The following is a 101,480-nucleotide window of genomic DNA, read 5'->3' as shown; positions in this document are numbered from 1 at the left end:
GCCAGAGTTTAAACTCTGGTGGTTGAAGGGTGTGAGCCCTTTCCCCCAAGCCTGAGTTTGCTCCGGACTCCGGGACGCCTTTGCTCCAAGGCTTTGGAGCAGAGCAGGACGCTGCAACCATCCCTGCCATCGAGAGTGAATTTTGGATTACTTGGATGCAGGCAGAGCTGTGCAGGAGAATGCTGTAATAGCAAGTATTTGAACTTTAACTCCGAGGATTTTGTGGAAAAGTTGCAAGCAGTGCGGAAAGTGAAAGTGCACAATAGAATTAAGTGGTGTGAAAATGGCTACTAAGTCAACTAAAGTGCCTAGAAGTACGGGGGCCTCACCAGTTCAGCAATCTTCATTACAGGCTTTGATGCCTCCCCCTCCGACACCCGCACCAGCTTTAACAATAAAAGATTTGCAGGATGCTTTGGAAAAACAAACCCAACAAATAGTTGAGCTTATGGAGAAGAAAAATACAGAAATAAGGGCAGACATTTTGGCTGTATTTCAAGGGTTGGCTGTTTGTGGAATACGCAAAAAATATTTAAGAAAAGGATAAAGTTTTCTCCGCAGTTGTTTCTGTTGGGTATTATTACAGATTTTACTGTTATGGACACTAAATTGATGTTGAATCTAATTATGGCAGCAAGGCTTCTAGTAGCGCAATATTGGAAGAAGGAGGAACTGCCGACTATTGAAGAGTGGACTTTGAAAGTTTCCAACTTGGCGGAAATGGCAACGATTTCTGCATATTTAAAAGAACATTCGGAACAGAGATATATTGTGGAATGGAGAAGATGGATTGAATATATTCAGAATAAATATGGGACTAAAAAGTTTCATTTAGCATTTGAATAAGTAGTGGTCATATATGATGTCTAATTAGTTATTTGTTACTAATGTTATGACTATGGAGAGAAAGTGCGATAGAATTTAATGTTTTACTTTTGTTAGCGTATTTTAGATTATGTTTGCATCACTATACCCTGTATTCAGCTCTGGGAAGTCGGGGAGGGGAGGGGGAGGAGGGAATTTTTTGTATTTAAAAAATGTATTGTAAAACTTTTCAATAAAAAAAGATGTAGAGGAAGATGATGCAAACATATTGGCTCCACAAACCAGCCACATTTCTCCATGTTACCTATTTTTATTCCAGTCCTAAATTCATTTATTCGGAAGAATGGACTTTAAAAGTTTCCAATTTGGCGGAAATGGCAAAGATCTCAGCGTATTTGAAAGACCAATCTCAACAGAGATATACTGTGGAGTGGAGAAGATGGATTGATTATATCCAGAATAAATATGGGACTAAAAAGTTTCATTTAGCATTTGAATAAGTAGTGGATTTATATGATGTATAACTAGCTTGTAGTTATTTCATTAAGAGTTAAAGAGCGATAGAATTTAATATTTTGTTGTTGTTTGCATATTGTAGATTATGTTTGTATTTTTATACCCTGTATTTAGCTCTGGGAAGTTGGGGAGGGGGAAGGGAGGGGAGAGTTGGGGAGGGGGTTGGGAGGGGTTTTGTATTTAAAAATGTACTGTAAAACTTTGCAATTAAAAAAATTCATTTATTTGGCATACCAGTAAATCCCAATCAGTCTACTCACGTATATGAGTAGTTGCTGATAGGAATGTGCTTTTAATTCAATGTTTTATCTGCTGTAGATTCACCCATAGAACACAAACGTGTCAAAAACGCAATCATGTCACATGACATATGACATTTTGCGACACTGCCTTTGTGGAACCAGGGTGGGCATGGCCTACACGTGATGGGCCACCAGTTTGACATCCCTGCTCTAGAAAAAATCATTTCACATATGGAAAATGTGCTATATGTATTATTTATCCTTAAAAAAATAACACGAGTAGCACACTTTAAATTCCTTGTAGCTCATTTTCTCTGCATTAAATATATATGTTATAAAGAACCTAAAGAAGAGTTAATGCACTTTTCTTCATTCTCTTTTCAGCTTTAAGATTTACAAAATATAAAATTACATAAAGAATTCTAGTCCTTTAAAAAGACAGCAAGCAGGAGCCTGCCAAATACCATCCAGTTAGCCTTTTAGATATATGTTCTAAACTTTATGTTCTACATCTCTTTACTAAATTACATAGTTGGGAGGGGGGGGAAATTCCACCCAGAACAGGCGAGATTCATAAAGCACAGTGGATCATTGTGCCACTTCATTCCTTTTATCCAGAAATAGATCAGCATACATACAAAGCAACTGTGTCCCATTCATCAATTTTATTTCTGCCTTTGACTCAATTGACAGGTCCCAATTATGGAAAAAATTTGCAAAGACAGAAATCAATAGGATTTTTTTAACCTTTTCAAACTAATAGTTGAATTACATACTGATACTGTGGCCAAAGTAAGAATAAGAGTAAGAGCTGCAAGGCTCTTTGTCACATCCCATTTCAATGGTGTGAGGAGTCAGTCAGGTCTGTTTACTTCTTCCTTTTTCACTTACATCAATTTAATGGTCACAAAATCAGAAAATTTCTTCTCCCCTGACCTAGTGAATTTAAAGTTTCAACTTTAATATATGCCAACCACATAACTCATTTCTAGCACCCAAACTGGCCTTAGAAGATTTTTGCTAGCTTAGATGATTATTGTAAAAGGGAAAAAATGATAAAAACAAATATAGTTTCAGTAAAAGCATAATCAAACACAAATGGACAATGCCCAACAATAGAACAATGCACCTCTTTTAAATATCACTTTTGAGAAATCTTTTATATATGGAAGACATACTTAACCACCAACAATGAAAGGCAAGCCAAAACTGAGAGCAAACTCGACTCCTTACTAAAACTGATTGTTACTAAATTTGGGTAATGAAACGTCTGCAACAAAACAAGCTCAGAGAACCCCAAGGGCCCCTCATTTCAACCTGAGCTAGAAATATTCTCCTTTATTGGCAACATGATTGTTCCAGGTATGTATGTATGTATGTATGTATGTATGTACGTACGTATGCATGTATGCATGTATGTATGTATCTGGGGCAAAAAGATCAAAAGAAAATGGGACTAGAAGCAACAACAAAGATAATTTACAGTAGAAGAATCAAGACACACCCCAACACGACTTCTATAGAGAGACTAAGTCGGCGCAGGGTTTATGCATCATCCCTTGTGCTTTTTCTCTCCACAAGGCTAAGATCCATTGGTTTTATACCTCAACATCCGGTTCTCAGTTGCAGTTAATAGGTCTCCATATGCGGGCAGGACCATTATAAATACGTAGGACTTAAGGTTAAAAAAATACTTAAAATTTAGTTGTGGGTAAAGCCTAAAAACAAAAGCCAGACACCGCCCTCCGGCAGGATATGCATAGGTTAAGTTCAGTGAAAGAAAACGTTGACTTTGTTGTGTTTCCTCCATTCTGAGGACCCACGGTAATGTGATTTAGATTCGTTCTTCGGAAACACTGGCACCTCTGAATGCGGTTCTTAGATTGTTATTGTGTGAAATTCAGCAGACAGATTTTCCCGTCACGGAGTTGCAGACAGCAGTTTAGACACCAAAGCCAGTTAAACCGCTGCTTCTCTCGGAAAAGAATAGAGAGGCAGAATTCAAGGAGTACTGAAAGAATCTGTATCTTAGAGAAGAGTCCCATTTGTTCCAAACCTCGTAGCGAACGACATCCTTTCATCCTCCTCCTTTCGCTTAGTATTTCGATTAATATGGACCCTCGCTGTCTTTAGCCCCTTCCCCCCATTGAGGATTCCATTCATAACCGGAAGCTGAAGAGGAAACCTAGTTCTTCGGAAAGGCCCCTTTGATTGGATTGCGATTGGCTACTCCGCAGCTCGCCCGGGAAGAAAAAGTTCCGTCTGGGCGCCTTGCAACCTGCATGGTGGCTTTGGCGGAGCGGTAGAGCGGCGGATTCCATGATTAAGCCGAGCATAAAATAAAAAAAGAAAGCGATTGGTGAATTGGCGGCATCTGCTCTCCCCAAAGGACCGAAGCACCGGAGCCATGATGGCCTGCTGCTGGCAAAGGCTGGGTCTGGGGGCATCGCAAGCGGGGACTTGGGCGTCGCTCCGGACCAAGATGAGAGAGGATCGATACTTACGCGACGCTGGGAGAAAAGGGCTTAACCTCCGGGCCGGAGCGCCAGGGATGGTCATCGGTCATTCCAAAGCCCACCGGCACCAGCTGCAAGGAACGCCCACAGTCGATTCCCATGGCGTTAGTCGCCGGGTATCTTCTAGCTCGACGCGGGACAGAGACGGAGGGGATGAGCTTCCAGAACAGGTTAGCCCTAAATCTCAGCAGGACTCCTTTAGGTTGAGGGAGACCAGCAGGGCCTGGAGAAGGTCGCTATCGCCATTGGAAAGGCTGAGCCGGATGATTCCCCCCGAGCTCCACTCCGCGGAGATCAGAGCTCTGAGAAGCGCGGAGGTGAAGGAAGCTAAGTTTCAGGAACGCGAAACGGACGTCGCAGAGGTGGGAGTCTTTCCTGGAGCAGATTCCCAGCTGGATCGAGGATCGTTCTCCGAGAAAATCAAAAATGCCTCTTCCAGGAACTGCCCCTTCCGAGTTGGGGAGCTGATTCTAATAGAGGGTCATCGAAAACACGGCTCGAAATTGAAGATTCAGTGCCTGCTCACTGATACCGGAATGTGTAATAGTAATTTGGGTTTCATTAGATTCTCTGAGATCATAGGCAGACTCCCCGGGCAGCTGTTCCAAACGTCCCAGGATAAAATCTTGATGATTCGGAGGCCATCCTTACAAGAATATGTGCTGCTAATGGATCGAAAACCTTCCATCATCGCTCCGAAGGTATATATTAATTGTTCAGCACTCCCCAATTCCCATTCCGGGGACTGATAAGTACGTTACCGTTATTATTTCAACGGGCTCCACTGAGATCTTGTGGGCTCATTTTGAAAACAGAATTGGTAAAACAGGCGTTTGGCTTTTTAGGACCCAACAAAACTCCCCACCTAATCTCTTGTGCCTCGTGTATATAGTTCCTATTTTTTTCCTTGGCTACAACATCAGACTTTCCCCACTTCCCCATATTTTTAGCCCACCTGTTGTAGGATTCACTTTGTAGCCCAATGATCCTCTCTGGGCTGGAGAATTCTGGGAGTTGAAATCCAGACGCGTTAAGGTTGCTGAGGTTGAGAAATGTTGCAATAGTGGGTCCAAAACTGAGAGAAAATGATAGAGGAATGGCACTTTTACTGCTTCATCTTATCATTGAGGCATTCTTCCCCAACTTGGACATTCTTTGGACATATGCACTTTCCTTCCTCCCAGAATTGTCCTGCCAGCGTATCAATTGCTGAGAATTTGCAGAATTGATCTATTTATTTGAAAAGTATCTAGGATAAATTTAGACTATAAACACAACTTGCAGTGTGAATTCCAGATTCTAGTTGGAATTACTTCTGTTGTTATAAATATAAGTTTACAGGTAGTCCTCATCTTATAACAGTTCACTTAGTGACTATTCAAAGTTACAACAGTACTGAAAGAAGTGACTTACGGCCATTTTTCAGACTTATGACCATTGCAGCATCCCCATGATCACATGGTTTACATTCGGATGCTTGACAGCTGACATATATTTATGATCGTTGCAGTGTCTTTGGGTCATGTGATCACCTTTTGCGACCTTCTGACAGGCAAAGTCAATGGAGAAACCAGATTCATTTAACAACCGGGTTACTAATTTAACAATTGCAGGGATTCGCCTAACAAATGTGGCAAGAAAAGTTGTAAAATGGGGCAAACCTCACTTAACAAGTTTCTCACTTAGCAACATAAACTTTGGGCTCAGTTGTGGTCATAAGTTGAGGACTATCTGTATACCCACTTCTGTTCTCTGCAGGAGTTGTGTGCGAACATTGTCCCAGCTGCTGTTCAGTTATACTGAATATTAATTTTTCTGCATTGAAACTGAACAGACTAAAGAAACATCCTCTCAATACTATTTGAATAGTAGCTTTGAAACTCCTGTCATCTTTGTTCTTTTAACCTATAGGATGCCAATACAATGTTGCTGCTAATGGATATCACTCAAGGGGACACAGTATTGGAAGCTGGTTCTGGTTCTGGCAGTATGAGCTTATTTCTGTCAAAAGCAGGTAAAACGACAGTTTTTGAACAGGGTTTTCATTATTGGTGTCAGATGACAGAGTTTCCATCTTTCACTGTTTCTTTATACTAGATTAGACTTTTTGTCATCTTAATGAATATGGTTGCTCAGTTTATACTAGGCTTCGGGCCGAAAAAGTATATTTCATTCCTGCTACCTTATTTTAATAGGAGGAATTGGGGGTTAAGACTGGGATTTTCCAGCACAGATTCCATTCTTTGTGGCTATCAAATAATTCTTAAATGCAATATGAATTTTTGGGTTATGCCCTACCTATTTTGATATTTAGTCCATCATTTTTCTTTTACTATGTTGCCTGAACATGTCACTATAGTGCTGTCTGAAATGGAACAGAAAACTATGCATCTTTTGATAGTAAAGCCACATTCGAGGTAAAATATGAGAAGATGCTTTTCAGATATACTGTCATACAATTATTTTGTTCTATTCATCAGATTTTTCTAAGGTATTTCTTTCTGTAACTTCCCCATATTTTCCTATTGTTTATTTGTCATGTTTTTTTTCTTACTATTGCTACAGTTGAGTGAAATAAATCAGCTCCTTAAGGGCTGAAGTACAGTGAATGACAATTCAAGGATAGTCACCTATTGCCAACATCCCTTGAAAAACTTGCCACCCTACAGATATTATGCTGATGGGTTATTTTTCTATACATCACCATGAGAACCCCTTAAATCAGGGTTTTTCAACTTTGGCACCTGGCAGGTGGAATGCGACTGTCCTAGAGAAGTGGTAGCAGGTGGGGGGCAGAGGTATGAGCTGAAGCAGTGGCAGTGCCGCACAAGCCTGAGAGAGAGAGACAACTGGAACTGCAGGGCTGTCGGGGCTCGGCAGAAGCCCCAGGATCAGCGCCGGACTCCAGCTGATCGGTGCTTTCAGAAGCTGGAGGTGCCCTGAAGTGAAGAGGAGGAAGGGGGAGAGAGAGGAAAGGATATAAAAGGAGGTTTTGGCAGGAAAGGGCCAGTGAGGGGATGCCCCCACACCATCCCCTGGGTATGCGAAGAGGAGGCAGTGAGTGCCCAGCATCCATGCCGACTGTCCCTGCTGACCACTGAGGAAAAAAAAGGCAAGAGAAGCGCTTCCCTTTCCCCCAGGATGCCAGCACTCGTGTGGTCACCGTCTTCTCTGTGCACCCCCAGGTGCACAGCTGCAAGGGAGCTTCTTGCAGCCTTCCACAGAGCTGGGGACGGGAGCTGAGGAGGGCAGGGCATGATGCAATCAGCGACACATTGAGAAAGAGAAACAAGTACTCCCCCAAAATAGCTTTGCCAGTGCTCACGTGCTCACTGCTTTCTCTGTGCACCCCCAGGTGCACAGCTGCGATGGGAGCTTCTGCAGCCTACCATGGAGCTTTCATTAGTTTGCAGCCTGCCATCACAGAAGGTCTCTGTTGAGGGCAAGTGGGGGGCTGCTAGGGATGAGCTACAAACAAACACATACAAACAAACATGTGCGCAGGTCTGGGAGAGGTGAGCTGAGACCCACACAGAGGCAAGGACGGGGGAGGGGTCGAAATGTGAAGCCTCTGCCCACCGCTGCCTGCCTGTTGCCACCTCTGCCCGGAGCCTCTAGCACAGAGGTAGGCAACCTCGGCTCTTTTATGACTCATGGACTTCAACTCCCAAAATTCCTGAGCCAGCATGAGCTGGCTCAGGAATTCTGGGAGTTGAAGTCCATGAGTCATAAAAGAGCCGAGGTTGCCTACCCCTGCTCTAGCAGTTTTAAAAAAGGAAGGAAGGAGAGGCAATTTGGTTGGAAATGCCCCACTTGAAAGGACAAAGCAATTTTGTGTTCTGTCATAGACAGAACTTTGTTCGCAATCCAAGCTAAGATTGGTATTCTTGAACTGTGAGTTCTTAGGAAAATATCCCCTCCTTGTGTGTTGCTAACAGCCATTTCCAGTGGGGAAAACAGGACAAAGCAGAGTGGTGAAAATATTTTCCTTTAGTATACCGTATTTCCAGTCTGAATTAGACCAAGACAGGGTCCCTACAAGAGAGACCTTTTAAGGATTATGTATTAATAGAAAAACAACTAAGCTACCTCTGTTCCTAAACGCTAAATCTGTTGCACATAAAAAACAGAGCTCTGATCAACTGTCGTAGCCACCATTTTGACAGTTTTGCTGTACTGTTGTCTGTGGACGACCCCACTAAAGACAAGCATGGGATAAACTGAGCCTGGTTTGTTCTCAGTCTTTTAAGTGGCCACAAACTACTAGCAAAAGTGGCCTTCGATCACAAAGCAAGGAGGCATCGAGAAAGGTTTCCCCCTTTTGCATTTGAGCATCCAAGAAGGGACAGGAAAGGAGAAAAGGAAAGACAAAGAAAAAGAAGGGAAGAGGCGAAGAGAGCAAGGAAGGGAAAAGGAGGAAAGGGGAAGGAAGAAAAAGGAAAGGAGAGGGAAGAGGGAAGGAAAAAGAAGAGAAGGAAAGAAGGTTATAATGAGAGGGAGGAAGGTTCTGAGGGAAGGAAAAGGAGAAGGAAAGGAAGTTATAATGAGAGGGAGGGAGGTTCTGAGGGAAGGAAAAAGAAGAGAAGGAAAGGAAGTTATAATGAGAGGGAGGGAGGTTCTGAGGGAAGGAAAAAGAAGAGAAGGAAAGGAAGTTATAATGAGAGGGAGGGAGGTTCTGAGGGAAGGAAAAGGAAGAGAAGGAAAGAAAGTTATAATGAGAGGGAGGGAGGTTCTGAGAGAAGGAAAAGGAAGAGAAGGAAAGAAAGTTATGAGAGGGAGGGAGGTTCTGAGGGAAGGAAAAGGAAGAGAAGGAAAGGAAGTTATAATGAGAGGGAGTGAGGTTCTGAGGGAAGTCCTGCCTTAGCACTTGGCCACGACCAGCTCTGCTGCCTTTTGCCATCCCCTTGTCCCCTCCTCCTAACTCCCCTGGTGGTTTCCCTTCCTATTGCTGAGGATGCTTTGGTTACAAAGCCAGGTCTCCTCATGTGGAGAGGAAGTGGGCCTCCCTCTGACCCACACATTTTGCCCTTCCGCACACACCATGAGCAACCTGGCCAAGGAGAGTGAGCCAAGCAGCAGCAGCCTCAAGGAGAAGGTAAGCGCAGCCGGGTGCCCCCTTGGGGAAGGCTGGGCTGAGCTGGGCACTTGCCCTCCACTGCCCAGGGCTCTGGGTAGCCTGCACCATCGCGGGTCCTCCGTGTGGCCTGAGGGCAAAGGAACCGCCACTAAAGAAATTAAAACTGGTACCTTTTTCTTTTCTTTTTTTTAAGGTTTGTAAGATTTTATTAGATTATGGAATAAAATACAGAAACACAAAAGCAAATAGGACACAGTGGGGAGGAAGAAGGGGGGAAAGTGAGAGGGAGAAGGGAAAAGAAAAGGCATTGCCTTCCGACTTCCTCTGTTGTAGTAGAATGAAGCGTTAACATCGAACCTCGACTTTTTACTTTTCCATAATAGTATAAACTAGCCATTTCTATAACAACAAATGAATCTAATCAGTAAAGCCCAAAATCCCACCCCTTTTTTTCATTCAAGTTTTTGACACCTTGCTAAGCACTGGTGGCACTCAAATATTGTCATGTCCTAAAAGTGGTACAATCTGTGAAAAGGTTGAAAAGCCCTGCCTTAAATTGGTAATTAAGAGTCACCTGACTAGTAGTTAGCCACAGGTGAATGGTAGGACAGCTAAAATTAGGAAAGGCAGGTATGGGAGGGAATATAATTCAAACAGGAAGAAGAGTGGTGGTAGATCTTGGACTTTCCTTGCAGGAGGCTATTTGAGTACTTTCTATATCATTTATAAAACAGTTTATATAAATATAACTCAACTTGATTATATTCTGTTTTCAGTGGGGTCACAAGGACTTGTTATAAGTTATGAAATCATAAAGCAACATCACAAATTGGCAAAGAAGAATTTTTGGCAGTGGTGTAATGCATGGAAAATAGGACGTGGTAAAGAGTGGCCAAATAATGTAGATTTCATTAATCAAGATATTTTGACTGCAGCTGAGGATTTGAAATCTATAACGCTTGATGCGGTAAGTACTGTATGTGTTTTCTTAAAGTCAGAATTTCCTGTTCTAAGTTCAAAGTGGCTTGGAGGCTTAAAACGGATAATACCATTAGTATTATAAGCAAACATCTTTAGTTTTATCATCTCTAAGCCATAATTCAGCCAGTCTGACTTTATGGTTTGTGAGTGTCTGCTTATAAAAACATTGACATGCTTTATGCTAAAAACAGATATACTGTCACAAGTCTTAACAGTACAATAAGTATGTCTAATACAAGTACTCATTAAAATCAATCTCTTGTGTTTTACTTTAATATTAATGTTTTCCTTTCCCTTTTGGTAGGTAGTTCTGGACATGCTTTCCCCACAGAATGCTTTGCCTGCAATTTTCCCAAGTCTTAAACAAGGTGGCGTATGTGTTGTATACTTGGCAAAGTAAGTATTCATTTCTTAAATCTGCAGGTTTTGCTTTCAATGCTTAGAGAGTACAGTTGTGCAAAGTATTTGAAACTTTATTTCATGCATGAATGAAACACCCCTCTTCAAACTTTTAAAGCAGACAAATATTTTGCCAGACTAATACCACTGCCTTAAAGCTACACCTGGTTGCTTCATGTATGTGTACATGCAGGGCCATTTCAACTTTTCAGGGAAGAATGCAGTGAAGTGGCTGTGATGCACATGTATGTGAAATCAAATAGGAACAGGAATTGCATGAATCTTTTTCTTCTTTAGGCTAATTATATCCAGTTTTTTAAACAAATCTTCATAGGATTTAACCTCCAACCCCCTTGCCATCTTGTTTGATCTTTTTTCACTCTTTTAAGACTTCTTTTTAACCCCACTTTTTCATTCTGTATATTAACTCAATATTCAGGCTGTCATGTCTCATGTTATTAACCTCCAATATTACCAGATTGTGCAATTCCAGCTTTGTAAAATGCAGTGCTTTTATCTGTTTCCCAGTTGAGAATGAAAGGGGTTTTTTTTAGCTTTGGCTTCCTTTTTCATAAAGGAACAGTTTGTAATTAAAATTTAAAAAAATCTTTCAACAATACTATAGGATGTATGTATGATAATTAATGAGATTCCAATAGAGCAGACATGTACTACAAATATCTTGGAGCAAAATAGCAGGCCTCTTTACTATACACAAAAGAAGGCTCGTATTGTTCAACATTTCCCCTTAACTATCTTAAGTTTGTTTTCTGTTCAAAGGAAACACAATTTATTCCTGCAAGTCATCTTCGTAAAGTTATTTCTTAGCTTCTTTATGATGTTCAGATTTGTTCTTTTTCAAAATTTCATATCCTGGGAACTGTTCAGTCCATGTTTATAGGACTTATCTTTACAGTTCCAAGATGCAGTAAGAATGTTGCTTTAGAAAGAGGTTTGGTTTCTATGAGTGTCACAGTTTGGCACTATCAAATTAATTTGTAATTAATTTCTTCACTGTAGGTATGGCCCCTACAGATATTGTTTCAAATCAATTTGGCTGAAAAGCGCTAATAGCAAACCCGTCCTTAGGTCTTTTTGAGAGCTCTGCGCATTAGTTCTCATGCTATTTGGAGAATGGCAAATGCAGCCTCAGGAAGAAGGCCTGACATGGCCATCAGCTGCCTTGCATAGAGCCAGCCTCGGCTGGTCAAGCTGTGGAAAATAACGAAGGTCAGCAGGACACAGCAAGGCCTATGGAGCATAGGGCCTAGGGGCAGCTGGGGCTTTGCGCTGTGGCACTAGGGTGGCTAGCTATGACATGGAGCTGAGGCAGTGCTCCTTGATAGCATTGGGAGTGAAAGAGAGGAGCCGGGGTGGTGGCAGCCAACTGAGCCTGCTGAAGCCGCAGCACCACCACCTCTCCACTGTGTAGGGCAGCCAAAAGGGCAGAGATGGAGGGAGAGATAGACAAATGAGAGGGCTTGGAAAGGAGACAGAGAAGGCAGACTCTTACCTCACCAAAGATTAGGGCTGGGAAGACCAAACAGAGTTGTTGGACTCAGGATTAGTCTTCACCTAACGACCAATGGGTTTGGTTAACAACTGCAGTGGGAACTGCTGGGATTATTTATGGCCGTATCACTTAGTAACAGAAATTCCAGTTCCAATGGCTATGATAACTCAAGGTCTACCTGTACTTAGATTTCAAATATAAGAAGAAGAAAAACGTCAACATGATAAGACATAATAGTGGAACAGTGTACTGATAGAAGTTGTGGATTCTCCATCTGGTTAGACACCTTTCAAGACTGATTTGAATAGTTTTCTGTACATTTCAGACAGTTTGGAATAGATGATCCTTATGGTTCCTTCCAATTCTATATTTCTGTCTTCAACCAAAGTGACAAGTAAGGTTGAAACATAATGTTAAGATGTGATTTAACCATTGTTTAGTAAAGTATAATGACTGGATTTACATGGTAGTCTAAGCCAATGCAAATAATCCAGATTGAATAAATGTGCATTAAAATTGGGCTACAAAATAAATTCTAATATACATTTTTAGACATTCATTTGTAATATACATAATTGGTTATTTTTCTACCAGTATCACTCAGGTTATTGAATTGATTGAAGCTATCCGGATCAGAAAATTAGCCCTTTTTTGTGAAAAGGTTTTGGAAGTTACACATAGAGATTGGCTAATATGCCCAGCTACATGGAAAAAGAGAAATGTTCTTAAAAACATAGCATCTGAACTAAACATCAATGATGAAACTGTTTGTCATTATGAAAATGATGGTTCTGCTGAAGAGAGAGGAAATGAAGGTAGGAAATAAATTGTAGTGGATTCTTTGTAACAATAACTGAAATATTGTATCCTAGTAATAGATCTTGTTAGAAGAGGTTGATCATAAATTGGATTTATGCATACTAAATCATGTATACTTAACTGTAGCTTGCTGAATAAATAACAGTTTTCTTGAATCACACATTATGAATGAACTAGGGAGACCTAAATGTTCTTTGAACATGGTTGTTTGCTTGCAGACATTTCATTAAACCAACTAGGTAACAATACTAGTGAATGTGAATTTTGTTCCCTGTTTACATACAGTACAGAGCTTATTGCTCGGCCAGTGTTGGTGAAGATGTAGTTTTTCTCCATGTTCTTTGATTAGGGCAGTGGTGGTGAACCTATGGCACGCGTGCCAGAGGTGGCACGCAGAGCCCTCTCTGTGGAGACATGTGCCGTTGCCCCAGCCCTGCCTCCCCCTGTTGCCCCCTCCTCACCAGCAGCCCCCTCCTCACCAGCAGCCCCCTCCTCACCAGCAGCCCCCTCCTCACCAGCAGCCTCCCCAGAGGAGAGTTACTCCCGGGCATGGCCTGCGCGGAGCAGCGCAGACAAGGACATGGCAGCCGGGCAGCAGGGAAGATTCTGCCCTCGTGCCCCGTCACACATAGATGATGCTGCAGGGCGTGGGAGAGGGCGTGGCCACCATGGCGCTGCAGGGCCGCCTGCGGGCCATGGAGGTGGGAGGTGGCCCTGCGGGCAGGCGGGGTGGAGGGCAGGGTGGGTTTTGGGCACTTAGTGTCTAAAAGGTTTGCCATAAGTGGATTAGGGTATTGTTTTTTATTTGCTTGATTGTTTGCCTGGTGTTAATCCCTGCTTTTATGAGTGTTGGTTGCCAGAGGATATGGATGTATTCTGTCCGTTTTGTTTCCTCTTTAGCTTTTGGTTGTCTTATTTGAATAGTGTGTAAATATGGCTTATTTCCCTGGGTCTATTGATGATTGATTTGTCTAAATACCAAGCTTTTAGGGATTCCCTAGCATTCAACCCTGAGCTACAAACATTCTTCTCCATTGGAATTATGAATGAAACAAACTCAATTAGTACTCAGCCTGATATCTGAGATTGCTTTCCTTCAGGGATGACAATATGAAATAAAATGTATGTCCCCCTCTTATGGGAGTGGAAAGAAACAGAAAGTTGCTAAGGTGCCCAAAGCTGGGGGTGGGGGCGGCGTGAACATTGACACAGGAATGAGAAGTTCAATAGCAGATTTGTTTCAAGAACAAATTTGAATTATTTTATTTTATCTCAACAGCTCTTGTTTCTGCCAATGTAAGAATACCTTATGTTGCTAAACCTTTCCCATATCAAGTTGGTCACACAGGTAAGAATGACTTAGCAAAAATGTTACAAGCTATACATTTCATTATTACTATGTTTTTCATAAGCACTGTAAAAGCATTTTTAGAAATGAATAATAAAACAAAATGCTAATGACTGTTAAAACATCAGTTTTTCTACATTTTCATTTAGTATTCCTTGTCAAGCTGAGGAAATTTAATTCATTATATCCAAACACTGCTCCAGATGGAATATGCCAATTTGAAGACTGTACTTCATCAGAAATAACACATTAAATTTTCTTCTGATATAAGTATGATTTGGGAAACATTGGATGTGTTTACATTGACTAAGATACAGTATGTTTCAATATACTTTGTTTAACAAATAAAGAAATTTAGACAATAAATATTTTGACATGTATTTTATGTTTAATTTCCTATTCATTTTGAAACTTGTTAAGTTTTGTTATTCTTCATTTCCAGTAAACCAATCCATGGATTTATCTCGACTCCTTTTTTTCCCATTACTTGGCAGTTCATCTGTCAAAAACATGGAAGTATTTGGGAACTTAAGAGTGTCATTATTGATGAACAAGAATGCTTTTGTATAATTCAGAACAGATTACGTATATAAATAAGAATAATAGAAGGAAAAACCCAGCTAGCAAAGTAAAATTGTAAAAAGGCTTTCCAGTGAACTATATACATTGCTTAGAATATTTTCTATTGTTCTTTCCTTTAGCTCATTAACTTTAATGTCCTTGGTGCATTAGATGTTCTTTCATTACCAATTCTTGGATAGCAGTACATACTAAAACACCACAGATAAAAGGCCTTTGTGTAACTTTTTTTTTACAGCTGTATCAATGTTGATATTTTTGTTTGGTATGAAAACTATCAGTAAGATTTTATGGAGTAATCAGAAAAAATGACTGTAGATTGCTTACTAAAAATAATCATGCCTAAATCAAAGTAACTTCAATATTTTCAATGTCCCCAGCACAAGGATTCCATGGCTTAATATGTAAATAAATTTCAGAAGACAAGTTAATGAATTTAGCAGAAAATATCCAGAACAATATACTTTTCACAATCCATTTCATTATTACATTCACTGTTATCAGTACCAGTTATACACTTTGTCATCCTTAGGTCTGTTATTCTATCTTTATTAAGAAATATTGTACTATTATTCAAAATTAATGTAATGCCACTTGCATGGAAATTTATTCATGGTTTTGAAAATGAATAAACTAGATTTATTTTTCTACTAAAATTAATTAGCCTTCTTGAAAGAAAATTAAGTATAGGTAAAATTATGTAAACACAATTTAAATGAGACACTTGTATGCATGATCATAATTTTCAATTGCAGAAACAATATAAAACATATATGAAGAAAAAATTGGCAGAAACCTAATTCAATCAAAGATGAAGTGAACACAACAATCTCCTTGTGCAATAAGATTATATAAAGTGTGGCTTGTATAGAATTTAGGGCAATGAATATAACAGTAATTTATCTATTGGGCTTCAAACAAAAACTTTTTGTATCATGCTAAATATACAGCTTTGGCTGCTGCTGTGGTGCTCCTTTATACTTTTAATACACACAGGACTATACTCTGAATATTAAGTATAAACTAATTTTATCAGAATGGAATTTCCATCATTGGTTATTGTGACTATAGCCTCAGAAGATTCACAGTATTTTAAGTTTAACCCCAGTCTGTAGTTTTCATGTAGAGACAAAACATTCCCAGCCAGAGAGATATATGATATTATCTGAACTCTAAACATACAGCCCTTTTGATTTCTTGGCTATAGTTAGACTAGAAGTTTAAGCATTACAGTATAATTTTATTTCTAGGGACACTTAACCTACCTTGGGAGTGACAATGATATGATGGCTCAAAGAGCATTTTATCTGTTGGATCAAGCAATGCAGGAGCGATGTGTTGCTCCATCATTTCCAGAGTTTCAGTGGAGGAAGAAGATGATAATCCCAGCCTTATATATTGTGTTTTTTTCCCACAAAGTTCACAGTCTACAGGTGTGGCATTGGGTCCTCGAGGCAATTGTACTTTGTTTCTGCAACTGTTTCTTATAGCTCCACTATGGTAAAGAGAGCGTTCTCGCTGCCATACATAATGTGTTGAAGCAATTGCCATTACCTGTATCAAAGACTCTTATCTCAGAAAGGACTGTATCAGAACTATCATATAACAAACAGTGCACAAAAATTATAAAAGCTAATGGGCAAATACAATTTTTTAATTAAAAAGAAGATAATTATAAAACAGCCAAAAATTCCGCTATTTATTAGCAAAGTTGGTCTAATAGGTATAGAGCAAGATAAAGGGAAAAAGCAGGAACCACTTTCAAATGAATGCTACATCTGTGTTCGGCAAAAGCTGATATAAAAGGTCAAAAATGCAAAAGAGAGATTGCATGGAGCACTGAGGACATTCCTGACAGCTTCATTCCATGCCTCTATCTGTGACAGTTTTGCCAGCGTCTGAGTAAAAGATGGCCACTTTGCTGCCACATGGGTCAGCCTGTTCTGGAACTCTGGAGATCTTCAAAAGGTAATTGAGCGACCGGTAACAAGGTGGGGTGGAGCAAGTGGAAACTGATGGGCTCGCAAAGCAGGCCCAGTGCCTGTGACCTGGTAGGGCAAAATCAGGGTGGGGGTGTGTGAAGCAATTATGGGTACCCCAAAGGACTGTAAGCAGAGCATGAGATATCTTGGTAGGTGGAGGCCTTGAGTGGTTGGAAGTAGGTGGCCTGTTCCAGCACTAGGCCCCAAATGGTCTCTACCCTGAGATACTTCATGTGCACTTAACGACCTGCACATTTCATTAACGAATGCATTGGGGAAAGCAGGGAGGTATCACATTCATTTAACGTGATCCAATTAACAAATCCTCAGGTTATGAATGTAATTGGCAGGCTCTATTACATTCACAACTCAAGGATTACCTGTAGGCAAAATAGCACATTTCCTAAGTAATTTTTTTTAAGCATTAGATCCTCCTGTGCTATGTAGCATATTGGGAAGCAAGGGATCTCCAGCATTTTTGGTCTTGGGCAAGTACTTCAGCATCTTCCCATGTGATTTTTATAAGTTTTCCATGAATGTTCTTCACCATGTGTTTCAAGGACATCCTGTTGGTCATTTGGCATTGGGAGGGGGGTCCATATTATTGCCATCTTGGGAATTTGATTGTTCTCCATGCAGAGAGTATCACCTGCAAGTTGGAATCTTCTGCATGCAACAATGTTATGTAGTTTTCAGCAGAAACTTTTTTGGAGCACTTTTTCATTAATAATATGATCAAAATAGGGAATCTTTAGGATTCAATACAGGCATCTTTGTTGGAAGACATCAAGTCTCTTTTTAATACTTGCTGATGCCTTCCAAGTCTTGCTGGCATAAATGGTTGTCAGGATCACTATAGAGGTAAGCAAACAGAGTTTAAGTTTCAGTGATATAGATAATGAGGACCATATTTTATTCATCCTTTGGAAAATAGCTGTTCCTTTTCCCATGCAGCACTTGATGTCCATCTCTGCATCTCCATTTTGGGCGATTATACTAGCCAAATAGGTAATCCTTTCTATTTTCTCAAGTCACTGTGATCTGAATGTGATTCACTGTATCTGTGCGGTGGAACTCACATACATGATCTTAAATTTCTTGGCACTTATCCTGAGGCCAATTTTGGTTGCTTCTTCATCTAAGACAGTCATCACTTATTGTAGTTTTGGCTTGGCTTCCTCAAGTAGGGCAATATCATCTGCAAAATCCAGGTTGCCAAGACAGTCTTGGTCAGAATAATGAATGTCTTTCCCAACGCGTGATGTTCATCGCATAACATAGTCAAGGGCCACGAGGAAGAGGAGCAATGATAGAATACAGCCTTGTCTAATTCTGGTAATAATTTTGAGGAAGTCTGTATGGCCATTTTTTAGCAATTTGATTGTAGGTATAAGTTTTAAAAATAGTAATGAAGACTGTCAGTACACAGTATAGATGTGGGATCTGCCAGAGAGATTCTTGATGGACACTGTCAAATGCTTTCTTAAAATCAATAAAGTTGTTGGCCAGTGGCTGTCAATACTCAATGTACTATTCTATGATATTTTGTAAGGTGAAGAAACCAATGCAGCAAGAAGAATCTCAAGAAAATTTAGTGATCAAGCCATATTGCTTATATGGCAACACCAGAGCAAACTGGCCATGGGGTCTGGTACCAGAAGTTGAAATTGATCTTCTCAGCCAAGAACATCACAAGAATTGGGATGTGGAATGTGAGAATGCTACACCAGTTTGGAAAATCTGCTCAACTTCTGCAGCTCTTTAATGACTACAAGCTAGATATCTTAGGTATCAGTGAGATCAGATGGGTAGAGAGTGGCCAAATTAATAGTAATGATAAGATCATCTTATATTCAGGCCATATAAGGGGTTGGCCTTGTTTTGGGAGAATGAGCAACAAAGATACTTATTGGCTGGAAACTAATCAGCAATAGAATAATTGCAATTCACTTTGCACCGCGAACAAATCTTCCCAAGTAATAGAAACAATAAAAAATAAAGTCATTTGAAACACCTCTTTGGCAGGAGCAGTGGAAAACCTATAATGCACTCAGTGATAGCAGAACCAGTATCAAACAACTAGAAGAGCCCAGAACTTTTTTTCCCAATTTTAAATTGAACCTTTAGTGAGATGGGTGGCATATCAAAATAATAAATACACATTTTCAGACGAGTGTTTATTATCTATCTCTCAATTCATTCCTCTGTTTTACTGGGTTTATAGACTACCCCAGCTATAAAGTATTAATATACTAACATTCAAAAGAATGCTAAATCTGTGTATATAAGAAACCCATTTAAGACTTAATGCTGAACTTGTGTCAGTAGCACCAAGGGGCTTTCAGGTGGAAAGACTTAGCCAGTGACATCAACATTGCCCTGGAGACACCCAGTTGGGGGCTCCTTTCATGTCCCCAGCATGAACTGAAGTTAAGGATGGGAGCTCAACCCCACCCCATGGCAGCTCTCGGGTCTTGAACATGGACTTGCTAACCTCCTACCCAGCATCTTAACCACTTGAACCACCATGGTCCTAAGACCTGATAAGTTATTTGGAAATGCAAAATATAGGCTGAAGTTCTGTGGAAGCCCTGGTTCTAGACAATTTTGCAACCCAAGTCAAAACAGCCAAAAACAGTGTCTAGCATCTGGAGGAGAAGAGATATACAACTCAATGAGCAGATCCCAGCTGCTGCCAGCTATATCAACCACATTGTCAATGAATTATCCTAGATTATATGTAGCAAAAATGCTATCAGATAAAGGGAAAACGCTATATTAAAAGTGTAATAGCTATTGAGGAGTTTAAGCTACCTCAGCTATGGATTGATGAGAGAAATGCAATTTTATGAGGACAGATCATTTTACACAACTATATAAAAATGGTTACCAGGACATGTTTGTGCTGCATTTAGGGGACTTAAAGATACAATAAGATCATAGAATTTTTGTATGACAACTTAAATTTATAACTATATAAATTTAGTTTTGAAGGAGATCATGACTCCTATGTGGTTTGCTTCAAAATAAGCCCCAAATACTTACAGCTCGTATCAACTTAATTATATAATGTACTCGGTATTCATAGGTTATTTCGTATTTTTCAGTAAGTGCTAGTATCATGTTTTCTAAAACATGCACCCACTTTGATGAAGATCAATTATTCATTAGAGTGTTTTGAAAACATGATATAAACTAGCAATTAAAGTGAGTAATAATTTGGCAGTGTTTAAAAATAACTACTAGTTTTGAAAACAAGGAAAGATGCTGTATTGGAAAACAGAAGTTGTTTTTATAATTTACCTATCCTATTTCTTAATAATATGAAACATACTTTTCTTACCTCTTCACAGCAACGTCTGCTTACTATAGCTCTATAACCCATCTTACTCCACAGTTCATCTCTCAAAGCCAAGAAATCTGGGAAGAGTTTTCTCCAAGCTTTTCCTAAAGCCCATGGGAAAATCTCATATTTTGACTCTTCATCGTCTTCTTCAACTGTATTTGCAAGGTATCTACAATAACATGTATATGAGTTAAATATAACTTTAATCAAATGTTTACTACGGTCTCCCATCTTTTTTCTTACTTCCATCCCCATGTCATTACAGATTGCTCAAAACAATTTAGTTTGGACAAATGTCCCTTAACTTATATTTCATAGTAGGAAAATAGGTTATCATTTCTGACATTTGCTTATCTTAACCTAATATTGATAGAACCAAACTCAGAGCTACATGTGTTGTATGTGCAAAGAAAGTCAGAAGCCAAAATACAGAATTAGATAGAAATTCAGACAACCTGAATTTTAAGAAATGAAATGTCTAAATCTTGCAGTTTCAGAATACAAAAACAGTGCTAAATGCAAATCAAGTTAAAATATCTGGCTTTGCATAATTGATATTTCTCCTATGTATATATTTATTTCAAAGGTCTATCTGGCTGTCATCTTACACAATATAACTCAAGTCTAGGAACAATAAAATCAATATAAATATATTAGAAATATAAATTCAAAATTAAAGACCATCCTACTGTCATAAAAGTACCATAAGAACAGCCTTGGTGGAGCAGTGGGCTAATGCCTCCCTAAGTAACACCAGCTGCCTGCAATTAGTGCAGGTTCGAGTCCCACCAGGCTCAAGGTTGACTCAGCCTTCCATCCTTCCGAGGTAGGTAAAATGAGGACCCAGATTGTTGGGGGCAATAAGCTGACTTTGTAAAAATGCCACTTGGGGGGGGCGAAAGCCCTAATAAGCAGGCATATACATAGAATGAAGGCTATTGCTAAGCACATTGATTTTTGCTTCTTAGATTGTAAGCCACCCTGAGTCTTTGGAGAAGGGTGGGATATAAATGGGATTTAAAACAAAAAACAAAAAACTACCAACACAGCTGAGTTCACATCCTGGCTCAGCACCTGATGATCCTTCATGAGGTCTTCATGGCCTAGTGGAAGATCAAGAGAGTGTAGAAGGCCGGCTTCCAGGTTGCACGCGTGGCACCAGTGGATGTGCAAGAAGAAGCCTCTCCCCGCCGTCCGATCTATCTTCCTTGGAGGACCCTGAAAAGGGTCAAAAGTCACCCTGGTGGGGCGACCACCATGAGGAGGCCCTCCTTGTGATCACGGAAAGGCATCAGCCCTCCGTTTGATCTGAAGCAGCTCCTCTGGCCCAAAGAAGAAGAGATCAGCCATTAAGATGGCCAATTATTAAGCTGTTCCTTGCCGAAAGCCAAAAGCACCATCAAGCAGAACGAAGCAATCTGGAGGATCTGGGTGAGACCTTACCTTTCTTATTCCCCTAACTACTTTCCTGTGGGACCTTTTTGAAAATCTCCCCCTCTTTTGAAAGATCGGCGACTGCTTACTTGGGGAACAAAAATTTTAAAGCCTTAAAAGAAACCAAATGACTAAGCTAAAAAATTAAGCAACTTTATTTGTACCTTTGAAATTCCTGGGCTATTAAAAAGCTTTTATTTCTGTGGGGACCTACTACCCTATTTTCTGCTTAAGCTGTGAAAGAAGAGGAAAAGAAAAGTATTGATTAATTGGATAAAAGCCTCATACCAGTCTGGAAAAAGATTTTACATCTTATTTTATATGCTATTGATGACATCTTGTGGCGAAACCTGGTATAGCAAGTAAACCTTTTCTTTATTATGAGAGCTGGCTGAAACACAGATTTGTCTTGACACTATCTTTAAAGATAAGAATTGAGAACACCTGGCACTGAAAACAATCTCTAGGAATAGTGGAGGTGGACACTCATTAACTCTCATTAAAATAGCCTCCACGAATGGAGGATTATATTCCACCACTTAACTATAAACTGATACTGGAAACAACTCTGGCACTGACTGAGCAAATGAAAGCCAGACTGCAAGATAAATCTGACAGCTTAAATCTACCAGATGAAACTTTGACTTTAAATGATAAATTGACAATCCAAAAACAAATAGAAGAAGAGGAAATTAACATCAAAATAGGAGACCCTAAAGAACAACTAACAGCTAAAACTCAAATACTTTGGCCACCTAATGAGAAGGAAGGACTCACTGGAGAAGAGCCTAATGCTAGGAAAGATTGAGGGCAATAGAAGAAGGGGACGACAGAGAATGAGGTGGCTGGATGGAGTCACTGAAGCAGTAGGTGTGAGCTTAAATGGACTCCAGAAGATGGTAGAGGACAGGAAGGCCTGGAGGAACGTTGTCCATAGGGTCGCGATGGGTTGGACATGACTTCGCAACTAACAACAACAAAAGAACAACAAATACAATCTATTGAGAACCTTGATGCCCAAATCTCGATTTTAACTATAAAACCTACAATTCAAAAAACAATAGAAGCCAAAGAAACCAACACTAAGATGGAAGATACCAAAGGCTTTCAAATACAGTATGTTGAGAACCTACCCAACCAAATAATAACTATAACATCAGTCATCCCCTCTTATCTAAGCCAGATGCAATTGGAAGAAGAAGAAGACCAGACTGAACTAATGACAATTATACCATACCAAACATCGAGAATTGATCTATTAAAGCAACATCTTAATGATTACAAAGGGGACACTTTCTTTGCAAAACTGACAATTGAATGGTCTCCCTGGATTCAAACAATGTCTGTAGGAAGAAAGGGAGACACATTTGAAAATCTAAAGGCACCAATATGGAAGCCTGATTGGAACAAAAAGAAGGCATGAGTTAGATTTAAAAAATTGGATTTGTGTTTCTGTTGGGACTTGTAATGATAGAGCTTAAAATTTCTTTTAATGGGCTAAGGGGAATATTTAAAAGATATAAACTGATTCTATACTTAGATTTTAGATTTTTAAGGGAAAGCAAAATTAGCTATCAGAACATAACTTTGAATTGTATTATATCATTTGGAATGATATAATAAAACATTTTAATAATTGATGAACTATTAAGATGATAAATAGAATCTATTTGTTGTAATGATAGAGCTTAAAATTTCTCTTAATAGGTTAAGGGGAACTTTTAAAAGATATAAACTGATTTTATATGTAACTTCTAGACTTCTAAGGGAAAGGAAAGTCAGCTATTAGAATTGATTTATATTATAGAATCTGGAAGGATACAACAAAAGATATGTTTTCAATAATTGGTGAACTATTAAGATAATAAACAGAATATACTTGTATAAAATAAGAATGCACTGAAATGAACAATGTATGTATTTTACACAGGATAATTACTATATAATGAAATGGGGGAAATGGGGGTTACCCAAAAATTAAGTTTTCTTCTATATATTACAGGCTATTTTGAAATATTCTATTGTAATTAGGTAAAATTCAAAAACAGGAAATGGATATGTATAAGTGAAAATATATTGAAAATTATTCTAATTGATTGTGTCATAATTAGAAATGTATTAATTTGATTAATTTGATTATGTTATCATAACTAAGGGAATTCTTGTTGATGTAACTTGAGCTATCTACAAATGATTTTATTTGCTATTGTTTACTTTTAACTACCCAACCACCATATTGCTTCATAAATACCTGGATGTAAAATTTAAAAAATAATAAAACTTGTATTAAAAAAATAGAGTAGAAGGCCTTCAGATATCGGGGAGAGACTGATCCATAGGACCGGTACCACTACAGAGAAGGAACACTTCCTAAGTCTTGCCAGATGACATTGTTTGATGGGATCTGGAGCACATATACTGTTTTAGATTTGGTAGGATGGGCAGATACCCTCAGGGAGAAGTGGACTCACAAATAACCTGGCCGTTACTGTTGTGTAGCTGGTTCTTGCAGGCATTGAGCGAGATGGAAGATTCAAAACAGCAACAGGCTTTATTAAAGGTCAAACAGAACAGAAGCAACAAGGGAGCTGCTGTGCAGCTATTTATACGGTTGGCCAATAGGCAGTGACCAATAGGTTTGAAGCATAGGTTTCCCGCCCAAAGACCTACTTAGCCGGCTGGAGACAACCAGTCTGGGCCAGCTAGCAACCGTTACAACATACATGTGAACTAGCACTTAGCAATTGAATGCAAGCAATTAGCAAGCAGTGCAACATGAGCAAACACTTACAACATATACAAAAGGCCAATACATTACATTTACCATTCAGGGCTTTAAAGATGATAACCAGCACTTTGAGCTGTATTTGAAAGATAACTGGGAACCACTGCAGTGCACACAAAATAGGGAAAGTTTGGAGTACCAGAACTGCACCTGCCACTGCATCCTGGACCAGCTAAACTTTCAGGTGGGGAGAGGGGATCTTCAAGGGCAGTCTTGCATTGCAATAGTAAAATCAAGATGTGTCCAGGGAATGAGTAATGGTGAGTAGGGCTTCAGGATTTTGGGAGAAAGTAGTGGATTACATAAATATGACTGTGTAACAAAAGCTAACATTTTGAAAGGGTAAAATTCACTTCAATTATATAACTATCACATGGAATTTGACAACTGAACAAGCTAAATGAATTCGCTGTGCCCTTACTATGGCTAAAAGATTGATATTGCAGCACTGAAAAGATAAATATATGGTCCCCTTTACTCATAGGATTGAAGAACTAATTACACTGTCACCTATGAGAAGGTTATAGATGTGGACTTTATATGGATAAGCATAATGGAATATGGAGTTTTATACAAAATATAGTATCTTTAAAAAGAATATTATAAGTATATAAGAAATAAAGAAATAAATATATACGCACTTGAATTGTATTTACATTAAGTACATATAGAATTGTACCTGTTATCTTTTCTTTTTTTATTGAAGTTTTTCAGTACATTTTATCTTTAACAAAACAAAACCCCTCCCAACCCACCCACCCCTTCCCAACCCACCCCAACCCTCCCTCCCTCCCCTTCCCCCCTCCCTGACTTCCCAGAACTAAATACAAGGTATAAAAGTAAAAACAATCATAATCTACCATATGCTAACAACAATAAATTATTAAGTCTATCGCACTTTAACTCTTGTAAAATGACTACAAGCAATATAAATATCACATCAATACTTATTCAAATGCTAAATGAAACTTTTTAGTCCCATATTTATTCTGGATGTAATCAATCCATTTTTTCCACTCCACAATATATCTCTGTTGCGAATGGTCTTTCAAATACGCTGAGATCTTTGCCATTTCCGCCAGGTTGGAAACTTTTAAAGTCCATTCTTCTATAGTCGGCAGTTCTTCCTTCTTCCAATATTGCCCTACTAAAAGTCTTGCTGCCGTAATTAAATTCAACATCAACTTAGTGTCCACAACAGTAGTGTCAGTAATAATACCCAGTAAGAATAATTGCTTTATAACTTTATCCTTCTCTTAAATATCTTCTGCATATTCCATCAAATTTTGATCCAAAAAGCTTTAACCTTTTTACAGGTCCACCATATATGAAAATACATTGCATCTTCACCACCACACCTCCAACATTTAGGCTGGTAGTTCGGATACATACTTGCTAATTTTTTGGGATGTGATGGGAGCACCCCGATACTCCCATATTACACCCCTCCTGCGTGAGCTGCATTGGCTACCGGTTGCCCTCCGGGTGAGATTTAAGGTGCTGGTACTTACCTTTAAAGCCCTACATGGCTTAGGCCCGGGATACTTGCAGGACCATATGCTGCCGGGAACAAATTCCCATCGCCCAGTACGCTCACACAGAGAAGGCCTCCTCAGGGTACCGTCAGCTAGGCAATGTTGGCTGGCGACCCCCAGGGGGAGGGCCTTCTCTGTGGGAGCGCCAGCCCTATGGAATCAGCTCCCCCCTGAGCTTCGGATGGCCCAAAATCTCCAATCCTTTCGCCGCGGCCTCAAAACACTCCTTTTCCACCAGGCTGACCTGGACTGACAGGCATTTTAATTAATTATATTTACAATTTTTAATTTATTTTTAGTTTTTAATTTTAATTTATTGCACAGATGATTTTAATTTTATTTTTATCTTAATTTCTGTACTTATTATATGTTTTGTTGTTAGCCACCCTGAGTCCTTCGGGAGATAGGGCGGGATATAAATCCCATCAATAAATAAATAAATAAATAAATGCCATCTATAAAACATTTTATAAAAATTCTCTCTTAAATTTTGAGCTTGCGTAAATTTTACATTTCTCACCCAAATCTTTTCCCAAGTATCCATTGTAATAACTTCTTGAAAATTCTGAGCTCACTTCATCATACAATCTTTACCTGTTATCTTTTCTAATGATATATTTTGTTCCTTTTTTCTTTTTGTATTTTTTACCTTTTTAAAGCATCTTTCATGCATTTTTTTTCCTTTGAGAATGTATGCATCATTATAATATTTGTGTTTTGTTTTGTTTCTTTTTTTGTTACTATTTTAAAAATAAAAAATTAAATTTAAAAATGCCACTCCAGGTTTTGTTATAGCCCTTCTTCCAGAATCTCACAGCAACCCCTCCAGACACTCACGATCTCCAGGCACCTCAAGCACATCACTAATTCAGCCTGCAGTGAAGATGTACATCTGGATATCATCAACATACTTAAGATACTATACTCCCTGCTGATTAATGACCTCACCCAGCAGCTTTACGTATAACCCTTAGGCACCCCTCATAAAAAGGACTAATATCTAGATTTGTCCCTCTAGTGTTGACCAGTACCAGTTGCAGGGGAAGGAGGAGATAGTGCTAGTTTACTTGGCACTGAATTTTATTTACCCTAATAAAACATGTTTATTTATCTATGGATATAGCAGAGACTTGGGAAAATTCAATGAAACAATTGTTATAAAATATTAAATTTGATGGTTATCTTAAAATACTGATCAATTTAGAATTTTGCTTATTGTACTCACTTATCAGGATAATGTTGCATATAATATAAAACAGTTTATATAATTTACACTCTATATTATATACTGTAATTGATACAATACATTATTATATAGAATTGTTCAAATCCTTAGATAAGTACTTCTCAAATTGCAGGAAGGACTTCTTTGAATCAATAAAGAGGCTGCATCTTTTTGCAGTCATACTTGATTTAAATGTTCTCCCAACTGTCTTTGTTTGTATATTCACAGATTTTGTTTCAACAGCATATTACGATGTGATGTGATATACCCAGGAGATCACTAGGATTAACTGACTGCCGTATCTTCGAGGCTTATGTTTTGTTTTGAAGTGACTGTTCTTTAACACCACCCAGGGGACACGTTTGACTTAAGGAATGTCACAGACGTGAACAGTCATCCTGCGCTCAGCTCAGTTTATTCGCTCAGCTCAGTTTATTCGGCGGAATAGTATTGTACCACAGTATGGCTTAATAGCCCCCCCACACACAAATAAGGTTGATGCAGTTGCATGAGTCAATGCACATTGTTAGTAGACAATCTGAAGTACTCCCACATATTGGCTACCTGTTCTGTGCCTTATACTACCCCCAGAAGTAAGACAAAAAGATGCCCTCCTCCAAGAAAACTTGAAGAGTATTGATAACTCCCATCTGTCAATGCTAAATAATGTAGCCTGCCTGGAGCAAAATAGGTTGAGGTCCAGACATCCAGCTATTTCTACTGCTAAAGTACTTGTAGAAGATTATTTTGACATACACAATATGTAGGCACAAGATTGAATAGAAAATGCCCCCCCACGATGTTGAAGTTTGCCTTGCATCTTGAAAAAAGCTCCTGCATTTGACTAGCCCCATGCGATATGGACAATACTGAACTGAATTTGCATTGAACATGATATATGTGCTGATCCCCTCTATTAGTGGGACAAAATATTATCACAGAATTGTGACTGCGGAGCCAAAAAACAAACTAGCCAACATATAGTGACAGTGCCAAAATAGAGCCTAAATTGGGAAGGAAAAAAGCAGTAATTCTTTCAACAGCTTACATGTCCACATACCTCATCTCTTTGAAAGGAAAAAAAACAAGTCTTTTTTTTCATAAGGTTAGTATAATCTCAACATCTTTACCATACAGAGATAATGTCAGTTATGAAGTTTTCTTATCCCTCTATGTACAGTATTACATTGATATGGTTGTAGAGGCAGATACCATCTGGTCAGACATGAATTGATATGCTTCATTTGTTGCAGCCAAGTGAGTAAGTACTTAGAAATATATAAGTGAATAAATCCACAAATATATTTATTTATAATAAATGACATTAGAAACTATAAGGTCCAAGGCATTTTTGTATTATTTGTTGATTGTTCTTTATTTTATATTTTATCCCTTTTTCTTGGCTGTTTTGTTTTATAATTGTGTGTATGCACACACAGACACACACACACTTTTCTGAATGTCTAATATAGTCTAATAAAGTTATTTGGATCATTCTCTTTAAAGGAGTTGAACTGTTAGAGAGAAGAGTAAAGCTTACTTAGCGTCTCAGTAATTTTCAGGAGTTTTCACAAAAATGTAGATTTTTTCCCCCTGAAGTTAATAAAGCACTGTTTTGCCATCATATCAACAGTTTGCTTTACTGTGGACAACTTAAAGATGGCTTCAACTTTCTCATTTTATGGTGGCTATACAACCCCCTTGTGCTATTCAATTGTGCAGAGGAATATAGGCATGGAATCTTCCAGCCCAACTAGGTTTGGATGGCTCAATAATTAAGATTTGTTACTTAATAAAGGGAAATTATCACTTTAAAAGTTTTATATGATATCTTGATTTAGTATCATGCATGAACATCAGCAATTGTTTGTATTTAATAAATTATGGTAAAGCAAATCCCATAACACAGTCATGAGTCTTGCCTACCAAACAGCAGTCGTAAGAACGCTTATAATTACTGCCAAAAACTCACTTCATAGCTTTTCACTTAGACTGAAGCAAACTGAGCAAAAATACTATTTGGTCCAAATATTGGGTTTTTAAATATATAATTGCTTAATGTTGTACTTATTTTCCTACAATATAGTAGTCTCTAGTCTAGTCATGCCGGCCACATGACCACGGAGACGTCCTCGGACAAGCGCTGGCTCTTTGGCTTTGAAACGGAGATGAGCACTGGCCCCTAGAGTTGGAAACGACTAGCACGCATGTGCTGGGGAACCTTTACCTTTACTTTAGTTTTAGATTATGAACAATTTTCATTAAGATTCTTTTTAAATTGTAAACATTTATTAATTTTTCCTAGTATAGTGACTGAAGAAGTCACCCAAAGATTTAGAAAATTAGATTGAATGAAGTTTTTGTCTTATATTTAAGGTGAAATGTGAATCCTATTCAAAGCAGAAGGTTTAAGCACCTCATTTAAACAGAGAACTCCAAAAATATACATTGAAAAAGAAATTGAATGTTAGGTAACCATTTTGGTAAAGAATTAATAAATAGGGCTCTATAATCCTTGGTGTTTCTTTTCAAAACAAGGTTACACAGCACAACTATATATTTTAGGTTTTTTTTCCTATGAACATAAAATATAAATATTTCTGTTCTTAACTTTCATCTTAAAATATTAGTACGGTAATCTGCAGAAATCAGTCACCTCTTCTACTTAGTTTTGACGAGCTAGTTGGGTTTATACACCATTTTACAAATTATTTTTATTTTTTTTTTATTTATTTATTTATTTTAATCCCATTTATATCCCACCCTTCTCCGAAGACTCAGGGTGGCTTACACTCTAAGCACAAATCAATGTACTTAGCAATAGCCTTCATTCTATGTATATGCCTGCTTATTAGGGCTTTCGGCCCCCCAAGCGGCATTATTACAAAGTCAGCTTATTGCCCCTAACAATCTGGGTCCTCATTTTACCTACCTCGGAAGGATGGAAGGCTGAGTCAACCTTGAGCCTGGTGGGATGGGAACCTGCACTAATTGCAGGCGGCTGGTGTTACTTAAGGAGGCATTAGCCCACTGCTCCACCAAGGCTCTTTTTCTCAGCCTACTAGTCCTAAAGTGCTTCAAGATATAAATATTATAAATATAATATTAAAGATTGCAAATTTATAAATATAAATATTGATTTGTTGGGGCAAGCAAGGCTTTATTCTAACTACTCTTCTCTCAAATGATAGATGCTGTCTGTCTCTTGCACTTTAATCACAATCATAAAGTTTAGAGTTACTTACAGAGCAACAAAGAAATTAAGCCGGGTGTGTTCGTTTATACTATAGCCAGCCCTCTTGAAATAAACAAAAGTCATTGCCAAAAGATACTGTTGAAAGAAAGTAAAATATTAATGTTCCTCTTTTTCCTTTGTCCTAAAAATGACAAAATGGTCGTTTGATAAAATCAACAGGAAAAAAATTATCAACCGAAAAAAATCATTATTTTTAATTAATTTCCAAGCACAGAATGGTTTTAAAATTCAAGTAAATCACACACACCCCCATTGGTTTTTCACTCATATTCTGCCATAGAAACATGTCTCATGATTTCACTGTCTTAACCACATTAATAAGACATAAAGCAGGGCCAGATATATTGCTCCTAACCAGTGCTTTTTTTGTAAAAGAAAAAGGTGCCGGAACTCACACATGTCATACAACCTGCCTTGCCTACCCTACAAGGTTCCATCCAAAAAAGGTGCCGGAACTCCATTCTGAGCGTTCTATGACAAAAAAAGCCCTGCTCCTAACCAACAGATTAAAGATCAGGTAATTTTCAGTTACAGTGGAAATTTAGAAAACAGAAAGTGATGTAAAACTGATATAGAGAAAAAAGGGCCACACTAAATTGCAGCTAATGGCCTTATGCTGCAGAGCAGGGGTGTCAAACTCAATTTCATTGAGGGCCGCATCAGCATTGCGGTTGCCCTCAGGGGGCCGGGTGGGTATGGCCAGGCTGGGCGTGGCCTACTGGGTGGGCGTGGCCAGCTCTACATCGTTTGCATCAAGGGTGCCTATGGGGGCCTGGGCAGGAGTGGGGACAGATCTGAGGGTCTCTGGCAGACAGAGGGTCTCTGGGCCAGGGCCAAGGCAGTGGGGGCCATTCCCTCACTGTTTCCAGGATGGCTTCACGGGCCACATGAAACCACTTCGCGGGCCGCATCCGGCCCCCGGGCCTTGTGTTTGACATGTCTGCTGCAGAGTAAAGTGCTGCTAATCACATAATAGCCTGTCGCATAAATTGTTAGTATACTATGCAGTGTGCCACTTTCTGCATAATCCTGTGATACTGTATTGGGCAATAATACCTACAGCCACTGCCCTCAAATTATTAGTTGTTTTCTAAGCCCTAACAGATTCATGTAGCAGAACTCAAATCTCTCAATAATATTTTATGAATTTATTCATTGCACCATTTTAATATCAGTTAAAATTATTTTAATGCCCATAGCTGGGTTTTGAATAAATATTTTTTAAAATTTTAATGTTCAATATGTACGTATTAAGAATTAGTTCCACATTCTCATTTATATCTCAGTAAGAGTTCATGAATAAATTACTTTTATTTAGATTCATAAAATGTTGATTTGTATTATTAAAATATTGATCTATGTGAGTCAATCACTTCAAATCAATCTTTTAAATTTTATGTTATTTAAAATAATAATTGAATTATTAAATTGAAATTATTAAGTTGAAATTAGCATGAAACAATGTTTGACAGATGACAGCAGAATATAAATCCTCTGATTTTTAAAGTTATACTGACTTAAAAGCAATAAGCCTACCTTGTCTGCAATTTTACAGCAACAGTCCATCCACAAGAAATCTTGTATCAAATCATCATCTGTAAAATAAGGCAGCACTGACAAACTAATTATAATCTCAGAACACATTCTTTGAAATCACCCTTTTAACAATAAAATTGTATTTTTTTAATATATAATTTCTGATTTTGTGTATAAAGCCTCCAGCTATTTGAGGAAAAAAGGATGTTGTCTCTAAAGATAATCAAAACCAAGGGGGGAAAATGATATGAACACAAAACAATAACTTCTGTATAATATATTTTATGAGCCTTATCTAATTTCTAACTTCCACATGTATGAAGGCTGAAGAAACAGTCATTAGTGTCATTGAATTCTGTAAGCACAGGAGATTTTTATATTTTGGTTCCCATGAGGATAAAATCCTAATGTTTTTGTTTAAGTTTCTGAGTTACCTCTCATGCACACACAGTTTGTACATTTTATTGAAATATGAAATATTACATATCTGTTTGCATATAAGTGTGTATAAATGACTTGATAGCATGTAAGCATTTTTAAAACTATGTACTATATGCATATGTGCATGTGTATACATAGATATAAAATTCTATTAGTGAATACAAAAAACCCTACCAAATAGTTTAAAGAAAGCTGTCATTTCCTGACGCTGAATAATTAGACATGAACCTTTTGACTGTTTTGGCTTAATATTATGATTAATGTTTTTTCCAGAGGTCTCCCGGCAGTCTTTAAATTTAGGGCGCTTAAGGGCAAGTGTCTTTTTTTGCTGATATGATTTAGATTCATTTGGCTTTAAATGTATGGTAATAGTGGGAGGTGTTCGACAGTAACTCTGGTTATGTTTCATTTTCCTCAATGAAGTTACCTGTTAAAATAAAAATAATTTCTTGGTTAAAATTAAAGTTATAGAAAGGATTTAATGAAAAATACACTATTACATACATGTTATACAGTATCTTTATTTGTATACTATGAGTAAATGTTATATCTTTTCTACATTTTTGTTACATAAAGTACAATATAATTGAATTTTATATATGTATTGTATTGGTCTCACTTCTGCAAGTTACTACAGTATTTGATATTTTAAAATGTTACTACATATAAAAAGTCATTGAGTAACTTAAGCTAATTATATTGATCAAATCAACAGTTATTAGTTGGTGTAATTATAAGTTTGGACAATGATGACACCACTAATATTATCAATGCTATCTTGATATATGCTAATTTGCTATTCAATTACCTAATCTAAATTGAAAACAGAATTACCCATGTTCTTGGTGGTGGTAAGTCTATATGATTATATTTTCGAACAAAATGCATAGTCATTGTAAATCATTCAAATAAGAACAAATTTTACAAGATGAAATTTAAATTTTAATAATGCATAGTTTTCATGTCCTTATGTAGATTGTTACTGACATGAAAAAAGTGAACAAGCCAACTAACTTTGTTGTCTATATGCCCTTCCTCTCCTAATTTTACTCAGTTTAATTCCCCTGGACAGCTCAGGACTGAGTTTTCAGAATTCCCACTCAAATTTTGAGTTGTCTCCTCAATATATTTGGGCAATACCACGCTGGGAAAGACCCCTCTCATGGAATGCCCTGCCCTTTCTACAAATCTTTTTTTTTTTAAACTAAGATCAAAAATAGATTATAAAGCATATGTGTTGTCTTAAAATTGTTAATTTAAATATAAATACTGATTTCAATATACCCATAAGGAAAATTTAATAATTGTAACATCAATTTAAGAAGAAATAGTAATTGTTATATAGGCTACACTGGCATGAATAATAAACCAAAAGCAACACATGTTCTTTGTCAACTTATTTTGTTACAATTGCTACAGATCTTTTAAATTTTCAATGTCATCCAAATTCATACCAAAAAGCATAACTTTGATTCTCGTAAATCAAAATGTTGCCTGCTTTAAATCTGGATGACACAATAAGCCTGAGAAGCAGAATTTCAGAGCCAAATACCACCAAAACAAAAACAAAACCCCCAACAAACAAACAACAGGCAGCATGACTGTTTGTTAACAGTTCTGTTTTTTGGCATATTATATTATGGAAACACAGCCATATGTATTTAAAGAACATGATTAATAATTAAATGACTAAACTCTTGTCTTTATGACAAGAAAAGCCTATAATTCATAGTATGTAATACTACTAATTATGTTCCTGAATTACTTCCTTATGGCTTAAAGACATATGAAAATGATAAGTATTTAGGAATATTTTATCTAGATTCAAATGAATTTACACCACGGTGTCCTGCTTACCTTATCTCCTGCCAATAGAACTGAACCACTAGGTAAACAAAAGCTGCAAAATATAAACATGAAAAATAAATGTTTCTTTTCCAATAAAAAATATAATTTTCTCCTTACATACTTTCTCTCTCTCTTTCTCTCGTTCTTCTTTTTGTTAATTTGAGGTCTTTCATACTGCAGTAAACTTTTCTGTACCTTGATTTCAGAATAGGGAACAGGTAACTTCCCTGACATCTTGTGAAACTAAAAGTACTGGGAATTGTAGTTTACTAACTTTCTAAAAGACAGTTCTCATTTCTGTGTTAACATTAATTTAAAAAATTAGAAGGTTGGCACAAGCAAAAAGATAGCAAGAAGGCTATCAACATAGTTTAATCAATATTAAAATGACATTACTAAGTCAGAAATGCACTCTCCAAAGTAAAACCTTGCCTTTGTTGCAGAACACTTTTTTGTTCTATTCCAACTAAATCCCAGAAATATGAAACAAGACACTCTTAGTGACTATTTATTTAACTCATCATCTTTTTAGCTCCATTGCCTTTTGAATCCTTTAGCAATAAAAAAGTGTGAGGAGAGTACATTTGCATGGGATCTATCATGCAAATACACTATAAAATAATCTATTATTATAGGATTAATAAAAAAATGAATCTCAGCCTGTACCATTTTTATGACTGCTGATTTGAAAACACCACTTGGAAAAATAATTCAGCTGTGGCTATTGTTTGCCTTTTCAAATGTGTTTCAGTGTTGGGGTTAGTAACTGGTTATTTTTTTTAAAAAAACCTATGAAACTGTAATATGTATTAACTTGTATCCTTCAAGCTTGTGAGGCCCTCTGTGGATGCAGCTTGCTGCTTCTTGTTATTCTTTGTTCCCAAATGCATAGATTATTTCACAAATGGCCTAACACACACAGGCACCTAATCCTGTGTAAGTAATTAGTATTATTTATAAGTAATGACACCCTAGAATTCCCCCTACCTGAAACACCTTAAGGAGATTAAAAAAACAAGCTCTCCCTAATATTTTAAAGAGGAAAATATTCTCTTCATACCTGGTATTCACCCTGTAGAAAATAGGAGTGCTGAAAGGCGCAGAAATAATTTCAGAAGTGGCCCCTTCCTTGCTAAATATACACATTAAAATGGCGGCCTTCCCAAAATAATAAAGATACTTGTCACAGTAAAGGGCTTGAAATGGTCAAATTAGGCCTGTGTTATGTTTGTTTTAATTTGTTTTTCCTCCAGAGTGTCTTTGAGCCAAAGACTAATGAAGATTCATATTTAGCAGCATCTAATTATTAAGAAAACAGGAAACTTCCTCCATGCTACATTTACCTCAGGCTTAAATGCCTAACATGGGAAAGGGAAAACAGGATGGGTCACCGCCTTTTTCAGCCAATCAAAATCTCCTCAGACTGAATTCTTTTTTCAGTGCCGAACGCAGTGTCTTCTGGGGAGGAGCTATTAACATCCTTTCCCCATTAAATTTCCAATCAGGATCCAGGGACATATATTGGCATAATTCTCAACCAAATGAAACAGAAGGAATTCATCAATCCACACTAAGAATGGGTTAGTTTTAAGAAAGTGGGTCAAAGCGGAACATAATCAGAATATTAAATAATGAGCTAAAACAGACCTTGTTTCTTGGATGGATGAGAGAAGGAAAAAAATTATTTCCCAGTTTTAGGTCTTCACGTAGGTGGTAAAAGTGTGCTATACTACTAATAACCATTAAATATGGGTAGCAAACATGTTATCTACAGTTCTGTGCAGTTATGTCAAAATATCAAAATATCAATAGAATATAAAATACCTAGATTGTGTTTTAAACAGACTTATGGAACACAATACTTTCTTGGCAAAGTATAGATTAAAAAGTAAAGGTTTAAGTACGTATCCTTGTTTCACCACTTTAAAAGTCTTGATATCTTTCAGGTGCTATACTCAGGTGAATCTAAACTGAATTTGTGCATTTGTATATATTAGCTTTGTATCCAAATTCAGCTGATCTAGCTTAATCCATGGTTTGTTTCTATCAATAGAATCAAAACCTGCAGGAAAAATTAAAAGGCTACATGCAACCTGTGGTGGTGCAATGGTTAGAATGCAGTATTCCAGACTAACTCACTGCTCACTGCCAGGATCCTTCCCGGCTCAAGGTTGACTCAGCCTTCCATCCCTCAGAGGTCAGTAAAATGAGGACCCAGATTGTTGGGGGCAATATGCTGACTCTGTAAACTGCACAGGGCTGTAAAGCACTGTGAAGTGGTATATACCGTAAGTCTAAGTGCTATTGCTATTGCTAAATGCTGTGGTTGTGTTTTATATTCCTATTTATCAGATATTGCAATACAAGATAATAAATTGTTGAATATACTGCTCTAAAGCCTGCCTGTTCCTCTGCAAGCACATTGTTATCAAAGATTCAATCTTTGAATTTATTAGCTAGATATTTTACATAAATTTTAGCTATGATGTTAAGCAGACTAATTGGTCTATACTTCTCCGGGGCAAGTACATTCTTCCATTTTTGTATATTGGGATCACTATGCTTGAATTCCTACTTTCCTACTTGGGAAGGAAGGCCAGAAGAATTAATGCTATTAAGTAGTTTAGCCAAAATAGGCTTCCATGAGACAATAAATCCAGGATCAGATATTCAATTTCTTTTAAAGAGCCAGGGGGCCACAATGTTTTAGATTAATTGGAGAATTAACTGGAGTGCGGTAGGATGGGGAGCCATCAAATATAAATGGATCACCCATTCCTTTTTGGTCACTCAAATCTCTGCATTGTTCTTATCTTCATTCAAATTGGCATTTACCACTTTCCAGAATAATGTTGTGTCTTTAGAATCTATGGTGTTAGGCAAGAATGGCAAAGAGACATTTGATATAATGTTTTCTTGTGTTTTAGGAAACATTTATACACAATTTTCTTCTGAGGAAATTGCATAATTACTCATGGGGCACAAATTCCTATCCAGGCAAGGTGATGTTCCATATCCCATATCAAACCAATAGCTATGTTATTGGTGAACTAAACTAAACTTTATTTAAAGGTGTCCTGCCTTAATTCTGTATTTTCAACATACCACTATCTTCAAAGCCAATATATTGGAATCTGTGGAATAACACTTGTGTTTTGAAATGTTCCTATTATGGCAGTAGGGATACATACTTAGTCAGGTGGTTCCGCCCCAGGCGCCTAATGGACCCAGAACGGTTCCAGATGGCGCTTGGATCTTTACCTATCTCCCTCACTCACAGCCTGGCCGATGCCTTGGTGGAGGCCTGGGAAAGGGCTACCACTGAGGCACTCAACCATGTTGTACCCTTGCGACCCCTGACCTGGCACAGATCCCGTTGGGCCCCATGGTTTTCTGTGGAGCTCCGGGAGATAAAGCGTCGGAGATGGGGTCTAGAGAGCGGTTGGAGGTCCACCCAGTCTGAATCTGACCGATTGCGACTAAGAGCCTTCACAAGGTCTTACCTCGCGGTGATGAGGACGGCGAAGTCTAATTACTTCGCTGCCCTCATCGCATCTGCAGATAATCGACCGGCTGCCCTGTTTAGGGTGACTCGCTCTCTCCTTGATCGGGAGATGAGGAAGGAACCCTTACAGGGGTGGGCTGAGGACTTTAGTCATCATCTGGTGGACAAAATCGCTCAGATCCGGACCGGTTTGGACTCTGACTGGGCAGAGTCTGACATGGAGGAATCGAGCGGTCTTGAGCATGTTATCTGGACTGAGTTTGACCCTGTTTCCCCTGATGACATGGACAGGATCATCAGGAGACTGAGCTCCACCACTTGTTTACTGGACCCATGCCCCTCCTGGCTGGTTTATGCAGCCTGGGAGGAGACACGAGGCTGGTTCCAGGCAGTAATAACTGCTTCCTTGAAGGAGGGCATCTTTCCCGCCACCTTGAAGGAGGCGGTGGTGAGGCCCCTCCTCAAGAAGCCTGCCTTGGACACGGCTGTTTTAAATAACTACCGTCCGGTCTCCAACCTCCGCTTTTTGGCAAAGGTTGTTGAGAGTGTGGTGGAGCATCAGCTTCCTCTGTTCCTGGAGGAAACTGATTATCTTGACCCGTACCATCGGGTTTCAGGCCCGGGTACAGCACGGAGATGGCATTGGTCGCGCTGGTGAATGATCTCTGGTGGGCTCGGGACAGGGGATGTTCCTCTGTCCTAGTCCTATTAGATCTCTCAGCGGCTTTCGATACCATCAACCATGGTATCCTACTGCGGCGTCTCAGGGGGTTGAGAGTGGGAGGCACTGTTTTACAGTGGTTCTCCTCCTATCTCCTGGGCCGCTCGCAGTCGGTGTTGATGGGAGGGCAGAGGTCTGCCCCAAGGTCTCTCATTTGTGGAGTCCCTCAGGGGTCAGTCCACTCTCGCCTCCTGTTCAACATCTACATGAAACCGCTGGGCGAGCTCATTCGTGGTTTCGGGGTGGGGTATCAGTACGCTGATGATACCCAACTTTTTCTTTCGACCCCGAACCAACCCAGTGATGCACTCGACGTGATGTCCCATTGCCTGGAGGTAGTCCGGATTTGGATGGGGAGAAACAGGCTTCGTCTCAATCCTGCCAAGACTGAGTGGCTGTGCATACCGGCATTTTGGGTTAGCCAGGATGTTTCATCATTAATGATGGGGGGTGAGGTGTTACCCCCCGTCAATAGGGCTCGCAACTTGGGCGTCCTCTTGGATTCATGGCTCAGCTTTGAAGACCATATAGGAGCCATGACCAGGGGGGCTTTTGCCCAGGTTCGCCTAGTGCAGGAGTCAGCAACCTGAAACAGTGAAAGAGCCACTCAGAACCAGTTCCCTCACAAAAGGAAAAACTGGGAGCTGCAAAAATTGTGTTCCCATGTGCGTACATGCGCGCATGCGCAGAACAGGGTTTGACTGAAGAGTGGAGCCAAAGCGAGATATGCACCTACACTGCATATTTGAATTAATTGAACTTTTATAGTCCCATTTCTTTTGGACTGCACATGGCAGAGGACTGGGAGCCGCATGCGGCTCCGGAGCCGTGGGTTGCAGACCTGTGGCCTAGTGCACCAGCTGCGGCCCTATCTGGACCGAGATGCCCTACGCACAGTCACCCATGCACTCGTGACCTCCCGGCTAGACTACTGCAATGCTCTCTACATGGGGCTGCCCTTGAGGACCACTCGGAGACTTCAACTGGTGCAGAATGCAGCCGCGTGAGTTGTGATGGGAGTTTCCCGATACGTCCGTGTAACACTTCTTCTCTGCGAGCTGCATTGGCTTCCGGTTGCCCTCCGGGTGAGATTCAAGGTGCTGGTAATGACCTATAAAACCCTAAATGGCTTGGGTCTGGATTATGTAAGGGAACACCTACTGCCGGCATCAACTTCCCATCGTCCTGTGCGCTCCCAGAGTGAGGGCCTTCTCAGGGTACTGCCGGTTAATGAATGCCGGTGGGTTATTTCCAGGGGAAGAGCATTCTCTGTGGGCGCGCCGGCCCTATGGAACCAACTTCCCACGGAACGTAGGACTGCCCCCGACCTTCGTTCATTTCACCAGGACCTGAAAACCTGGCTCTTTGAGCTGTCTGGCCCGACTGAGGGGTTTTAATTTTTAATTGGGTTTTGGTTTTAAATTTCAGGGACTTGAATTAATTAATTGTTTTAACTGATTTTAATTTTTGTATGTTATGCTTTTAATTTTCCCTGTAAACTGCCCTGAGTCCTACGGGAATAGGGCAGTATATAAATTTAATAAAATAAAAATAAATAAATTATTGTTGTTCTATTTGTTTTTACCGTATTTTCTGGTGTATAAGACGACTTTTTAACCCATGAAAATCTTCTCAAAATTCAGGGGTTGTCTTATACGCCGGGTGCTGAAACTTTACGGACAGGGCTGGCTGGAAAACCTGGAGCGGCTCTCCCATTTAGTCTGCGCAGGGAAAGTGGGACCAATTGGAGAAGAAGCTGCAGTCTGTGATTTTTTACAGGCTGGGGTCTGGGCGTCTTTCCTTCTAAAGTTGAAGAGTAGCTGTAGTCTATCCCAACTTGAAAGGCAGGTGGGGAATGCAGCAGTCAGAGCAGCTGCTTAGCTCTAAGGACACATTTGACTCAGGAACTGGGCGGGTTGGCTGGAAAACCTGGAGTGGATCTCCCATTTGGTCTTTTTTTAAAATCCCATTTATATCCCGCCCTTCTCCGAAGACTCAGGGCGGCTTACAATTTAAAGCACAAATCAATGTGCTTAGCAATAGCCTTCATTCTATATATATGCCTGCTTATTAGGGCTTTCACACCCCCCCACAAGCGGCATTATTACAAAGTCAGCTTATTGCCCCCAACAATCTGGGTCCTCATTTTACCTACCTCAGAAGGATGGAAGGCTGAGTCAACCTTGAGCCTGGTGGGATGGGAACCTGCACTAATTGCAGGCAGCTGGTGTTACTTAAGGCTCTGCGCAGGGAAAGCTTTAGAGTGAATTAGAAAAGTGAAAAAGTGAATTAGGAAAATAGGGAACGGTTGCTGGAATTGGGTATGTGTAGTTTAACGAAGAGAAGGGTGAGGGGTGACATGATAGCAGTGATCCAATATCTCAGGGGCTGCCACAAAGAAGAGGGAGCCAAGCTATTCTCCAAAGCACCTGAAAGCAGGACAAGAAGCAATGGATGGAAACTAGTCAAGGAGAGAAGCAACCTAGAACTAAGGAGAAACTTCCTGACAGTTAGAACAATTAACCAGTGGAACAACCTGCCTCCAGAAGTGGTGAATGCTCCAACACTGGAAGTTTTTAAGAAGAGACTGGACAGCCATTTGTCTGAAATGGTATAGGGTTTCCTGCCTTAGCAGGGGGTTGGACTAGATGACCTCCAAGGTCCCTTTCAAATTATTATTATTATTATTATTATTATTATTATTATTATTATTATTAGTAGTAGTAGTAGTAGTAGTAGTAGTAGTAGTAGTAGTAGTAAGTTTAATCCACTTGCACTGTTTTATGTTTACATGTTTGATGACAAACAGCCTTATGTTTATAAGTGACAGTTTTCCTACTAAGTACCTGCATGTCATAAGCATTTGAATTAAAATTACCATATTAAAATCAAATCCTATGTTTTTAAATTTTTATTTGGTGTGCGTTGGAAGAGGGGTAGTCTTATACGGCGAGTATAGCCGAAACCCTATAATTTAACAGGAAATGTAGGGGGTCATCTTATACGCCCAGTCGTCTTATACGCCGGAAAATACGGTAATTCCCCATTAGGATGGATAAGCTACATATAGATCACTGGCTTAGTTGTCATTTATTATGTTCAATCCTCTTGTAGTTTACAGAACTAGAAGGACATGTATCATTTACAACTGTGCATTTAATATTAGTTTGATTTAATCCATGTTACAGGTCTTACCTTTGTTCCCCTTCTTTTACATTTGCCATTGTATGATGGATTGATCTCTCTTTTTCAGAGCTTTTAAGGTTGGAAGGGCATGAAGTTATAGATGATGGTGCTACCTATTTATTAATCAACTCTTCTTCTAAGCAGGATCATTTTAACTATGATAGGATTTTGTTCCATGGGGGGAAATCATTAAAGGTATTTATAATCTCTATTTCTTCAAGTAAGAAATATGCAAAATATAAGGAAGCCATTTTTTCTTGAAAAGTACATAACAGATTAAGAACCATCATCACACTTACAGAGAATAGTAATCTTACCCAATATAATTTTGGTCACTAAAATGACTACCCAAATTTATGTCTCATCCCAAAATAAGTATTTTCTATGAATTTTTTTCATAATTAGCTGGACAGCAGGGGGCAGCAGACATCAGCTGCCAAAATCAAACTGCTAATTCTGCTTTTTACGGAATCAGATTGCAAATACTATACAGAAATTAAGTTTCTAAGTATTGTGAGGTCATTTCCATTTGGTATGGTGCAGTGCATGAAACTGGCATAGTAACTTGTAAATCATGTAAATCATTGTATTTAAATGTTACGTAAGAACCAAATTCATTACTTATTTTTATTTATATATTGTATATCAGGATTCTTGTTATGGTTTACATTTAGAAATTAATTCTCAGAAACTTTGCTGGACAGCCTCTAAATAATTTGGGAGGCAGTTTTTGTTAATTTATCCTGGTAACAGGGCAGAGGAGGCTGTAATTCTGTCAATGAAGTTGTGATAGCAGTGAAGTATAGGTAGCAAAATGTGGGTCACTGGCAAGCAAGGAACTCAACTTTTTAGGAGGGGTATTCATTGGCTCTATACAGTTTTGTATTCATTGGCTCTATACAGCCCCAATAGTTTTCCCTCATCTAAGATGCAGTTTAAAGCTGTGTGCCTGGTGCTATCTGTCTGCTTATAAATTAGCGACTGTGATTGAAAGTCTTGATGTATTGCTATCTCATTTGTTACTGCCGGTCCCAGTTCAGCATCACTCACTGACCATTTTAAATTGTGTGGGGAAAAAAGCCCTAGATAAAATTAAATCACTGGGCTTTTCTATGGAAGGTCTGTGTTCATTAGGTTTTGATAATGCTAGAACTGCCTTGAAACAACAAATCTGGGATATTGATCTCCAAACAAATCTAAGTAAGGTGTCACACTCCAATATTTGTCACTTGCTTCCAGAAGGATTTTTCCCTGGTTCTTATTTATCTTCCATCACAATTTTGAAATTTCGTAAAGCTTTCACCTTAGCCAGGTTGGATGCATTGCCCTCGGCAGTCCTTTTTGGATGGTTTAAGGCAGACATGTCAAACACAAGGCCCGGGGGCCAGATCCGGCCCGTGAAGTGGTTTCATGCGGCCCGCGAAGCCATCCTGGAAACTGTGAGGGAACGGCCCCCACTGCCTTGGCCCTGGCCCAGAGACCCTCCTTCTGCCAGAGACCCTCAGATCTGTCCCACTCCTGCCCAGGCCCCCATAGGCACCCTTGATACGAACGATGTAGAGCTGGCCACGCCCACCCAGTAGGCCATACGCACTCTAGCCACGCCCACCCAGTAGGCCACGCCCACCCTGGCCATACCCACCCGGCCCCCTGAGGGCAACCGCATTGCTGATGCGGCCCTCAATGAAATTGAGTTTGACACCCCTGGTTTAAGGGCACTCCTATGCACCTTCTGCTGTGTCCTTGTGGTGATGGCTCTGTAGAAACTCTAAGCCATATGCTCCTTCATTGTTCCTTATATAAAGACTCTAGACAAATTCTTATATATCCGATATTGAAGAAATTTCCAGGCAGGGGATATGAATTTTATCTAATGCTACTACTTTCAGATAAGGACCCGAAAATATCAATTTAGGTTGACCAATTTTGTGGTGCCATCTGCACAATATGTTGCACCATTACTAAAGTTTGAAAATTTTTAATATGATGTTTTATTTTGAGGATTTTGGATTGTATTATATTGTTTGGTGGTTTTATATCCTGTAAATATGGATGTAAGATTGTTACTGTTGTTATATATTTTGATTGTGTCTGGCCTTAAGGCTATAATAAACAGTTGTTGTTAATTTAGGAGAAAAAAGGAAGGTCAAAAATAGTTATATATGACTTGCTTTTTGCATTATGGGCTTTGCCAAATGTGCTTTATTCTGATGGTTTATATACTGAATTAAAGCACTGTGGGTTTGATTTAGTGCAGCATATGAAACTGGACACTGTGATTTTTAAATCACAGGTTATATCTTAATGTTAATAGAAGTAGAATTTCAATAGGAACAAGTTTTTATTCTAAAAGTTTATTACTGTAACTATGCAATAATGTAGAGATGTTTACTACATGGGGGAAAATGACAAATCTTGGAAAAGAATGAAAATATAGAAACAACCCCAATGCCAAAGATATAAGATTCCAAGATATATAATACCAAGACCAGGATTTTTTTTACGTATAATGCATGGCTATAAAAACAGAATGAAAAAGATAAAAAAAATCATCAGAAAAGCTGGGGGGGGGCGGAAATCAGTGCCTTTGCATGGTGGTGATGAAGACTGTTGAGAATGCCTTGAACAGCAAGGAGAAGAAATAATTCAATATTACTTGAAATAAAACCAGAGAGCTCATGGGAAATACTAATAAAAATTATTAACACCAAAGTTTGTGTATTTTAGATACCTAATGTGGAAATAAAGAATCTTTGGAAAAGATACTTCTTAGAAAAACAAAAGTAATAGCAAAAGAGGGCAGCAGAAAACTAGATAGTTTGATATTATTTTCCTCTTATCCTTGGCCTATTCCTTGCATTATACTTATATGCTGTTTTCTCCTCAAAAGAATTTAATGAAAACTACTGGCATTGTAACCTTTGACAATCTTTAATCTTTCTACCAGATACTTAGATATTTTGTTTAAAAAAGGAAATAATAAGTCCTTTATTATTGTTATTCTTTGACAAATTTAGATTTCTGTAAGATGTCTGTCCCTTTCCAAGAAATAACCCTGTCAAATTTCAAATGAGTTCATGGGGCAGGGCTGTTTGACTCATAATATTTCATAATATAAAATGAAGAAGTGGTAGGGATTACATCAACTTTTTATTATTTTTGCAAAAGTTCAGATAGATTACTTAAGTAACTTTGGGAAAAAGAAGGCTTCATATCTGAGAGGAGAAAAAGTTGTTTCTCCCTCTTCTTATCCATAGATACGAGGGCACCTCAGAAATAAACCTCCGTTTGGTTATCAATGACATACTCGCACATACAGAACTTTTGTTATACACATTAGAAAACTACATTAAATTACTTTTTGACATCATCACCATTCAAATTGAGGCACTTGTCATAACGATTTACAAGGTTTGAAATTCCTTAGTAGTAGTCACTCGGCGCCAAAGCTGGGCTTTGGGTAGAGTGATTAAAAACATCCGAACAGAACTGCTTCAAAAGTTCTTGGGTGTGTCTAGTGGTGTGTGGGCAAGCATTATCATGAACCAACACCACACCGGAAGTCAGCATGCCCCAAAACTTGTTATGGATGGCTCGTCTGAGTTTTCATAATGTTTCACTGTAGACTTCTGAATTGATGGTCGAACTATGCTCCATGAACTTCACTAGCAGTACGCCTTTGGCATCTTCACATTTGGCGGGATTTTCTATGACACCACTTCCGGTGTGGTGTTGGTGTAGTTTTCTAATCTGTGTAATAAAAGATCTGTATCTGTGAGTGTCTGTCATTGAAAACTAAATGGAGGTTTATTTCTGAACAGCCCTTGTATTTTGGCAATTCATACAAAACTTATATTTACCACCAATTTTTTTGACAAAAACATGGATTTGGGAATAATAACAACTTGATTTAAACACAATTTTTTTTTTATTTTGTCACTGATCAGTTGAATACCCAGCATTTTTCAAGCAAGCACCCAATGTTAATCTCATCCCAGATCCCATAGATCAATTCTGCACCAGGAAGACAGAATTACATGGCATGAAAAACTGGCACTTCCTTGCAATATATTGGTTTACCATCTTTGAGCACAGGGATTGATGAGTTCTGGTTAAGTCCATTTAAAGTGGTCAGAAATTAAAGCTGTAAGTCCATTTTTGTTTGGACATTTCAAATCTTTCTAAAACTGCTGGATTTTAGATTCTGAATTCAGCTAAATTTGATGTACATTTCTAATTTATTTTTTGGGGGAAAACATGGTTAGGATCAAGAAAACCGGGGTTATTTGAGTATACTGCTACATTTCACTGAAGTCAGAGACTTAATAGACTGTCAACTCAGCTTCTTCCTGCTTCTGTACAATGCTCTTGATAAAATTATTCATTAGTTGCTCTCATTTGACCCAAATAAAGCATGCTAGGTTGCAAGGTAATCATTTTCCTAATCACAACCCAGCAGAAAACGGCTTGAGACTTCAACAGATTTCCAACAGAAATAGTTCATAAATTTAAGCTGATATTTAAATAACACACCAGGACTGAATTCTCAGCAGGCAGAAAGTTACTTTTTAGTAAGACCACTTATTATATATAAGAGACTATTATCACATCTATGAGTTATTCTGATTTGAATTTATCTTTTCAACCAACCCTAAATTTAAAAAACATTAAATATGCGTAACCCCTTAATGCATGCAATTTACAATAGACACTATGTGGTAAGACTGAGATTTCATGAAGTGTCATCATCTGTTCATTTCTAATTTCTTTTTATTGGCCTATTTTACATTTAATTAATCTGGAATTCAAATATGTGCAATAATATAGGACCTAAAGGTTTGACTCCTAATTTTATGGTCAGGATCCAAAAAATTGATGGTTATGTCTGCATAAGCATAAGAATTTTAGATTATTATTCCAGTGCATCATCAGGTACTTGTTTAAAGGAAAACAGACAACAAAGCTTCATTGTTAGCAGTTGAATCTTACTGAGAAGTCTGTAATGTCAGAAAAAGTGGAAGACAATCCAATAACATATAATCAATCCATCCAAGTCAGGTATGTCAAACTTGCGACATCACATGACTTTGCGCGATGTATCAGGACATTTTCCCCATTGCCGGCAATGGGGTGGGCGTGGTTTTGGCATGACACATCTGGCCCTTAGGCCGGCAGTTTGACATGCCTGATCTAAATGATAAATACACCCAACACCTAATAAATACACCTAATGATTTTGCTCATTAGGATGAGAGGAAAACATATATTTTACCACCACAGTGATTTTTTTTCAGTTGGAATCTTCCCAGAATTTTGTTTGAAAACTCATGCTAAGAATACGTTTGGGTATACTTAACATTTATTTTGAGTTTCACTGAAGAAATGGATAAATTAAATAATCCCGTATACCCTTTTTGCCTATTTCTGTGAAACAAATTAGAAAAAAAATATTTAGCAGTAAGTGATTAACACGCAGATTATTTTTAAAAAGCAATGTTACTTGGGGCTGACAAAGTTATACAAAAGTGCTATAAAATTTTAAAATCTATATTTTATATGCTGCATTTATTTGTGTATTCGTTTCCTATTATACTTTTACAGTATTTTGCTGAAAGGTTTTTAGTAATAAGAAACTGTAACCTGGCTCACTTTAAATCAGGGTTTGAATAATCCACAATTGGCTGAATATAAGTTTTAAATTATATGTGATGGATGAACCTAATCTATATATCCCACCATGACTTTAAAATATGGTAGGAAAACCAGGTAGGACATGCTTTTTAAAGTTAAACATTTTTACTAGCAGTGGTCATATTTTTATATGAACATGCAGATGAAAAAGCAGGGGACAGGCTGAATACACTCTTATCTCAGGAAGTTAACAGAAGGGAAGACAACTTAAAATGTAGTTGCCAACATTTTGCCAGCTGAATAATAATAATAATAATAATAATAATAATAATAATAATAATAATAATAATAATAATAATAATAATAATATAAAGTTGGAAGGGACCTTGGAGGTCATCTAGTCCAACCCCCTGCTAAGGCAGGAAACCCTATTGCATTTCAGGCAAATGGCTGTCCAGTCTCTTCTTAAAAACCTCCAGTGTTGGAGCATTCACCACCTCTGGAGGCAGGTTGTTCCACTGGTTAATTGTTCTAACTGTCAGGAAGTTTCTCCTTAGTTCTAGGTTGCTTCTCTCCTTGACTAGTTTCCATCCATTGCTTCTTGTCCGGCTTTCAGGTGCTTTGGAGAATAGCTTGACTCCCTCTTCTTTGTGGCAGCCCCTGAGATATTGGAACACTGCTATCATGTCACCCTTCACCCTTCTCTTCATTAAACTACACATACACGCTTATTCTATACTAATGCACTGGGGGATTTTTTTCAATATTTCTTTTCCTTTCTTTTTCCCATCTCGTGTTTTTAACTGGGCGGTTACAATTAATTACAATTTTCCTGTTGGTCAGATCTGTTCCTTTTTTAATATATTTTTTCTCCACCTAAAATATGAAATTAATACTACCTATGTAAGTAAACTAACAAAAATCAAGCAGTCTCTCAAATATGCATATTTGAAACTGGTAACTTGTGCATAGTATCTTCCATATTAAGAAGTAACAATATTAATGACTTAAAACAGATTTTACTTAATTCGTTTTAATTTTTATTCCACGTTTGTACATATGTATTGGCAATCCCAACAAATCTGTATTTGTGGGGGTGAAGGAAATGCCAGATGTGAGAATTCTATCAGACTTGCAAAAGTCATAAAATCATGGGGTTAAAATGAGACTTTGGATGTTTCCAAGTCCTGGCAGGAATGTCATACCATCATAGCCTCATCAGTAAAGCAACAAAAACTGTTTATGTCCATTCTCTAAAACATTTGTGGGCAAGTGCAAAATAAAATTCTGCAACAGAGAAATGAATCTGATTGTTCATATCTACATAACATGACCCATGTTCAAAGGACAGAAAGCCTTGTATTTTATTTTCTAAAATATTTGGTTAATTGCAGAATCAGTTATTAGACTAGAACTACTATAATAAGTATAGGGATGCGGTGGCTCAGTGGGTTAGGACGCTGAGCTTGCCAATCAGATGGTCGGCAGTTTGGCGGGTTGAATCCCGAGTGCCGCGTAACAGAGTGAGCGCCTGTTACTCGTCCCAGCTTCTGCCAACCTAGCAGTTCGAAAGCACGTAAAAATGCAAGTAGAAAAATAGGGACCACGACGGTGGGAAGGTAACAGCATTCCGTGCGCCTTTGGCGTCTAGTTATGCCGGCCACATGACCACGGAGACATCCTCAGACAAGCGCTGGGTCTTCGGCTTTGAAACGGAGATGAGCACTGGCCCCTAGAGTCGGAAACGACTAGCACGCATGTGCGGGGGAACCTTTACCTTTACTATAAGTATTGCAAACAAAATTCCCCCATATTTTTGTTTCTACATAAAATGGTTATCTACAAAATAATTTAGGATTTCTTAAATCTGTAATGTGCATATATTTTAATATTTCTATGGCATTTCTATCTGCAGGGGAGGGTCACTTGTACATTTCATGTACTTTTGCACACCCATGTACTTGTGCACTTCCATGTTTCTTAAATGTTTACCTCTATGTTAGAAGAAAAAACATTTCCACAGAGCAGATGCTGTCTTTTTAATTGTCTAAGCTTGTCTCTACAACACTGGCCACTATGAAATATGGATATTGTTTTCTCTATTCTCCAAGAGCCTGTTCTAGACATTTCCCAAAATTCAGCAGATATTGGGATGCTGCACAGAAAGCTATCCCAATCCTTCTAGTGAAGCAAGCAGGACCAAGTGAAGAACTTAACTGGATTCTACCTATGACTTTGCATTTGGGATTAACAAAGTTAGTGGCATTTAAAGGTCTTCTTCCTTTCCGAGACATCATGTCTGCAATGGATTTAACAGCAGATACATCTTGAGACAATGTGTAAGGCTGAAATGCGTTAACGTGCAAATAAGACATGAATACAGAATCAAGAGGTTTAGTTCTATTTATTCCTAAAACTCAATATTCCTCCAAGTTGGCTGGACACAACCAGCTTGGATATGATATTTGCATCCACAAGATGGGTTTTAAACAATGTCCATTCACACATGTGGAAAAAGTCATTTATACAGTTTGTTCAAAAACTATCCTGTGAATTACTTTCATATCGGAATCTAGCAGTCCATCCACATTGCACAAGATTGTCTTTAAGCAAATTGCTTATATGACAGTTTGATGGAGCAATGGTAGGAAAAAAAAATCCACACAGTTAAGTAGAAGTTACTTAGAAATAAATCTGTGGAAAAACGCTACTAGAAAGTGACACCAACTTTACAGAAAGATAGCAGAAAAAGGAATTGGTTTTTTTTACGCAAGCAGCAAATAAAAAGGCAGGTGGGAAGACAGACAATAAAATAATATTTAAAACATACTTAATACATTACAGTTTCCATTCTGGTTATGCAGAAAGGATATGTACCCATGGCCAAAGTATTTTTTAAGGAACTGCAAATGACACATTACTGATCTTTAAACTGAACCTATGGCATATCAGAACTCATATGTCAAAGGGGATTTCGTATTCATGGACCAATTCTAAGGACTGAACATGATCAGCCCATTAAATGCTTGCAATAAATTATTCTTCCAGAAATGTTGTAAGAAAAAGATAAATAGTGATTTTAGTAATTATATCATTTGTTGCAGATATCAGAATTGTGCTGTTACCAGATATTAAGAAATGACGAGAGGTATCAGTTACAGGATACCGATAAATAAGAAGTTACTGTCTTTCTATAAGGTTTTACATGCTTAAATAGGCAATGATGTAACAGTATTTTTCAAAAGAATGTTAAACTTAGCTGTAGAAATTATTGATCAAAAACACTTAAATAAGGGTGCACCTGTAAAAATTAATTTGTTTTACCAACAGCTATGTATTTGCTTCCACTTTTTCAATTCCTCATGTGGTTATTGGCATGAATTTCTCATACAGCTAATGACTTGAAAAGTTCTAACTGTCAGGAAGTTTCTCCTTAGTTCTAGGTTGCTTCTCTCCTTGACTAGTTTCCATCCATTGCTTCTTGTCCGGCTTTCAGGTGCTTTGGAGAATAGCTTGACTCCCTCTTCTTTGTGGCAGCCCCTGAGATATTGGAACACTGCTATCATGTCACCCTTCACCCTTCTCTTCATTAAACTACACATACACGCTTATTCTATACTAATGCACTGGGGGATTTTTTTCAATATTTCTTTTCCTTTCTTTTTCCCATCTCGTGTTTTTAACTGGGCGGTTACAATTAATTACAATTTTCCTGTTGGTCAGATCTGTTCCTTTTTTAATATATTTTTTCTCCACCTAAAATATGAAATTAATACTACCTATGTAAGTAAACTAACAAAAATCAAGCAGTCTCTCAAATATGCATATTTGAAACTGGTAACTTGTGCATAGTATCTTCCATATTAAGAAGTAACAATATTAATGACTTAAAACAGATTTTACTTAATTCGTTTTAATTTTTATTCCACGTTTGTACATATGTATTGGCAATCCCAACAAATCTGTATTTGTGGGGGTGAAGGAAATGCCAGATGTGAGAATTCTATCAGACTTGCAAAAGTCATAAAATCATGGGGTTAAAATGAGACTTTGGATGTTTCCAAGTCCTGGCAGGAATGTCATACCATCATAGCCTCATCAGTAAAGCAACAAAAACTGTTTATGTCCATTCTCTAAAACATTTGTGGGCAAGTGCAAAATAAAATTCTGCAACAGAGAAATGAATCTGATTGTTCATATCTACATAACATGACCCATGTTCAAAGGACAGAAAGCCTTGTATTTTATTTTCTAAAATATTTGGTTAATTGCAGAATCAGTTATTAGACTAGAACTACTATAATAAGTATAGGGATGCGGTGGCTCAGTGGGTTAGGACGCTGAGCTTGCCAATCAGATGGTCGGCAGTTTGGCGGGTTGAATCCCGAGTGCCGCGTAACAGAGTGAGCGCCTGTTACTCGTCCCAGCTTCTGCCAACCTAGCAGTTCGAAAGCACGTAAAAATGCAAGTAGAAAAATAGGGACCACGACGGTGGGAAGGTAACAGCATTCCGTGCGCCTTTGGCGTCTAGTTATGCCGGCCACATGACCACGGAGACATCCTCAGACAAGCGCTGGGTCTTCGGCTTTGAAACGGAGATGAGCACTGGCCCCTAGAGTCGGAAACGACTAGCACGCATGTGCGGGGGAACCTTTACCTTTACTATAAGTATTGCAAACAAAATTCCCCCATATTTTTGTTTCTACATAAAATGGTTATCTACAAAATAATTTAGGATTTCTTAAATCTGTAATGTGCATATATTTTAATATTTCTATGGCATTTCTATCTGCAGGGGAGGGTCACTTGTACATTTCATGTACTTTTGCACACCCATGTACTTGTGCACTTCCATGTTTCTTAAATGTTTACCTCTATGTTAGAAGAAAAAACATTTCCACAGAGCAGATGCTGTCTTTTTAATTGTCTAAGCTTGTCTCTACAACACTGGCCACTATGAAATATGGATATTGTTTTCTCTATTCTCCAAGAGCCTGTTCTAGACATTTCCCAAAATTCAGCAGATATTGGGATGCTGCACAGAAAGCTATCCCAATCCTTCTAGTGAAGCAAGCAGGACCAAGTGAAGAACTTAACTGGATTCTACCTATGACTTTGCATTTGGGATTAACAAAGTTAGTGGCATTTAAAGGTCTTCTTCCTTTCCGAGACATCATGTCTGCAATGGATTTAACAGCAGATACATCTTGAGACAATGTGTAAGGCTGAAATGCGTTAACGTGCAAATAAGACATGAATACAGAATCAAGAGGTTTAGTTCTATTTATTCCTAAAACTCAATATTCCTCCAAGTTGGCTGGACACAACCAGCTTGGATATGATATTTGCATCCACAAGATGGGTTTTAAACAATGTCCATTCACACATGTGGAAAAAGTCATTTATACAGTTTGTTCAAAAACTATCCTGTGAATTACTTTCATATCGGAATCTAGCAGTCCATCCACATTGCACAAGATTGTCTTTAAGCAAATTGCTTATATGACAGTTTGATGGAGCAATGGTAGGAAAAAAAAATCCACACAGTTAAGTAGAAGTTACTTAGAAATAAATCTGTGGAAAAACGCTACTAGAAAGTGACACCAACTTTACAGAAAGATAGCAGAAAAAGGAATTGGTTTTTTTTACGCAAGCAGCAAATAAAAAGGCAGGTGGGAAGACAGACAATAAAATAATATTTAAAACATACTTAATACATTACAGTTTCCATTCTGGTTATGCAGAAAGGATATGCACCCATGGCCAAAGTATTTTTTAAGGAACTGCAAATGACACATTACTGATCTTTAAACTGAACCTATGGCATATCAGAACTCATATGTCAAAGGGGATTTCGTATTCATGGACCAATTCTAAGGACTGAACATGATCAGCCCATTAAATGCTTGCAATAAATTATTCTTCCAGAAATGTTGTAAGAAAAAGATAAATAGTGATTTTAGTAATTATATCATTTGTTGCAGATATCAGAATTGTGCTGTTACCAGATATTAAGAAATGACGAGAGGTATCAGTTACAGGATACCGATAAATAAGAAGTTACTGTCTTTCTATAAGGTTTTACATGCTTAAATAGGCAATGATGTAACAGTATTTTTCAAAAGAATGTTAAACTTAGCTGTAGAAATTATTGATCAAAAACACTTAAATAAGGGTGCACCTGTAAAAATTAATTTGTTTTACCAACAGCTATGTATTTGCTTCCACTTTTTCAATTCCTCATGTGGTTATTGGCATGAATTTCTCATACAGCTAATGACTTGAAAAGTTCTAACTGTCAGGAAGTTTCTCCTTAGTTCTAGGTTGCTTCTCTCCTTGACTAGTTTCCATCCATTGCTTCTTGTCCGGCTTTCAGGTGCTTTGGAGAATAGCTTGACTCCCTCTTCTTTGTGGCAGCCCCTGAGATATTGGAACACTGCTATCATGTCACCCTTCACCCTTCTCTTCATTAAACTACACATACACGCTTATTCTATACTAATGCACTGGGGGATTTTTTTCAATATTTCTTTTCCTTTCTTTTTCCCATCTCGTGTTTTTAACTGGGCGGTTACAATTAATTACAATTTTCCTGTTGGTCAGATCTGTTCCTTTTTTAATATATTTTTTCTCCACCTAAAATATGAAATTAATACTACCTATGTAAGTAAACTAACAAAAATCAAGCAGTCTCTCAAATATGCATATTTGAAACTGGTAACTTGTGCATAGTATCTTCCATATTAAGAAGTAACAATATTAATGACTTAAAACAGATTTTACTTAATTCGTTTTAATTTTTATTCCACGTTTGTACATATGTATTGGCAATCCCAACAAATCTGTATTTGTGGGGGTGAAGGAAATGCCAGATGTGAGAATTCTATCAGACTTGCAAAAGTCATAAAATCATGGGGTTAAAATGAGACTTTGGATGTTTCCAAGTCCTGGCAGGAATGTCATACCATCATAGCCTCATCAGTAAAGCAACAAAAACTGTTTATGTCCATTCTCTAAAACATTTGTGGGCAAGTGCAAAATAAAATTCTGCAACAGAGAAATGAATCTGATTGTTCATATCTACATAACATGACCCATGTTCAAAGGACAGAAAGCCTTGTATTTTATTTTCTAAAATATTTGGTTAATTGCAGAATCAGTTATTAGACTAGAACTACTATAATAAGTATAGGGATGCGGTGGCTCAGTGGGTTAGGACGCTGAGCTTGCCAATCAGATGGTCGGCAGTTTGGCGGGTTGAATCCCGAGTGCCGCGTAACAGAGTGAGCGCCTGTTACTCGTCCCAGCTTCTGCCAACCTAGCAGTTCGAAAGCACGTAAAAATGCAAGTAGAAAAATAGGGACCACGACGGTGGGAAGGTAACAGCATTCCGTGCGCCTTTGGCGTCTAGTTATGCCGGCCACATGACCACGGAGACATCCTCAGACAAGCGCTGGGTCTTCGGCTTTGAAACGGAGATGAGCACTGGCCCCTAGAGTCGGAAACGACTAGCACGCATGTGCGGGGGAACCTTTACCTTTACTATAAGTATTGCAAACAAAATTCCCCCATATTTTTGTTTCTACATAAAATGGTTATCTACAAAATAATTTAGGATTTCTTAAATCTGTAATGTGCATATATTTTAATATTTCTATGGCATTTCTATCTGCAGGGGAGGGTCACTTGTACATTTCATGTACTTTTGCACACCCATGTACTTGTGCACTTCCATGTTTCTTAAATGTTTACCTCTATGTTAGAAGAAAAAACATTTCCACAGAGCAGATGCTGTCTTTTTAATTGTCTAAGCTTGTCTCTACAACACTGGCCACTATGAAATATGGATATTGTTTTCTCTATTCTCCAAGAGCCTGTTCTAGACATTTCCCAAAATTCAGCAGATATTGGGATGCTGCACAGAAAGCTATCCCAATCCTTCTAGTGAAGCAAGCAGGACCAAGTGAAGAACTTAACTGGATTCTACCTATGACTTTGCATTTGGGATTAACAAAGTTAGTGGCATTTAAAGGTCTTCTTCCTTTCCGAGACATCATGTCTGCAATGGATTTAACAGCAGATACATCTTGAGACAATGTGTAAGGCTGAAATGCGTTAACGTGCAAATAAGACATGAATACAGAATCAAGAGGTTTAGTTCTATTTATTCCTAAAACTCAATATTCCTCCAAGTTGGCTGGACACAACCAGCTTGGATATGATATTTGCATCCACAAGATGGGTTTTAAACAATGTCCATTCACACATGTGGAAAAAGTCATTTATACAGTTTGTTCAAAAACTATCCTGTGAATTACTTTCATATCGGAATCTAGCAGTCCATCCACATTGCACAAGATTGTCTTTAAGCAAATTGCTTATATGACAGTTTGATGGAGCAATGGTAGGAAAAAAAAATCCACACAGTTAAGTAGAAGTTACTTAGAAATAAATCTGTGGAAAAACGCTACTAGAAAGTGACACCAACTTTACAGAAAGATAGCAGAAAAAGGAATTGGTTTTTTTTACGCAAGCAGCAAATAAAAAGGCAGGTGGGAAGACAGACAATAAAATAATATTTAAAACATGCTTAATACATTACAGTTTCCATTCTGGTTATGCAGAAAGGATATGCACCCATGGCCAAAGTATTTTTTAAGGAACTGCAAATGACACATTACTGATCTTTAAACTGAACCTATGGCATATCAGAACTCATATGTCAAAGGGGATTTCGTATTCATGGACCAATTCTAAGGACTGAACATGATCAGCCCATTAAATGCTTGCAATAAATTATTCTTCCAGAAATGTTGTAAGAAAAAGATAAATAGTGATTTTAGTAATTATATCATTTGTTGCAGATATCAGAATTGTGCTGTTACCAGATATTAAGAAATGACGAGAGGTATCAGTTACAGGATACCGATAAATAAGAAGTTACTGTCTTTCTATAAGGTTTTACATGCTTAAATAGGCAATGATGTAACAGTATTTTTCAAAAGAATGTTAAACTTAGCTGTAGAAATTATTGATCAAAAACACTTAAATAAGGGTGCACCTGTAAAAATTAATTTGTTTTACCAACAGCTATGTATTTGCTTCCACTTTTTCAATTCCTCATGTGGTTATTGGCATGAATTTCTCATACAGCTAATGACTTGAAAAATAGTTGTTTTAGAAGTGACATTCGTTCAGCTACTTGGCACTGCACCATTCTTATTACTGAGTTCTGTGATTTTAAAACAAGAAAATTAACCTTTTTAAATACCCTTTTTGAATATTTATATTAGCATTAGTATCAACCTTTTACCCACATAGCAATTAATGAATGCTATCAAGAGCTAATGAATTTAAAAAAGGATTGGAATAAACAGTCAGACTTCAAATGAATTAAACAACTTTACTAAATGAAAAAAACTACATTTAATGTGTTTAAAACAAAATGGAATTAGAAAAGAGGCTTAAATTTAAAGATCTTCACTTAGCAGAAATCACTTGCATAATACGTGCTATTTATAAAATGCAAGTTTCAAATTGTCAGTATAACATTTGCAAAGGCAAAATTAAAGTTTTACATTTATTGTTGCACACAGAATGGTACAAACTGTAACCTTACCTCTTAAATCTTACAAGTTTGACAAGTGTCCAATAAAAGTTAATAATCCTATTCAACAAAATCCTTGCCTTTCAATTTTTATTCTCTTACAAACTTTACACATGACCTTACACTTATCAATATGAATCCTTAAAAAAGGAAAGCAGGAAAAGAAATACTGCATCATCAACTCTTGATCATGTATAGAAATTATTGCTACTATATGTACACTACGAAGCAGAAATCTCTACATGAATATGAATTTTGATCATGAAAATCCAGAAGATATCATTCTTTGTGAAATAAGCCTTACAATATATTAGACAGTTTGACCACCATTAGCCTTAGTTACCTTACTGCTTATTTGTCAATACACATTTAAATAAACCCTCCTGGAGTGTGGGCAGGGAGCAAAAGGGAAGAGAAATAGCACTTCCAAGCCTGTCAGAGAAGGATCTTCATGTCTTCTGAGAAATGCAGAATGCACTTTAATGCAAGTATGGCATTATCAGGAAGCTAAGCATGCTGAAAAATGTTTCATGCTAATAAAATCTAATGCAAGATATTCCATGACCAACAAATAATACAATTTTTGACCTATTTTAGTTGAATGAAGTGCTGTTGAGAGTATAATGCTAGTTTAAAATGGTGCAGTGCACAAAGTGGCAGACTAAGATAAAAAGTAACAAGTTTTGTTTTGTGAAAAACACTGATTTCTAGTCTCTTTGGAAAAGAAAAATTACTGTAGGGAATAGCTGGTTTGTCTTTAATCACCAGACTCCTATTAGAGGGGCAAATACTTAGTCAGCAAGATTACTGGAAGAGAAAGAACAGCAACAGCTGGCTCTTCAAATCCCTTCCACAGTTCATTTTTAGCCAGGGAACATTACTAAGATACCTTGCCATCATTCTAGCTACAAAATAGAAATAAAAGCAATCAAGCAACAGTAAGACCACATTACACAAATGAAACATCATGCTCTCATCTGATTTAACTATTACATTAAGCTTAAACTGGGATGTTGGTCAACTTTAAAACTGACATGTATGCAACCAAAATAATTTGTTTAGATCTGATTTACTTTATGTTGATTACTAGAATTTGGTGTATACTTATTACAATACAGTGTTGCACATCTGTCAACTAGAAAATATTAAGGATCCTTTACCCGTCTCTTTAAGTTAAAGATGTGACATCATAAAGGTTGTCAAATGGCTGGATGGTTTTACAGTGCACACTTATTATATATACTGTATATATGGAGTTTTGTCCTTTACAGATTGGATTATTTTCTACTGTATTCCTTTCTTCACCTCTTCTTCGGTGGATTAGCTGTGCGAGGTGGAGTGACTGGACGTCCAGAGTTCAGTCCACCGTACTGGTACTTTGCTTTCTTTTCAGAAGGTTTCAGAATCTTAAGAGAAAAGAGTTCAGTCTTTTTGAGCAGGAAAATATTTTGCATGTCAAAAAAGCATTTTATGTCACTATAAAATGGCTGCCAACCTTCACTTAGGGAAACTGGAAAGATCAGAAAGCAAATAACTTGCCCAAATCACAACTCCATAGCAAAAAGGAGGAAAAATAATCTACATATAAGTCCATTATTTTGAATCTATATGCCATTAATTGGGATTATATAATCTTGGACTGTGTTTTCTTATCTTGAACAGCCGCATGTATGCCTTGCTAAATTATGACTACCAGATCTGACCTGCGACTATTATTCTACTTTGCAGAAATCATTTTGCAGACAGAGGTGCTCAGGAACACATATAACCAATCCCTTCAAAATACTACAGGTAGTTCTTGGATAACTCAATAAGTGGGAACAGAATTTTCAGTGCTAAGGTCATAAAGCGTGATCTTACATAATCACGCTGCTTAGCGACAATAATCCCATTGTTGTCATTAAGCAAGGACCTCTACATGAATTCCTGCTTGTTTTCAATAATCCAATAGGAAAACTGGCAGGAAGTTGCAAGTCCTGGGCACTTGCAAGCAGGTCAGCAGACAAGCATGGGACTGCTGCAGCCTGGCAGGTGTGCAGCTAGATCAGGGACAGCTGCTGCTTGGAGGCAGAGGGTGCAACATGTGGGCCAGGGCTGGCTGCAGTGGGGGTAGCAAGAGAACACAGGGTAGTCAAAATAGGGATGGGAAGAGATAAGTGGGGCAGGAGGAAGTTGAAATGTACTTTGTGATAATAAAAACCATGATCATGTGACCAAGGGAGTGCTGCAACAGCCTAACTTTGTTCTTAAAATCAGTAAACTGCTGAGTCATTTTGATATTGAGTTGTGCAGTGTCTAAATTTGATAAATAAAAAACTTCCAAGGCCAGAAGTAAGCATTATTCATTCAGCACCATTGTAATTTTAAATAGTCACTGAATGAATGGTTGTTAATGTAGACTGATTCAGTGAAGAACATTTCAGAGAAACAAGGAGCTGGGCTGATATATTACAGAAAGAGGTCTGAGATATTACAAAATTTATTACATGTTCTTATTTCCTTGTCCACTAGATATACAATTAAGGAAATACCAAACAAGAATTCAGTTTTGCTTAAAAGGATTTTGAAGTTGTGATTACCCACAAACTATTATTTAAGAATATTTCCAATTTGCTAAACAAAACAGAACAAATTATTTCTGGGTGCTAGGTTTTTGACTGCAGAAAAAAACATCCAGCATTTGGGATTTATCTGGAGCTCGGAACAAATCAAGCTGATTTGATCAATGCTCCAATACACCATGACTGGTGGGGTTTACAAATACCCATTCATTCATTCAATTTCTATAGCTCCCCATGTTATTGCCAAACTGAAATAAAAAAAACAGTGCATTTATTGATTGCTGATATCAGAGAGATGGGAGCTCAGAGTTTTGTAAATGACAATCTCTGTACGTAATACCAAATCCCTCTTCTGCTTTGAACTATTTTACCTACATTACCAAAAGATTCCATTGATAGAGCTCAAGCTTGGATTCACACCTTCAGGCAGACTTTTAATTTGGTTTTTGATATAATAGACATAATTGTACTTTCCAACAGAGAGCTTAGCCTAATCTTAAATATTCAATTATTATCTTAAGTGATTCCAATTAATATTTTTCTATACTAATGCTTGTAAACTTATGGCTAATTATCTTGAGACAAAAACACCTACCTGAAAAGAACACATTAAAGTTTCATCCACACTCATCATGCCACCAGCATTGTCAAATTCTCCACAGTAATTAGGAGCAGAAAATAGAGTAACCAGCTGTCGTTTAGCAAAGAATTCATAGCCATCTTCAACCACCTGTCAATGTGGAGAACAGAAAGCCACGATCAATATAATTGTAAATATATCAATAATTTTAGATTGCATGTTAAGGAGTAAATATTTTGCCTAAAAATAGCTGAAAACATATTTAAAAATTCAGGATTTTTAATTTTAAAATTACATAGCAAAACAATGAAAAGAACAAAAGAAAATGAATATATACATATTTGAGAATATTAGTAAGCAAGACTGCCTATACAAAAGCTCTACAACATTTTAATAGTACATTTTAAAATGATGGAATACAAGAGCATATATAGTATGACAATAATATGGTCCTGTCCAGTAATTCCACAGGAACAATTTGGGTGTAACAGGGTATTTGTATTAATTAACGGAAGTGATAGTCATCCATAATCCAATTTACACTGGCTCATCCACAAGCCCAAATACACTGAATGCATAAAAAAAATTAAAAATTGCCAAAACATAATTCTGAGAATAAACAATAAAATCTAATTTTTACCAGTAATGTTTTCATACCTGATGAGCTCGACAAATCAAATCCAAATCATGTCTGTTCAAGAATTTGCTGACCACATCAGCTCCAAAAGTAAAGGAAACTCCACGGTCATTTTCGCCCCAGCCTTGCACATCCTTGTCAGGATCAGACCACAACAGATCACACAGCAAGCCTTAAAAAGAAAAAAAAGTTTACATTCATTAAGACTTATAAACATTACATATGCAACAATATGAAGTCACATCTGCCAATTCTTTAATGTCAGCTTTCATTTTGCATTGATTTCTTCCCAAGAACCTACAAAGGCATGTAAGTGTGGATCCAAGCAGCATTGCCTTTGTAATTGACAGGTGGAAATTTTGTCAATATTCTATGTGTCAGGCAAGTTTTAATTATTGCTTTTGTTATGGTATTTAAATTTATTTATATATGTAGCATAAACATATATATTTAATTTTTTCCCCAAAGCTACAATCAACTAAGCACTAGTTTATAATCCACTGGTTTCATGTTCTAAAAAGTAATATAATTTAATAAGAAGCTAGTTAAGACACAAACAACTGAGAGCCCAAACTGATAAACTATAATGTTTGACTAGATTTCGTATATAGCCTACCCCAAACTTCTTTAAAATCTAAAAAGCAATTTAATACACAGAGTGGGACTAGTAAATCCACTGTGTCAAAATTCCCATTGTCAAGACACATAATACAGAAAATGTCTAAACTGCATTTTCTATAATTAACTTTACAGAAGTCAAAGCTTTAACTTTAATAACACTTTTTCTAGTCCCCCCTCCCACAAGACTCTAGGTGGTGTATATTAATTTCTAAATATTAACAGTTTCAGGACCAGACTATTAGGTACTTTGAGAATATGTTACTAAAATGGCAGTTGCAGAACCATATTCCTAATCCTTAAAAAAAATCACCTGTGTCAGGAACATCTGTGGGTCTCATAATTCTTCGGATCTGTTCCATTGACTGCAGATCTGGTGACAATCCTGTTAGCAACAAGAGATTTTAAGTTTACTGTAAAAAATTATCAACAGCATTTGTTCCCTACACTTTTCAGTTAACACAGTCTAATCAGCCTTATTTATTGGATTTTTGTAGTCACTTTTGTAACTAATGTTACAAAAGATATGTTAACATATCTGAATAACAAGAAAAGAATTCTTAACTGGTCCATTTCCAATACTTTACAGATAAATATAAGACCAAACTCTTGATAGCGAACGGTTGGGGTTCAATGGTCCAGTGTAAGAGTAGGAACATAGTGAATTTATTTTTTTTAATAAGCATATATAAAATCAACATTTTTAAACTCAGACATATAAGTATTCCATGCTCAAAACCAAATAGCAGGCATTTTAAGAACTGTGTTTTTGCAAGCACTTTTAACAACCACAGCCTGTATGGAATGCTATCTTAAATTTTCTTTCTGTGCCATAGTACAACAGTAGGGTCATTTGTGTGAGGTGAACCTGAGGTAAACAGAGTTAAGCTGCAGATGGCATTCTGGATATCAGAAAGGACTTGTACTGCTGCAAGGATTGCTGTGATAAAACGTGAGTTATTGCTACCACTCAAGCTTCACTAGGTAAGTAAAAGGTTGCCTCTGATGGTTTTGGTTCTGGCCCAGGCTGAGAATTTTTAATTTTAATTTTAACTAGGTTTTTTATTTTCTCTCAGGGTTTCATTTAATCTTTTTTAATTTGTTTTAACTTTTGTATTGATTTTCTTTTAAATATCCTGTAAACCGCCCTGAGTCCTTCGGGAAAGGGCGGTATATAAATCTAAATAAATAAATAAAAATAAATATGCAGCTGCATCATCATCATTTTAAAACAGTATAGAAAAACAAGCAATTCAAGGGACTGAGTACAAATAGTAAGCAAGCACAGGGTTAGACCATACATAAGATTTGTATTTTGTTTCAAGTTTTCTGATACTTTGGTATGTCTTACAAGTCTTGAAAAAGACCTGTGTACTTGCACCATGCTGAAAATGTATGCTACACTTTAATAACTGTACATAAAATCATTCCCACATAGTGATTATTTTCAAGGTGGGAAAAATGCTGAGCACAGAAAAGCTAAGATTTTAAATTAAGTTAGATTTTTGGCAGTTTCCACCATAAAACAATTCAAATGAATCTTCTTAGTCGGAGTTATAATACGTTCCCTAGAAAAATGTCTGCAATCCTAAAACTAAAAAAAAATTAATCTCAAAGCTACTAGGATAGAAACCAGGAGAATGAGTTCTAGTTCTACCTAACAATAAAAGCCAGATGGGTGACCTGGGGCTAACTGCTCTCTCTGTCCAATTCACGTCATAGGGTTGTTGTTGTGAGGAAAATAGGAAGGGAAAGGTGGATATGTTTGCTGCCTTGAGTTATTTGTGAAAATAATAAAGGCATGATACAAATAAATAAAACATTTTGTTATCCAGAAAAATGCATGGATCACCTTAAAACATGCAATTTCCTATAATCAAAGTGATTTAAGAACAAGAGTCAATACAGAACAAGTGATCACACTACATGAATCTAGCATCCCTACAAATATACTTATGGAGGGAAATGCAGTAATGGATTTTATAATTTCTACTTTTAAAAACCAACACTATTTCTAAATCACCCTGAATAGTGCTTTGGATACAAACACTGCTTCCCAATTGTCAAAAGGCAAATCCTAACCCTTTTTAAAATACCTAGCATAGTAACAAACTAATACACAGATTTATAGAACAACACAATTTATCAGAATAGGAAATTAGCAGATAAAATATTCATTGGACATACTATGATATAGGAAGAATTTGCACAAAAATTAACAAACTACATTCAAATCAAACTCAATGAGTGTTGTTTCTGAAAAAGGTTTAAAAGATTCACACCAAATTATGCTCTCCTAGGATTTCTAGCTTGTCTCAACTGACATATACACTTTGGTGGCCTCTGAAACAAAGCAAACATGCATACCTTTCGCCTCATGAGTCCTAACTACAGTATTTGCAAAGTGGCTTGAAGGATAATAAAAGAACAAATAGTAAATGATACAGCAAAAATTAAGAGTGCAAACCTTATAGTTCAACAAATCTATTTGGTTCTTCAAATTTATAACCTCTGCCTTTCTTCAGGACTGAGAAAATGAGTTAAACTGCCGTGCCCTGTTTTTCTGCAAGCGTTATGTTCCCTCCTGAGGGAGATGAATTTCTGACTTATTCCATTTTCTTTTGACAGGTTCTTGGAAAATGTTGGTATTCTAGGGTATAGGGTGATCATATAATTCACATTTTATCTTAGAAGGAATCAAACATTTCTGTATTTTTTTATTTAACTTTCAACAAAGAAATAATCTCATCAATATAAAAATGGGTTTTTTCTTACCTCCGTGGCAGCAGAAAATCTTCTCATCTACTATTGCTGCAATAGGCAGGCAATTAAAGCAGTCTGTAAATGTCTTCCAGAGTTTGATATTAAATCGTCGTTTACCTAATAAAATTGGAAGAATATTTACACTGTAGCGTAACAACTCAAAAAGTTATAGATGACATGAATTGCTCAACTATTTTACTAATATGCTGTTGCAAGAGGATGTGTCACAAACTTGAAGAACCATAAATGTTGTATCATTTCAAAATATTGCAATCATTTCATAAAGGAGAATCATTTATAGAAAGTTTACTTACATTCATCATAGAATCCATAGATGCGATTTATACTAGCACACTCATGATTTCCTCTCAAGAGAAAAAAATTCTCAGGATATTTTATTTTATATGCAAGTAACAAGCAGATAGTTTCCAAGGATTGTTTGCCTCTATCCACATAATCTCCCAGAAAAAGATAGTTAGCTTCTGGTGGAAATCCTCCATATTCAAATAATCGAAGTAAATCTGTATACTGGCCATGAATATCACCTAAAATAATTAAGAAAAGTTGTATAATAAGGATCATGTGGCTTGTATCAGTTTACAATTATCTAAACAACTGGAAATAAAAACAGAATCATGCAGCATCTTGTTTTTCGGGTTCTCCCATAATTAATATAATAAATTCTAAAGGTGATTCAAGATTCTGTCTAATTTTTATCTTGAAAATAAGTTCTAATTTGTTTTGTTCATGGTCCATGGACCAGTACCGGGCCACGGCATGCCAGCAACTGGGCCACGCAAACAAGGAAAGCCCCATCCGCAAGATGCAGGCAGTACATAAAACCACGCTCCCTCCGGTCCGCGGAAAAAACCTCTCTACGTAACTGGTCCCTGGTGCCCAAAAGGTTGGGGACCTCTGCATTAGACTGTATATGGAATGAGGTTGCCCCCCAAAAAAGATCTGCATGGGCCCCATTTTGTTGCTGTTTAGGACAGTGTAAAGACCTGGCTTTTTACCAAGGCCTTTTGTGAGGAGAGTGAGACCCTTTGCTTCACTGAATTTGCCATCTTTTATCATTATTTGATGTCTTATTAGTTTTATTATAATTTGATTGCTGTGAGCCTCGCAAGGGTCTTAAGAGTTGGGCATTATACAAGTTTACTAAATTATTAAAATAGAACATCTTCCTTTTCATTCCAGTACTTTACATAAGCCGTCATAAGAGTATTAAACGTTCAGTTTTTTATAATTACTAATCAGTTAACATCAACCATGTGAATAAGATATATGCCAATTTGCCTTTAGCAATACCAGCACATAATCAAATCTATGTAATCAAAACTGATATTATCACACATGTAAATTATAAATAGAATCTATTTATGGACATGTCGTTTTGCTAAGGTATTTTCAGGTTTCACTTAGCACTTGACATGTTATAATTGTTAATAATTACATAACAAAATACTAACTTTGATATTTTATGTTCTTGTATACAGCTGTTCTAATATTTTCATTTGTAGTATGAATGCTTTGAAAGTACTTTTTTACTCAACTACAATTTACTACTATAACAGGACTTGAACAATATACTGTATGTTGAACTATGATGTATCAAAGCACATCAGCTTCAAACTATGGTTCACATCCTGGATAGTTAAAATAACCCATTTAAAATTAATCATAATTTAGTTTGGATGTGGCTACCTGGAAATGAAAGCAAATTCTTCTCATTTCGTTTCCCATAAGATGAAAGAATAGGAGATGCCAGAAGATGGTTATAAATGCTAAGCACGGTAGGATTTCCATCTAAATTGGATCAATCCCTTCAACCTTCCTCAGCAGCAACCATTACGATACCATTATACTAGCATTCTAACTTCATTTTGCAAATAAAATAAACTTCATCCTCCCTTTTTTATTTGTGCCTTTGAGTCAAAGTTGACTCCTGGTGATTATTTACTTATTTGATTTTTATCCTTTATTACTTTATAAATAATTCAAGGTGGCTGTCCTGTGCCTAACTGTCTAACCTGTTTTTTAAATTTTATTTTCTTCCCCCTTTCTTCCCTTCCCAGGAATTTTCTCTCTGGCAGGAGACAGAGATTGCTTGGACAAGCTCTTGCTTTCTAAACTACTTTTCTTTGCCAGACGGATTGCACTTGCCTGAAAGGTACTAACAGAAAGTAGCTCAGCTCTGCAACCTTGATTAGCACTCAGGTCCAAATCAATTTCACCCCAAAGCTGCCTTTTGTATCCTAAGAAGCCACAAGCAAGGTGTCAAGGCATTCCTTTCAATGTTTATTCCCCATTGTGTTTGCTTACTTTCTTGTAATCTCTTCCTTTCAAATACAAACATTGATTTCCACTTGCTAATTATCCCAGAACAGAGGTAAAGATTCCAAAAGGCATGATAGTAGGGAAGAGAGCTATAAAATTTGTCCTCTTTTTCCAACTTCCTTGTGAATCCAGAGGATATGACCCCGGTGACCCCATTAGGGTATGATTGGGGTCACCGGGGTCATATCCTCTGGATGTTTTAACTCTATTAAGAAATTCCTTAATAGAATTTTTAAAAGATTTATTGAAAGTCCTGGGGCCTCCCTAACTTTTATCAGAAATAATTGTTTTTTTTAAAAAAGGAATGGAGACTTAAAGATCTGATTACGTAGATTTAAGGGATCTCTTTTTTCCAAGTTTTGTTTTCTAAACTCTATTTTTTAACATAGTAAATACATACATATTACATGATACAATCAAGATAGTAAATGTCTTTTTATGGCATTAGCATTTGATTACACCAACAAAAATACAAGCTCAGCAAACCCAATACATTTTAAATGCAACTTAAAATTTAGTATTTTTTTACTTTCTATTTTTATTTGTACTATGTCACTCTACATGACAATCATTCCGAAAAGATGAATGTAAGCAACAGATTTCTCTATGTATTCTTTTAGGAAAATGAAGGTTATTGTGAGAGCTCTTAGTGTCATTCTACCATTCCTTCAAAGTCTCAAAATAGTCTGCCATTTTTCATATTTAGATCAGAAGTCCCCAACCTTTTGAACACCAGGGACCGGTGCTGTGGAGAAAGTTTTTTCCACGGACTGGAGGGTACATGGTTTTGCGTATTGCCTGCATCCTGCTGCCAGTCCAGGGACTGGGGGTTGGGGACCCCTGATTTAGATCAAAAGACAAACAGCTTCTTTAGAGGGTATTTAGAAGATCTCAAACTTATAGTTGCAAAATATCTGCACAGAATGCTATACATTTTAGCTCTTAGTTTACCTTTTAATTTCCATTGCAATGACTGCATTTAATTTTAAAACTTAAGTTTTAAAAACTAGCCAATCATCCTTTCAGATTGAATTTTTTTGCTGTGCTTATTCTTTATATAACTTAAATCCATCATCAACTTTGAGAAATTGTCATCCAATTTAAAGTTCTTTTAAAAGTAAAATAAATTGGCACATACCACAGATCTTCAGTGGTGCCTCTAGCTCCAAGAGAATGGGCTGGCTAAGAAAAATTTCTCGTGATTTTATACACAAACCCCGAACTTCAGCTTCTGTCATCTGCACAATCTTTCCAGGGCGACATCCTCTCACTGCAAGTCAAAATATTAAAACATTAAAATTCTGAATCTCTTAAAATGTCAAGGAAAAAAGGCAGTTCCTGGATTAAGAATGAGTTGTTTCCTGTTTTCAACCCAAATTGGTTATTTAAGTTGGAACTTGTACTTATAAACACTGCCCATTATTAAAAAAAGGTGGATCACATTCACTTCCCTTAAGCTGATGAAGCACTGAAGCTCACAATGTTTTTAGGAATTGTTGAAAACAGGCTGTATGTTAAAAAAAAAACAAAAACCATGGCTTCAGCAGTTCTTAAAAGCACTGAACATCTTCAGTGCTTTGTCGGCTTAAGGAGAACACAACCTGCCATTTTTAGTTCATAGCTACAAGTTTTCTTTAATTCAGAGGTTCTTCATCTGGGGACTCCTAGAAATCACTATCCCTTGCTTAACAGGTTAGTTATGCCTGCTATGTTCTCTCCTTTTTCCACAGGCATATGGATGTAGAAATAATGAGGTTTTAAAAAATTGTCCAGAAACCACACCACCCCTATGTAGGAGTTTAATTTTGTCTTAATCAAGATTCCTTGGATCTGCAACTACTACAGTCACTGAGTTAATTCTTCTTCTGTACTGCTCCAAACAGGGATACTATCTTCAACCTGATTATGGTGTATGGGGGAAGTGCAAATACTGTATCCAAAGAGTTGCCAATATGCAGAAACTTCTATAGACAAAAAGACTGCTCAATTTTTAAAATAAAAGCTTTTGACATCTGTCATTTTCACAATAAAATTATGAGGCCTCCCACAAATAAAAATGGGGAAAAAGTACTTGATTTCAAATCTCACAACCTGAATTTGGGGGAAAAAAATCCCATTTTGTTATAATCTCTGTCTCACAGCAGGTATTTATGAGAGCATCCAAGATATATCAGAAAATTTCAAATCTGGCTATTGCCTCACGGGAGTCTAAACTAAAAGTTATTTGCTTCCGTTCTTTTTACTTATTTTGTATTTTAAAACTCAGTTCTCAGATGTCATAAGCAACAGCCTAATACAGGTAGTCCTTGACTTACAACAGTTCATTTAGTGACCATTCAAAGTTAAAAAAGCACCGAAAAAGTGACTTATGATCATTTTTCACACTTATGATCGTTGCAGCATCCCCAGGGTCATGTGATTTACATTTGGATGATTGACAACTAACTCACATTTATGACTGTTGCAGTGTCCTAGGGGGTCCTGTGATCATTTGGCAACCTTCTGACAAGCAAAGTCAATGGGGAAGCCAGGTTCACTTAACAACCGTGTTAATAATTAAACAACTGCAGGAATACACTTAACAAATACAGCAAGAAAAGTTCTAAAATGGGGCAAAACTCACTTAACAAATTTCTCACTTAACAATATAAATTCTAGGTTCAATTGTGGTCATAAATTGAGGACTACCTGTACCAGATTACTCCACTATCAAATCAGAGAACAAAGAAGAGCCAGCCATCCCCTCTGCCCCCCCCATCCTGGTTTCTAAACTGTTACAGTGTGGACAGAAGAAACAGATACAAGAACACTGATTTCACTAGAAATAGGATTTGCATTTATAAATAGTCAGTGGAATTCTTTCATAATAACGTCTTTAGCTTTTCTACAATAAGTATAGTTATTAATTCTTATATCCTGGGAGGGTACTTATTTCCATTTTAGGTTTCCAAGAGGAGACTGATACCTGGTTAAGACTAAAAAGTTTAATTAAAAAATATTGTCACTAAATTTTGTTTATTGCAAAGGAAAACACCTTTTATATGATCAAAGAACCTCTATTTTTTAGCTTGTGAAAGATCAAACATAATGAATTAAGCAGGCTTCGACTTTCCAACTTTAAAATAAAAAGAACCGAGAGGAAATAGTGTATTTTATAATGCCAATCCAAAATTATGAACATACATTTTTAAAAGAAACTATGAACAAAAGATATGTTTCATTGCTAGTAATGCAATGACTTTGAAGTTAAAAAGTATACCTCAAGAAAATATGACACTGTGTAGCTAGCATTATCCTTCACTAGCTACTCTCTTTTCCAAGTACATGGTTTATAGGGAGGTTCCCCCACCTCCAAATTTTCCAGTGGTCATAGTTACTAATAGTAATGACATGTTCTTGCACAGTCAGATAAGAAATTTCACCTTGATAAATCATCAACAGATACATTAAAAACTACTTTGCCTATTAAGTTAAATGAGATAGCAGAATTAAAGAACTTCACACTTCTGAGAAAAACAGACATTTATAATAATAATAATAATAATAATAATAATAATAATAATAATAATAAGAAGAAGAAGAAGAAGAAGAAGAAGAAGAAGAAGAAGAAGAAGAAGAAGAAGAAGAAGAAGAAGAAGAAGAAGAAGAAGAAGAAGAAAAGTTGGAACGGACCTTGGAGGTCATCTAGTCCAACCCCCTGCTCATGCAGGAAACCCTATACCATTTCAGGCAAATGGCTGTCCAGTCTCTTCTTAAAAACTTCCAGTGTTGGAGCATTCACCACCTCTGGAGGCAGGTTGTTCCACTGGTTAATTGTTCTGTCAGAACATTTTTCCTTAGTTCTAGGTTGCTTCTTTCTTTCATTAGTTTCCATCTGTTGCTTCTTGTCCTGCCTTCAGGTGCTTTGGAGAATAGCTTGACTCCCTCTTCTTTGTGGCAGCCCCTGAGATATTGGAACACTGCTATCATGTCACCCCTCACCCTTCTCTTCGTTATTCGTCAGATGAAATGTCCACTATACCTGAGGATCTTATTTATTTTATGTTTTATTCATTTCCAAATCTGTAAAATAGGCTAGGCTGGGAGAAAGTAACTGGTCCAAAATTAACAAATAAGTTTCATGGTTCTCTCCAATCCTTGTCAAATATATCTTGCTAGTCCTATACTGTATCTTAGCATGAAAGTAAATGGAAGTTATACCTCAAACATAAGTGACCTATTTTAGAGTTTAAAATCTAATTACAAAAGCAAAAGCAAAAAAAAAGGCTTCAATACCATTCTTCAACCTCCAGGAGTAAAATCTTTAAATTATCTCTATGGTACTCTGGAATCCAATTGGATTAAGAGAAGCATACAGAAATATTATTTATATGAAATGTTAGAAAAATAAACAAAGCTTTAAGGGTCTTAAAATGCAGTAGGCAAAAATGAAACCTTGTGAATAGATTTACCATGGCATCATAGGGTTATCAGAAAACTTAATTGGACTTATTTTGTTAGTTTTACATGAATGCAGTCTTAATAGAATGCAGTAGTCAATAGAAAAATAGAAAAATCATCTTATTTATACAAGTTGAAATAAAGTTATACTCAAATATGAGTTTTATTTCTATGAACTGTCATTATTATCTCCAACTCACCTTTCCAATCTACCTAAGAAAAACTACTTCAGTAAAAGCTGTCATTTTTAATGTACTACTACTATAGGACACTCAAAATAAAATTCTTGCTGCTAAACTATATCTAGCCCTTTTTCTATATACTTATACTGTTGAGGGTGTATTTTATTGCCATTCGTAATCGCAATTTAACATACAAGTTTAATTCTTTTCTTTTACATACAGCACAAAGACTAATCTTTGAACAGGAGCTATTAGCTATAGAAAAAAGAGAAAATAAGCCAAAAATCTGCTTTATAAGCAACACTCTGTTCACTAGACCTAAAATAAAAACCTGAAATATGTCCAAAATTAAGATATTCTGAAATGGGAGTAAAGAAAAAAATTAAACATCTCAGAGGAGTACAGCAAGATGAGGCTCCTGCATAATATGGAGTTAACCGTTTTTTTATCAGAAGCTTAAATATTAAGTTTCAGGAAGGCAACAAAAGATTTCCATAAAAGCAGACTTGAAGGTAAACTCAAGTATAATTTCTCAAACTGGATTCTATTTGACAATAGGAATAAAAAAACTGCAAAATAGATTTTAGAAACAATTCATAGAAACTGTTCCTTTTAAATAATTTTTCTCTTAAAACTACCAGCATCAAATTATCCTTAATTTTTTTTTAAGAAAAAAAAAACTTTAGATGAGTTCAGCTTTAGAAATAAAATTTATTACTATTATTTTTGCTGTTCATTTAAGACAATTTCTAAAAAGTTTTACCGGTAATATGATTTTAAAAATTTGCTTGGTGATGACATGACAAACATCTCCCCAAACACCCATAATGAATTACAGTTCATTCGCTTCTAATAATTTTACAACAATGTATCTGCGTTAACACTATTTTATATGACAACCAAAAATGTATATTCTTTTATTTAAAGGATTAAATAGAATATTTCAAGCACACATTTAAAGAATTAAAATTGAGTCTTCTTTAGATCATAACTTTTTAAAATTCTACATTGTATTTAAGGCTAATAAATGTCCAAAACACCTGGAAAGCAGCAAGTTATCTACCACTAATTTTGACTGAAAGACCACAAAAAATGAAACACACACACACAAATAAATTTTTATAGTATCATAAATTGAAAGACACTTTGGAAATCATTAAATCCTGCCTTATATATGCCCAGTGTAAGAACTCATTACTATGGATTCCTGATAAACTGCCATCCAGCCTTTAAATACCTCTAATGAATACCACCACTACCCTATTCCGATAGTTTTTCATCACAATTGTTTTCCTGCCATTCAATACAATTTTCTTTCTTTGCAATTCAAAGCTAGTGTTTCTCGTCTGCATTCTGAAAAGTCACAAAATCCATCTGTTCTTCTATCATGTTTCTCTTATCTCCTGCAGGCTAAAAATATCCCATGCTTTCTACTATTCTTTGTAAGTTTTTACTTAAACCCCCCATCATCTTGATCTCCTCTGAACGTGCCAGAATTAAGGGCCTTCCTAAAATACAGTAGCCAGAACTGTAAGCAATATTCTGGGTGTGATAGGACCAACACTAAAGACAAAGGAACAACTACTTATCTCTTTTTTGGGAGCATGCTTCACAGTCAACATAGCTCATATCCAGTTTGTACTCCACCATATACATGCTTGTTGTCCAGTATAGTAATTCCCTTCCATTCTCTGTCCATGCTATTCTGATTTTCAACTTTCTTAAAAATAGCTGCTTATTCAAAACCAACATATACAATAATTATGTCATATTCAGTATTGAAATACTGTCTTTAGATCATGACTTTCTCCAGAATAGAGAAACAAATGGCAGTTTAACAAGCAACCCAACCAAAAAAAGACCAACATACGCATGAAGCACTAAATGGTCAAGAAAGGCATGTCTTCACAATACCACAGAAAACTTACAAAACAAGTCAATATAGATTTTCATTTAAAATTCAAATCAAAACTTAATTTTAAATATAACCAACTGCCCTGAATTTCCATGGAATAATTCTTTAAGTCTACATGGAAAAGGGCTAATCATTTGTCTTTGCCACCTTTAAGCAATGGGTTTTCAATTCAAACTCCAGAAGCAGCCAAAGGACATAATACTTTGAGGGGTCCTTGATGCTCTGAGCTTTCTTGCAGGTTTCATTACCCTAACTAGGTGACATCATCAGTGCTAGTAAGGAGATAATACTTTTTTATAAGGTGCAGAATACAGGATAAGAGTTAGGACCTTGGAGGTCTTCTAGTCTACCCTGCTGCTCAAGTAGGAGACCCTATACCATTCTGGACAAATGACTATCCAATCTATTAAAATCCTCCAGTGATGGTGCACCCATAACTTATGGACACAGATTTAATTGTTCTCTCTGTCAGGAAATTTTTCCTGAATTTTAGGCTGGCTCTTCTTTCATAGGTTTCTATCCTTTACTTCTTGTCCTGCCCTCAGATCCTTTGGGGAATAGATTTGAGTCCCCTCTTCTCTGCAACATCTCCTTAGATGTAGGGAAGACTGCTATCTTGTCACCTGTAGTCATTTTGTTAGAGTAGATATACCCAGTTCCATTCACATGTTTTAACCTCCAGCCCCCCCCCAATCATGTTTGTTGCTATTGCATGTACTTTGAGTCTCAACACTTTTTGTAACATGGCGGCTAAAACCGGATGCAGTACTTCAAGTGTGGTCCTACCAAAGTAGTATAAAGCAATACTAAAACTTCATGTGATCATAATACTACATTTTTCCATCTATAAAACGCACTTCTGTGTGTATAAGACACTCTCTGCGCTGAGCCAGCAAATCCGCAAGTTTGGCCGGCAGAAGATCTTGCTCCTCCCCCCTCCCGTTAGTGGCAAGCCCACACAGGGGCTCGATACCTGCACCAGGCGGCATGGCAACCCACAGGCATGCCCTGGGTCGCAGAGGTCACCATTACTTTTCTGTGTATAAGACACACCTGATTTTTGAAGAGGGTGTTTGCAGGAAAAAACAGCGTCCTATACAAGGAAAAACATGGTATACCTCTGTGGTTGTAGCCTAGAACAGCATTACATTTTCTGGCAGCTGCAGCACACTGCTGGCTCATATTTAAATGGCTGTTCACTAGGACACATAGGTACCTCCTTTTTACTGCTGACCCAGGTATAACCAATTCTATACCTATGCATTTGGTTTTTCTTGCCTAAGTGTAAAACTTTTTCTCACCACTGATTACATTTTGATGGATGGGGCCCAGGGTTCAAGTCTGTTAAGCTCCTTCTGGATCTTGAACCTTTTCCCCTCAGCTTGGTGTCATCCACAAATTTGATGAGTTCCCTCATTAAATTATTTATGAAGATCTGAAGAGTGCTGGGCCTAAGATAGAACCTTAGGATACTCATTGCATGCTTCCCTCCATGAAGATGTAGTTCCATTGAGGACTACAGGCTGAGTGCAACTGGTCAACCAGTTACAAATCCATCTGGCGGTGATATCCCATATTTTTCAAACTCACCAAGTAGTACTTTGTCAAATGCCTTACTGAAGTCCAAATATACTATATCTGCAGCATTTTATAGGTCCACTAAATCAGTCACTTTGTCAAAGAATGCAATAAGGTTTGTCTAGCAAGATTTATTTTTCACAAACCCATGTTGGTTCCTAATAATAGCTTTGCTTGTTTCTAGATGTTTGCAGATCCTTTACTTATGTTTTCCAAATGCTAATTATGTTATTTTATGGAGCTCATGCAGTTAATTGTTTTATTCAGGCTGGCCCTGTATAGGTGGACTTTTTTAAAAAAATAAAATAAACTGATACATTAATCCTAAGCTTGAGCAAAATTGATTTTAAAAAGTGAAAAACATACATACTACTTAGTACTTTTATGTACATTGGAATACTTCCAATATCTAAGCTAAAGTGTAAGATCCCCACCAACAAAGACATCTTCTTTTCAGAGCACACTTCTGAGAAGAAATACAATGCATACCAAAGCCTTGTACCTACATAACAGGGTTAGACACATTGGGCAGGAATAGTCAGACACGATAATAGAACATTGATTCTTCTGCAGATTAAAAAAAAACACCAATTGGCTTCTTTTTTAAAAATGATTCAGTGTAGCACATATGTTCACCTATACAAGAATCAGTTATTTTATTACAAATCTAGTATTTCAGAAAAGTTAAGACAAAGAAAACACTTACTTGTTAAGTACCATTAAGGGAATTTACAGAGAGGAAATCTGAACTAGCAGCTGCCTTGCTCACAAGCATGCTAGCTTAAGACAAAGTACTGTATGTAATAACTTCCAGATGCTCGTAAATACCATTCTTATATTCCTTTCCCACTAACCATGCCAGATGAGGATAATGGAAGACGAAGCCCAAAGCACATGGAAGAGATTACCTATAATACCTACTCTTCCCCTAATACAAAATGGGATTTTTTTTAAAAATGCTGAATCAATTATATTACGAAGTCATAGCAAAAATGCCCATATTTCTAAATTAGAATCCAGCACTTGTTTTACCATTTTCAAAGTTTATGCATAAAAGCAGATTTGTTTTTTACACAGCATTTAAACATTTACAATACTAAAAGCTATAGAGGGCATGAGTTATAAAGTGTATCCTTGAAAGTATAAATAATTTTATTAATACAAATTTATTTTCAAAGGTAATTTATCACATGTATCAGGAAAAACATGCAAATGTTGATGAAAACAGATTTCAGATTAAGTTTACAAACCTTTGTATTAGAATATTTCAGATAATTATTGGATTTATATAAAACATTTAGCTAAATTATGTCTTTGCTGCAAAAAGGAATGTTTTATTTCCTCTTAATAGTGGGAATAATGAATGTAATGAACACTAAACTAGACTTAGGAATTTATGTTGCATTTGGAGTTGAGCAGTAACTTGCTTCCTAGAAACTTCATTGAACTGCCTTTGTTGATACTTAGCTCTTAAAGTAGCAATAGGTTGTACAAACTTTACAACTTATTAGAAATCAGATTTTAGTTCTTAACAAAGTGACAATAATGCTTTCAATAAACTGACAAATTCCAGTAGTCACTATGGCACAATTTATAACTCATAATTATTTTATAAGTCAGAATTATGGATAATTTGAACCCTAACCAATGTTCTTAACTATTTGCTGATATCAAGTCCTTGAAACAAATTTCTGAAAGCAGAAAGAATAATTTTTTTTAAAATGCCAGGATAGTCCAACAACTTATATTAAACTTGAAAGCAAAATTGTTATTTTGCTTTCTGTGTAAAATATACAGCCAGCTAGGCCAACTCAAGGGAGATACCATTCTTTCTCTTTCCCCTCTCAAGAACCAAACTAACCAAAATCTAAACACCACAATATTCTGACTCAGATAAAACAACATACCGTAATATACCTGAGCTATTTACCCTATAAAGCATAATGGAGAAGGATTTTTTTCTATTTTCCTTGAACACAATTGCTGTAGTTATACCTAGAACTATTAAAAAAACAATGCTACAGGACAATGCATATGTTGCAACTGGCATATATTTAAAAATAGCCCTACTATCAGCATGTGGTGTTTTACAGTTATCAATTAAATGGGTCTGGGAACACCACAATCAAGTAATAGCTTTGTCTTGTTATGATGGCCAAAGAACACTGCCTATGAAAAGAAAAACTATGTATAGCAATTATAGTTAATAGCTGTTTAAAAAAACTTACCTTCTAGGAATTTAACTCTTTTAAGGCCATTTAGTCATTATTGACATGCATTGTGACTATGAACTTCAAACAATAATGTTACGAAGCAGGTTTTTCCCCTATTTTTTCTTTAACAATTCCATGGTATTTCAAGCTTAAAATTATGAGAGAATTCCCTCTGGATTTGCTTATTATGCTCCTCCCTATTACCTACATGCTTTTTTTCAATTATAACACTCCACATTCTTCAATTACCCTCAGACAAGTGGTGCTTCAGTCTCTCATACATTTTGATTGCCTTTTTCTGCTCTTCCAAAATAGGACAATCAAAACTGTAAAACAAAAAATATTGAAGTCATTTCCCAGATATAATTTATCTTAATGCAGTACCATTAATAAATATCAAATCAGAGTGCCATTGGTTTTCCTTAGTTCTTTGAAAAAGTTTCCTAATTTCTCAAACTGCACCTTCCAATAAAATTCAGCCATAAATGTGAATAGTAAAATATAGAAAATAAGCATTCACTGTTCTAAAAAGTTAAAAATAAATTCTTTATCAAAGCCAAGCTTACAATAATCTTTTATGTAAAATATCTTGCTGTTAAGTATCTTCAGTTAGCAGTAACTACTCACAATGTACACAACTTTAAATATAGAAACATTACCTTTCATCTAAAAAATATGACTAGTATCCTAAACACAAATTTTGTTGCATCAATCCAAAATCCTCAATTTGCTTCAGTTTGGTCCATGTATATAATATGGTCACTTCTTTCTCTCACAGCTGTGGAAAGCTAGCATAGCTTCTGTTTTTCTGCTTTCCTTAGCCTACTCATGTCTAAATCATGTGCTCTGTAATGCCTATCTTCAGTAGATGGCATCTTATCCCTATCTGCAACCCCAGAACAGCTGAATTGGATTCTAAGCAACACTATTTAGAATAACAAAATATAGGTGGTGCTAAAGTTAGCTCCTCCTCAATATCAAATAGTTCACACACAGAACATAGAAAATTGCATCTGCAAAGCAGGCTGCTAAGCTTCTATTAGAGCAGACTCATGCATGGAAGCCTTTTTGGACAGGCTGTGGTCATCACTGCCAGCTGAGCAAACAATGATTAATTAGAAATGCACCAATGTTCCACAGTAGAGAAATGCTATGCTTTAAATTGCACTAAAGTTTTTAATATATCATACAATAAAGTGAATATTGTAAAACGTTTTTTCTACTGAAACAAATATTTTTACTGTACAAATTACTATGTTTTGATTGAAATTCAACTGACCAGTTATTGTACAGTCCTTTAAATATTTTATCCAATGTAAAAGCATTTAAGCAAAAAGCAGCATTTTTAGGTGAATTACTAATAAGGGAAATTCCAGGAAGAGATAACTAGAAAAATGCATGAATAGCATGTAAAAAAGAGCCGCAGATATTAGTTATAAATATACTCAGTAGCTGTAAAGTAGGAAAAAGTTAATTCTCAGTATAGTTTAAAAAAAACTCTTAGGCGGTGGCTACACACTACCAACAGAGAAAGTCTGATTAATAACGTTATCAATACTGTACTCAGAGTGGTAATAGCATTGTTGTAGTATATATATATATATATATATATATATATATATATATATATATATATATGGAACTGTAACACCTATTATAGCTTCAGCTTTCATGCATTGAGGTCCATTTCACGTGCTGGATGCCAGATAATACCACCCATTCGTTAGTATATAAAAGTCTAAATTATATTAAAGGGAAACTCCCCTCTATCACGGCCTATATACAACTTAAGGTCGGCAGCAGCTAACGGGGTGTGGTGAGGTAGAAGCCGGCGATTTAAAAAAAATACAGCGGCTCCTACTTTTTAACCTACATTACGCTTTTCTAGTTGACTCGTCGTTGTAATAGAAGAAGCGAGAGGCAGTAGTAGTGGCGGTTGGAGGAGAGCGCGAAGGGCTACCCAGAAAACTTGTTGAGGTGGGGAATCTTGCCCATTTGGGAGGGTTCTGCACCCCCCAGCCTGGCTTCGGGAGGCGGCGGGTGGGCGATAAAGACCCTCGAGGTAAGGAAAGGCTACGCTCCATCCGCGTTCGAGCATTGAAGTGGCAGAAGGTTTAGCGAGGCTTCCATCGGAGCGCATTCACAAGAGGAACAAGGCCATCCGACCACCATCTCAGCCGCCTCCCCAGGAGGCAGAATACATGTGTCCGCTTACAAGAACAGCGCACCCCCCACCCCACCACCACCGCCCTTCGCCAGGCTTCCCGTCTCTCTTCTACCCTTGAGGAAGAACTCCGCTCCCCGCGCTTCAAAAATGACCCCTCGTCTTTTCAGTCAGCGAATCGGATCCGCCCACCTTTCGGCGTTACCTCAGACCCGCCCGCACTCACCTTCTAGCAGCCTGGTGATAAGACTGTCCACATTCAGCTCCCCGTCCGCCATTTTGTAACCAATGGGCTCGTCCCAGGCGGAAACACAGAAGGCGCTTCACCGAGGCGTCGGCGTCGGGGAAAGCAAAGAACTCCCTTCTCAGATCCCTCCCTCCCGGCCGCGGCTCCAGCCCTCCCAAGCGCAGCCCCGAAAACGCCCAGCCCAACGGGGTCCCCCGTCCTGCTTTCTCCTTCCCTAGCGCCGCCGAGGAGGGAAGAGGGAGGAAGAAGGCAACGAAAGCGAGACCGCCGCTCCTTCTCCCCACCCTCCTGCCAGCTTTTGGCCTCTCCGCGCAAGCGCCTTTCGTTTCTTTCCACAAGCGCGCGCCTCTTGTCAACAACTGCGCGGGAGTATCGGGTTCGGCTCCGAAAGGCTGAAGCGGCTTTTAGGCCGCCTCCCTCCAGGAGAGCCTGCGCAAGCGCAATAAGCTCAAGCGCCGCCGCGCATGGACGCGATTCATTTCGGACTCCCTTTTACCCTTCTTGCCCTCGGCTTTAGTATCCTAGTAACGGGAACGACGGGCCTGAGTTTTAAAATGTCGACACGGAGGTGTAGTTGGCTCCTACAGTACCTACCTGCTGCAGAGGAGCTTATAGTTTTTCGGTAGTCCTTGCTCTTAATTCCAAAATCTTTCGGAAAGAGCCAAGGGCTTAGTCTCGGTAGAGGCAGAATCGCAGCTGTTTTGTTCCGTTCGCTCAAAAACGGGCTCATATTCTTTCTTGTGTTTTCTTTTTCTTTAGTAACTACCGTAATATTCGCTTAGCTTTAGTGCATTCCCAGAGAGAGAGAGAGTTTTGAAGAGACTTGTTTTCCGGCCTTTCGAAAGACACTTGGGCTCGGGATTAAGTAACCCTGGGTCCTCGAGAGAATGGTACAAAAAGTTGGGCACTCTCAGGTGGGCGCAGTCTTGACTTAAATGCTTGGGAAGAAACCGTTGGCTAAGTAGAAAAACGCTCTTCGTGTGCTCAGTACAAAATCTTAGATGTTTGAATTTCAAAAGTGGCAACTTCATTTGCTTTATTAGTAACAGGCTACGTGCTCTTTTTATTCGGGTGTCACACCAAAGCTTCCAGTTATGCAACAACTTTGAGACTGCTGTGCACGATGGGATGGTACATGCTTGTGTTCTTCCCTATAAGCTTTGGAAATATATCTAGCATTATGTAATGTCGTTCCTGCACATGAAATGAGCCAATTTATACATTTGAAGATTTTCCACCATTCTTAGATGTAGCAAATCTGACACACTTTTCCTCCCCCCTCCACTTTTTTCTTGGATTTTGGAGCCTTTCAATTGACCTAATCTAAATTCTGCCTCAGTACAAGATGGATACAGGATACGTTTTCCAGATGGGCAGCACAGATTTTATAAAAACAGTTATATTTTCTATTGCAAAAAAAGTAATAAGACTGAGTATAAGAAATCTTTAATTTTAAGAAAAAACAGGTACAAATTATTTCAAATCACATATTTTGGAGAGTTTAAGAAAACCAGTTTTCAGGAAAGAAATATTAAAATACATTTTTCTAAATAGAATCCTAGAAAGGCCATTTAATCCATGAGCCCATTCACATCCAATAACAATAGTTTCTGATGAATTTCTCTTCTGATGATTTCAGAGATGCATCCATTTGGCTTTTTTTGGCAATAAAACAAGTAGTTTGTCTTTGCTTTCCTGTTTAGTGCTGAATACCAAGTTCAAAAAAACCCGATTGATGCTTTAAGAAAACTTGCAGTAATATGGAGCATTTAATTAATATTCTCTAGTAACACAAAATAAATGAATAATAGACCAAATGATTAAAAGAAGTAACAAGGAATTCAGAACCTCTGGGCTTTGGTAATAGATTTCTATGTGAATAGTTCAATTGATCTCTGAGAACTAAATTCTCTTATTCTCAAGAAGCCCATTGGGCAAGATACAATTATTCCTAAGAGTACAAGTAGGTGAAACATAAGAACTGATTGGATGGACACAAGCACTACTTTGAGAGCTGAATTATCCAGACATCATTACGCTGCTCTTATTTATCCCCCAAGTATTTGTCTTAAATAGGAAAACATTGTGTTCAAAATATTTGATGCATATTTAGATCTTCCAACATCTTTACTTTCCTTACCTGGTAGCTCCTTTTCATTGCAGATGGAAAAACTTATAAGACAAGATAGTTCTTGTAAAACATTGTCAACAAAAGAGACAAAGTATGGCTGAAGAAAAGAACAATAGAATCCTATTAATCTGCATTCTTCTCTCTCAAAATGAAGAGATTTGGGCTGCAAAAACGCAGACATCCATTGAATGGGAATAAAGAGGTAGAATTACAGAAAAGTCTTAATTCCTTGCTGTTATCCAGTAAATTTCCAGATTTTGTAGTTTAGATCTAATAATCCTATAACATGCCTGCAGAAGAGGACAGCCCTACCACTTTGAAGCTATAGATCTGATTCTCTGATCCAATTGACTTCTTGACTGAACTGCCAAGCAATCTGTTCCATATTTTGAATTCTGTAAGATATGGAGAGTCCATACAATCTTGACTTCAAAATAGTCTTCCTCATTTTGCAATATGAGTAATGTTTCCATGTAACATTTCACAGCACCCTTGCAGAAATAGTCTCTACAGGATATAAACTCTTTGCTTCATGATACCTCTATGTATAATCCAAGACCATGAGAAGCACAGCTAATTATATTGGTGAATATAAAGTGCTCCATTTATTGCCACAGCTAGTTAAAACTCATTTATTCTTGCACAACCAAAACCAACAGTGCACATGTATCAAATAAACAAGACTACAGGATAGACAGAGGTTCCTTATGTGTGTACTGATCAAATGAACACATGTTAGGGGCTGGACCTACCAGAAACTACAATGGCTCCACTGTAAATCTGCACAATTATGATGACATAAGCATCACTGGGGATCCTGTGAGCATTACTGTTGGCGTTGCTACATTGTTTTTTCCCCCCTCAGTGTTTTTATAAGATTGCGGGTGATGATTGAAAGTAAGAATTGTAATAGGCACTGAAAAGCACTGAAAGTATGCCAACATTTGGAAGGACTATACTATTGCTTGTCACAACACAGAACCTAGAAGGGTAAGAATTCTTCAGCTCAAAGAAATGATACTATATTCTTACAGAATGCATTCAAGTTCCTTGTGAGATCTATTCGTGCTTAAATGGACAATTTTATGTTAATACTGGAGTTCTGAATTAATGTATTTTAAATATAGCATTTGGAACAGTTCACATTCTAAATGAGGGCTGAAAAGACTCATTTGAGCTTATCTATGCTGTAACAGCATAAAGTTGTGTTTCTGCAGGGAAATCAGTTTCATTTTTACAACTACAGTAATTCATATTAATCTTAGTGGACACACATAATTACATGGAAGTTTGCACCAGAGTTTATAGATGTGGACTAGCTTAAAACATACTTTGTTTACTAATTCTGTAAATAATGGAATTAAATAATAAAAGAGAAATCAAAAGAAAGTTAAGTTACTAGAGAAAGAATAAGATGGCCACAGTTTTTAAAAAAAATATGTTTTATTGATTTTTATAATACACCTTAATATGGTAAACATCATGTTGTCTGGGTTAGTGTTTAAAAAACAATAACAATTTCTATAATTCTATAGTCCGTTAATAGTTTTATTTGACTTCCTCTTCTTCCAATAATATTCCCTTTTGCCAGCCTTAAATTAATACAGTTCTTATTTAAATAAATGACAAATATAAACATTTTTCTCATATTTCTGCAAATAATAACCACATCAATATAAAGCTTCTTTTCATTGATCATCTTTATTGCCTCATCATAAATCCTGTTTACATTCTTATTTAAATTTGGTTTCTCCACAATATTCAAAACATTCTTGCTGGTTAAAATTTCTCAAAATTAGTTACACTTAAGACTTTAAGTCTTTTTTTCTCATACAAACCATCTCATATCTTAAAGAAACATAAGAGGGGGAAAAAGACAAAAAAAACATTTCTTTTACATAAACCAAGATGGCCACAGTTTTTAATGCTACAAATAGGTGATAATGGTAATCTATAGCTGATAGTTGACACAACTATGAGGGGATAAATGATCAGTTGGGATGTGGCTAAAGTAGGGGTGGGATTCAAATATGTGAACAACCGGTTCTATGTGTGGATGCTGCTTCTGGAAGTCCATTCTGGGCATGGGCAACAAAAAATTAGCTACTGATTCTGCCAAACTAGTGTGAACTGGCTGAATCCCACCACTGGGCTAAAATAATGTAAATGAGTAAGGAATTTTAATTATTTAATACAAATAATTGAATAGAAAAGATATTTATCCAAATTATTTTTCCATTACTATTAAAACAGTAAATAATGTTCTTTTCTACATAAACTTTAATATCCTCTTTCTTTTGTGTGCCAACTTTTGTACTGCTTATCACTTTTGAGATACTAAATAGCTCTTCAGTGTGTGTGTGTGTGTTTAAGATTCTTATGGTCTCTTATGGTCTCTTCATCTAATTCAGCTTCTGTTAAAATAGTCATCCTTCAACCCAGGCGAAAACTAAATGCTGTTTTTCATTCTGTTTTTTAGAGACTTGAACATAATTGGCATTAAGGTAAAGCCTTCTTTAAGGCAACTTGATTGCTAATGACTTCACAAGCCTGCCCACACAGTTTTCATAGCAACAATACAAAAATGGCCTGCCAGTATCTTCCTCTAGGATGTTCTTTGTAGTTACCAGAATACTCTAAGGTTGCAGGGCTTCCCAGTCATCTCTCATCCAAGTGATAACAGGGTTCTACTCTTCTTAACTTTCTGAGATCAGCCAGTGTCTAAAGGATTAGTTTAAAATTCCCCAGAAGCCTTTCAGTGCCAGTGCTTAGAACGGCAGACTTAGAATAAATAAATATTTCTAAGCAAAACTGCAATGTGCAAAAATGAATCAAACCATTCTCAAGAGCTATCTGTGCAGTCTTAACAACTCCAGAGATAGAGAACACATAAACTCTGGGCCATAACTGGGCCCACGAGAGATGGATACTGTTTTCTAACTTGATGTAAACCCATTAACCAGCCGTCTGTGGATCAAACTTACTGAAATGCCATGGTGAAGGTTTTTATTGGGTATAAAACAAATTTTTGGCCATTTTGTCTTATTGCCTAGTGCAGTGATTTCAAACTATTTCAGGCCACATAACCTGTTAGGTAATAAACAAGAACAAATTCTCAGAATCTCTGATCCAACGACAAAATTCTAATGGTAGAAAATTGGCTACATTTGATAGGATTTTTACAGGTAGCTTTTGATTTATGACCACAGTTGAGTCAAAATTTCTGTTGCTAACGACATTTGTTAAGTGAATTTTGCTCCATTTTACATCTTCTCTTGCCACAGCTGTTAAGTGAATCACTGCAGTTGTTAAGTTACTAACACAATTATAAAGTGAATCTGGCTTCCCCATTGACTGCTTGTCAGAAGGTCGCAGAAGATGATCATGTGACCCTGGGACACTGTAGCCGTCATAAATATGAACCAGTTGCCAAGTATCCGAATTTTGATCACTTGACCTTGGGGATGCTGCAACAGTTATAAGTATGAGAAATGGTCAAGTCACTTTTTTTCAGTGCCGTTGTAACTTTGAAAGGTCACAAAATGAGCTGTTGTAAGTTGAGAATTACCTGTAATTTTTAAAAAAAAATTGCCTGTACTGTAAGCTTTTTAAATAATAGAACATTAGTTTTTAATCATTATATATATATAATGATTAATCATTATATATATATAATGAAGTGAAGTAAAATGTATCAAGATTTACAACAATACAATAAAAGGGGAAAAACTAAAATCATCTGCATTCAAGTGAACTTTTTTGATAGGTCTCATAGAACCTATCAAATTCTCCTGGAATTTGGTTTCACAAATGCTTCTGAATAACCCTGCTTAGGCAAGCAGCTTCAAATAAAGTTCTGTTTCTTTGGTTTTAATTGTTATGAAAGGTCTGTAGACCAAAATTTAAAATTCTGAAATCCAAACATCTGTTCCATGAGTAATTTCCATAAGTAAGTAGAGGAGAAAGGCAGGAAATCAGGTATACTCCCTTGGGTTATTTGGAGGAAAGTCTGAAAATAAATAAGGCAGAAGACAGTTACAATATATGCTCATATAATTATGTTAGCTAGGGGAGAAATGGAAGCCAGTTTGGTGTAGTGATGAAGCATCACCCTAAAAACTGGGAGACTGTGAATTCTAGTCCTGTTTTAGACATGAATCCTGCCAAATGGCTTTGGGCCAGTTACTCACTCTTAGCCCTAGGAAGGAGGCAATAACAAATCATTTCCAACAAAAAAAAAACTTGTCAAGAAAGCTTCTCAGAATTGTCCAGGCAGTCCAGGAGTCAACATTGACTGACAGGCACAAATAAAAGAGGATGAAATTATTTTGTTGATATGGCTCTTTGAGCTCTCCGGCCCAGGCTGAGAATTTTTAACTGGGGTTTTTATTTTAAGGGATAATTTAATCTTTTTAAATTGTTTTTTTAACTTTTGTATTTTGTATTGCTGATTTTAAATAACCTGTAAACCGCCCTGAGTCCTTCGGGAAAGTAGTTGTTGGTGAGGAAGATTGAATAACTTATCCAGTTTGATAATAACTTATCCAGTACTGTACATAGCATTTAGGGCCATATGCTGACCTCTCCTATTGTTTCATACTCTTATAAGAATGAGGAGTTGCTTTCATTTTTATTTCAGGAATCCATGTACAAAACTAAATTATGATTAATTTTAAATGGGTTATCTTAAGCAGCCAGGATGTGAACCCCAATTTCAATTTAACATACATTTGAGATATCACAGTTCAACATGCATTGTCTTAAGTTCTGACATAATAAATTGTAGTTGAGTACAAAATAAAAGCAAATACTTTCAATCTCTTCTTTCCAACAAGGAACTTAGTCGGGAAGGAACATGCATTATATTGGAATACAGTTTTGTTGTGACAGGGATTAGCAACCTACAGCCTGCATGTACTTTGCCAGCACTCTATTTTGGCATGAAGCCCTCTGGAGTTAGTACGAGCCAAAATATTCAGACTTTTTTTTTGTTTGTTTCTGGATAATTTTTAGGTTTTTTTTTAAAGGACAAAAGTTCACTTTTAAATTACCCATCTCAGCAAAGGTTATACCCCTGCCCATTTTAGTGACATTATCACTGGTTGTAAGTGAAGATTTTAAAAAATAAAGTATAAGAGAGTTTAGATTAAAGATATCCAGAAGCACCTAATTGAGATAGATTCCCCTAAATGTTTCTATAGCATTACAGACAAATTCATCAAATAATAACTGAAACAGAAATGAAGGAATGCTAACACAGTCTAGTTATAATTGTTAATGTTGGTTGATTGTGCATTATTATGGTCGGTTCCACAGTTAGCCAGATTTGGCATTTTTATCGATTTATTTTTCTTTCTGTTAGGGTGAATGAAACATGAAATCATGAACTCAACCAAGGTAAATATAAACTGGTTAATACCCCTCTTTGATTACCGATATCTCCTTAAGACTTCTATATGTTCTTTATGACTGGGCTCTTGTGAAATACCACGTGGGTTGCTGGAGCAGCTAACAGCTCTCCAGCAACCCAGACTACAAGTCTCCTGTGCTGCAATTGGCTATCTCCAGGCGGCAATGGTTGATTCAAACCTATTGGCTGCCACCTAGGGGCTAGACTATATATTGCGGCTAGTCACAGACATTTGCCCAGTACAGTTCCAGCACGAAATAAACAATGAGTTACCCTGTACTCAGTTCAGCGTCTCCATTCCTGCGCCAAAGAACCCGCTATTTAACACTTTATAAACGTATTATTCCCTATTCCTCTGTTTTACATTTCTGGAAAGATACAATTAATACAATTTTTATCTTTTTTTTTTTTGGCTTTTGGTCTTGACAGGTAGATGCTTGTGAGTCCCTGCTAGCACAAAACAGACTCCAATTGCTGATTTCCAGAGCTGGAATAATGGAAGCTCCTGATAGTGCTACTGCAAATGATAGGACTGGCTAGGATATCACTTTTGAGCTCAGTATTCATGTTTCCCAATAGCACTATATTTTATATTATCAACATCATTAATAGCTCTGGTTTGTTAAAGAATAGTTCCTCAATTAACATTAAGCAGATTAGTTCTGTGGGTTTACAAGCTGTCAGTTTATTTCAATCATGCGTCTGAAGCTACAGTCAACAAAGTGAACTGCAATTATTTAAACACTACAGAGTGTGAAATGGAAAGACCATGTGGCTCTGAAACAGGATGCCTACAATGCTCCAAGTGAACATCTTGGCTGGTTATTTTAATTCAGACTAAACTTTTATAATAATAAATCATAAACATGTTTATTTTATGAATTTATTCCCAAATAAGACACTGGAGGATATTTTATTAAAAATTTAAATTATGTTGTTAAATATTACATGTAGCCATCAGCTTATGACCATTCATTTAGCAACCATTTGATGTTATCATAATGCTGATAAAAGTGATTTATGACTGGTCCTCACATTTATGACCATTACAATTTCCCTGTGGTCATATGATTAAAATTAGGTCATTTGGCAAGTGGCGTCTAATGCAACATCCTGGGGTCAGGTGATTGACATTTCCAATTTTCCCAGCTGGCTTCTGACAAGTGATGTCAATTGGGAAAGCTGGATTTGCTTAATAACTATATGAGTAATATAATGGTCACAGTGAAAAAGATTGTAAAATTGTAAAATTACTACCATCTCACTTGGTATCTCACTACCATCTCCAGTTCCAGTTGTGGTTGTAAGTCAAGGACTACCTGTATAGTACTGCAGGAACATTTACACTACTCTGCATAGGGCATAATCAGACTAAATGACAGCATGGGAAGACATCTAATCCATGTAAATGTTTAAGCTCCCCTCCTGAGACTTATAGGAAGATAAAAACTTTCATCGTGATCAGGCAGCAAGATGGAATGGGACTTAACACTGAAATCTTACAATCTGCTAAATTAATAGCTTAATTCCTGTAGCCTGCCAGAGTACAGTTAACTTAATCAAGGTTTAGCTATTTAGTTAGTTGGTTAGATCTGCACATAAACTACCCATCTAGGCAGGAATCCACAAGGTGCTCATGTCATTGACTAGCCCGTCTTTCAGAAAATGTGTATGGCAGCCTTGATCTTGCAGCTGAATTTATTTGCAAATTTCTAAGATTCTATATGTTCTTTATGTTATGTACTGGGCTCTTGTGAAATACCACGTGGGTTGCTGGAGCAGCTAACAGCTCTCCAGCAACCCAGACTACACGTCTCCTGTGCTGCAATTGGCTATCTCCAGGCGGCAATGGTTGATTCAAACCTATTGGCTGCCACCTAGGGGCTAGACTATATATTGCGGCTAGTCACAGACATTTGCCCAGTACAATTCCAGCACGAAATAAACAATGAGTTACCCTGTACTCAGTTCAGCATCTTCATTTCTGTGCCAAAGAACCTGCTATTTAACACTTTATAAACGTATTATTCCCTATTCCTCTGTTTTACATTTCTGGAAGGATACAATTAATACAATTTTTATCTTTTTTTTTTTGGCTTTTGGTCTTGACAAGTAAATGCTTGTGAGTCCCTGCTAGCACAAAACAGACTCCAATTGCTGATTTCCAGAGCTGGAATAATGGAAGCTCCTGAGAGTGCTACTGCAAATGATAGGACTGGCTGAAGCATTCTGGGAATTGAAGTCCACAGGTCTTAAAGTTGTCAAGGATGGACACCCCTGAATTCTAGACCACAATGCAAAAGCACTCCTAGTGAGTGTATAGCAAATGATAAAGCAGATAGGACCAATAGTCTGGTTTAATATATAATAGCTACTCATGTTGGAAAGATTTCTGTCACTGGGTTAAGTCAACTCTTTTAAAATAATCCAAGTTTAGTAGATAATAGTGGTTGATTATGTTTCTATTCTTTTTCCAGTCTTTCATTTAGGAAATCTTTTGGAGAAGATTGTGGGACAACAGCATGTTGTTAAACGTGGACAAAATCTAGTAAAATGGTAAACTCAATTTTAGAGTTTAAAATATACCATATTTTTATTGTCACAATAGATTTATAAGAAAAATGGTAATGTTGCTAGAAATCTCCACGAGAAAGAACTAGGGCAGGGGTCAGCAACCTGAAACAGTGAAAGAGCCACTCGGAACCGGTTCCCTCACAAAAGGAAAAGCTGGGAGCCGCAAAAAATGTGTGCACATGCGTGTACATGCGCGCATGCGCAGAACAGGGTTTGACTGAAGAGTGGAGCCAAGGCGAGATATGCACCTACCCTGCATATTTGAATTGATTGGTTGAACTTTTTTAGTCCCACTTTTTTTTTTGGACTGCACATGGCAGAGGACTGGGAGCCACAGGAGACGGCTGAAAGAGCCGCATGCGGCTCCGGAGCCGCGGGTTGCAGACCTGTGAACTAGGGCAATGAAAAATACCCATACCAATCATTTTTAATTTTATTTTGAATGATAACACATCAGAAAGAAAAGTATGAAAATGGACTATTAAAAAACTAACAGTTACTAATTATTTCTTACTCATGACTTCATGCAAAATCTTGATTATAGCCAGGAAAAAAGAATCAGGGAATTACATGGATATAGTCCTTGTTCTATGGTATCCTAAAATGTTAATACAGATTTTAATTATATTAACCTTTTTTTCCTTTCTGCTTCTGCTCAATACATGATAATACAATGCTGGGATAAAAATGTTAAGAAGTAGAAACAGGAAGAAGTTCAGGTCTCTATTTTTAGATTCTAAATTTCTTTTCACAGCATCATCACCAAAGGTTCAGTCCTTTTTCTGTTAGGCTTTCCCCCCCCCCCCCCCTGGATTGGAAGAAACAAGTTGCAGGTCACAACTGTTGATTTTTCAGCTAATTGGATCTCAGATCACAACAGATGCTACAATGTGTGGGATTATAAAAAGCCTCAACTATAGTGAATGTGGCACTTTGCTAGTAAATTCTAGTTCTGTCTGCTTATCATTGATCAACAAGTTTTACTTCAGGCATGGTTGTTTTTATTCTTATAAGTGAATTTAGTACAGTTCGGTTAGTCTGACAAAACCAGAAACAATTGAGATACAGTGAATTATAAGCCTCATTTCAGAGCTCAAGGGAAGTTAAAGCTAAATGTTCATCCTCAAAGTAATTTTCAAAAGCTGTTGCTATTAAGAAATGGAAACATGCAGGTGGTGGGTTTGGCATAAACATTAGATTGGGATGAAGGCACTTAACTGTATTCATCATGTCAGAATTTGCTTTAAGGCTGTCATGATGCTAGGCTTTTTATGATAAAAAAATTGCACAGACCACTTTTTATCTGAAATTCTCTCCAGAATGATTAAGTAAGCAGCTAAAATAAAAGAAAGTCTTGTGATCATTGGATATCTGAAGAAAGTAAGCTTAATTTTTATTTAATTATATTCTGTGTCTTTCAGTTGTTGCTCAGCTGAGGCAATATTGAAAGCTGATGCCATTACTATTGATTTATGTATGTGAACTTTTAACTTATAAAGAACTTATAAAAATAACAAACACTTGCATAATATCATAGATCAGAGCTATAGGTGCAGATGAATATGTTTTGTCACTTCAACTAGCAACCGAGAAATTGCTAAATCTGCTTATTTCAAGATTGTGATGTGGAACTTTGATCAGAAAACAGCTACAGATGATTTACATTGGTTATTTTGATTGTAGCATATAATGTTTAATTAGCCCATTGACCTTTAAGTTCAACTTGTTTTCAGTCTTGCAGCATATTATGTATTAAAAACAACTGCATATTTATTTCCCTTGCACTGTGTATATTTGAAGGATATGGCTTTGTTGTTACAGTTATCTTCCTGAATGAGTAAAAAACATTTTAGTAGTTAAACAAAACTGCTTCCTACATTGGAATAGTCACTCCTTTGTTTAGGCTGTTATTTTAACAAGAGAAATTAAAAAGGTGGCCTTCTCAATATAAAGAAAAGTTGTAATATGTGTAAGGAACATCTGCATATCTACCACTACTAGAAAACAATTTTGCAGACTCCAAAACTCATTTTTTGCTTCTTTAATTATTGTAATACAAAACTGTTTAGATAAAATCAATACTATGGCATGTTAAAATTGTGTTACCAATAATGTGGGGAAAACAATGCACATTAGACTTAAGCAGACTTGACAGTTCTGTGATAGGACCTCAAAGTTCCCCAAATGCAATTTGGTGCAAAGTAGTTCAAATGAGGCACACAGCTAGCATGGCTAAGGAACAATGCCTCAGGACATATGGCTCAACCTCAGAGCAAGACTGTTCAATACCAAACCAAATTTGTAGGGGTTTTTTCCCACATAAAAATCTCATCTTGGTCTTTACCCTAAAGAACATCTGTATGTGAACCTCCCTCACAGGAATGTTAGAAGAAAAAAGTATTTTTGCTGATCATAATGTATTCAGAATTACAGATTATACGGATGCATCAAAAGATTCAAATATCTGTTAAGAATTTCCGGTATCTTTATTTACTTGCATTTTATTTATTTTGCATTTTGCAAAATATATATATACCACCTATCTCAGTTTGGGACAATGCTATGTGGCTTTTCAGTCTGTCTCTAAATTTTATACTGCTGATCAGAATCATAATGGGACAACTGCTTGCTTTCTGGAGGAAGCTTCCTCAAATTATTTTTCAAAGGAGAATCATTTATTTCCCCTCACCCACAATAGAATCCACATACTATTGTTACTACTCTGCATTTTGCAAAATCAATTTGAGGCTGGTCTCTCATCATCTTCACTACTGTTAATTACAAAATGCTGAGCCAATAAATTCTTCCTAATGGGAGCATAAGGAACAGCATTCAATTGGTGCCTCATCAACACTTACGCTTCCTGTTGTGTGTATTTGTTAGCTGGTTCCTGTTCTTCTCAAATGAGCAGTTTCTACTTTATGAAGGGGATACACAAAGCTCCAAAGACAGGTACTCTGCAACTGAACTTCTCAAGTAGCAGGGATATGAACAGTATAAAACGAATACTTACTAATGGGAAAAGTACTCACAAACACTGCAGAGATTATGATTTAGCATGATTCTGAAAACACTAGTCAAGGCCAAAATAAACTAGTTCAGCTGTTGAAGTGTGACTACACATAGGGTCACAGAGGTGAAGAGCTAATTTTGGAAGAATGCAGAGAGGCTGTATGAAAGTACCTTTCTCTAACTGATTTTCCCTTTATATATTTCAGGTGAGGTTTAAGTTGGCAATTTTCAATAAGAATGCATAATTTTATCATATAATAGTATTCAGTGTTTTGCTTCAATTTAAGTTTTTAAAGCAGCAACCTTTCACATCATATAGAAATGAATTCACTCTGATAATGGCCCAATTCTTACAAAAAAATGTTATAATGGCTGAGGGCACTAATGGAACACACTGCCCACTCACACAGGAGGCATATGTTGAGCCCCTCAGCTACCGGTAATAGCTATTAATAGACCATTATTTAATGATCTTTGCTTTCCTTCTTGCTTTTGAAAGTTTGCATGTCCTGTCATGATCAAAGTTTCAAAGGTATTTTGTACAAGTTGAATGTAATGATATGTTAATTTATATATTGTTTTATGTTTGAGTGTCTTTGAACACTATAATTATATGAAACACTAATTATTAACTTTTGTCTTAGACATTCATAATTTCAATTTATAAATGGGAAAGGAACCTGGCTAAGATGTCTGATATAATTCATCTGAAGTATTCTATTGGCAATTAACAAATATGGCTATGCAGTGATGTGGATTCAAAAGAAAAAGTAATTCACAATCTGCTTGGTATGTAGATTGCATCTATTGGCACATCTTTAAACCAAATGTGTCTTTTCCTGGGATTGCATGAAGAAAAAGATGCAGCTTCTTTAAGGAATTGCCAACAGGTGTGGCATGGTGGCCCTGTGCATGATGGCCATCACTGTCTATGCACTTCTTTTAGTAAACATTTGTATTTATTAATTACTAAGTATATAATTATCTTATATAATTGTTATATGGTGCCACTTTTCCTGAATCTGTGCCAGTATATTGCATATACATCCTAGCTAGGGACAAATAGCCTTCAACTGTCAATAATATCCCAGGTGGTTTCATGTAGATGTTAGTTGAAAAGAGAGAACAAAACTCAGTGCTACCTCTCCCATTTATCTAAAATCTGCTTAGGAAGATGGGAAACTAGGAAAAAATAGTGGCCCAAATCCCAGTGGATTTGGTGCACAAAGATATTTTTGCAATATACTCTTAGCTCTGCATCCTCAAGACTCCTAACCTTTTTCTTTAGAATTAGAGGCTTTTTCATATAAAGGCTTTTTCAGAAAAGGTTTATGTCAATGCTGCAAACACTGGATGTTTTTCCTTTGACAATGTAAGAGGCAGCCTTTTCCTTTAAATTGTTTTGCTCTTAGAATTAGATGATGCTGGGGGAGGAGGGAGAATGTTTCCCCTGGTTGGAAAGGGAAGCTTTGCCCTTCAAATTGATTGGAGCATGTGATTTATGACTGCTGATTGGAGGAGGGAATTGTGCCAGATATTAGGTGCTGAATGGAGGGGAATTCAGATCTTAGTATCCCACCATGCCATGCTGATGCTTTGTTCTTCTTATTATAGACTTTTTAGAATAAACAATGCCTGAAGATTCTTTGAAGTGTTTCATTAGTCGGAACCATGACAGTTTATTTTTGATTATGTTTGATGTCATATTTACAAAGAGCATCTTCTTATCAAAATAATGCTGTATTGGGCCATTTTAGATATAAAACTTGATTTTGTACCTTGAAGTTATTTTTTTATTTCTAGCAACCAGATTGATATATTGTCTCTGTGACAATCTGTCTCCAACATGTTCTTTCAAATCTCCCAATGGTGCATTCCATTGCCACTGCAATTGGCTCCGTGTGATGGAATGTGCACCTGCAGCAGCAGAGAGGGAATATTTTGCCAACTCAGAGCCTTTTCAGAAACAGGCCTGGATGTAACCCTGAACCTGTTTTCCCCTTTCCCATCCAGGTCAGGATTTGCACAATATGTTATTCTGTGCTGGAGAATTCTAGGTGGCTTTGTTTGATAAATCATTGGGGGTGAGGAATCTAGACATAAAGAACAGGGGTTTTTTCCCCCAGCTGCCTAACAACAGCCACCATGTGGAAAGAACTAAATAAGCAGACACATTGTCATAGATACTTTTTCTAACTAAGGTGAGAATGCAATTATTAGTAATTCTGCTTAAATCTCAGCTACAAACATATTACCTTGCTTCTGAAAATTACATAAGCCCACTTAAGCTTTTTGTTGCCTCTGCTTTTTGGTAATTTGCTAATGAATAGGTAGTTTAATAAAGGCATTGTAAGATGTAAGTGGGTTACCTTAAAAGAGTTGTTTAATAGAGATTTTAATTTTGGATTAATCTCTTCCTATGTGTGCACACAGGGACACCTGAATTATATATGCCATTAAAATATGACTCAAGTATGGCATTATTTTCCAAGCCTCTCATATAAAGAGTAATCCTACAATGTTTTAGAAAAGTAATAATTCTTTCTATTGTTTGGCAATATGTACATAGTAATTAGCATAATAACCAGCTTGTTGATAAATGAAGCAAGCATATTAAGCTTTCACCAAGCAAGTTTTGACATGCAGATAATCACAATAGCATTTTGTTCTATTCAGTCTGTGAAGCAGGAGAAATTACTGTAATTAATTACGGTAAGTACAATTAAAAGTTAAAATGAATAGGTAGTTTAGTAAAGGCATGATTCATTAAAGTGAGGATCACTGAACTTATTCAAAATCTGAAGACAAATATAAAGGCACCTCATCTTATGGGAGTGAATTCTATTAGAAAATAATGGTCAGTTGTTTTTAAAAAAACTGCTTTTGTCATCTCCTGAATCTGCTACCAAATCAGCTTAATTGGGCACACTCAAATTGTAGCTCCAAGGGCAAAAGATGAAATGTTATCGACTTTTTAAAAATTTTGTGGTAAAATATGATTTCCCCCCCCTAAACAAACAGGATTTATAGAATTTGGGGGTGTTTTCAATAGTCACTTTCTAATCTCTCAGAGTTCAATCAGATGCTTGTTCGAGAAATGAGGCTGAAATAATTTGTAGTTGAATTTCCTGTTCTGCTGTTCTTCATTCAGGATTAAGCATAACAGTCACTGATAGTCAAATTTCTACATCACCTCCATTTTTCATTTTTCACTCTTCACGTAATACAAATAATTTGAAGCCAAACTGCAACCATCTGCATGTCTGCCATTCTTGAAAAACTGAGAAAGCTCAGGCAACATCATGAACCTTACATGTTTAGAGAAAGTATCTCTCCCTTCCACCAGATGATATGCAACCATGGTTACAGCTATTGGGGAAAGTATCTTGTATGCAAAACTGCAAGCCAGGCTATCACTTCTCCAGTGATTTCAAGGTGCTTCTAACTAAAACAGAGGAGATTTGTCTAACTTCTCCTGAAAGCAGCCACTCATATCCCTTCACTAACATTCAGAAAAATGTCCACTTTACTGAAAGCATGGTTGGGACAAGGGGCCACCAATTTATTTTGCTTCCTTGTTACGTGATGTTGGGGAGAATTTTGTTGCTCCCAGAACTGTGGCAGGTTGACATCTTCACATATTACTGTAAGAAGCTCTGCTGTGGTTCCTAGTTAACTCATACTATGTATATTGCAAGTTGAAGAGGGACTGGTTCAAAAATCAGTCAGCTGTTCCCAACTTTCTTATTTCAGACATGTGGACTTCAGACTCCCAGAATTCTTAGAAAGGTCCATGCTAGATGGAAAATTCTGGAATTTGAAGTGCATACATCCACGAATTTCATAAAAATTTCATAAAAATTTCTAATATGCTTATAGATAGATTTCATAAGGCATTTGACAAAGTAGACCACAACCTGCTGCTAAGCTAGAAAAAGGTGGGATAGACAACATCACCACCAGATAATTTGTAGCTAGCTGACAAACCACTCTCAATGAATAGTCCTCAATGGTACTACATCCACATACAGAAAAATAAGTAGTGGGTTACCACAAGGCTTTGTCTTAGGCCTAGTGCTCTTTAATATCTTCATAAATGACTTAGATGAGGGAATAGATGGGGAACTCATCAAATTTGCAGATGACACTAAACTGGCAGGAATAGCCAACACCCCAGAAGACAAGCTCAGGATCCAAAAAGATCTTAACAAACTTGAACAATGGGCCCAATCCACCGAAATGACTTTTAATGTGGAGAAAAGCAAAGCTTTACATTTAGGCAGGGAAAATAAAAGATATAAGTACAGATTAGGCAAGACCTGGCTCAAAAACAGTAACTGTGAGAGGGACCTTGGAGTCCTAGTGGATGATCACTTGACTATGAGTCAGCACTGTGCCGCAGCAGCCAAAAAAGCTAATACAATCCTGGGCTGTATAAAAAGGCATATAATCAAGATCATGTGAAGTATTAGTACTGCTTTGTAAAAACCCTCGTAAGACCACACTGGAATACTGAAACCAATTTTGGTCACCATACTACAAAATAGATGCTGAGACTTTGGAAAAACTTCAGAGAAGAGCAACTAAAATTATCAAAGGCCTGGAAACTAAAACATATGAAAAATGGCTGCATATAAATCTGATTCTAGAAGCACCCTGGCTTCCTGTTTTACTTTAATTAAAATCGTAATTTAAATAAAAATAGAGCAGGGAGCCTGGTAGACACCAAGGGAAGTGCTTGATGGGCAGCATGCTGTCTACCTCCAGCTTATACCATTGCTTTAGCTGTTGGAAGAACAGTGGGCATTTGATTCTGATGCAGATTAAATGCTGCTGTTGATCTCTGCTGTTTAAGAGTCCACTTTAATGCAAGTGCCCTTTTTCTGTACGCTGCTGTGAAAAGCTCTGGAGAAAGATAGCTGAGGACCATCTGAGGAAATTGGCCAGGATTCAGTAAATAGAATGGTTGTAAGACTTTCATGTTGGACATTGCCCCAAAAGAAAAGACACAGAAAGCAAGGGGATCCTAGAGAGTCTGAGTCAAGGTAGAAAATTAGGAAAAGGTTTTAGTTGAGGTTTTCAAAAATAGCACTTTGAAATTTTATTAAGGATATGTGTTGATTTTTAGTGTATGGGATTTGGCACATTTATACTTACAATAATTACATAAAGGAGACTGAATAAGCATATTGTTTCATCTCATTGTTCTCTTAACCTTGGTGTGATCCTTTATTTGTTTTCTGTTAGTATTTGAACTTCAAATGAGTGCTATTGTAGTTGTAGTTGCTATGAACATAGGATATTACATATTCATCATCATCATCATCACCACCATCATTTTAGTCATTGTCTATCTACTGCAGGCTGAAGCCCTCTTCAGCATGTTTCCAACCTATACAGTCCTGAGCTTTCTTTTGGGCCTGCAATACTTGCTGATGTCATCAATCTTGTTTTATCAAGTGGGATCCATTCTACGATTGCCTTGGTCCACCTGCCATGAGTTCTTCTTGCTATATGGCCAGCCCATAGCCATATATATACTCTGTGTGTGTCTGTGTGTCTGTGTGTGTGTGTGTGTGTGAGAGAGAGAGAGAGAGAGAGAGTATGTATGTATGTATGCATACATGTATATATGTAGGTCTTGGCGTATTCAGGTCTTTTCCCGTGTAAGATTGAGAGTGTCTTGGTGACGTTTCGATGAGGTCCCACTCGTCATCTTCAGGCTGGTGTCTTCGGCTTCATGCTTGTGTGAGCAAAGCGTGATCGGAGCTGCTGTCTCTCTATAAATATTGGTGTGGGGGTGTGGGGTGCTGGCTTTGTTGCTGTAAGCGGGTTGGTTGGCTGTGTTGTTACATCTTGATTGCTTGATGGCATTGTTTGCAGATTGGTCGGCCGCCAATATACTGTATATATACTGTATTATAATAGTACTTTACCATAGGTTGCATTTCTATCTCCCCCTTCCATCTTTCTTTCATCATTAGTTGTCTGGTCATAGCAATATCCTTGAACTGGCAGGAAAATTTGCCACCATCAAGCAGAAACGGTCTATTATTTGACCTTCTCAAATAATTGCCAAGAGGAGTAATCTAAACATCATTACAAGTACATCTTTATCCCAAGGTGCACATTCATCAGGCTCTTTCCTATGTATCTCTTTTGGCAATCTAGTGAGAGAAGCAGATCATGTGTTAAATCAATGCCCAAACTTTCTTCAAACTGAAGATTGTACACAGGTAAGATAAAAAAAAAGACAAAGAGCCCTATTATTCCTGAGTGTGCAGATCCTAGTTCATCTGATATATACGTAATCCTATTAAGGTGAGTATCAAATGTACTTTCCCCCTATCATATTTGCACGCTATGTATTGCCACTCTGCTTTCCATTATTGATGCAAATTAATCTTAATTTGGTTGAGTTCATATTCCTGCCATACAAATCACTGGTAAATATTGGGTTCTTGTAAATAAGAGGTTTTTTTATTGGCACTTTGCTGTATGGCTGAGTAAAATTAATAGTTGGTTCCAGAAAGGAATAAAGATCTACAATGTGCTACATATCTTTTATTGTCCTTTAGGATGAAGATAGTGAAACAAAAATTTTTTGGCAGTTTTTCATGGCTGAATATAGTGCCAAGTTATGTTCAGATTTTAATTAATGAATCAACAGATATTCTTTCATTCACTTTATTTTTTCAGTCTGGAATTAGGATATGGTTGGTAAAATGAAGTTTGCAGTGAAATACAATTTTGGCACTAATTGAACATTGGTAAATAAATGAATTTCTGCTGATTTTCAAAAAATTGCTCATATAATTCTGACTTACACTCTCTTGCATACGGCAGCTAATTAAATGGCAGGTTGATAAAATAACACTTATTGCCAAGATTGTAATAAGTGAGTGCTGAACTATGACAGAATCTCTCACTAGTAAGACTCTTAATTTAAAGGTAAGCAATGAGCTGGGCAAATTTGTATATTTTCTATTCTGAGTTAATTCTAAGCTATTCAAGATACCAAAACCCAAAAGCAATTGTGAAGAATTCCAAAGGATTTCTCTAAACTGGTTAAAACGGACTACTGAATGTAGTTTAGTTTAAGTGAGTGAACAGTGATGCATATTGCGGCAGCCCTCTCTTAAATTCCCAGATATATTGATGAATCTGAGGCTGTAGCAACTAAGAAAACATCTACTTACATTAGTGAAGATGTCAACTCGGTGAATAGATCAATTAAAGTATATATTCAGGCAGTTGAGAAAAAAATGACAAATTCCATTGTAGTGATCAGCAACAAAGATATTGAAAATGCCAACAATGTAATACCTTTATGCAAATCCACAATGCAGTTTTGATCCCCATACTTGAGAATATACATATAGCTAGAAAAATTTGCTCAGCCATACAGCAATCAGGCTGACTGATTCTTAGGATAAAAAATCCAAACAAGGTTTCAAGGTTTTTAGCTTGAAAAGAGGGTAACTGAAGGGGAGATATGGTTATGCATAAAATTATAGATGGCATGGAGAATGTAGGAAGAAAATAGATTGTCCTTCTTTCCAAAAACTAGGACCAGGAATCATTCAGTGAAGCTGATTAGAAGGGAATTTACAAGATAGCAATAGCACTTAGACTTATGCACTTCTACAATGCATAACTACCCTGTCAAATTCGTTACCACAGATGTCCACTAAATTGGATGGTCTAAAAACCAGATTGGATAAATTCATGGTTTATTTAAAAGCTTTTAATCTTGAGATTCAGTGTTACCTCCAAGTTGAGCTTTGCCTCTAAATATTAGTTGTAGGGAAACAATGGAGGAAATAGGTTTTTTCTCCACCTTCTGCTGGCCTACCCTATTGAGGATTGTCCATTCTGTTTTCTAAAGTATTCATCTGTTGTTGTTGTTAGCTGCGAAGTCGTGTCCGACCCATTGCGACCCTATGGACAACGTTCCTCCAGGCCTTCCTGTCCTCTACCATCTTCTGGAGTCCATTTAAGCTCACGCCTACTGCTTCAGTGACTCCATCCAGCCACCTCATTCTCTGTCGTCCCCTTCTTCTCTTGCCCTCAATCTTTCCCAGCATTAGGCTCTTCTCCAGTGAGTCCTTCCTTCTCATTAGGTGGCCAAAGTATTTGAGTTTTAGCTTCAGGATCTGGCCTTCTAAAGAGCAGTCCGGGTTGATCTCCTCTAGGACTGACCGGTTTGATCGCCATGCAGTCCAAGGGACTCGCAGGAGTCTTCTCCAGCACCATAGTTCAAAGGCCTCAATTCTTTGGTGCTCAACCTTTCTTATAGTCCAACTTTCACAGCCATACATTGCCACAGGGAAGACCATAGCCTTGACTATACGCACTTTTGTTGACAGGGTGATGTCTCTGCTTTTTAGTGTGCTGTCTAGATTTGTCATGGCTTTCCTCCCGAGGAGCAAGCATCTTTTAATTTCTTGGCTGCAGTCCCCATCTGCAGTGATCTTGGAGCCCAGGAAAATAAAATCTGTCACTACCTCCATTTCTTCCCCATCTATTTGCCGGGAATTGAGAGGGCCGAATGCCATGATCTTGGTTTTCTTAATGTTAAGAAATGTTAAACTTAATGTTAAGTTTCAGAAAAGTATTCATCTAGCTTAGAATGATTGGGAAAGGATGACAGTGATGATTATGGCAATCTGTGGACACCTCATAAGAAGAAGTGAACAGGGCAGAGCAATTGCATATATAATATGGAATGAAACTATTTTTTCTTCTTCTCCCCCTTCCTTCCCCCCCAGTATCTTTTTAATGATGGGGATTAAATAATGCATTTTATGCATTTCTGAACCTGGAACATTTTGCAGACTAAGATTGTACTTGATGGTCTCATTCTGTATAGCTCAACCCCAGGAATAGTTTTACCACATAATTTACTGTTCCTATAAACCAGCTGTTATTCTTCCAAGCACTCCTACAGAATGTACAATTTAGCAGAAAACAACAAAGTAAGTGACCTCTGTGAATAAAATAACAACAGCCCTGCTTTGTTTTGCCCAATACTCATTTTTTCAGACTCACAGTCCTCTTTTCTGCCTTGGCAGTCATTTCTCCTGCTCTAAACATAATCTGAAATCGTCATCTTAACTATCATCCATTTGCTTTTCTAGATTATTTATCTTGGGCAATGGGAGGCAGGGAAGAGGGGGAAGGGAGGAGGATTTTAACAGCTGCCAAATATCCCAAACCCATTGAATGAGACAAATGCTTTTATTAAACTCTGAGGCAGTAT

At 37.2% G+C, this 101,480-nt stretch overlaps 3 protein-coding genes across 4 annotated transcripts; 1 reads left to right on the top strand and 2 right to left on the bottom strand.

Moving 5' to 3' along the window:
* The first annotated feature begins 3,855 nt into the window (after positions 1 to 3,855).
* TRMT61B (tRNA methyltransferase 61B) lies at positions 3,856 to 14,593 on the top strand. Its single transcript, XM_083349615.1, has 7 exons — positions 3,856 to 4,800; positions 6,011 to 6,113; positions 9,953 to 10,143; positions 10,462 to 10,553; positions 12,664 to 12,884; positions 14,168 to 14,236; positions 14,386 to 14,593. Exons 1-7 carry the CDS (start codon positions 3,991 to 3,993, stop codon positions 14,487 to 14,489), a joined length of 1,590 nt encoding a protein of 529 aa, XP_083205741.1. The 5' UTR covers positions 3,856 to 3,990; the 3' UTR covers positions 14,490 to 14,593.
* Positions 14,594 to 14,661: 68 nt separating this feature from the next.
* Positions 14,662 to 32,776, bottom strand: SPDYA (speedy/RINGO cell cycle regulator family member A; the record flags this gene model as incomplete). Its single annotated transcript, XM_083376537.1, has 6 exons — positions 32,530 to 32,776; positions 31,915 to 31,973; positions 30,368 to 30,453; positions 20,141 to 20,312; positions 16,081 to 16,369; positions 14,662 to 14,735 (listed from the first exon to the last, which is right to left on the bottom strand). Exons 1-6 carry the CDS (start codon positions 32,762 to 32,764, stop codon positions 14,662 to 14,664), a joined length of 915 nt encoding a protein of 304 aa, XP_083232663.1. The 5' UTR covers positions 32,765 to 32,776.
* A 23,859-nt stretch (positions 32,777 to 56,635) lies between these two features.
* PPP1CB (protein phosphatase 1 catalytic subunit beta) lies at positions 56,636 to 79,482 on the bottom strand. 2 transcript variants are annotated; one of them, XM_083362369.1, is made up of 8 exons: positions 79,071 to 79,482; positions 67,491 to 67,622; positions 64,327 to 64,557; positions 64,025 to 64,129; positions 61,563 to 61,634; positions 60,652 to 60,803; positions 60,010 to 60,144; positions 56,636 to 58,259 (listed from the first exon to the last, which is right to left on the bottom strand). In XM_083362369.1, the coding sequence occupies exons 1-8, from the start codon at positions 79,120 to 79,122 to the stop codon at positions 58,155 to 58,157; spliced, it is 984 nt and encodes a 327-aa protein (XP_083218495.1). In that variant the 5' UTR covers positions 79,123 to 79,482; the 3' UTR covers positions 56,636 to 58,154. The 2 variants fall into 2 exon arrangements, with proteins under 2 accessions (XP_083218495.1, XP_083218496.1); XM_083362370.1 differs by lacking the exon at positions 79,071 to 79,482 and adding an exon at positions 77,340 to 77,573.
* Between the last annotated feature and the right edge of the window lie 21,998 nt (positions 79,483 to 101,480).

This window comes from Vipera ursinii (genome assembly GCF_947247035.1).
Source record: "Vipera ursinii genome assembly, chromosome: 1".
Lineage (NCBI taxonomy): Eukaryota > Metazoa > Chordata > Lepidosauria > Squamata > Viperidae > Vipera > Vipera ursinii.
Note: the sequence above shows the minus strand (reverse complement) of the source record. Positions and strands in the feature narration are given on the sequence as shown.

Bases quoted from the DNA above. Each gene is read 5' to 3' on its own strand.
- TRMT61B (XM_083349615.1), top strand. From the start codon at position 3,991: ATGATGGCCTGCTGCTGGCAAAGGCTGGGTCTGGGGGCATCGCAAGCG. The intron at 4,801-6,010 runs GTATATATTAAT...TTTAACCTATAG, and splicing joins CTTCCATCATCGCTCCGAAG to GATGCCAATACAATGTTGCT. The intron at 14,237-14,385 runs GTAAGAATGACT...ATTTTCATTTAG, and splicing joins ATATCAAGTTGGTCACACAG to TATTCCTTGTCAAGCTGAGG.
- PPP1CB (XM_083362369.1), bottom strand. From the start codon at position 79,122: ATGGCGGACGGGGAGCTGAATGTGGACAGTCTTATCACCAGGCTGCTA. The intron at 67,623-79,070 runs GTGAGTGCGGGC...TTTGACTTGCAG, and splicing joins TATCACCAGGCTGCTAGAAG to TGAGAGGATGTCGCCCTGGA. The intron at 60,804-61,562 runs GTGATTTTTTTT...TTTCTTTTTAAG, and splicing joins CACAGATGTTCCTGACACAG to GCTTGCTGTGTGATCTGTTG.